Genomic DNA, 111930 nt, shown 5'->3' on the forward strand with positions numbered 1-111930 from the left:
CGCATTTCATAACTATAGCCGGATCTAATAATTTTATTCAAGGCCAACGTCTTTCACAAATTTAACGAAATATCTTGTTAGTTAATAAGAAATTTCAAAAAAAAAAATAGCCCACTGCAATATTACATAACAAAAAACACAACACCTCTTTCAAAAAAAAAAAATATTAAAATGTAAAAAAAAAAAAATTACCTTCTGGTTTCCAAATGAGTAGGTCTTTTTTCAGAAATACTTGCTTCAAATAACTTGAAATTAACATCTCCAAATGATCTTCCTGCCGCCAATTTCACTAATTTTTTAATTTCTATTAAATCTTCCCAAATTCCAAAATTTTTGTTACCTACACAAATCAAATAATAAACAATTAAATAACAATAATACTCCGTAATAAAAATAATAATAATAATAACAATAATAATAATAGTAATAATAATAATAATAATAATAATAATAATAATAATAATAATAATAATAATAATAATAATAAATAAATAAATAAATAAATAGATAAAAATCAACATAATCAAAACTTACGATAACTTTTGCGATCAGAAAGAATGAAGTGATCATTATAATAAAGATAATCACAACAAAACCCAAATGATAACCCCAAATTGTGCTGCTCAAAAATTGCTTTAAGTAATTTAAAGACAATTCTCTGAAATTTTTCTCCGGCAACGATGATTCCGTTTTCACCCGTAAGCCATAAATCATCTTTTTCAAACTCTGACCAATCTTCAAACTTCATTCCTATATAATCTCCCACTCCAATAATTCTATTTTCACATCTAAACCAAATGTAGGGAGAAAACTCAACGTTAAAACCATTTTTTATTTTCTGCTCCAAAGTTTTTTCATCCTTATAAACCCTCCCACTCAATTTTATAACCTTCTTATAGTATCCTTCATCAGAAACCACATTAACTAAACACTCCATAAACCGATTCTCATCTAACTTTTCTTCAAAACTCCCCAAAAATTTAAATTTATGGAAACCCCGTTTAAGACGAGGATTACGAGCTTTTTAGGTCTCCCAATACTGATATTTTAATTTTTTTAGAAGTCATTGTTGATTTAAAGTGTTGAGAAAAAAGAAAGGAAGGAATTACACTTTACGAAGATGGATGAATGATAAAATAATAATAAAAAAAAGGACTACTTTTTTACTTGTACAAAAATACTGATAAAAGGAGGAGGGAGAAATCAAGAGTGAAGAGACCCTTCTTTGCTTTTCAAGTAATGTGATGAGGGGATAATAATTTTTTTTTTTTCTTTTTTGAAGGAACATGAGGGGTAATTTCATATAAGCTAGGTGGTTGCATTTTTTTTAAGGGGAATCTAGGTAAGTTAATTACTTGATAAGCATTAAAATCCTCTAAACAAGAAAAATCACTCTTATAAGTAGTACAAGTAGTTTATTTCTTCCTTAAAAAAAAAAAAAAAAAAGAAAAAATGGAGTAATTTATTTTTACTATTATCAATTAGTAAAGGAGCAAAGGCGATTATATTTCTTTATAAGTGCGTAAAGACCAATTCTTTCGATTCAAACTTCTTAATTTATTTGGTTGTCTCTCTACATAATTACACACAAAGTGAATACTAAAACTGGAAATTTTAGAGTAGAAAAACTAACATTAATTACCCCTGGGGCGCCAGAACAGGTGGATCGAACTCATCCCAAGCCTGCGTGATTTTTCATGCATTCCTAACTTAATATGAAGTACTATTTCAACCAATATAATTATTTTCTTATCTAAGGCTCCGGGCGCTTGTTAGCAAGATCCATAAGATAAAGGTAATTTTAATTCATTTGTCATTATTGATTTATTATTGAGAATGATGCCACTCATATATAATGTTGTACTCTATAATCTATATAATTATATTCTAAAAGTATTTTATTGCTTTCAAAATGGTTATAAATAATGTGATATACTGATATTGCAAGGTGAATTTTTTGGTTCAATAGTAGATGATTTTATTGAGTATTGACTTTCACATACAACACTTTATGTCAAACATCAATAGAAGTTTGTGGAGTTTTTACCTTTCTTTTTATATATTGTAGTATGGTCAATTGGTTAGTATGAGTAGTGGAAAAATGGTTTTGGAAATTGTAAATTAACTATTGTACATTGGTAATCTTTTCAATATTTTTAAAATTAATTAAGGCTTATTAATTTATGGAAAATGCTATAAAAATAGTGGAAAGATTACTCTTGAAAATTGTTTAACTTTAGATAATCATGACAAAAACACACTAATTACGTTGATCTACGCGTGTTTTTGTCATGTATTCCTAATTGGAAATTTTGTGTAGAACTACCCTAAAGATAGGGTCATTTGTGAACAACTACCCATTTTTTTTATTTGTTTAGAACTATCCGCAAGTTTGGAAAAGTTTGGGTAGCACTACCCACTAACGTTTTCATCCAATTAAAAATGTTATTTTGGCCTAATTTTTCACTTTTTTCAATTACAATGGCCAATTAATGCTAAAATAAGCAAAAACCCCAATTCAATTAAACCCCCAAACCTTAGAAATCAAAATCCCCAAATAATATTAAACTCATGAACCCTAAAATGAATTCTAATTAAAACCTTAATTAGGTTAATTAAGGTAAATTAAAACCTTTATACAAATTGGGAGAGTTAATTGGGTGAGAAAAGTGAAAAAAGTGGGCTCCGATAACGTCTTAATTGGACGTAAAATGTTAATGGGTAGTGCTACCCAAACGTTTTCAAATTTGTGGGTAGTTCTAAACAAATAAAAAAAAAATGGGTAGTTGTTCACAAATGACCCTATCTTTAGGGTAGTTTATACAAAATTTCCTTCCTAATTTTATACACTTTTCAAGAGTGTTTTTGATACTTATATATAGCCCTAAGGATTATGTATAGCATTACCCTTAATTTATTATCATATTAAATTTCTTCACTCATGGTATTTTTCGACAGAACAAATAAAATTGTTCTTACTTATAAAAAACATAAGATGATCTCTTTTGGTTATCTCTCATCTAGGCTCAAATGATCCTTTAAACTAAAATTTACAAAGTTGTACTTTACAAAAAAAAAAAAAAAAAAAAAAAAAAAACCATAAGATGAAACATTTTTTTTATAAGAAAATGTGTGAGGTAAATAGAAGGAAAAAGAAATCGTACACGCATTGTAAAATTATTGTTTAATTTAGATTGGCTAACAAGAGGTGATTATCATTTTTAACTAAGCTTGTTTAGTTAAAAAAAAAAAAAAAAAAAAAGAAATTTGTAAAGATATTACGTATAAATAATACGCAAAAGACAAACCTAAAATAATTATACAAATACAAACTAATTTACTACAGTAACAATTTCATAATCTAAAAATCATTGATTTATTCTAATTGGCTAACAAAAGGTGATTATCACTTTAAGTACATGTGATTTGTCTGTTATTTTGAGGAATAGGTGGTTTGTTTGTTTAACTTCAATTCTACAAGTGATTATTTTTGTACGGAGTACTCTTTTTATTTACGTGATTTTTTTGGCCAAAATTCATCCCTCAATAACAAAACGGGGAAAATTTTTTTTTGAATCACGAAAGGGTGACAAACTCATGCAAGTATTATTTGCTTGGTGTATATTAATAAAACTAATTTTTTAATAGAATTCTCTCATGGAAAGCTCTCCTAACAACGGTACGACCCTTCTTCTTAAGAGAAAGATCTGATTAATCGTTCCACAAAAAAAACCAAAACACAAAATTACACATTTAATCTTTAATAAAGAATCTAATCCTACAGATGATGTTGACCCAAATCCTCAACAATTTCCTCCCCTGCCTTCTGGTAACCATGGCGTGGGACAGAATAATCCATCGTTCTTTAGGGAGATGGTTGCATTTGAAAACTTCTAGACCAAATCCACGGCTGCCTTGGACGCGGAGGAGGATGATGACATTTCTGATGATGAAGAGCCACCAGATGAAATAGGGGACGATCCAAAATGCCCTGTTAAATTATTTTACTATTAAAAGAAGAGAAGAGAAGGTTGCGCAAACCATGGAAGCACACTCTTATCATCAAGATGTTTGACCGTAAAATTGGCTATATGCCACTGGTGAAAAGGCTGAAGAAGAAATGGGAGCTGAATAGTGGCTTGGTTTTAACGGACATTGGGCATAACTACTTCATCGCAAGATTTTCCAATATTGGAGATTATAATCATGTTCTCACTCAAGGTCCTTGGATGTTAGTGATAATTATCTAACAATTTGTAAATGGGTGCCCAATTTCATCCCGGATGACGCTCCCATGAGATTTCTCACTGTCTGGGTACGAATTCCGCATCTCTCATTTGAATATTTCGACAAAGAATTCTTATACAAGGTAGGGGAAAAGATTGGAAAAGTAATTCGTGTGGATAACAATACGGCCTTGGCTCAACATGGTCAATTCACTTACATAAACAGGAATTAGACTTGCCTAAACCATTACTATCAAAGTTTTGGCTTGGGGGCAGGACTTGGAGGATTCAATATGAAGGCCTCCAGATGATCTGTTTTAATTGCGGAAAAATTAGGCATCAAGGAGAGGTTTGTCCTTTACATAAACAGGATTCTATAGATGAGGGGGCTGCTATTCTACAAGACCAATCCCTTCAACTAATCCCTGTTCCAATGCCAACTCATGAAAGAAGTGATTATGGGTAGTGGATGTTAGTTAAAAAACATCCACCTCGCAAGTGCACTGTCAGGCAAGAGAAGAACCAACCTGGTGGTGGAACTATGGCACAAAAACCTAGTTCAAATGTGGGTCAAAATCCAAACAAGGTTCAACAAGCAAAGTCAACAAGATCAAGGTTTGCGATTTTAGAGGGACAAAATATGGAAAAATTGGATTCTACCGCTGTTAACACTAGCAACCTAGAAACTAACCATCAAGTTTCAAGGGAGGGAATTGTGGAAACTATCAATTTGGGAGATTTATTTCAAAAAGAGAATTTCCTTGTCAAAAATAATCTTTTTAATTTAGACAAAGATATTCACAATCACAAACCAATTGGCCAATTCCTAGGAGGATCGAAACAATGGCAAGAAGTTAGGAAGATTAATCATAACAAATCTAAAACTATCCTAAAAGATAGCACCAATTCGTAGCAATCTTTGACCCTGAATATTCCAATATTGATCGAAACAACTAGCAAAGCAAATACTTATATAGTTCTTCAAGCTACCCTTGAAGCTACTCCTTTGACAATCATTGTTAACCTTGCCAAGCAAACCATTGCCTCCTATGTTCCAGCCACAATCTCTCATGATGTCAGCCTACCTGAAGCCAAACACCTTGACAATTCCTTCGGAGAAAATAATCTGCGCAACTTACCAAATAGAGGACCCATATTTGGGTGTGGCAGACCCCCTGATAAAGGAAAATAATCGCGTCGTCAAACAACTATCCCTAGATAAAATACAATTTATAACACTCATCTAACCTAATACGAGTATATGGCAGGAAGAGGGGTCGAACCACAGGGAACGATTAAACACTACCAAATGCTATCAACAACTAAGCTAGTCCGGGATAAAGGAAGGTAAACTAAAGGTCTAAACAAACTAAAACTAGAGATAAAACATTAAGGGAAATGGTCTAGGAGTAGCAATCACTCAAGCATAACAAAGGCATAGAAGTTGAATTAATTATGAACTAAACATGCTCGAGTATCGAAGTAAGGTCCAATCTAACCGCCTTCCGGGGTTAATCGGCTTCTCCTAACATAGCCTCTATGTTTCCACACTAGAACCATATATTGGGAGGTACTATTAAATAACAATTGATAATAATGAACCCTAGCTAAGTCAACTTCTGTTCCTTGTTAGCAAAGATTCACCTTTAATCAACCAACAATGTTCACTTGCAAGAAAATTAAAGAATATCAAGCATATAAATACTTTAATCACAAATAAATCAATTCTAAAGCCTAGAACATGCTCAAGATCCAACTACACCACAACCATCCCCTTAATGGGGAAATTACTCACTAATCATGATAATAACAAGATTAATTAACAAATAACCAAGAATCAACATGATTAACAAGCAATACCAACAACTAAAACAATAATAAAAAGAAAGCAATAAAAATAGAGGAGAGAGAGTTAGAGATTCTCATTAATTGAAGATGAAAGTCTACAAACAAGATGATCAATCTTCTTCTTCAAAATCCAAGTTCAACAATGGCGAAACCCTCACTTTCTCTCTCTAAACTACGCTAATCCTAAGCTAAACCTAGAGAGAGAAGCTCTCCTAAAACTAATTAGAGAATAGAATAATTGATGATTGTTCAGAGAAAATAACCCAAAAAGGGGTATTTATATACAAGCTAAAATAAAAGAAAATAAAACTAAACAAAATAAATAAAAATAACAAAACTAAAAATAAAAAGAAAAATAAAAAGGAAAACAAAACAAAAACCCCCAAATCCCATCAGACCCACGAATTCCCTCCTCTTCGTGGCTGCTCTAAATTTCATCCCCCTGATCTTCATCACCCTTCATGCATGTAACACCCCCAAATCTCCCTCTACGGAAATACTAGTATAATACGTATAATTATACCGTAGAGATAGACTTAGGCGTATTACCGCCGCGTGATTACGCAAGGCTACTCAACTTACTAAAAATAATAATACTTGCAGCGGAAACTTCAATACTCTTCTTTATTAATAATAACCATAAATAGTAACCAAAGTCATGAGTAATTAAAATAAATACAAGACCAAATTCCTAATTTAGTGAAAACCAATCCCGGGACTCCAATGCATCATTTATTGACTCCAACCTGAAAATAAGCAACACTGCTTACCATTACGGTAAACAAGGCGAACCAAAACAAATAAGAAGTACGAGTTAGCAAAATATGCTAAGTACGATAAGTGCAAAATAATTAAACTCAATTTATTTGCAAACATGCTTTAAAACCAATTCCAATAATTAATCCAATAATTCCAAAACTCATGATTCAAAACCAATTCCAATGATTCAACATTCAAAATAATTGATAAACCAATTCCTTTAAAAATCCAATTCCTTTTTGAACCAATTTCTTTAAATCCAATTCCTCACCCAAGTGTGCACACCCCCAAGCTAGTCTCCTTATATTACAAGGCTATTCTTGAGGAAAGACTAGGTCATACAAAGTCCATAGTCTTATCAATAAACCAAATCCACATAGTGGGATTACAAACATGCTTATAAAGCATTAATAATAATAATTCAATGGTTCAATAATAAATCCTTTTAATATCCAATATAATTCAAACTCCTTTCACATGCTTTCAAAATCAAAACCTTTTAAATAAATACTTGAGAATAAATCTCATATTAATAACTTTTCAAAATCAATAACTCTTCCTTGAAAACCTTTTAAAATCAAATCCTTTCTTTAAACACGATAAGTAATTCAAACCATTCAAAAACATGATTTGAAAATCAATCATTCAAAATACTTTTATCAATACCTCCAAACATAATTTATTTCAAAATCACAATTCAAATCAATTTAATTCAATCACCAATCAAATCATATAAACACATGTTATTCAAACCAATTACTTTCAAAGGTATCTCGCCACCTAACGTACCTTGATCCATGCTTAGCTATACACACCAAAAGAACCTCAAGAATCTTGATAGAACACACCCTACAAATAAATATAACCTTAATCAATATAAGGTTAACAAATAAGGGCCTGTTCATATTTACTGAACTGAACTGAACTGAACTGAACTGATTGGAGCTGAACTGAACTGAACTGAATTGATTGGAATTGAACTGAACTAAATTGAGCTGAAATGAATATTTTATGTGAGAGGGAAATTAAGAGCTGAACTGAACTGAACTGATTGGAACTGAACTGAACTAAACTGATTGGAGCTGAACTGAACTGAACTGAAATTAAGTAAATGTGAACAGGCCCTAATTAAAAACCCCCAACTATATGTACATGAACTTTTTAATTAATTTCTCATAAACATCATTAAAATATGATTTTATATAATTAAAACTACTCATAATAATTTTTATAAATCCCCCATAATAATAATAATAATAATAATAATAATAATAATAATAATAATTGAATAAGAGAAGAGAAGAAGAAAAGATAAGAAACCAAGGAAAAGAGAAGAATTGGATTTGCGTAGGAAATAATAGGCAGAACTTGCAGAGCCTATAACTCCTTCGATATAACTCCGAATTGGGTGATTCTTGAGCCTAACCTCAAGGATTTTTTGAGAGGAACAATCTTCTGTGAACCGTCAATACCCCAAAAACTGACCAGAAGTGCCCGAAAATTGGCTTCAAAGATAAACGGGATGATTTGTGTAAAATTGAGGAGAAGAAAAGAAGAGAATTTGTGTGAAGAATGTGAGAGGTATGAAGGGGTATTTATAGGCTAGTATAAGCATGAATTATGGTAGGAAAATTTAGGAAGAATTATGGTCATTAGGGTTTAAGAGATTACTTGGAGAAGTGAGTAAAGAATTAAGGAAAGTTTTGATATTTGAAGGGATTGTGTATAATTGAATATGGAAGGTATGTATGTCATGAAAAAATATTAAGGAAATTGGAATTGCTTGGGGAATAATTAAGAAGAATGAATGGCAACAAAATATAATAATTGGATATCAAAAAGATGGAGAATTAGAATTATGGAAAATAGGAGATTTTAGGGAGATAATTAAAAATACAAATTACCAAAATATTTTCCCAAAATCTTTATGGGATGGCCGAAATTATTGAGCTTTCCTAAGCTCATATTTTCGGCCTTCCTATTTAGTATTTAGGAATATATTTTGCTAGTTTTAAGGAATTAAAAATAATTGTGTAAATAATATATATTGTAATAAATAATAAAATACCAAATATTCACCAAATAATTTAACTTGTAAAATCAGATTTTATACATAAGAAAATCTGAAATTATTATCTAAATAAATGGGATTTTTGGACTTATTAAAATAATAATAAAATATAGCTTTTGCCTTAATTAAAATATCCGAAATATATAAATAATCCGGTTTTTAAAATAGGATAAATGGATAATAAATCTTATCCAAAATAATGATTAGTTTTCAAAATACTGTTGGCGCCAAAATTCAAATATTATTTTGGCTCCAAATAATAAATTTACTAAAATACCCTTTTTATAAAATAATTCCTAATTAATTAATTAGGAAAATACGTATGAAAATACGGGGTATTACAGTCTACCCCCCTTAAAATAAGTTTCGACCCGAAACTTGGTCAAAAAAGACGAAAATCATTTTGAAATTATTGGTTCATGCACATCCTAACTTGACTCAAGACTCCAACTCAGCTCAAATAAGACTCGAAATCATTCAAAAATGACTCGAAAAGTAAATGCACGAAACTCTATCGCCCTCTACCCCCCTTAAACGGAGTTACGCCCCCGTAACTCGACCAACACCTTAATAAATCAACTATATTCTCATTCATCAACAATCATCAAGCCAAGTAAGGAAACCATAAAGTTTCAAACATTCATAAAAAATTCAATCATCTTTTCTCATAACTTCAAATTTCTCAATCTAGTTGTTATAATCCATAACTCATCTTTTAGGCAATTCATTAATAACTCAATGCAATAATTGATTATTCCATCGTTAACAACTTCTCCATATCAATTAACTTTGTCGTCAATCCCTTAGAGTAAAATCCTTTAAGTAACCATCCAAACAATCACTTTTTTTTTTTTTAATTAACTTCAATAAATCCCTTTACAAGTTATTATTTCTTCAAAATAAACTTCGAATTAAAACAAATTCCATTGTCTCAAATACATCATTTCACTTGAATTGACTCAAAATCCTCTAACTTTTGTATTAAGTTTCTTCAAAGATTCAACCATCAACAATTTTGTTTTAAATAATTGTTTTAAATAATCACCACAATACTTATCCTCACACAATATGAATACTCTCCACCTTTAGATACAAACGATCATAAATCAATGCTAATATCTAATTTGTATCTCCCAAAAATAAACACTTTACTCCAACACTTATATAGAACTAATTCAACTCATCATTACCACGAATAATATTTCTTTTCTCAACGTAAATCATATTCCAAAAATTAGTAAAGACTTGATAGCACAAATCCTCCAAATATTCATGATAACAATCCAAAATAACTCCTCATTATCCCATGGTAATCACCAAATCCTTTAATCCCAAAATAACAACTCAATCATATTGACCATATGTAAAAGTCATATGATCTAAATACTTGCCACCTATCACATAGTTAATGGAACTTATTTCCCATTCTTGAAGACATAATTCCTGGTTATTCACACCATTCTTAAAAATTAAAAGGATTACACCATGAAAACACTTAATTCATTCCAAAACATAGAAAAAAAAAATTGAAACAAGAATCACTCCACTTAAAACATTTATTGAAAGCATATAAATTAATTCAACCACTTAATCTGAATTCTCATAATCAAAGTCTTTATTGAAAAGATCATAATCTTGATCATCATAGTTTACCTTACCATTAACTCAATAATCTTTAATAACCGGGCCAAGTGTAGTAAGATTTGTAGTTGGGTAAGCTGGGTTGTAATCACTATAATTTGGAGTATAGCCTGAGCTTTGATTCGGGTTATAAATTGGGCTATAGTGTGGGCTAGCACATCCACAAATTGGATTAGAAGAAACAACATTGGACCTTTGGAGAAGGTGGGTGATACTTTAGACTTGGTAATCTTTATATATGAATATGAACATTGGGCTTTATAATGTGAAGATTGGCTTTTGGGCTTGGACACCTACATGAGGTAGGAGTCTCATAACTTGGAGTAAGAGAAGGAGAAGGATAATTCTTATGCTTTTAAAAAGGTGGTATGGATTCATCAATGAGGAAACAAGCTCTTTGTGAAATCTTAGATAAACAAAAGAGTAGTTGGAAGTTCAAGTAATGAAGTTGGTCAAATTCTTTCAAGGTTTGGTTCTATCCAACTTTGGTGGTTCCACAACTCTCCTCTTAGGTTCATATATAGTCATGTTTAAGGTAGTACAGATCACTTTTGAATCGAGTCAAGGTTGCTAGCCACTTTCCCTCATGATGGTGCTTCTCATTCTCAAAGAAAGGTTTATACTTTCTAGCTCTAGGTAAACAGGTTAGAAATAATAGAACTAGCCATGGTGGTTGAGTAACACTTCAAGGTCAAACTTCTCAATAAGAGGTAGAACAAGGGTGGTTAATTAACATGTATTAATCCCTTCACCTTTCCAGTGATAAATATTAAAGAATCTACTTCTTTACTTCATCCAACATCTATTTAAACATACAAATAAATTAATTCAATAAACACATTAATGTTATTTCACATAAGTTATTCAAATCAAAACTCAATGAATTCCTTTATATCTTGTATATAAAGTAATACGTATAAATCAACAAGTATAACTTAAGATGACTCAACTATGACCATCAAAACACCATAATTTTGGACTCCATTTGTGCGCCTTCTGACAGTGCTGCGCGGCCGCGAGTAGCTCCAATCGAATTGGGGCTAAATTGCAAATTGCGAATTGGTGGAGGTGAGTTGCTCGGAGATGGTGCGAATTGGTGGATGCGGTGAATGGGTGTGGTAATGCGTGAGTGAGGATTGGTGTGATTGGAGGTGGTTTGGTGGTGATTGATGGCGGTTTTTGTGGTTGTTGTTGTTGTTGCGTGAGGGGGATGAAGTGGGTGAGAAGGGAGTTGTGTGGGCTGGTTTGCGTGAGCAGGGGAAGTGATGCATGGGAACAGGGGAGTGTTGGTGGTGATGTGGTGTAGGATTAGGAAATTGTGGGGTGTAGGTTAAGGCTGGCAGCAGGGTTGGTGCATATGGCTTGGGAATTTGCCTTGGACCTCGAACTCGAACCTACACACAAACAAACCCGAGAATGAAACCGAGACAAATAAAATAAAATAAATAAAATAGAAATAAATAAAGAAAAATAGAAAAAAAAGAAATAAAACTAAAACTAACAAAAATTAAACAAAAACTATACAAGCAAAGAAAATAAAATAAAATAACAAAATAAACATAAAGCTAATTAAAACTATGAAAGTAACAAAGAAAAGGAACGAAATAATATAAATCGAAAGCAAATAAAATACGAAATAAACTAGAAACCAATTAAATAAAGAAATTAAATTAAAACATACTAAAACTAAGAAATAAACTAGAAACTTTATTAAAAAGAAAAGAAGAGAATAAAAGGGAAAATAAGGGAAAATAAATACGGAAACAACTCTAAAACTACTCCCTAAGAGTGACATAAATGTTACTCATCACCCCCTCACTCAGAAGTTGGAGATGGAGATTCACTCATGGATGGCATTGAGGGAGATGTCACCGGAACTCATGATCACGCTCAAATTGCCACATGAAATTAAGGAAGCCTTGCGTTTTTTCTCTAATGCATATCAATCCAATTTTCCAATTTTCCTGGTCTTTCGAATAGCTCACAAATCTCAATGTTGATATCTACCCCATCACGTGTACGGTATGGAATGTCCAAGGTGCTGGTAGTCGTGATTTCATCTCTGTCCTTAAGGAGGTAATTCGAGTTAACAAACCTATTGTCTTAGCTCTAGTTAAAACTCACATGGGGGGAGATCATGCGCAACATTTAGCGCATATCTTGGGTTGTAATGGCCACACTAGAGTAGATGCGGAGGGTTTTAGTGATGGAATTTGGGTATACTGGAAACCTGAACTAGTCACCATTGCCCTTATTTCAAGAAGCAATCAATACATCACTATGTTGATCACCAAAAGAGGAGAAGTGTCGTGGTACTTTTCAGCCATCTATGCTAGCCCCGACCCTTCAAAACGGCAGGATTTATGGAGGGGTCTGTCTGATTTTGCTCGCAACAACAACAAATCATGGCTTTTAGCGGGGACTTTAATGAAACCCGTTTTGATTGGGAAAGAAGTTCTATTTGCGCCGATACTTCAAGGCGTAGTCACAATTTCAATCACTGGGTGCAGGATAATCAATTAATCGAGGTAGAATTTTCTGGACCTTCTCATACTTGGGCTCGAGGCAATTTTGTTGAAACTCGAAGAAGTGCACGGCTGGATAGAGCACTATTTACGAATGAATAGGGCATCCAATTTGGTAAAGCTCGGGTCAAGCATCTTCCTACCCTACATTCGGATCACTGCCCTCTTCTTATTTCTCCAAATGGTTTCGCCCTAATGGAATCAATGGAGAGGCCTTTTCGATTCCAAGCAGCTAGGCTCACCCATGAGAAATTTACCGAGTTTTTGGCTGATAAATGGGATTCTACTGCTCCTCTTGTTCCACTCCTTCATTCACTGTCTAATGACTTGCAGGATTGGAATAGGAACGTCTTCCATAATATTTTTAGAGAAAAAAGGCAATTGATGGCACAAATTAAAGGCATCCAGACTAAACTCTCTAGAGAAAGAAATTCAGGGATGCTGAAGTTGGAAGCAAAATTTTGCAGAGACCTCGACTTGGTCTTACAGCAGGAGGAGCTCCTTTGGTACCAAAAGGCTCGAGTTAATTGGCTACAACATGGTGATCGAAACACTTCCTTCTTTCACTTGAGTATACACTAGTGCGGCAATGGAGAAATAAGATTGTGGCCATTAAGGATGACTCGGATAATTGGGTGCATGAAAAAGAGGAGGTAAAGAATTTAGTAGTGTCATACTTTGCTAAATTATTTACTGATGATGGTGATGTTGGAGAATACAATATACCCTCGGGTGTTTGTACTGAATTTCCGAATGAAGATTGGATGAAATTGAATATGCCATATACTGCCAGTGTAGAGTATGTGGTTAAAAATATGGGTTCACTTTAAGCTCTAGGACTGGATGGATTTCAAGCCCTTTTCTACCAGAAGATTTGGGAGATGGTGGCTCCGAATGTGATTAATTTGGTTGTGGCAGCGTTGCAAGGTAAAGGTTTACCTCAAACCTTGAACAAGACCTTCCTTGTCCTTCTCCCGAAAACTGATTACCCCGAACTTCCCTCCCAATTTCGACCTATTGGGTTATGTAATGTCACATATAAAATCATAACGAAGGCCATTGTGAACCGCATCAAATTGGTACTACCTAATTTTGTTCCCATAAGGCAAATAACGAACAACATTGTCACTGTTCAAGAAGTTCTTCACACCATGAAAAAGGAAACAAGGTGGCAAGGGATATATGACGATTGAAATTGATTTTGAAAAAGCTTACGATCGTCTTAAGTGGAATTTCATACAAGATACTCTTGTGGAGATAAACTTTCCCTTGCTCATGATCGAGGTAATCATGGGGTGTGTCTCTTCTCCTTCCATGAGATTGATTTGGAATGGGGAAAAAACGGATTCTTTCTTGCCATCTAGAGGTATCCATCAAGGTGATCCCTTTTCTCCCTACCTTTTTGTACTTTGTATGGAGAGGCTTAATCAAGTTATCGAAGCGGCTATTGTTGAGGGTCACTAGCGGCCTATTTATGCTATTTACGCTAGTAGGGGAGGACCGATGCTATCTAATCTCTTTTTTGCAGATGACCTTATACTATTTGCAGAAGTTTCTTTAGAGCAAGCGAATGTGATTAATGACTACCTTCAAAGATTTTCCATGGCTTCCGGGCAAAAAGTATGTCTGCCTAAATCTCGTGTCTATTTTTCTCATATGACACATGATAAATAGCAAGAAATTAGTGCGGCCCTTGGAATGGATGTTATAGAGGATTTAGGCCTCTACTTGGGGATGCCGACCTTAACTAGCCAAGTGACAAGAGAGACCTATGCTCATCTATGTGAAAGGGTGGATCGAAGGCCGACTAGTTGGAAGTCCAAATACCTTTCTCTAGCTGGGCACATAACCCTTGCAAAGTCAACTCTTACTACGCTTGCCAACTACTCAATGCAAACGGCAAAGCTGCCATGCACAATCTGTGATGAGATCGACAAGAAAGCTCATCGGTTCGTGTAGCGAGGCAATGAAGAAAAGAGTAAGATCCATCTCCTTTCATGGAAGACACTCCAAATCCCTAAGAATAAAGGGGGAATAGGCATACGCTCAGCCCACAATCAAACTTAGCATTCTTAACCAAACTTGGTTGGAGAGTTCTTAAGGAACCTACGGCTCTTTGGTCTAGGGTACTTAGGGCTAAATATTGCAAGGGTTGGTGCAATATTGATATGCTCGTGCCTACTAATAATATGTCTAATGTTTGGAGGGGCATTACGGATAATGCAATTTGGTTTGAATAAGGTTCGAGTGTGGCCGTTGGCAATGGAGGCACTACACTCTTTTGGGATCATTGTTGGGCGACTACTGTGCCCTTAAGGGAAGTCTGCATTACTCCAATTCCCGAGTCAATTGATGGTGCAACAATAGGAGATTTGTGGGACAAAGACATTGGGTGGAAGTGGGATGTTTTTGCTTGTTTACTTCCACCTCATGAGATGAAGTGTATTGCTTCCTAAAGGCTGGTGGATAATCTAGATGCTTGTAATTTTCGCTACTGGAGAGGCTCTAAGTCAGGGGGTTTTTCAACAAAATTTGCCTTGCAACTAATGCAGGACCATGATGACATCCCTACCAATAAAAAATGGGAACTGGTTTGGAAGGCACCAGTACCACAAAGAATTCGCACATTCTTCTGGCTTTGTTTCCATGACAGAGTTCTTTGTAATGTTAATAAGCACAAGAGGCATTTGACTTATGACCCCTCATGCTATCTTTGCTAAAACTACACTGATGAGACATTGCTTCACTTATTGGGAGACTTCCCAATTGCTAGGAAAGTTTGGAAGAACGTGGGTACAACTGCTCTTTATTTATCCTTTTATACAAGGGATTTCAATACTTGGATGGACCGCACCCTTGAAGCAGAGAATTGATTTTCTTTGAGAAGTGGCCAACAGATTTTGCAACCAGCTTATGGTGGTTATGGAGATGGAGAAATAACGCGTTATTTGTTAGTAGTGAAGCAATCCCAGCAGACATTGGCACCTTCATTCGAAGTAAAATTGATGAAACTTGGGAGTCTTCTTTGGAGAGCATAGCTTAAGCCAACAATCAGCTACTCCTAGAGGAATGAAGAGGGAAACTTTAATCAGGTGGCTATCTCCCCCCTTGAATTAGATTGCCTTAAACACTGATGGAGCCGCAAAAGGGGCACCAGGGCTGGCTGGTGGTGGAGGTATGTTGCGTGACAGTGCTGGTAATTTTGTGAAGTGCTTTGCTTCTAACTTTGGCGTTTGCACAGCTTACAAGGCGAAGCTCCTAGTTGCTGAGATGGGAATTAAAATGGCACGAGACTTAGTCATATCCAAGCTAGTGTTGCAAATGGACAACCAAGCCTGTATCGAAGCTATGAAAGACCCAGAACACATTGGTGATGAATGTGTTCACATTCGGAAAAATATTCTATAGTTTATAGTTTCTAAATGAAAATGTGCAATTGTTTCAAAAAAAAATGCAAATGTTCTATAGTTCTACATTGTAGTATTATGACAAAAAATACTATATAAGACCTATCAAACATTGTAGTTTTACTACAAAAAAAAAGGGCATAAAGTACATAAATATTTTAGATGATATACTTCTCCAAACACTACTTATTAATGAGGGTATGTATGTAATTACACATTTGAATTGTATAATTGGCATTAAACTATTCATAAAAATAATTTTAAACCGGGCTACTTTTTATAAGGTAGGGATAAGGTAGGGATTATGTGCACTAAATAATTTAATTTCAAATCATAAAAAATTAACGAAAAATTCTAAATTGTTAAAAAATGTCTCACCATTCACCATGTTTTTGAGCGTCAATATTTTTTAAGAGTGTTAATTAGCAAGAAATGACTAATTATATGCCTTGCTCACCAAGTTTATTATGCATGTTCGTGTAGACTATTCAACATGCTAATTATCTTTCTATCTCTTGACTTCTTGAGTTGATCTTTTAATACCATTTTAAAAAAAATAAAATTAATGTTTAACAGACTTCTGCAATCCCTCCTCTTCTTTTCCTACTAGTGTGTGCTCGTGCTCATGCACAATTTATAACTAATAGGATTACTCCATTTGTTTTAAATTATATATGAAAATTAATAAAGAGGATACTTATTAGATTCATCTCAATGAATTTAATATCAAATTTCCGCTTATTGTTAAATAAAGATGTTACTGGTCAAAGCTCTACATTGGCATACAATCAACACGAATCTTTCGCCTATTTAATCAACATAAACACCAAATTTAAATTAAGATTAAGAAAACCATGAATTCTAATGTTTCAATATATAGTGATGAATTGATGATACCTGTCGGATTAAGAGAGCTTCATTGGTTTTCGGGATGGCAGTTTCGACATGACTGACAAAAATACAGGAGCAGGGACCTTCAACTTGAAAATCACCGGATTTAGTAAGGAGCCGCAATGGTGGCTGATGAAGCACCAACAATTGATAAAATGGAGATGGTTGGCAAGTATTTTTTTCAGTTACCCATTGTTGGGAGAATGATAGAGGAAGACAGTGACATAATAAACCGTTGGTGGTTTTTTTTATTTTTATTTGTTTATTTATTTATTGGTAAGGAAACTGTTGCAGGCTATTTTTTAGAGTGATTTTTTTTTTTAAAAAATTTAAATTAGCTAGGATGGGAGGGATTAGATGTATAGGCGGGAATGCATGAGAATAAAAAATGGGAGTTTTGGAGGCTCCTCATTCACTGACTCTCAATTATATTATAGAGATTACAACAAATGAATCAATAATATTATGCTGTGTAATCTAAAAATAATCCATAAGATGCCCACAAAAAAAAAAAAAAAAATTAAACTTAAAAGTCAAAATTAATTCAATGTTCTCAATTTATATACTTCGTATCAATGGTGGTACTTCCATATCCTACAACATATATATTAGTATTGAACTATTGCCAACCAACACATACTTAACTTAAATTAGTACTGTAAGAGCATCTCCGATGGTTTACAAATACATATGTCTATCAAAATCCAATTTCTCAATGAAAAAGAAAATTGCACCATACTTCTCTCTAAAACCAAAAACCCACTAATTGTAAACAAATATTTGCATATTGGTAATGGAGGGTACAGAAAGTTATGATAAATTAAGGAAAAACAGCAACAGTACATAATCAATCATAATTTAAATCACATCGCCACAATAAACTCTAATTTCACAATCCAATAAAGACTGCTACTCAGTACATGAACCGTTAAACTCTACCCACCATAACTTTCTCTCTTCTACATTATCAAATTAAAATTCAACCTTAAAAAATTTTCAGTAGAATTATCTTGACAAACCTTGTCATCAATTGATTGAGATTTCCTCGATTTTTGGGAACAAAATTAGTGATTTTAATACAACTTTATCAAGATTGAAGAAATATCAACTTTTCTGGGAAAGGGTAAATAAATTGCCTTGATTTCATTTATCAAATGGAAAAGACGTAATTAACTATAGAAATTTAAGAAAAGAAAAAAGTGATGTGCCATTGTAGTAGAGATTAAGAAATGGACAAGTATGAGTTTAGTGGATAGTTTATATGATAACCATGTAAACATAAAGTGTGTTATTGTAGTAGACTATGATGGGTAGTTTGTAGTGGGTAGTTAACAGGTAATTAGTATTTTGTTTGGAAAAAGTAACTGTTTTTTAAAATTTTAAATTATACTACGTAATATAGTAGGTGATTTTGGAGGGATTAGTGTATTTGGGAGGGAGTGAATGTGAGGCAAGTATTTGGGTTTTGGAGCATTCTCGTGAAAACGACTCTGTAATTATATATTAGACTAGTATACGCCCGTGCTAATGCACGGGTTATAACTATTAATGGGATTTAAAAAATTAAAAATATAACATAAAAAAATTTATCTATAGTAATATATAAAGTAAAAGGGGTTTGGCTGATAAATTTCACTTTCCCAAAATACCCCTTTCATCTTTTATAATCTTTAAGAAAAAACTACCAAATCACCATTTTTTTTTTTAAAAAAAAAAAAACTGCCACCCTTAATTTATTTTTTTATTTTTTTTGAGGGAAATCATATTTTGAAAATTTTAATGTACTCATATCCTACCTTTTAATCTCCATGACTTCATCAATTTATGACTAATATATTTATTTTTATTAGAATAAGCTATGGTAAATCACATTTTAGAAAAAAAATAAGGAGAATCGAGCCATGCATATAAATTACTTATGTTGCACACGCTATTTGTGTGTGTCGCACAGCTTGTATAAATAACTAAAAAGAAAATAAAAAATATGACGTTCATTTTTTTTTTGAGGTATTAATTTGTCACATTATTAAATTAATGATAGGAATGTATGATATTAAAAAAAAGAAAAAAGTAGTGGTTTTTATTATGGTGAAATTAAAAAATTGAAGTGCACATAATTTAGGGAAAAAAATATACAGTTATAATATGGATTCCTTGTAACATTGGTGTTTCTAAAAAGAAATTTATAAGATAATATAATTAATAGGTAGTTTTTTGTGGTAGTATGTGTTATTAGGAAAAATATGAAGTATTAAAATAATAGTGTAAAAAAAAAACCAAATAATTATTGATTAAACAAATTGAAATATAAATCAATTAATCATGAAAATGATGAAACATACACACATCAAATTTAGAGCAGAAAAAACAACTATAATTTTTTGTAAACTTGAATTGAAACATGCATGATATATGTTATAATAAAGTATAATAAAGTTAAAATATATGTTAATTATATCATTACCTCTACTTGGAAGATAAACTAAAAGCCAAAAACATACTATGTAAAGATCCCAGAATCCTTAAAAAATTAAGCTAACAAAATATTAACAGAATTTCATCAAAGCATTTTAAACCAATTTGGGACAACTAATTAATCAAAAATCTTAACAGCACAATTTCAACTAAATTACTTGGATTTACCATTCGGCAAAGGTTAATGACAAAATCCAAGAAATATGTAATGGAGAATTATAACTTACCTTGACAATAACCCTCTTTCTCTGATACATTGATGATTGATTATTATGTTTTACCCTGGAATATTGTTTATTGATGCAACTATGCCCTAGGTCTTTTATTCATTGATTTTCTCCTACTTTTATTTCTCCTTACTCATATTCTTCGCAGTATAGTTCCTTTAAACAACAACTCTTGGTTACTTAATAATTTAGATTATAATAATTAATTTGGAATAGAAAGACTTTTTTCCCTATGGATTCGACCCTACTTCCCTATCTATTATTAGTTAGTGGTTTTAGGAATTACATTTGATTAGGTGATACGACTTTAGCCTGACATTTACCCATGCCCAAATTGGTCTACATAAACCATAAATGAGTTCGGGAGCGAGGGTACTAAAATAACGTTCCTTTAAGCGAGGAATCGCTATTCTAGCCCTAGTGCGGCCTCTACTAGCTCTTCGTTTTTCACAATTTTATCACCAAACAATATATGCAGCGTGACACCTAAAGACTAAGTTAGTTGATTTTATTTACACGCATTAATCATGTAGGAATTACATTGCAATAGTTGTTATTCTTATTTAATCAATATTCGTGAAAGAACGAGAAATAAACAAGATTCGCGTTGTCTTAAGTGATAAAACAACAATTAATTATTCAAATTCTAATCTTGATAAACGAAAGAGTACTATGTGAATTAATTAATTAAATTTTTTTTATAGTGATCAACCAACACTAATTAATCAGTTATAGTTATATAAACAATACAAGAAAAGTGCTCAGAAAACTAACCGTTTTTCTTTTATGGTAAATCTCCGTCTTATGCGTTTATGGACCTTCTTTCTTCTTTTTACCTTCAAGAGCTTCAATGGATGGATTAGGGTTGAAGAGTAGTTGGGAAGAAAGAGGGAAAACTAGTACGATAGTAAGAGAGTTTGAGAGAGATTAGGGATTTCAGAATTTAGGGTTTAGAATATGCTATGGATCAAAAGATAAGGCCGTTGGAGTGCAAGGGTGTCGGTTTTAGGGTCCGGTTTAGTGTTTTGATCATAACTTTTTTGTTTTAGCTCAGAATTGGGCTTATAATATACCGTTGGAGAGCTCTTTGAAAGGGACATCCATCTGTATAGGATATTTACGAAAATTTGATGTTTGGTTCATCTCATTGAAAGGGATATCCATCTGTATATGCCATGTACGAAAATTTGATGTTTGGTTACTCTCGTGATAGGATTACAAGATTTTTAGACATATGTGCCAATTGTACAGAACCGTACTTGTATGACCTAGATATTTTGTAACCATCAGGGTTGCAATCTCTCCAACATAAAAAGCCGGAATGTTGAAGGTATTATAAAGTAAACTAACAAATAGCCTACATTCAATGGAAGTCTCTCCACCCCCCGTAACAATTATACAAGGAACACTACAATGAAATCTAGTCGATATTAAGCTTCTGAATATGGACATTTTTTCCACAATCAAAACACAAATTGGGGCAACATCGGCTGATTGAACTTTGATGATATTAGAAAGGTTAATTGCATGACTTTGGTCCAATTGGCTAACATCTTCTAAAACTTCTCCACTGGAATTAAAGATTTTTCTTACGAAAATTATGTGACCAATAAAACTCGAGTTGTCGGATTTGGCTGTAATCCCCAATGAAGCGCGAGAACAACCGAATAAATTGGTGTCTCATCAATTCTTGTGGTTAAGTAGGGCATGGAAATAGAAAGTTTGTCTGAGGGTGTAGGAAATATTTCAAGCATTACCCCAAACTTGAACCCCACTATGATCATACACTAAAGTATGGTGGCGTCCAAAGGGAAAGAAGCAAGAGCACAAGAGTCGCCAACAAGTTTTAGGAACTTGTAAACCGTTCACGAGGTGAAGGTTACACCCCTTAACGATCCATGAGATCGTCAACTCCAAAAGGTCTAGAACCAATCAGGGTTCGGGGATGAGGGTACGAATCCAATCTAAAAGAGATTAATCCCGCCCTATAAAATAGGCCTCTACTTTATTGATCTACTCATATTCATGTGCGCTTTCTGACTAACATGCAATCATTAGGTTAACCCTAAACCTGTTTAATCTATGTTGGTTGAATATTACTGCACAAATAAAACTATTATTGGCGATCACTTGAATTAAAATCATATTATCCTAAACAAAATATTAATTATCTTATTAAGCATGATTTCAAGTACAAATTTCCTTTAAACATGCATAAAAGGCGTGATCAAGCAATAAGAATGTATCAAGCAACATAATAATAATAATCATAATTATAATAAGGCATAATAAATCTTAATAACAATAGCAAGATCCTAGGCATGATACTAACAAGATTAATAACAAATCCTAGCATGTCACTAAGCAATAAAGATCAAAGCTTTAAACCAACATGATACTAACATGCTATTAGAAAGAATAAAAGGCACCCTAAACATGATACTAGAAAGCAATAAAAGCATCCTGACATGATACTAGGAATTAAACAAATCTAAATATGCTTTCAACATCGAAACAAAAAGAAGGTAAGCTAATTATTACTTACCTTGAAGCCTCGTACCTCTTTCTAATAACAAAATACACGCATTAGTAAACTTCAATGAAATAATAAAATTAAACAATTAAATTAAAGAATTGAAAGAAAGAGTTTAAAAGTTTAGACTGGATTTGGGACCAAACCCTCGGAAATTATCAACCTTTCACGTCTAGGGCAAAGGCAACTTCGAACTTGGCTAGGTGTTTCTAGATCCTGTATGCGGTATTGTGTTTATAAAAGGCTAGTTTTAAAGAGCTAGAGGGAGAAAGAATAAGCTATATTGCTTAAGAGAGAAAAGAGAAAAATCAGAGAATTCTTAATGAGAATTGGTTGATTGAAAACGGAGGTCCAGGGACCCTATTTATAGGAAAATAGTCTAGAAATTGATAGAAAATATTCAGAATTTGAAAAGGAATAACACTCCACTTTGTCGCCAAAAAAACTACCTTGTTTTTATCATATCTTTTGATCCAATAGTCTAACTAAGGCATATAATATGTCGTTGGAAAGCTCTTGAAGTCTACTTTCCAACCCAATTAGAATTAGACAAAAGTCTTTTTTAGATAAAAAGATATAGCCGAAATAGTGAAAGGGTGTTAGTTTTGGATAGAGTTTCGTATTCCTTTCTTATCTTTTTCGTTATAGCTCGAAATTAATATTATAAAATATCATTGGAAAGATAATTTCAAGATCTATCCAACCATAGAAAATTTGGGTAAATATTATGAGGCACGAAAATAATATCTGACTGTCTTTGAACATCTTTAAATTCGAATAGAATTAGGACTTAAAAAAAGAAAGTTTTATTCAAATTCAAACTTTATGATGTTATCTTTTAAAAAAGGATGATTAAGATCTTTTAGAAACTTATAGAAGCTTCTAATCAATCCTAATTACTTTAGGAATAGGATTAAACCTTTGGACCCTCCACATGATCATTGGGTCGTAGGTAAAATCTAGTTTGGCCCAGTTTAGTACTTTGGCCATAACTTCAACATTGTTCATCGGAATTGGGCTTATAATATATCGTTGGAAAGCTCTTTGTGAGCCCTATCCAACTACACCATTATTGGACCCTAATAATGGACCAAACTAAACTGGATTGGACGTTTTCATAAAATAGAGTAGGTTTTCGAAGACAGAAAAAAGAATTTTTAATAAAAACTACCGCATTACTAGACTTTCCACACTTTCACTTTATTTGATTATGATTCAACGCGAAAGATATTCATCATTGGTTTTGGTTTTGGGGAGACACAATTGGGTGTCTACAGAGGGTGAGACATTGCTGAACTCATAATAAATCTTTCTAATTGATCTAGGAAGTACAACATCTTCTATTAACATAGCTGGTCATGTCTTAACCAATATATGAAATATGTGACCGAGGCACTTATTAGAGTTCAAGAGCTTTCCAACGGCTGGTCACATGCCAAATTTGAGCAAGAAACGAAGACATTATGAACGTTTGAAGTTGAGCTATCCAGGAGCAGGGGAGTTCGACCGAACCAAAGCATGTTCGACCGAACCTTCCAGACAGTTTCAGACCTGATTTTAGCATCTTTGCAGGAGTGGTCGAACTTACCCTAAGTTCGGCCGAACCTTTTCCTATTTTTCTGTCAGTTTATGCGCACTATTTAAGTTGTTTTAAGACATTTTGCAATTAATTAATGTTAAACTTTGCTTGATTTTGTAATCAAAGAGACTTTATCTCTCTACCATAATCTTTGTGATTATTTAGCTTTCTTTGTGATTGATACCTTGTAATCTTTGTGGTTACACCTTAATCCTAGCTTTTGACAGGGTAAAGTCGTATCACCTAATCAAAAGTAATTACCTAAGTCCTCTAACTAAAGTAGATAGGGAAGTAGGGTCGAATCCACAGGAAAACTGGTCTTTCTATTCCTAATTAATTAATTATAATCTAAATTATTAAAGTAACCAATTGTTGTCGTTTAAAGGAATTATACTACGAAGAATATGAGTAGGGAGAAATAAAAGTAGGGGAAAATCAATGAATAAAGGACCTAGGGCATAGGTTCACCAATAAATAATACTCCAGGGTAAAACATATAAATCAATCATCAATGTATCAATTTATCATATCATAAAGGGCTTTCGCTACGTATTACAATCACAGAGTTCATTTACCGGTATTAAATCTCATCTCTCGAATCTCGACTTAACCATTTATGAATTAAACTGCCTATTGAAACTAGGCCTTAATATTAATTCTCATCTCTCGAATCTCGAATCAATATTGCGTAACTCATACAATTAAACCAGCACTAATCTAATTGTATAGTATTAAATCAATCAATAGGAAATTAATCTAGCATTGACAATCAACAATAATAAATTACCCCTTCATATTATTTATGGATCCCTATAAACCCTAGAAAGAAAACTACTCACGCATAATTAAATATAAACTAAACAAAGCAATTAACAAGACATGATAGAAGAAATAAAATAAATAACTGAGATTAAACCAAGAGTTGTAGAGAGAGAAACAAGAGAGAAAATAATACTAAGAGTTTAATTAAGGGAGAGAGAGAAAAGTTAGAGAGAGAAAGAGAAAAGAAAACTAAACTAAAACTAATTAATTAAAAGCTAAAACTAAAACTAAGCTAATAAAACTAACTCATCCCCAAGCTACGTAACAACCCCTCCTTTTAAAGAAAAAGAGTTTGATTCCAAGTCAAACTCTAATTCCACTAGGATGTTATTAAAGCTGCGTGATTTAGGAGTAAGGCTATTAGAAGTCGGAAATCGACACCAGTGAATTAGCCCAAGGAGTTCGCAGGCCCAATAGCAATTAGGAGCCTCATGTTGAAAATGTCCGCCTGATCAAGCCAGCAACCGCCTACAGCAACTCTTGCACTTGGGCTTTAGAGTTTCTAAGTCCAAGTTCCTTCACTTGTTGATCCGTAATTATTGTTGCAAATTTGGACCTTGTCCACTTAATCGAGCCCTTAATCACCGAACTAAGTTTCTTTAACTCGGCTTGGGCTTTAAATATACGGTCATAAAAATACGAACAAACTCTAATATCTTAGTAGTGGCTCAATAAGCTCGGGAATTGTCATAAATCTTCAAATTCCTACAAAATAATACAAACTCTACAAAAACACTAGAAAACGTATATTAGTAATAAAAATAGCTCTGTAGAACTCAAAAATGCAAAAATATGACCGTGGGATGGGGAATAAAATATATACAAAATAGACTCATCAGCTTTACTTGGTGTTAGCTTTGATTAAGACCCTTATTTCATATTTCTTGGTAATTTTGAGATAGGTTTACCTTATTTGTTGATTGGAAATTGTGGTTACTTCAAATTTTCCCCCCGTTTACTTGTTTTTCCTTGGTTATTTCATATCAGTACCTCTTTCTAATAAAAAAAAATATACATGTCAGTAACTTCAAGGAAAATAATTAAATAAAATAATCAAATTAAGGAGATGAAGTTAGAAAATTGGATTAGGGTCCAAACCCTCAGAAATTCTCAACCTTTCACGTCGAGGGCGAAGGCAACTTCGAACTTGGCTAGGTGTGTCTAGAGCTTGTGAATATGGTATGGTGTTTTTTAAAAAACTAGGCTTAGTAAAAGAACAGAGAGAAAATAAGCTTAGAGAGAGAAGAGAAAAATCCGATTTGAGCCCAATTTAGTATTTTGGTCATAAATTCTTCATATTCATCGGAATTGGACTTATAATATATCGTTGGAAAGGTCTTTTCAAGCCCCATCCAACAACACAATTATTGGACCCCCTATCATGGGCCAAACTAAATTGGACTGACTATTTTCATAAATAGAGTAGATTTTCGAAAACAGAAAGAAAGATATTTCAATAAAAATAACCGCATCACTAGGCTTCTCACACTTTAACGTCGTTCGACAATCATTGACATGAAAGATATTCATCACTGGGTTTGGTTTTTGGGGAGACACATTTAGGTGTCTACAGTTTTACACAAAAATGCGTAAAAATAGAGTGAATAATGAACAAAGGCATCAATTCCTCACATATTCAAACTTAAAAACCACTCTATAATCATACAAATAACATGCTATCAACGACCCGCTCACAATTAATATAACTAAATGACATAAATAACAAGAAAGAGAGAAAAGGCGATTTTACCCTTATCGCGTGCTTTGCTCACAACCGGAGCTCTTTCTTCAAAGCCAAGTCTTGCAAGTGCAGAGACCTTCTACGTATCCACCCGCAACTCGACCTAATCGGTCTCTTAATCAAAGTTTAGCCGAGTTGGACCAAAACACTACTCGAGTATTATATGAACTTAAAGGTTTTCTCTCAAGTGGAGATGCCTTTTTGAGTTCCTACTCAAGTGACTTTCTCCAATTCCCAAGGTGGGTATTTATAGAGAATGTCATGTGAGAATTCCACCTCTCCCATAAATGTGGGAGTGTTGGTAAAATCAATTTTCTCATTTTATTTTTAAATCAAAATAAAAAGAAATCCCAAACAAAGCCACGCCCAGCTGGCAGCCTTGGGCTTAGCTGGGCCTGCTCGTGGCTGTTTGGTGCAGGGAAGCATCCTGCCTCGTCCCAGCAAGCCACGCGCATACATAGGCTACTGGACGACGTAAAGATCCTTTAACGGATTGAACTAAGCATCATGGAGTTAGTTTTCTTAATTTTGTGAGTTAATCAAATCGTTTGATGTTCTCGTAAAATGAAGAAAATGTCTTGTGTATACAAGATGTTTAATGGGAGCTATACAATCTTCTTGGTCTAGTACATAGAGCAATTATTCATTGTTTGGAAGGGTCAAGTGATGTCAATGCATTTTGAATGAAAACCTGGAAGAGGAAGATGAGTGCAGATGAGATTCAAGATCTATAGAGATGGGTCTCAAAGGATTTTTAACCTTTATTGAGAAACTTATATTGATAAGATTCTTATTAGGTTCATCAATTGAAAGGAGTTTCAATCCCATATAACATGGCACATTGGTTAAAAAGATTTAATGCTTTGAGAAAGGTTAATGAAATTAAGGTTTTGAATGATGATCCTTATGCAATATGCAAAGGATGCATCATGCATGTCATGGACTATATTCGTCTATTTGATTCACGTGTTTTAAGAACAAGTGATGATAGATTTCAATAGAAATCCAATGTAACGTTGGAATACAAATTAGAAATTTCTAAGTACCTTCCTTGCGAAAAGGCGAAGGAAATATTTTAATGTATGGAGATGAAGATTATTATAAAACTTAGAAGTTGCAAAATTCATGTTTATGAGAATATCTCGTGAACTCTACTTACTAAACCTCTTCTATGACCAGGGTATGAGAGTCATACCAAGATTCTTGGATTGAAGTAAGTTATGTTATTTAAGATGTGTATGTTTTGAGAAAACATATCACATAAGTAATACATCAACTTGCAGAATTAGGTTTATCAATTGAAACAAAGTTTCAATCTTACTTAATTATGGTTTTTGAAATTAAATAAAATGTCCAAAATAATCATGGATTGATGAGCTCATCAGGTTGATGACTTGGTGAATGAAACCCCACATGTGAACTAAATTCATATATTATTTGAGTTCCTAGTTTGATATCATTAAAGTGGACATAAATGATTTCAATAAATGGACTAGCATGTAAGATTGATTAGATAGCGCAGTTTCATGAGCTATAGGAGCGTAGTGAAGCTCGGTCAATCACAAGGATATGCATGAATGATGCATGATCGAACTATAGACCTACTTTGAAGTTCAAGTATATATTAGTGGATTCCTTTGACATGAGTAGAACACTGCTTCCATTCAATAATTTATTTGACTGTGGTACATTCAAACGTCTTCCCATAATTGGAGATTATAAAGGATGTTCCCAGTTACTTCAGGAGTAGAGTGGGAGCTTAGGTTGCCACAAGATTGGATTGAGTCTACCTATTCATTTAGGAATGTGTCTTGGCCTCTTGAAGAGGGAGAATTCAGAAAATACATGGCCGTGCTTAGATAGATTACATAGTAATCATTTGTTTTGTAATTCTAACTCAAATTTCAAAGAAAAGATTTGTAGATTAATATGATCACGACATGAGATGCAATTATATTATCAAATCGACACACATTGACTTAAGGAATTTGAACATTGCGCACTTGTCTCAGACAAGTGGGAGATTGAAAGAATTATGTCTTCGATAAGTGCAATTACTAGATATATCAAATATCACTATTATGGAGATAATAAGTTTGTTCTTTTGGGTCGTCACTGTCTATTGCTAGATTATGATAAATGATCTTTGGACTTGTCAAATAGTTCAAAGCCCACTATAATGGATCTTATAAGGTCACACAACAAGGGTATTGGTTTAAACAAGTTAGGGGCCCATTATTGTGCCTCATGAGGACATGACATACCATGAATGGAGTTGGGATAGAGTAGTTAGATTAGAGTTAGGTATTTAGGCTTGACATGGGCTCTTATTTAGAGATATGATCTATAAATAAGATCCATGCATAGGGTTGCATTAAGTCACTATTAACTTACAGTAAATTGTGGAACAAGGCAACCAATCCCAAAAACCCTAGGTTCTCTCTCTCTAACTCTCACGCACGCCCTCCCCTCTCACCCCTTCGTGCGGCCGGCCACCCTAAGTGGCGCGTGGTGTTCGTGGTGGTGGTTCTTGGTTGGTTCGTTCCTCTTCTCTCCATAGAAGGTTGATTGAAAGGTTCAATCACGACTAACTAGCATTAGTGCAGGTTTAATCTGTGCATGTGGACTAAGTAGAGGAATCACGCATGAGGTTCTTTATCTCCCATTATTCTTGCTCGATCGCACGTGGAATCACGCTTCAAAGGTATAATTATTTGTTCTTTATATGTTATGAAATGATCTTGGTTATTAGATGTTTATGAATATGATTCATGAAATTCCGCTTAGAGTATCTAAAGTCCTAAAGATATGAATACTTCAAGTTTTGATTAAACATCATAAACAATAATATTAATGCCTTAATCTCAATGATGAGGCAAGCATTGCATGAAACAAGAATTTATCTCATGTAGTCATTGACTAATTAAGTGTTATATGACTAATTTCAATTTCTTCAAACCTTAACAATGTCACATTAAAACCTATATTACTTATTATTAGAACTCTTGTCATTTATATTTTTAATATTTTCATATTATACCTATATTACTTATTACTAATTTCGGACTAGAAAACCCTACATTACTTCATAATTTGAAAGTTAAAACTATACTTCCTTCATTCTTTATTATTTGGTTTGTATTCCTTTTTGGGAAGTTTCTTTTTACTTGTCTTGTTTCCTTATTTGGCAACTTTAACACTACACTTTTACTTATTTTCCCTCACCTTTTTCAACATCATAACCCATCATATTCTTATTACCTTCCATCTTCTCTCACCTCAGTCACTCACCAAAACCCATAGATTTTGAAACCAGCTTTCTTCCTCCAAGTTTCCATGGAAACACTGTACGGCACCATCATCCTTATTTTTGAAACACCGCCAAACATCAATCACCACTCTTGTCTATCATCTTCACTGGAAAAGGCCTTGACCCTCCTCCCCGCACACATCACCTCCACCTATGCGGTGTCACCGTCAACTATAGAAGTGCTCAAGTTTCTCCAAATTAAGGCCATAATGGTCGAATTAGGGAGGTTATTCCAGATATAAAACAACCATGCATAATCAAATTCGACCTTTAATTAACTCTCAATTCTTACAAATTTGGTCAAGTATTTTATGGTGGCTGCTGGTGTGGGTATTTTCCTTTTTTTCTTGTTTGTTTACTTTTCTGATGGTATGGAATGGACGATTGTAGTTGTTGAAGGTATGCACAATTTTGTGGTGGTTATTGGAGTGTGGGTCTTGTCTCTCTCCTCTCTACTTTGGCACTTGGCAGTGACTTGGATGGTGATGGCTATTTTTTGGAGGTTTGGATGGTGGTTGTTGTAGCAAACCTGGCGACGTAGGTGGTTGCGGTGGTGATTTGGGTAATGAGAACGGGATATTGGTTAGTTGGCAGAGCTAGTGGGAAAGGATATATTTGTCTTTTGACATTATTTATTACCATCTTTCCTTGATATGTGTGCCTAAAACTAATGGGTCATGTAAAAAAATAGAGGAAATAATAGTTTTGGACTAGAAACCCTACAGTTCTTCATAATTTGAAAATTAAATCATACTCCCGCTGTTTTTTTATTTGCATCACTTCTATTTATGATTGTTTTTTTTTATTTGCATCACTTCTATATATGGTAACTTTAAACTATATTTTATAATTTATCTTTCTTACTTTAAACCCCACTTAAATTAATTTATCATTTCTCTCCCATAGTCCCCACAACCCTCTCTCACATACTTTCACTTTCATGTCCCCACATTACTTTCACCATAATAATATATTCACCCAATCACAATATTATATTACTCTTCTAAAACTCCGTGTAATCCCAAGTAATGCAAATAAAAAAAAACGGAGGGAGTACATTATCATGAAACTCTAACTCTGCTAAGTTATCAATATTTCAAGTCAAAGCAACAAAATTTGTTGTAAAAACCCGAAATTTTATACAAACTTAGGTTCCAATTGCAAAATTATCAACAACTAAAAAAACCTAAAATCATGCAATAACCTATATTACTTCGAAATTTCGAAAATGCATCTTTAACAGGATACCTTAAATCAAGTAAGAATAGCAAATTAACTTCATATTTGCCAGTAAATAATCAAGTCACATGCAATTCTAACAATAATTACATAGATTAAGCAATCAAAGACTCACCTCGACATTTCATTTTCATCGGTCAATTGCGCACGAAATTCTCTCAATTAATCTTTCCTCAAACAAATTTTGATCAAGAATCTCCTTCCCCGACAATCTGCGCGCATAAATTAAATAATTGGTCTCCTTGATTGTTTGACCTTCTTGGGACTTCAGTTGTCCAACAAATTGTAGAGAAGATATGAGAATATGAACAGCCTCAAGAAAAAGAAGAGAAAGGAAAAGCGAGAAATGAAGAACCTACGGGATCTAAAAGTAAAACGAGGATGTCATAATATATACGTATATCACACTACCAATACATACTACTTAATTTCAAGGTCATGCGAAAATACCAATGTACCCTTGTGCTGGGAAATTTTACCTCAGCAATTTATTGGGCTGAGACCGGCTCTAAGTTTTTCTTGTTATTAATGGTGCGAGTTTGTCTTGATTTTTTTTTTTACTTTGTCCTACCCGGTTCATCGGAGCTTAGTTCCGACTACAACCGGATCCGAGCTGGGTTAGTTTCACATCTGGCTTATAGTGGGTAAGTCTCCCAACAAGAGTTTTGGGCATTCAATGAGACTCGAACTCGAGACCTCCCTTAAGCGACATCAAGCTGCTTACCACTTGAGCTAACTCTTGTTGGTTGTTTGCCTTGAATCGATTGCAATAAATTGTTGCGCATTTGTACTTTTTAATATACACCTTACGCCCTGCCTTATGGTGCTAATCGGGCGATGCAAGCCTGAACTATGGTCAGCTTGGTTCGTATTTGTTTAAATTTGTTCAAACTCGAACCAAGCTCAAAACTATATGAATCAAGCTTTTTTTTCGAGCTGAGATTTAACCAAGCGTTGACCGAGCCGAACCCGGATTGTTCATGAACAACCTTGATTTATTATTTTTCTTAGTTTACTTTTTTTATTCTGCAAAAAGTTTATTTATTTTTATCATAATGAAAATACTGACTTATTATTGTGTACTATCTATTATAAATATATTTATGTTTATATACATGATTTTTGTTTATACGGAAACACATAATCGAGCTTGGTCACGAACTTTTCGTCCAAAACTTGGCATAGCTCAGCTCGACTCGTTAAGGTATCGAGCAAAACTTAAACCCAATCCAAGCCACCACCAATCGAGCAATGAACAAACCGAGCTCAAATTGTTCACCAACAGGCTCGGCTCATTATCACCCCTATTCGTAGTTCCGTTCCTTTTTGTTTACTCTACTTTTCTGTTAAATTTGGCACTTTAAGTTTGTTAACTATTTTAATTACGGAGCATTTTTATGTTCAACCATTTCTAAAAATGGTTGCAACATACTATAAAAATGGTTACAACATACTACGTGCAACAATTTTTTCCCCATTTTAGGTTTCATATTTAGCTATCTTATTGTTCATCACATCCATTAGCAAGTCTTGAACAAGGCATGTGTACGTTACTTTTATTGTATGACGGTCAGTTTGAGGGTAATTTCACTATTTTTATGTTAACTTTAACTTCTTAAAGGGTAACTTTTAATTTGTCGTTGATTTGAATTTCATTTTAATTAATGTGTAATTTATTTTATGGATTCGTGATTACATACTACTCCCTTCGTTCCTTTATGTTTTTTGCATTTGGAATTTTGTGCGGTGATTAAGAAATTGTATAAAGTAGATGTATATTGGAATATTTCAATGACTGAAAGTACAATTTTATTGAAAAAAAACAATATTGTGCATGTGGGGTGAACAAAGTAGAGGAGAGAAGAGAAAAAAAGTAAAAATAAGTATTGAAAAACCATTAAAATAGTATAAAAAGTACAATAGCACATGGGAAAGTAAGGACTTTTTGAGTATTGAAATTTTTAAAAAAAAAAACGATAATTTTGTCCCAAAATTTATGACTTAAAAGAAAGCGATACTAAATGTAAAGAACAAAAGAAACACCTTAAATGGATACGTAAAAAACAAATGCGAACGTAGGGAGTAGAAACATTGATATGATTAATGTAAGGATTTTTTGACATTTGCTACCACTAAAAACGCCTCTCTTCAGATTCGGTACCAATTATTTTAAAATTTTTCTTTGCTACCGGCCAAAACTGAGTTTGTTAAAAATCACTACCACTTGTTTTCAACCGTTAGTAATTCTGTTACCACCACCCAACCATCGTCTAGCCACCACTCCTTCCCACCCACTGCCTAACCCACCGCCACTATTCAACATCAAACCTACCGCAACTGATTTGGGTAAAAATACCCTAGGCCAGTTGGCCCAATCAGAGTCCGCCACCGCCACGTGTCACTGGAAGGGGTGCCACCTTGGACCTCCCAGGGAACGACACGTGGCAGATGGATAAAAGGACCTGGGATTGGCGGCTTTCAGGCCCAAATCCCGAGGTCTACAAAAGCTGCGTGAATATTCCCTAGGGCACGAAACCCTAGGGAGTGCACGCTTTTCGAGAAGCCTATAAATAGGAGATGACCTCCTCATTTATGGCTACGTCTTTACGTACAACAAAACCTTTTACACTCCTTACGAGGAATATTCAGTGATTACTAATCATTGTCAGAACTGTCACTCTCAAGAGAACAGTACACCCGAGCTCGGAATCCGAGCAGATAACCTTTTCATTCCGCACCTTATTCTTCGGACTTAGACTAACTTAAGCTTCGGACGCGGACCACCGACCATTCGGTGCTCCGTTGTTTTGTAGGTACAGGCATCCAAGCGAGCATCCAGTCTTAGTGTTGTAACTCTCCCAAGGGACTCAAAAAACCCCGAAACATTTGGCGCCGTCTGTGGGGAGAGTACCTCTAAGATGGCCTCTTTGGAAACTGTACCAATTTCTATAACCAATCGGCCTCCGGAAACCAATCGGCCACCGGAGACCAGACAGCCACCAGAGACCAATCGGTCCCTGGAAGAAGTATTGGTCCAGTCGGACCATGACTCAGGTGACGACGGTGACGTTGAAACCTATACTGCCAGAGATGGGTCCCTCATCTCCAGGCGCATCCGTAGCAAGGAAAAGCGAGAGCGTCCTCATTCTCAGAATGTTCCAAGCAAACCAGCCGGACATCCAAAGAAATCGGCTGATTCTACCCAGGCGGAAGGGTCAGACCCGGTAACCAGAGACGAGCTCATGAAGCTTGTGAGCACTCTCCGTGGGGAGATAAAACAACTCACCAACAAGAAGTCGGCTACTCCTGCCAAGGAGCAGTCGGCCAAGAAGTCAGCCCAGACGGGCAAGCACAAATCGGTCAGGGACCGTCAGCCGACTCCTCATCCTAAGGAAACGGCTCGGCCTCAGTTTGACCTTTCAAGACTCCGTTTCCCAGAAACAGTTGCAAGAAAAGCCATTCGGCATGTTCAGCCGGATGGTAACAAGAAAACATTCTCTGATGCTCGACATTACATCGAGCAGAAGAGGAATGAGCTTTCAGAGTCGGCCTCAACGTCGACTTATCACGACAGCTTCCAGAATACCTCCTTGAGGGATTCACAATCTGTGCATGAGACTCCAATAAGCAGCCCCCGGGTTCAAGTTGGACCTCATGTAATTCAGCTGGCTCCGTACATGGCTCAGCCATTGTACCAAACGCCTGCTCAACCTTACATCCAGCCTGCCTTCCTTGGAGGACAGGCGGCATGCGGCTATCAGCCCATGGATTGGCAGCTTAGGCTGCAGCACCTTGGAGATCAACCCTCTGCCTTCTCTAAGGAAATAACCGACGCCGAACAGCCGGCTAAGGTTAAAAATGTGTTGGTTGGAACCTATGATGGGACCACCAACCCCGAAGACCACCTGCTAGCATACACCCACCTCATGTATTTACAAGGGTTGGATGATGCCGCATGGTGCCGCTGCTTTCCAGCCACCCTGAAGGGCATAGCCATGCAGTGGTTCGGCAATTTGCCGGCTGGTTGCATCAATAGCTTCAAGACGCTTGCTTTCTTGTTTGCTTCCAACTTCTCTATGAACATCCCTGCCAAGAAGACAAGCCTTGATCTTGGCAATGTGCAGCAGGGAGATAGAGAAGGCTTGCGTTCCTATGTCAGGCGGTTCAATCTGGTGCGAATCCAGATCCATGGGCTGTCTGATGAGGTCGCCTTCACAGACTTTTTCAAGGGTCTGAAGGACGGTTCTACTTTCAAGTATGAACTTGTACGAAAACAAATTTTCACCCTGCAGGGAGCGCTGCGAGAGGCGGAAGCCTATATACAGGCGACCGAGCTCTGCTCCTCCAACAGGCAGTCGGACTCTAAGAGGTCCGACCGACAGAAGGAGAGTCGGCCTGCTCAGCCGGCTCCTAAGCCAGAGGAGAGCAAAAAGAAAAAGCAAGTCTGGGCCGTTGATAACTCTGATCAGCCGGCCCAGAAAAAGAAGAAAGAGTGGAAACCGTACGTCCCAAGGTACGAGTTCCACAAGGACTGCTGCTCCATCTTGATGGAAATAAAGGATTGACTGACCCTTGAGAAGCCGACTCCAATGAGAGGTTCCGTTGAAAACCAGAACAAAAATAAACATTGCCATTTCCATGAAGACATCGGTCATGACACCAACGACTGTTTCAGCCTCAAACGAGAGCTTGACCGTCTGGCCGACAAAGGACAGCTGAAGTCCTATGTGAAGTCCAAAGTGACTTTAAAGGCGAATCAGGGGCAGCCCAAAAAGAAGGCTCCCCAGCCGACTGTTAGTACCGGCACCGAAGAAGAGCCAGTATATACCATAGCAGGCGGATTCGCCGGGGGTGGCCCGACCATTCGGGGCACCAAGGATTATCTGAAAAAGATGATCCATTCTGTTGAAGAGGGAGAGGCGGCAGGCACATCCGCCTTCCTCGAAGTCATCATCACCGAAAAGGACAGAGGCAAAGTCCGTCGACCGCATGATGACCCTGTGGTCATTGAATGCAAAGTGGCCAACCAACTGGTTGGTCGAATCTTGATCGACACAGGTAGCTCCTCTGATCTCATCAACCTCAAATGCTTGTCCAACCTCAAGTACAAGCCAGACAGCACGATGGAGGTCTCCCACACCCTTGTAGGGTTTGGGGGAGGACTTGTGCACCCAGTCGGACGGATAGATCTGCCCATCCGTCTGGGGCAAAAGGGAAACGGTCGGCATATGACCATCCGTTTCCTCGTGGTTGAAGAGCTTACTGCCTATAACCTCATCTTTGGTCGACCCACTCTGAACGAGTGCAAGGCCGTTATCATTCCTGCTCTCATGCTTGTTAAGTATGAGAGGGATGATGGCACAGTCGGTTCCCTTAACGGGGACCAAAAGACAGCTCGGGAGTGCTACCTCTCGGATGTCAAGCCCGCGGTTGCAGTAACCTTCCGGGGCAAACAAACAGTCGACCTTGATGACAACAGGGAAGACCAGGCGGCCCCACCAGCCGAGAAAAAGAGAAAAGTTTATCAACTGGTGGTGGTCAAAAAAGAGAAACAATAGCAATCACTGACCGGGGAACGGTCAGACGATCTCCGTCCCCAGCCGACTGGTATACGCATTGATATCCCTCTGGACGACACTCGGCCAGAGCGGACTGTTAAGGTGGGGACGGTTGCATTTGCTAAGCTAGGTGACAGCTTACACCAGCTTCTGAAAGAATTCAAAGACATCTTTGCCTTTGAAATGGAAGAGATGCCTAGCATCAGCCCGGATCTCGCTGTTCACAAACTCGCCGTGGATCCCAAAAAGAAGCCCATTCGGCAAAAGAAGAGAAATCACGGCAAAGAAAGAAGTTAGGCGGCAGCAGCTGAAGTGAAAAAGCTGCTGGACGCCAAGTTCATTCGGCCGTGTAACTTCCCTGACTAGGTAGCTAACGTTGTGTTACTAAAAAAGCCGAATGGAACTTGGCGGATGTGTGTTGACTACACCGACCTGAACAAGGCATGTTCGAAGGATAGTTATCCATTGCCAAAGATCGACAGTCTGGTCGATTCAACAGCCGGACATGCTCTGATGAGTTTTATGGACGCCTATTCAGGCTTCTACCAGATCCCCCTGTGGAAAAAAGATCAAGAAAAGACAGCATTCGTCACTGATCAGGGGTTGTTCTGTTATACTGTGATGCCGTTTGGTTTGAAGAATGCGCCTGCTACTTTCCAACGAATGATTAATACGGTCTTCATTAATCAGATTGGGAGGAATGTAGAAGCATACATTGATGACATGATAGTCAAATCCAAACAACAAGCGGATCATCTTGCTGATCTCCGAGAAACATTCGCCACACTCAGGCGGCACAAGGTCATGCTAAATCCAAAAAAGTGTGTCTTTGGTGTTGAGTCTGGGAAGTTTCTCGGATTCCTGATTGATCAAAGGGGAATAGAGGCCAACCTTGAGAAAATACAGGCGGTCATCGACATGCAGTCGCCCCGTACTGTAAAAGAGGTTCAAAAGCTTACAGGTTGTCTGGCGGCCTTGGGGAGATTCCTCAATCGGTCAGGCGATAAGTGTCTCTACTTCTTCCAGGCAATTAGGAAGAAGACTAATTTTGAATGGGGAGATGACGCAGAGGCGGCCTTTCAAAAGTTAAAAACTCATTTGCACTCTTTGCCGAGGCTTGTTAGCCCTTTGCCCAAAGAGACGCTCTTCATGTATCTGGCCGTCTCCGATCTTGCCCTCAGCGCTGTTCTCTTAGCTGAAAGAGACGGCACTCAGCTCCCGGTCTATTTCATCAGCCATGTTCTCAGGAACGCTAAGCTTCGGTACCCCATGGTTGAAAAATTTGGCCTCGCTCTTTACATGGCCATCAAGAAATTGAAACCCTACTTCTTGGCACATGCAGTAGTGGTCTATACTGACCAGCCGATCAAGCGGCCTCTGACAACCTTGGAGTCTTCTGGACAAATGCTCAAATGGGCGATTGAAATGCAAGGATTGGAAATCACTTACGAACCCAGGAAAGCAATAAAGGGGCAAGCATTCGCCGACTTTATTGTGGAAATGACAAGGCCGGTTGTTCGGGATGATACTAGTCAGGTTTGGAAAGTGTATGTGGACGGGAGCTCCACTGCGAACGGCTGTGGTGCAGGGATTATCTGTCAGTCTCCTGAAGGGGACAAATATGAATATGCACTACGGTTCAAGTTCCAGGTCTCTAATAATGAGGCCGAATATGAAGCCCTGCTTGCTGGCATTCGGTACTATAAGGCAGCAGGGGCAAAGAAAATTGAAGCCTGCTCGGACTCACAATTGGTCGTACTCCAAGTCAATGGGACCTACGAGGCCACTCATCCGGCCATGATAAAATATTTGCAGGCGGTCAAAGCTGAAGTTGGGACACTTGAAGAATTCACTCTAAGTCAAGTGCCCAGGTCTTCCAACAATCAGGCGGATGCCTTGTCCAAACTGGCATCATCCGCCTCATGTGAGACGCCTCGGTCAGTCTTCTGGCAGGTCATGGAAAAAAGAAGTATATCTGGGGAAGACCCTATTGGAGTTCTTGATCGAAGCTCAACCTGGATGGACAGCATCCGGGCCTATCTTACAGACGACACGCTCCCTGACTCACCACAGGAGGCGACTGTTTTGAAAAAGCGAGCGGCTAACTTCGAGTTGGGACAAGGAGAACTCTTTAGGGCTGGTTTTCTGAAACCCCTGTTGAAGTGTGTTACCCCCGAAAAGGGTAAGGAAGTCCTCGAAGAGTTGTATTCGGGATTCTGCGCCTCCCATATAAGCATCAGATCCCTCGCTGCCAAGGCCAGGCGGCTTTACTTCTGGCCAACCCTGGAGTCGGATGCAATGGAATTGGTGAAAAAAATGTGACAAGTGTCAAAAATTTGGCAAGCTCATTCATCGTCCAGCTACAGACCTGACGGCCATCCACAGCCCAATACCCTTTGCCAAATGGAGCATGGACATTTTGGGGCCATATACAGCTGCACCAGGCGGCAGGCGCTACATATTGGTGGCTGTGGATTACTTTACCAAGTGGGTAGAGGCGGAGGCGGTCAAAAACATTAAGACAAAAGATGTCATTTCCTTCATCTGGAGGAACATAATCACTCGTTTCGGGGTGCCCATGTCTATGGTTTTTGACAATGGTCCTCAATTTGAAACACCTCAACTCAAGACTTGGCTGGGAGACCAGGGGGTCTCTAGCATCTTTGCATCAGTCGGCTGGCCTCAAGCAAACGGCCAGGTCGAGGCCTTCAACAAGTTAATCTCAGACGGGATTAAAAAGAAAATTGAACGGGCTGGTGGCCTTTGGGCGGATGAATTACCACACGTCCTCTGGTCCATCAGAACGACTGCTAAAGGGGCAACTGGAGAAACCCCATTCCTAATGGTGTATGGTGCAGAAGCTGTCATGCCCATTGAACACTATGAGCCGACTCTTCGAATCATGTTGTATGATGAAGAGGCGAACTGGGAGGCCATGCGCCTAGCATTGGACTCACTACTAGAGCGCAGGGGCAATGCTGCCTTGCGCCATGAGATATATCGTCTGAGAATAACTCGGGCTTACAACAAAAGAGTACACAAGCGTCCTCTCAAAGTATGGGACTTTGTTCTACGGAAAATGGAAGCAGTCGGTAGGGCGAATGAGCAGGGAAAGCTAACCCCAAATTGGGAAGGCCCCTACCGAATCTATGAGGAAGTAAGAGACGACACCTACCGCCTGGAAGAACCAGACGGCAGGCAGCTGCCCAGAACTTGGAATGTAGACAACTTGAAAAAGTACTACTTCTAAGTACGAATGTAAATACTTCAAATTTTGTTATCTCAAGTTTTGTTAATGAGAATATGCCTCCATTTTCCAACTTGTCTTTTTTAAAGTTTTTTAGCACCGCCTGTACCAGATACAGACGGCCAATATGCTTGGAAAGCGTCTGTCCCAACAGCAGACGCCCCAAACCTTGTGAAGGAGCCGATTGTTCTAAAACAATCGTTCCTACGAAATTTCATTAAGTTTATACCAACATTTACTTAATTAATTAAGAGGCCAAAGGCCAGATAAAAACAAAAAGAGACCGAATGGTCACAGTCTGCTCCAACATGAGTATGACCGTCTGCTCCAACATGAGTCAGATAACCGGCGACGTCCATTCGGCCGAATTCGTCGAGGAGAAGCATCTCCCATTTGGGTGGTACATTGCTCTACAAATATAACAAGCGGCCCTACCGAATGCTAAGGCAGCATTCGCAGTCGTTTGTTCTAATCGAAAGTGAAATCTAAAAGGCCAAAATTTTCTATCTGTTCTAGCACAGTTCAGAAATGGTCACTGTTTCATAAGTAGAGGCTAACCGAGGCATAAAGCCGGATGCGCCTGTTTTAGCTCAGGGGCAAAACAGGCGGAATATTTTTACATACATGAGTTAAGTTAACTACTTAGCACTTATTTGAGGTTATCAGCCAGATGACGCCTGATCCTTACCTATGGGGCAAGACAGGCGGACAATTAATTTAAAGAAAATTGGCTAAGTTACAAACTTAGCATTTTTATCTCAAGGAGGCCAATGGCCGGATGCGCCAGTTTTTGCCTATGAGTCAGAACAGGCGGGGATTTTTCCTTAGCATTTCAGCTAAGTTGAAAATTTGAGTTTAGTTCGAGCCAATGGCCGAATGAACAATTATATTTGCCAATTCTGGATGGACGTCTGCCGAGTGGTTTGGGGCAATCACCATAGTGATTGATTGACTCAGAAACCATGAATACTCTTCTAAGTATCAATAATTTCTAAGTCAATCAATCCCATAAATCGAAACCACTCGACATCCGTCCAGGGGCAAGAACATTCGCATGGTATACAGGTTATAATACTTAGCCAAAAAAAACATGCAAAAATTTAAAAAAATTCAAAGGACAATAATATGCATAACTTCAGCCAAATGGCTGAAGGATTCAAATTAAAAAGACCAATCGCCCCTAGGCGACTGGTTTAAATTGTTATCTGGCAAAGCCAGAAGAATTGTCAAATCACCCGACCCCTCGGTCGGTAAAAATACAGAAATACTCGGCATACAGGCCGGAAAAGCAAGTACTTGGCCATTCGGCCGCAGAAACAGAAAAAATAAAAAGCTTAAGTTATCAGGGGAGAGCATCTTCATTGGCAGCCGGCCTGTTGTCCTTCGGCTGCTCTTCATCTTTTTTCTCTCGCTCCTCCTCCTGATCCTCCTCCTCCCCAGAGGACGACTCCCCAGAAGAGTCGGACCCAGAGCCTTCGTCAGCCTCGGCCTCGGCATCAGCCTTGGTAGCTTCTTCCATCTCCTCAAGGAGGCGATCGTCGAGAGCTTTGCTGAGCTCATCAAACTTGGATTTCCAAATTTGATAGTCCGAGCCTGGCTTCACAGCCGCCCAAGTGTCCCGCATGATGGCTTCATTGTCACTGATCATTTGTTTGACCAGATCAGCTCTATCCTGCTCAGCACGGGACTCAAACTTGGCCTCCAGCTGGTGCTCCTGGTTTGTGAGGCGCTGCTCCAGGCGGCTCACCCTCTTCTTGGCTCTCTCGGCCTCATTTTTGGCATCTTGAAGGGGCTCGAGCTCTGCCTTAAGAGATTTGATCTCCTTCTTAAGGTTGGAGACCTGTAGGCGGGCCGAGTCCAGGTCCTTCTTCACCCGCAGATTGGCCTCCGACTGTGAATACATCATATCAAGCGTCAGAAATTCATTCTGAGCAATATCAAATTGAGCCCTATCCAAGGCGGACTCGGCCTGAGCCTTAGCGGCCTTTACCTCTTTGGACTTGTCCTTGAGGGGTTTCCCGAGCCCTTGGACGCGCAGCATGGCCTGCAAAAAGAAGCCGGATGGTTAAAAACCAGGCGGATAAAGACTTGAACAAAAAAAAAAGACGAATGTAAAGTTGTTCAAGGTTAAGTCTATACCTCACAAAGGTTCCCTAGAATGACATCTAAGTCTAGGGTGCCGACTCCTCTGACGGATGCTTTATCATCCGGATCAATCGCCCTCAGCATGGACTTGGCCATTTGAACTACAGTCGGCCTCTGTACAGGAACTGCAAAAAAAAAAAAAAAGTTAGAAAAAGGTTCAAGTATGGATAAATTGGAGAAAAAGAAAGGGGGGACGAATGGTCTTTACCGTCGTCCTCTTCTTCCTCCTCTTCCCCCAGAACCCTCTTCTCACCGGCAGAAGAGGCGGGCCTTTTCCCCAAAAACCTCTCCTTACAGGAAGAAGAGGGGGGCTTTTACCCCAGAAACCTCTTCTCACCGGTAGAGGCGTCTGGGGCTCTCTTGGGCTTGTGAGCAATGTGCTTCTGGCCGCCCTTGCCGGATGCGCTCACATCACCCGCCCTAGTTTTTTGGAGCTTAGGGTCGGATGGTTTTGATGGGGACTTGGAGGAGGTACCCTGCATCAATAAAGACAAAACACAAAGTCAGAAAACATTCGGACGAACTCAGCATTAATCAGAAAAATGCTAAGTACAAAAGCCTCACCCTTGGGGTACCGACTGGTCGCTGCTTTTCCACCCTTGTAGTGGTGGCCTCCGCCCTGTTAAGGACGTTTGATCTGTATCTAGCAGCAAATACAGCCGGCTTCCTGGAGGCCGAGAGCTTCTCCATTGCTTTGTCTGCGAAAAAGAACAAGTGTTAGAATCATTTAACAAGTGAAGACAAGCAAAATAAAAGTGCATATAAAACAGACGACCGACTACCTCTCGGCATCTCAGTACTTAGCCCACAAGCGGCCAAGAACGTCTTTTCCTCAAACCATTTGTACAAAGGGAGATAGCATTGAGGGGTGACTTCCTTGTCCCCCTCATCATTCGTCCTCACGGACACGGTGAACAAGCTCGCGTCCATGATCTCCTCTTTTGCTCGTCTAGGAAGAGCTGGCAACGCACTCCTGCCTGCTAGGAGAGGTGGATCCTTGTTCCACCTGTTATACTTTTGGTTCAGGCGGCTGTCGGCGGTTTTGACTATGTAGAACTTAGTTCTCCAGTCTTTCCACTTGTTCTCTTTGCCAACAACCATCATGTACCCCTTGCAAGTAGTCAAGGTGTACCAGCCCTCGCCACCCCTAGCAGGCGCCCTGCTAAGATAATGCATGTGGGCGAATGCTTCAAAACTCGCCTCCACCTGCAGCATCTCACAGGCGGCAACGTACCCCAGAATGTTGATCCAGGAGTTGGGTACAAGTTGCCAGATACCAAGTTGGTATCCATCCAAAATCCTCTCCACGGCCGGATGGAGAGGGAAGCGCAAGCCAGCCTGGAAGGCCGCCTCATAGCAACCGAATGCTCGGTCTTCGTAGCTGGCCATACTCGGCCAAGTAATGGTGTCGTCCTTATTGGGGACGCACAGAGTAAAGCCATGGCCCAAAACAACCTTGCGCCTAAAACTTGCAAGGCCGGTTGCCATGGTGTTCCGCCTGCTTTGCGGAACATGATGATACTAGGGGGCTTTCTCCAAGCGCCTGGAAGCACTCGGCTCGGCCCAAGATTCCCCCCTCTCAACTACCAAGGACTCCCTGGCAGTATCTATTCTGGCCCTTGCCTCCCCAGAAGAAACGAAGGCATTATCTGAAGAAGATGACGAGGCCGACTCGTCATCAGAGCTCTCATCAGAGCTAGGGGACTGCCGACTGGTGCCAGCAGGGTCCTCCCCTAGACTCTCTTCCGGCGCCTATCCAGAAGGCCCGGGTGCATAGGTTTCATCCGCCTCCTCCAGTATCCTATCACTAGGAGTACCACTTGAAGTGGGCGAATGGTAGTAGGTGGGGGTAGGAGGAAGATAAGAAGGGCTATCAGGGTGTTCCGACACCTCACTTCGAGGCACCCTCATTGAGCCGTCTGAATAAAGAGTTGAACCATCCGACGGGAAGAAAGATCCATCAGAGTTAGGTTTTCTTGTTGTTCTATTGGTTCTGGCCATAGTGTCCTGCACAGACACGAAACCAGTCGGATTCGGAGAAGTTCGCAAAGCACAGTCGCTGGCCAAGCAGTTGGCACTGCAAGTTCTAGATTCAGCCGTCCCCGGTGACCAGCTGATCACTATCCAATGCTGTGTCGCATGCGATTGGGATACCATTTTTTCGAAAACAAAGAAAAAATGAAAAGTAAAAGAAGAAACAGGCGTTACCTTTAGAAGAAGGGTGAGAGACGCTTGGTTGGCTGAAGAACGGTCGGACAGTGGGCCGAGTGTCGGATTCTTGAAAGATGAGAAACACTTAGGGAATTTTGAGATTCTTAAGGTCAAAAAGTCCAAGATTCTCCAAAGATTCGCAAAGATGTAAAAAATTCAGGGGGTGAAAACCTTCTATTTATAGAAGGGTTAAAAACCATAAACTTTCCCTCCACAGTAATTTTTTGAAATCCGACCAATCGGATGTTTACACCTGTCACAAGCAACACGTAGCAAGCGCGTGTCACCTGTGAGGGGCAAATGATTTGGGTAAAAATACCCTAGGCCAATTGGCCCAATCAGAGTCCGCCACGTGTCACTGGAAGGGGCGCCACCTTGGACCTCCCGGGGTACGACACGTGGCAGATGGATAAAAGGACCTGGGATTGGCGGCTTTCAGGCCCAAATCCCGAGGTCTACAAAAGCTGCATGAATATTCCCTAGGGCACGAAACCCTAGGGAGTGCACGCTTTTCGAGAAGCCTATAAATAGGAGATGACCTCCTCATTTATGGCTACGTCTTTACGTACAACAAAACCTTTTACACTCCTTACGAGGAATATTCAGTGATTACTAATCATTGTCAGAACTGTCACTCTCAAGAGAACAGTACACCCGAGCTCGGAATCCGAGCAGATAACCTTTTCATTCTGCACCTTATTCTTCGGACTTAGACTAACTTAAGCTTCGGAGGCTAACCACCGACCATTCGGTGCTCCGTTGTTTTGCAGGTACAGGCATCCAAGCGAGCATCCAGTCTTAGTGTTGTAACTCTCCCAAGGGACTCAAAAAACCCCGAAACAGCAACCACCACCCAACCACCAGCCCTTCCCCACAAGCTACCCAAGCCATCTCCACCATCGCCTGGGAGCCCAATCCCCTGCCCGCGAATCCGGCCACCTAGCCCCGTGTCGGCGCCGGCGTCGCAACCCTCCCCTAAAAACGCCTTTCCAGCCCCGATCCCAACCTCGTTCCCAACCCCCCTCCCCTTGAAAACCCGATCCAAGCCCCGATCCCAACCTCGTTCCCAACCCCCCTCCCCTTGAAAACCCGATCCAAGCCCCTTCCCCTCAATGCCCGATCCCACGGTTTGGGTTTAGTGGTTTCAGTGGGTGGTAGTCGTGGTCTGGGTTCGTGGGTATAGGGTTGTCGGTGGTGGTGGTCTGGGTTTGGGGGTTAGGGTGGTGTCGTGATGGTGGTGAGGTCTGGGTTTGTGGGTTTTAGGTATAGGGTTGTCGGTAGTGGTGGTCTGGGTTTGGGTGGTGTCGGTGGTGGCTCGTGGGTGAGGAATAGAGAGGACGGTGAAGTCGCCGGCGCCGACCGACTCTTTTAGCGCCGGCCGCCGGCAGGGGGGAGGGGGAGGGGGAGGGGTGGGTGGTAGTTTAGGGGAGGGGGTGGCTGGGTTTTTTCTTTTTTTTTTTAATTTTTCTTTTTTTTTAATAAACTTAACGGAATCCTAGCGAATTCCGTTAAGAGGTAGTTACTTTTAACAAACTCTGATTTTAGTGGTAGCAAAGTAAAATATTTTTAAAAATTGGTACCGAATCTGAAGAGAGGTGTTTTTAGTGGTAGCAAATGTCAAAAAATCCTAATGTAAGAATACATTATAAAATTTTTGTAAGATAAAATTTAGGGATTCTACTTGGTGGCCTCGTGGAATTAAAATTCAACGTGGAAGACAAACTTTTTTTAGTTTTCTAAAGAGACACTATAGACTTGATTTATTCTAAGTGGTTTAATTATCATTAAATTGACTAATCATGACTTAAATGGTACATTCATCCCTTAAGTACTATTTTCTCACATACTCAAGCACCAAACCTTGTCCTCATAATTTCACCATCCATCCCTTAAGTACTCCAAGTAGTCCGTACTTTACACGAAGTTCTCAAACCAAGACGTGAAAAGTATAATTGTTTGAGGGTTTGGACCAAATCAACTTTACTTTCATTTAATTTAATTTCCATTATATTTATTATTTTTCTTGAATTTATTGACGTGTTGATTGTTTTATAGTTGGATTAGTTGCAAGCAAACGCGATCAAATCAAGAATCATGCTCCTATGTTCTTATTATTATTCTAACGATTTTTATTATGTTGTTAATATAGTAATTTTTATATTATTATGGTTAAATTACTTCCAATATTATTGCTGATTTTATTTTGTTTCTATCACCACATTGCATGTTTAAAAAGAATATGTAATTGCAAATCACACGTAATGCCGATTTAGGTTCCTTTCAATCTTGTTGTTAATCGAAGGAATCACTATTATTTAGAATTATGCGTGCATTAATATTCAACCAATTTGGCCTAAGTTAGTTTGGAGCAAATTGAATCATTATTTGCATGTCTTTGAGATCGCAGGAAATACTTTTCACTATACTAGGGCAGCTAACGCGCGCGATGCGCGCGTCATAGCTAGCCATATCTTGAAGGTTTTTTTGGTTTGGCTTTTAAATCACAAAATTAGTTAAATTAACAATAAGAGAAGTTTTTTCTAAAAAAAAAAAAAAACAATAAGAGAAAATATGTAATCAACTATATTTAGGTATAATTGGCATTACACATTTTGAAGGGTATAATTGGCATTACACTATTCATAAGATCATGTTTCTACTTTTTATAAGGTAGGGAAGAATCGAGTAAAGGCTAATACGGGCAAAGTTGACTTCCATGACTCACTTCGTATCATCATTTCGGATCCTCCATTTGTGGATCCTGGCCGTATAAAGTTAGTAATCTCATGGATTATGAATTGGGTATAATCTTCACCGATCAATCGTTATTGTCTTTCGTTGTCCCTTATGGTGGTTGTCTTAAACAATCCATGAACGGTTTGCAAGTTCCTTAAAAAAATTTATTGACGGCTCCCAACTTTTATTGTCTCTTATTGTATAACATCAAATATCACTTCCTATGATTGTCAAACATATTCCCAATATGCTTAAGTAGGTGTTTCAAATGTCGCCTAAAGTAACTTTGACCAAGTAACCAGAGAAAGTAACCCATGTAACAGTAACAGAGTAAACACTAACTAAGCAACCCCTATAACATTAACGAAATAACCCCTATTATGGCTCACCACACAGTGTGGCCAACATAAGAATTTGTGTAAAACGTTCGCGTTACATCAGTATGTTATCTCTGAAAACTTAGGGGTCGTTTAGTTCACACTACGGGGGAATCGGAATGAACTGAACAAAGGGAATCAGTGGCGGATCTAGGATTTTCAACAAAGGGGGGCACCAATATCTACCAACATAAAAGGATATAGACGAATTTTTTTTTTAAAATAAAAAACTTCTGTTCATAGAGGTAAATTCATAATGTAATAAAAAATTTCGAGCATAACAAAGTTCTACATAAAAAGTTACAATTGTTCTCGTCGAGTTTTCATATTTTGGAATTGGTTTACGATAGCATCTATATGCTTACATTAAAACACAAATCTTTTTCTAGACTAGTAACCAAACAATCATTCAACAACTGATCTCCCATGCTATTGCGCAATATGCTTTTAATTTGAGTCATTCCTGAAAAAGCTCTTTCAACACTTGCTGTCGCCACAGGGAGAAGCCACACTAACTTCAAAAGCAGGTATACTATCGGATGAGTTTCATTCTTTTGTGTCTCAACAAGTTTCATAGAAAGCTCATTAAGGTTCTTCAAATTCAAAAATCTCTCATCACTTTTTATATCCACAATAATATTTTTAAGTGAATCTTCCATAAAAGAAATTTCAACACTCGAAAATTCATTAGGATAAAATTTAGCAAGTCATATCAATTTGTTAATGTCAAAAGAAAAAAATTGGCTAATGGGATTGAAGCAAGACATGCATATAAGTAATTCCTTACTTACCTCATCAAATCCATAATCAAGTTCTTGCAATTGTAGATCAATGACACTTAGAAAAACTTCAACTCGAAAATGGTGAAGATTAGTCACTTGTGGCCTACCACCACGAAATTGTCGTCTCCCTGGGACAACATACTTTTCCTCCATGTTAGAAATTTCAATGTCATACTTAACCATAAATGTGGTTACTTTTTCCATGTGAGAATCCCAACCATCATCTCGTAACTCTTGTAAATGTCTCTTAGTTACATCAACCATTGTCATTGCATTGACAATATCTTGATCACTTTTTTGTAAAGCCATGTTCAACTCATTTGTAATAGAAAATATACTCTTCATCAAATGTGCCACAAAGATATAATCAAATGTCATCAATAAGTGAGTAAGTGACTCAGCTTTATTCCTATCACACGATCAGAAATAGCTCCAATGTCATCAAGTGACTCAAGAATCATGGAATACAAATTAAGCACATTCAAAATGGTTCTAAAGTGAGAACCCCAACGAGTATCGCCGGGTCTACTCAAGCTACGCTCTGTATTTAAACCAGTTCCCGATTCAAGTTTACCCAAAGTTAGTGCCTCCGCAACATGTTCAGCCTGTTTTTGTCGAAGTAATTCTTTTCTCTTAGGTGAACCACCCACAAAATTCAATAATGGTGCAAGAACATCAACAAATAGCCACCCACAATCAGCATTTTTCTTAGCTATGGCAACAAGAGTCAATAGGAGTTGATGGGAAAAACAATGAACAAAATATGCAGATTCAAATTCACTTTTAATTTAAGTTTTAAGGCCGTTAATTTCACCTTGCATATTGCTGGCACTAGGGGTGAACATGGTTTGGTTTGGTGCGGTTTGAGTTCAAACCAAACCAAATCGCAAAATACGGTTTGGTAAATTTTTCAAACCAAACCAAACCAAACCGTAATAATACGGTTTAGTGCGGTTTGGTTTGCGGTTTATGATGAGATGATTTTTTTTTCCCCAAAAATTGTCAAATAATATTTCATTAATTTATAATAAAGTTTAAATAAGTAGCCCTAACAGATTAAAATTGTAATACAAAGTTACAATAAAAATAACAATCAACTAATCAAGTGCTAACACATAATAAAAATAATACTTAACAATAAAAAATATTCATATGAAGTACTACATTATAGTCATTGATTATAGAGTATTGACCATATAGTTTTTATCTATTTTTCATGGTTTTTTATTTATTCTTTAATTTTTTTTATGTATAATAAATAAAATTTTTATATAAATATTAAAATACGGTTTACGGTTTGGTTTGGTTTATAATTTTTGCCAAAGCAAACCAAACCATAAACCATATTTACAAAAAATCGAGACCAAACCGTAATTTTATAAACCGTAAACCAAACCAAACAATACGGTTTGGTCTGGTTTGGTTACGGTCCAGACCAAACTGTGTACAACCCTAGCTGGCACCATCATAACCTTGACCACGAACTCTAGAAAAAGTGAGAGAATGCTCCATAAGTAAAGATTCAATTGCAGCTTTTAGTGTCAGAGATTTGGTATCAGCAACATGGATAATACCAAGAAAGCGCTCAGTCACCTCTCCTCTTTTATTTATGTATCGCAAACAAAGAGTCATTTGTTCTTTATCAACAGACTCATCAGCAAGAATAGCAAAAAAAATCACTTCCCAGTTCATCAATTATTGCTTTGGTTGTTCCTTTTGCACAAGCATTAATGATGTCTTTTTGAATAGTAGGAGATGTCATTTGAGAGTTACCCGGAGCATTTTCAAGAACTACTTGCCGAACATCAAAATTTTCAGTTGCAAGAAATTTTAGAAGTTCTAAAAAATTACCTCGATTCGACGAAGACTCACTTTCATCATCACCACGTTGGGGTAACCCTTGAAGTAATAACCACCTCAAACACTTAGTAGAAGCTTGTAGTCTCTTTCGATACTTTCCTCAGTTTGCTTAGATAAACTAGATGCAATATAATCCTTCTGATTTTTAAAAGCATTTAAATTCCCCATAGCTTGATTGTGGGCACTTATATGTCCTCCAATATGCTTATCATATGCATCTGTTTTATTCCAAGCTCTAAACCCACCTCTTACAAAAGAATCTCCACCCGGTGAATTTTCATTCTTGAATAAATAGCAAAGAAAACAAAACGCTGCATCCTTTTCAACACTATACTCAAGCCAAGATTTATACTTTTTGAACCAATTAGGGTTAAATCGACGCATTTTAGGCCCAAAAGGTCTTTGAGGAAATTCATAGTCTTTAGGCTGGCAAAGTTTTCTTTGAATATATGCTCTCCTAACAAAATCCCTGTCATCTGGATGAAACTCGTATATCTTTTTTCTTAGTCCCGAATGATGAGGAAGATTTACAACATCAACCACAATTAATCTTTCTTCATCGTTTGGAGCTTCAGTTCTAGGATTTGAACTAGCTCCAATTTCTGCTTCACCTCCTAAATTTTGAGGGCTAGTTTCAATTTCTTGAGATGGAGGATTATCAATTGGTTGAGAAATATCAAGTTGATTTGCTTGAGATTGGGGAGGATTAGGACTAGAGGTAGCACCAAATTCTTTATGAACTCTTTTTGAAAAAAAACTCGTAATATCTCTTGTTTTTGTTCTCTTCATACTCTAATTTTAAATGAGTATAATTAGATTTTTTACAATTACTTTAACAAGATACAATTATTTTGTATAGCTTTATAATTAATTGATAATCTCTCATTCCCTCAAACAAATTTACAATTTACTAATTTATTAATAGTAATAAAGTACCACCGTAACAAATTATCAATGTGCAATATTCAACATATTATATAATTTATATCAATTTCAATTATAAAATTTATTAAAAATATCAACATTCAACAACCAAATCAAGGACAAAAATTAGAACATTAAATAATAACAAAGGATAATAAGAAAGTAACTGACCTTAATTTGGTAGATGTGACACCCACAAACAAGAAACAATACAAAATTACACAAGAATTCGGCCAATTTTTACTTTCGTCGAAACCTAAAGGGCTAAAGGTTATAACTGATAAATTGTTGAATACGGAGTAAAAGTACTCGTATTCTTTAATGTTGGGGACAATTTGTTTATAAGTGTGGTTGGGGCATTGGGGTTTGGGGATTTGTACGAGTAATTGGATTTTGGAAAGTAGGAAAGTTGGAAATATTGTATTTTAGGGGAATAGGGGTTAGGTGTAGAATCCTAGAAGTAGTAGTATTCCTTTTTTTTTAATTGTACTTTTAAGGTTTTTTATTTTTTTATTTTTACTTTTTGTCAATTGTCAGAGCCTCAAACAAGTTTACAACTACTATAATCATCTAATGGGGAAGTTCTGACAGGAATGTGGGGGCACGCTAATCATAATTTTTTTTTTTAAAAGGCCAATCAATTTTTTTTAAAATAAAAGGGGGGCACGTGCCACCCAGGACACTGTATAGGTTCGCCTATGAAGGGAATGTAGGAGAATGGAATGAACCCCTTTCCAAATAGTATGTTGTTTGTTTTCAAAGAACAAAGGGAATCACCACCACCACCACACAACCACCCCCATTCTTCACTTTTCCAGCCACCACGAGCCACCCCACTGCCCAGCCACAACCTCGACGGGAATCTTCGGCCCTTGGCGCACCTCCCCCTCCCCTCGCCGCCCCTCCCCTCCCCGGAAAATCGTCCACCACCCACGAAAATCCCTAGAAACGCTATCCCTCCCCTGAAAAACGTCGGCCGACCTCCCCCCGCCCTAGGGTTTCGAGGGAGGGGGGAGGTCGACCGACGTTTTTCAGGGGAGGGATAGTGTTTCTAGGGTTTTTGCATGGGTGGTGGACGCTTTTCCGGGGAAGAGAGATACTTTCGAGGGGAAAGGTGGAGGAGGTGCGACGGACTCCGACAAGATGTGGGGGAGGTGCGACGAGCTCTGGCGAGGTGGTTGGGCAAGTTCCGGCAAGTAGAATGGTAGTGGCTATGGTGGCTAAGAAAAGGGAATGGAAAAGTCTAGGGGGGTGGGGAATCAATGTAGACTAAAAATGGGTAAAGGGAAGCAAAAAAGTGACAAACAAACAACAACAAAGGTAATGATATCAATTCATTCCGATTCCCTTTAATTATTAACCCCAACCAAACGGCTCCTTAATACATTTGCTAGTAGTACATTCATTTAGTAGGGTTTTTTTTATTTTTTATCATAACATAATTAAGGATGATGTTAATAAGACTGTTTGTACAAAAGATGTTAAAACACCATTGCAGATCCAAAATATGCACATATGATTAAGTATGATCAAACAAGTTTATTACAATGAATGACCATCGAAAAAATATCAATTGACAAACAAATAGAATGGAATTCCAATGACCCCAAAAAAACCTTGCTCTCGTTGCACAAGCAAAGCAGCCTCCCACACTCTCAAGTCTCAATCTCAAAACTTGCTGTTATAAACAAAAGAATAAGAAAAAGAAATGAGATAAAAACAGACAGCAAAAGATACAATTTATACAACAAACCACCTCATCAAACCATTTTAGTCATCTAGCTGCATTAGTACATAATATACACCGCATTCGAGAGGAGTCTGACTGACTTTCACCATTCTCTTCGTCATCAAATTCATCATACTCAGAATCAAGGGAACCATCCTGAGCTTCATTCTCATCGCTATATGTATTGACTGAATCCATATAACAAGTCATGTGATATGCATGACAGCAAAAGAAAATGACAACCGAGACATTTTGGATGGAAAAAGGATCAAAGCATATGCAACATCTGCCTCCCACCCTAGTCTTGGACTTCAAATCCATGTTTTTGAAACTTGGTGGTTTTGCAAAGGACTCTTCCATCCTCTTTTCATCTCTCTTAGTTCTAGCCTCATCCTCTGTGTTATTCATATAAACTGCATGCCTTGCTTCTTTGTAGTATTTAACCAAAAGATTGACGATATCAGCCTGTTGTTCCCACCAAAACAACCAATAATTTCAGTGCAAAGTGGAGATAATTCAAACAGCAAGGCTACTAAATTGAAGAATTACCTTTAAAATATCATTACAACCATGTCTGAGTGAGGTTTCAGTTCTATAGTCAGTTATGATTTTGACCAATCGATCCCTGAGCCTGTAAACATATTATGAAGGATTAATAACAACTATAGAGATTAGTATAAAGCCGAAGTACTTTTTAGATATCTATAATAATAATATTGGCTTTTTTGTTGTAGAGCATCTATATAAAATTAATTTTAAGATATGCTAGGACCTCAAGCTCACATATACAAATTTACCAAAACAATTGTATAACTTTTGTTTATACATGAATTTTACTCTAATCCTAAAAAAACTTCAATAGGTATGTATACGTGCAAAACCATGCAAAACACAAAATTCTTCCTAGCGAGAAAAGGAATTCTAAAGTTCAATCAGTCTAATTCATTTTATCATTAAGCATTAACGACCCATTTAATAAAGTAATAATAAAGATGGTAATTGAAATAAGTTTATATACTTCTTAGTTTCACTATAGTTTCACCATTTTGACCATGCACATTTGTTAATACTACACCTGAAAGGATACTCGTACCATTATCTTCTTTAATCTCTACCATCTAACACTATACAACAATAGTGTACATCCACTCCTTAAACAAGACTGCAATTGTAGTGCAGACATGATCTTCATGCCTTTTATCTTCCCTTCATTTTGATAGGTCACTTTTATTCAATTTAGGCCAACTAAGATCAACTTTTGGGGTTTTCAAAAAAAAAAAAAAGATCAACTTTTGGGCTCACAATAGATGTGGCTTGGCATATTCCAAACCAATCCATTCCGAATTTACATCTAGGTCCTTCATCTCATTTTAACTAAACCAAGCCATAGCTAGAATAAAGGGAGCAAATATCTGCCATACTCCACCAACTGCGATCAATCAACAGATTATTGAAGCAGCAAAGGGGGAAAAGGCGGAGACTCGGAGTTATGGTTACAACCAATACATAGAGAGTTTTAACTTTAAATCATCACAAAGATATTTTTCAGCTTGTAACTCCATGAACTCCTGCATCTGCAGCTTCAAGTGAACCTAAGAGAGTAAGAGCCCAGAGTATCATCCTTAATATCCTAGCCATCCTAAAGTATTACATGAACCCAAGAGTACATATTTAGAGCCAGTGAGCCCAGAAAATAATGCTCCTTACTCAGATTTTGAATGACATGGTTCATTCAGCCCCTTTGGCATTATATGATTCAAATGATAACAGGAACTAAGTGCATGTCTCACTCTTAGAACTGTTCTATTTTAATTTGTTAATAATGTGAAGTGCTGGCAAGAATAGCTAGATTTTGTTTAAGTGGTTTAGTTTGTCTTCAAATAAAGCTGGGAAAACGGTATGATGATTTTAGTTATTTCTAAAGGATAAATTGAGTATTAAAAGACTAGCAAATTTAGCTTTTTTTTTTCCCTTGAATGGGACGAAATGATCATTTGAATTAATCGGTTGAGCTTAGATTACTTGCGTTAATTACTTGATTACTGTACAATATTATTATTCAGAAATTATGGTAAAAAAGAGCTGGAAATAAAAGAAGAAATAATACAAGTACAAATGTAGTATCAAACAACCGACCAACATAGTGAAAAGAATTAACCTAGTTATAGCCAACTAGTAATTACTAAATTGAGTTGCACTTATAATAAAGTACTTCAGAGAGTGGATGTAATTAAACCACCCCTTTATCTTAGAAATGAAGACTTTTGATACCTAGAAAACTGATTCATGGATTAAGACAAATTGTTTGATACAATATATTGTCCAGAGAGAGGAAGCTAATTTGTGGTGAACTCAAAGGAGGGAGGCTCTTATGCAAAGAAGCTTTAGGGACTAAGTTTTACCCAGCCTAAAAGTTTTAGGAGTTTACTAACTTGAGAATGAGAGTGTGTGTGCGGTGTTGATGATATTATTGTAGGAATTTCAGCTGTTAATGTGGGTGTATGGTAGAACAACCCATCTTAATGGGATTCAGGGAAGAGAGCATGAAGGGAAGTTCTCTGGAGAAAAAAAAAAAAAAAAAAAAAAAGAACAGAAATGAAAATCACCAAGGGAATGATAAGATACCCAAAATGAATGGTGACTCAAGTTGAGAGAAACAATCGTTAACCCCAATTAGAGAGCAGATGGATACAAAAATGGGGGAAAAAAACTAAGAGGGTCTTTCACTGCAAGAGGTGTGACAAAAAACATCCAGGAAGAGATTGTAAGGTAAACTTGGGGACTCGTCGTTTCAGTCATAAATTAGGGTACCGTGGGTACAGGTGCCATAAAAACACTCCTGGGGGATCCCCTCAAGCAAGGTTCCTCAGAATGGAGAGCAAGGCTGAAGTAATTCCAAAACTGGGAACAAAACTAGCCAGCCTAAGGGTCGTGCATTCGAGATGAATAGTCATGGTGCTGCGTAAAATGTATGCTTCTGCTTATTTGTATTTAACCTACTATAATTTTATTTGATTCAAGAACGTCTCATTCTTACATTATCAGTTTTAAACCTTACTACTAAACCGTACTAGGTTGCATAGTAGTGAATTTCCTATATAGCTAGGGCAACATTTTCTTCCAACATGGTTGAATTTGAAAGGAAGGATCTAGATGTGATTCAAGGAAGGATAGTTGGTTGAATACCAAGCCTAAATTAAAAGTGAAACCCCAATGATCTTGGTTGGCCCCAAAAGATTAAAAATGACTTACCAAAAGCAGGGAAGAAAATTTAAGGAAAGCCACCTTTAAGTGAGCTCATAGTTAGTGCTTAGAACTTGACCCTTTACCAAAGCTATATATTGTATGGCTCCGACTGATATGAATGAAGTGAATACCTAACTAGATGACTACTTAGCAAAATATTATATAAAACCAAAGTCCTCAACAGGGCGAGCACCAATATTGCTGTTGAAGAAAAAGATAGGAGTCTTAAGGTTGAGCACTAAGTAATGTAACTATCAAGAACAAGTACACCCACCTCCAAGAATAGATGATTAGCTAAGGGGGTAGGAAAGGGGGCATATTGTGATAAATTTAGAATGTGGGAAATAGACATTTGATATTCTCAATACTGCTTTTTGGATGCGCTATGGTCATTATGAGTTCATCATAGTAACGCCACCTTTCAGTGTGACCAACACTAGATTCTTCAACCATACTTGGATGAGTCTGTAGTGGAAAAGAGCATGAGAGGCATTTGAGGAATGTATCGATGACTTTGACAGAAAATCAATTGTATCTCATACTCTCAAAGTGTGAGTTTTGATAGATAAGGTTGCCTTTTTAGGAATACTTCCTCCATTTTTTTTTTATAGTTAACACTTCCCTTAAATGGTAATGTCACAATAATTGCAATAAACTATAAAAGAAAGGTTTTCATGGTAAAATTGTACTATTACCTTTTTTAAAACTCATGGCCCACTTGATTATACTTCTCAGTTCTAACAACCCCTTAACCCCATTTTAAGTGTATTATATCATGTGAGGTACACTTTTCTTAAATACCGTGATAAAGTGTGTGTTGCAACTATAAAAAAACGGAGGAAGTATAATTTTAAAGGAGGCATGTTATGGAGATCCAACGAAGGTTTGAGCTGTAAGAAGGATTGTAAAGGACTTTTCAAAAACTTCCAGGCCTATGACTAATCTAATGAAGAAAGAATCTATATTTGTGACTCTAGAATGTGAGGACTGAGGAAGCCTTTCTAAGGAAATGGGATGACTTTGTTAGCTTTTCCATATGGGAGAGCACATGTGTACGTATAGTGATGCACCAAGTATGGATTGGGATGTCAATTGATGCAAAATAAAAGGGTAACTGTATATGCAACAAGACAGGTGAGGCTGTATGAGGCGGATTACCCAATGCAAGACTTGGAATTTACTGCTATAATGTGTCTTAAAGATTTGGCGATATTATAATAAGACCTGAAATTCAGTATCACGAAGGAAAGACGAATGTGGTTGCAGATGCCTAAAGTACAAAGTCTGTGATGATACTGCAAAATCAGTTAAGTGCAGATTTTCAAAGATGGCCTTGGAAGTTATGGAGCATGGAAGAGTGGAGAAAATGTTGAATGGTTTGCATATCCAAGACTTGGGTTATTTAGAAATCACAGAAAGGTGGCCTGAGGATGAGTAGCGAAAGAAAAATCAAAAAGGCAAGTTTTGAATTTTTAAGATATTTGATGATGGGATATGGGAATTGCATATGATGCTGAAGTGGAACAGGCTAAAAATGACAGAGCTTACTAAAGACATACAATGATTCACACGAAACGCGGTCTGAAAACCATCCGCATAAGGAAGATCAGAAAGGGCCTTTATATCGAATGTACATCTACATTTACAAGTACTACAATGACATAACAGTACTAACCTAGGTATTTCCAGTCCATCAGGCACAACATTTACAATATGAAGAGGATCAAGGTTGCCAACAGTATTTTCCAGCAACATTCCAACCTGCAAACAGGAAAAGGCAAGCATGTGAAAAACAGAGACGATGATTGTTTCCCACATAAATGGTTTAGGGGAAGGAATACAAAAATATTTATACCATTTCAGGCCTCTGGGTAGATTGCTTGATCAATTCTTCCCAAATGTCATCATCATTCTGCATGCTAGCAAACTCTAAAGCCTGCAAACAATAAGAACATAAGCACCCACATGAATACAACCCAGACACACACCCTGACAGTCGCACACATACATATATTAATCTGTCAATACATAAATAGCAAACTGCAATGTCTGATGAAAGATAATTACCTCTTTTATATCACCTAATTCATTGATGATAACAGCAAGGGCTTGTTTCGAATTTCCCATTCTTCCAAGAATGAATGCTTTCTCTTTCAGGAGACCTTTTCTCACACAAAGATCATAGGCCTGTATTCAACAAGAACTAAATACTTTAATACCAACTCTGATGTTCTAAAAATTTGATTTAACTGCTTAATTGAATCTGCATACCTTCTCCAGTGTATAATGTTGACTGCTACGAAGGAAAGTAAGTAGCATTTTTGTATCATAATCTGCATATAGCTCCACCTATTAGCAAAAAATTACAAAATAAATAAATATATAATGACAGACGCTCAACAAGTCCAAACTACAATACAGAGAAATATGCTCTAATGCTCTATCAGAAGAACATGAATGCATGAGTCAACTAGGAATTTGAAATTATATAGTGACTAAAAATGCAAACATCCTGAAATACAGAGAGCAAAATCTACTTAGCAAGAGAACTAAACCTGGCTAAAGGACTGTAGAGCAACAGTCTGACAATCATGATTCATAAGTGAACTCCTGGTGAAAAGGCTGAGCAAGGTTGGGGTCTAAAGTTTCCTGGTGTAGATTCCGCTACCATAAATTCATTCCCCAAATCCCAAGAAAAAGGGGAGGGAAAAAAAAAAGGTAAACCAAACTTAATAGCATAATCGCCAGGTTTAATATAAACACAACCTGAGTGTTTTGACACTATATCGTGCGGCGCACTCTTTCCTATCAGTAAGCAAAGGTGCTACCCGTATGAGGAAAGGGGGCTTATGTGGTGTCTGATTATAGAAGGCACATTCATACTTATCAGCAATAAGAGCAAAGACGAGCGTCGATTGGGGAGTTTGAGAGCGCACAGCTAGCACAAACAGGGCCAATAAAATAGCACAAGCACTAAAGCAAGGCAACACAGGATAGGAAGCTTTGCTTCTCATTCCCTTATAATTACTCTCTAAGAGCTTTATTTAGAAATTACAATATTTGCCTAATGAACACTGGATTGGCAGTAACATAATAATTCTATCTGAAGCCTAAAAACTTTAGAAAATGTCTAAGAATGCATTAAAACATGAAATGGAGAAATTGATTCCAACAGAAAGCTTCTAAGGCTTAAGCATCCTTAAGAAAAATTATGAACTAAGCTAGCTAAGGAATTCAGATTTTTAAATCATATCCATGATCTCTACAATACCTGCATATCATGAAAATCCCTTCCAGCATGAGGACTGGCCTCAAATAGAGCATGCAAGTACAAATACAAAAAGTATCTGGAATCACACTTATCTCCAGCCTTTAAAAGCTGCGACACTACATCAGGTGGGGTAATCAGATTCCTTTGCTGGATCAGCAAGGATGTTGCTCGTTTGGTATCAAGCATCATCAGTTGGACAACCTGTGACAAACAAAAGAAAGCTTTAAGTAACAATATGCAAATATCCAGGGATCTATGACTACCAAGTCATATGAAAATTGTGCATCAGTGAAAATGTCTACAGAACATGTATAGTGGAATCACAAAAATAGTAATGCCTTCCTATGCCAAAAGACAATCATAACGAAACAAATTACGCAGTGGGACTCAAAGTCAATATCAAAGCTCATGATTACATCACTGTACCTTTTCACGAACAGCAGCATGCAAGTTATGCCTCTCAATGAAGTCGAAAACTTCTGGTTTCAAAAGCTGCAAAAAGAGGCGCAATGAACATCCTTACAGCACAATGTTGCATGTTCAGCATATCTGCAAATAGGCTTGGAAAAAAATATATAGATCTACACACTTACATCAGCAAAGAATGAAAACGCTTTCTCATTTTGCCCAGTTCTCACATATAGCTCTGCCAATGCCTGGATATTTGGCATTGTTGATTAGTAACAATAAGAATGAAACACACCATATGTGAATAGCATAATATACGAAAACAGAGGGCAAGAACAAAGAGAATGACCTCTTTCAGATCGTCAGTCATCAAAGAAGCTCTAAGCTGAGGCTCTATCTCTGACAAAACAGTCAGGGCAGAGTAAATTGATCGTGGCCATGACTTCACAGCTGATAAGAAATCCTTGTGGTACACAGGATTCATTGCAAGAGCCACTAGGGCAAGCTGGATCACAACAAAGGTAAAATCTCTAGTACATGGAAATCATATCAACATTGCAGCAAATTTTGTGGCACAACAAACCTCATATAATGTATCACTGAGTTTAGGGTTCTCAGTTGGCATGTAACGGGCTAAAGATGGCAGCTGACGAAGCTGAGCAAAGCGAATAATCCATCTATGAAGAGAAACCAACCATCAATACCAAGGGAAAAAAAGTAACACAATGTAATATAGTGAAACCATAGTTACCTTTCCCATGCTGAAGCAGACCCTTGCAGCAATTTGGGACATAAAGCTGCAGCTTCACCATATCTTTTCTCAGCAAGTAAATGCTCAAGATACCTTGATCCCACCTGTTTACATTCACATGAAGAATATTATACAATGAACTCACAAGAGCTTAACAGTGAAACTAGATGTTAAAAAAAGTCAACCTTGAACACATGGGAATTTCAGATAATCAATGTATACATGCTAGATATAAGACAGAACTGTTTTTGTATTGAACAGACAGTCCAATGCTCGCAAGAAACAAACAGAAAGGGCTTCAGGACTCTAGTTTCAGAATCTTACAAAAGCTACTAAGATAAAAGCATACACCAGAAGCAGAAAGTCGAAATAAAAAGAAAGTTTTCACAATAAAATTTCATCACCAACTCTGAGATTACACCACTGCAATTCAGTGGTTTCACAAGAACAAGGACGCATGAAAATGTAATGACAAGGAGAACAGCTTGTGAAGGAACAAATGCCCCAAAAATATTCAAGGCTAGTGAAATGGCAAGTAACAAGAATTATTCCAATATATAGGGCACAACTTGAACAGCCCTATCGCCCCTATGGAAAGCTTCAGCTTTTGTCATGACATGGTAACACTTGAGACTTACAGAAAATACAGACAAATGCTGGCTTACTATTGAGGATAATGGCAAAAGGAATCATCTTTCCCTCGGCTTTAAGATGCAAACATTCCTAGTCTGAGATAGCCTATTGCAGCCAATTGGAGGATAGACGCTTCAATAATGCACCTACTTGCCTCAACACAGCCTCGCATTGTGGCATTCCTTCTTCCAAGGTAAATTTTATCCCCAATCATGATTTCTTTTATTTGACATGCACAGGTTCAGCAGCAAGCCACCAATGGTATAATTGTAGGACTTAAAAGGTAAAACATCTTATAGACAGAAAATATAACACATCCAAGTTAATAGCATTTGCTAGGGAAAGAAGAAAAGTGTAAAGAGAGATAATGGCAGTGTGGAGACTATAGACTCTGCGGAGAGCATGAGATACAGGTAGGAAAAAGGGAACATGAGAATTATCTAAAGAAAAATTAGAGGGAAAAAAAATACATAGACAATGCAGTTCAAATTTTAAAGACAAAACTGGTAACATGGTCTCCTAGGTATAATTTTTTATGATGGATGTGGGAATGTGTTAGAGGAAAGATGTGGAGGAGGTCGGGGGGACAAGACTCCTTTGCTTTAGGAGACTTTCCTTGAAAATAGGCCAATTAAACTGCAATGAGGCTAGATAGATGGATACCACTCCCATAATACTATATGATCTGTGAAGGGAAATACCAACCTCTTCGAAAAGTTCTTTTCGTCCATGTGTTGCCTCAACTTCGGCGAGAGCTTTGTCATACCACCCATGTTCAAGAAGCCAATTGATATGATCTTCAGCATCCCTTGTAAATAGTCATAAATCATATCAGCTAAATACTAATTTAATTCAGAATGGGATGATAGAGCAATGACTGGTAAAAAAGAAGGAAAAAAAAAAAAAAAAACATAAGGCAATATAGAGAGGTAGAAGATGTTTTGTAGGGTCCTCCTTACTGGGTTCCCCAGTTTCACTTTTCAACAGCACAAAGCAGAAACAGGATACACACTAATCTCGATAGGCTATTACTGAATCCTGTCAACCTACTACTGTCAGATAAAGTATCAAGCAATCAGGAGAGCACATAGCCCAAAGAGCAATCAGGAGAGCACATAGCCCAAAGATCATTAATGTCTTGAAATTCTATTCTATACCAAAATTTTGTCTGACATGATTCAACAAGTAGCTTAAATTCCATTGACATAAAAGTCTAAACTAGTTCAAATTATTTCTAGATCTTTCCTAATTTAAATACAATGCATATAGCAACTATTGAAATGCACCAAAAGCACTGCAACGGGAATCAAAGAGGTCAACTTCAAAGCAGTATTACTTGCAAGCAATAAGAGCCATCATTTTACATTCTTCTTCAAAGGAGATATTGAACAAAGCAGACAAAATTTTACAATGAAGGCCATCCACATCCATAGCATATATGACATTCGTAACCCCGGGATAATCTACTGCAAATTCCTTACTGAAGAGCCCTCCACATTTTCCTGGTTTGTAAATGTCAATGCCCCAGAGCAATTCAAAAGTTTAATATGCCATTCCGAGTACAAATTATGATCCAAAAAACTAGCAAAGTATGAACCCTGAGTACAAATTAGTTTGGATTAGCTTAGAGCAATTATTCAAATTTTAAAACCCACTTGCAGATCGTACATACGGACTTACATGTTATGCAGTGGGCCAAGCCAAACTCATGTATAAACATACCAAGCTTGAGCTTGAAAGTGGCTCATTTAATAAGAAAAAACAATTAAAAATTTGAAAACAATAATTCCAACTATTGTCAATTTGTCAGCCTTTTTTAAACAATCCCAACTTTCAATAAATTAGGAACAGCCCCAACTTTTGGGATGACTTTCCGAATCTGTCCAATAAAGAAATAAATAAGTAAAAAATCGCAGAAAAAATTAATCTTTCAACTGAACTGAATTTCACTTAAATTCCCTTTACAATCCCTTTGGGCTTTGGCCATTACAACCCTCCATTTTCGCCCCCTCCCTTCATCACTATGGCTCACCACCATCTCCAGCACAAACGCACCTCACTAGAATTCATTGATTATAGATCCACCACTGCCCCTTCTTTGACCTTCTCTCCCTTCACCAATTCACCCTCCTCACTGCTGCCTAATCAGCCCCTCTTCCTCATTAACACAATTGTCCCCTCAAGCCCCCACGGCCGCCATCATCAAACAAGCCCCTACTGTCTACTTTAGACAGCCACCATCCCTCTCTATCTATGTACTCTTCCCTGAGAGCATCCATGCCCCACTTTCTCTCTCTTCTTTTTCATGAATCCCTTGATCCATCTGTCTCTCCTCTTTTTTATCAAGGAATGACATAAAAAGAATAGGAAAAATTGCTCCCATTAATCTGAACTTTGCCTCGTCCGCCAAAAATAATCCCAACTTTCGTTTATCACTCCCAACGTTAGGGGGTATTAATTTCTATTGCACCCAAATGACTTGCAACCAGTTAGGGAAACATTGTTGACTTGTGATTAATTGCACACGTGACGCATCATGATAGGCTTAAAAAAAAAAAAAAAAAAAAAAAAAAAAAAATAACAAAACAAAACAAAACAAATTAAAAAAAAAAAACCCACGCAAAGCCACCTCCACCACCACCACCCTCAATCGCCAAAACCCTAACCCCGGCCCTCAATTTCACCTGAAAACGGTCGGACAACCCTCGACTTCCACTAAAAACCACCGGCCTTCCTTCACCACCCATCCCTGGAAACAACCTTAGCATAGTTGTTTTCGTGGCTAATTGACGGGGGAAGGGGGTGTCGTTTTCGTGGGAAGGGGGTGAAATTGAGGGTGAGGGAAGGGAAAGGGATGGATTTCGAGGGTGAGGGAGGGATGGGCGCTGTTTTCCGGCAACGGGGGAGGGGTTTTCGGGGGTGGGGGAAGGAAAGGGATGAATTTCGAGGGAAGGGGGAGTGCGGAGTGCTGGGCGGCGGATCTGAGGTTTTTGGGGTGGTGTTCGATGCAAGGGAGGGGTTTTTGGGGGTGGGGGAGGGGTTTTCGGGGGTGGGGGAAGAGGTGGGGTGGCTGGGTGGCAGTTTCCGATGGCGGGGGAGGGGTTTTCGGGGAGGGGGCCGAAATTCCGGTGGGGTGGGGGTGTGGTGTTTTGCGGGAAAGGGTAGGGGGCTGGGTTTGGTAGTTTTTTTTTTTTTTTAATTTTTGTTTTTATTTTTTTTCTTTTTTTTAATTTTATTTGGACCTATCACGTGTTGACACGTGTCTAGGTAACCTGCTACATCAGGTTGGCTGACGTGTTGGGTGCAATAGAAATTAATACCCCTAAAGTTGGGAGTGATAGATAATAAACGAAAGTTGGGATTAATTTCGGCGGATGAGGCAAAGTTCAGATTAATGGGAGCAATTTTTCCAAAAGAATATATCTTGCCCAAATTACTAAATAGGCCCAGATAAAGAGGGAATTGAGCTCAAATTACTGCTCAAACCCATTCATACGTAGCCAAGCCAAGGACATAGTGGATTAAAGTCATTAAACCAATTTCAAACTCCAGACTTTTAATCAAACCAAGCCAAACCTTACAAATTCTCTTCTCCACTCGGATAGCTTGTGACCAATCATTCCGTGCACTTCAAAGGCTCACATAGCCCACTTGTTCTCACGGATGTTCTTTTATGCATCCATGAGTAAATAAGACAACTTTTAAGCAAATTGGGGTAAAGCAGAAAAGATTTAGGAAATAGGAATTCTTTTTCCCAATTTTCAATGTCATTTTAGTCTATAGAAACAAAGAGCGCACAAGCAATTGAACAAATCAGAAAATACAAAGTCACCCCTTAGCTAGACAATACCGTTGGGTAAAATCAGTTTCTTCATATGCTACCAGAAACATTGTTGGAAGTCTGTTTCTGGTAGCATATAAGGAAACAGACTTTCCTCAAAAGGAAAAAAAGACAATCAGTTTCCCTCAAAGCTCCAAAAACAGTCTTCCAACAGTTCCAAGAGCTTTGCCAAACACTAACTAAGAAGTATTGTCTTCATATGCTACCATCTTAGCAGCCAGTTAGAAAACCCATTACACCCACTTATTTGCATCTTCTAGCTTACTTCATTTTTTACCATTTTCATTCAATTAAATACAAGTTGATCGCCATAAAAGGGAAGAAGCAAAAAGAATAGAGAAAGGAGAAAAAAAGCACTTACATGTGAAGCATGTAAAACAAGAGATGAAATAGAAGATGAAAGAGATGAAAGAGAAGATGTGAAGCATGTAAAACACGGGGAAGGAGGTGGTATAATAAACTAACCTTGGTTTTGCAATTACTATGTCTTTTGGGGATACAACATAGTATAGTGGCTCATCACCTGCAGCCCATTGACCATTAGTATAGTTGCTCCCTGTAATAATAACAAGTCTTAGTCCAATAAAAAAAAAATGGCATTCATACTCAAGTCAAATAAAAGGCATGAATAGTCCCCTCCCAGCTACTTAAGTCCCTAACAGGGAGCCTCCACTAATAACTCCCTTCTTCCCTTACCCAAAAAAAAGGACGAGAAAATAGAAAGAAAATAAATGTGGATGATAAAAGACTTAATAAACTAAACCTGATAGAGGAGTGTGTGAGAGACAGTAGTCTTTTGCTTTATAATGTTCAAAACCATGAACTGGTAAAGCGTCAGTTGCCAGCTCATCATTAGTCCATGTAACAATGCGTACTTCTGGCCTCTGTGCATTAGCCTGATTAGAGAGCCAAAAACATCAAGCATATCACTGGCCATGATCCAAGACTGATTAGCAGAAAAATAAAAGGACAGTAAAGCATTACAAATCCAATGCTAAACTTACAAAACTGTCAACTTCATAAGCATAAGCATACAGAAAAAGAGAATTATTCCATGGATGAGAAATATGTCCATGTTATTTTAAAAAATAAAAATAAAAATATATCTGTTCAGCAGTAACTAGACAATACAATTTTATTCATTAAAGTAACTGAATATCCATTTATTAGCTACTTTGTATTAGCATAACAACAAGAAGTTAATAGCTACTACAACAATTTCAAGCACCTTTTTAAGCGTACCATACACTTCATTGATGAGAATGAGTGTGTCTTTCCAGACAATATTAATGTACAGGTTAATTATAGCTTCTGTTCTTACTTTCATAAACCACTAGGATAATTGCTAAAAAATTACCAAGGCAGTGTTTATTCAGGAAGTTTAGCTTAATATACCATTTACATTTCTGTGTTGTGTGAAATTACATTTCTGTGTTGTGTGAAACCATGATGTAAATACACCTGTTAAATAGATCTGCTGCACAAAGCACTATCAATCTGATCACAATTATTCACAGTGAAAGTTACAAAAGTCCTCCCTCCATCAAGATTATCAGTACTTATGTGTGCTACCTCGTGACTTCACACCTAAAATACTCCACAACCGACCGAATCCCGATCAAGATCTAATACAGTAAAGAGATCTCTATACAACCTCTCCCTAGAAGCCCAAGTTCTTAAAACAAGTACCAGCAGTTTTAAATGACAGGCATTAAGCAACCAAAACAATATCAACATCAAACACTTAAAAGTACTCAAAGATCCAGATCCATCAAGAAGAAATACCTGACGTGATGGAGCTGTACTACTAAAGTCCTTCTCTCCATCTTCCTCTCCAGGGACATAGGCTAGAATAGCCAAAAATTCACCAAATGGAGCAATGCCGGATATATAATAGTTTGTCTGGAAAGATGCAACAATATCCACCTGTTTTGAGCTTGATACATAAACAGGCTTGTAAGACCCATTGGCTCCTACATTCTGATTTCCCCTTAGAGAAGCAATCTTCACTGATGTGCCCCAACCAATAATCAGAAGTGCATCATCCTGAATTCAGCTAAATTTAGTAAGAAAAAGCATGAAGTCAAAAGTTGGGACACAAATAAACAGGCCTAGATTGAAACTAGCAAGTATTTTTATCATGCTAAGTACTGAAAGTAATAATAGTTCGATGACAACCTGCCAAACTAGGTGCGGGAGCAACAGCTCAGGATGTGGACTTCCTCGTGGTCTCTCAATAAAAGTGACGCGCTGATCATTGGCAGTGTCATAAACCTTCACGCCTGCATCATTGGCCCAAGCAATGAAACTAGTCCTCCATGCCACTGCATGTATTGGACCTTCGCCAGAGTGCAATACCTAAAATCAGAGCAAGCATAAAACAAATCAAAAATGCATCAATTCATTAATTGTAACTATCATAAGCCAAAAAACAATTCCAAACCTGCTCCTGATAACCAAACCACTTCTTAGCGTAGAATATTAATTGACCAGCTAATCCTCCAGCCACAAATCTTTTTAATGATTTTCTTGCATAATCAGGATCGAGAGCTATTGCCTTCATTGGTCTATGATACTCAAATTTGCGTTTTTCGTCAGTAAAGAGACTGCTTATAACAATTGATCCATCGTCAGAACAACTCCCAATATATTCGCCATCTATATCAAAATTAAGGTCATTTACAGCAGCCTTGTGCGCATGAAATTCCTTTACCTGTAAAAGCCAATCAAGTCCTTTAAAATTGAAAATTCTTCAAAATATTTTATCTGGATTTTCTATCTCAAGAAGATAGATACTTTTTAAACAGAAAGCGAAGTAGCAAGTAACAAAGAGAAGCCTCTTGAGTCTTGAGTATGAAAATATCCCTCACCGTCAAGGGGCAAGAAAATTAAAAGGGAGATCGACAGTTATGATTACCTCTGGTAAGATTATGAACTTCATAAAGTCCATTTACGATGGAGCTGATTAATTCACCATCTTTGGTTCTCAAATACTATTGACTTAATCAAAATTACACAGTAAACTGTCGCCATCCTTATATTGTGAAGTTCAAACAATCCATTTACGGTAATAATGATCATGGCACTTTGGATACCCCGCTTCGGGCGATATCCTTACAAGATTACTATGGTGACGTGGGTCCAACTGTTAGTGTTAAATATGACAGGAATGTAGATTACCCTCATACAAAATATTCCTAGGAAAAAAGTTATTGACCTGAAACTCCAAAATTAGATATGTATACAAGTGATACAAGGCTTTCACGATATAAGAGAGTTTGCGTCTTACAAAAAAATTATAGGAGGGTTTGTTTTGTTTGAGGATGAGAGGAAGGGGGAGAGGAGTACCTAGGTCACCAAATTCTCATCATGTCGATCCAAGAAGATTACAGCATAACGCATCTATGGTAGATGCAATAAAAAGAAAAGTCAATGTCATGGACATATAGCAAGTTTCTATCTGAAGTTAGACATGAATCTCCTATATTAGAAAAAGAACACACCATTAAGCAAATTCAAGCAAATGCAGGAAATACTTCGTGAGAGAGTAAACTACAGACACTCATATTCTAATTGTATTACCCCCGCTTTAGACTTCTAGGAGGAGGATAATTTGAATAGCTACACCGACATGACCTTCTCGATACCTATTTCTCCATTGTTTTTTTCTCTTCTTGAAGCAGATGAACTGCAACACAATTCAGATGAAAAATAACACCCAAGACCACCCATCTGAAAATTAGCGTATTATTGATTAAAACACTGTACAATTCAATGAGCATCGTTCTCAAATACCAGGTAAAAATCAATCTTGCACCAATCGTCCTAAATTTCTAGGTCATTCTAGTAATTCACAAGTAACTATGCTATGACAATAATAGAACAAGTTAGTCAATTTTACTCAATGAGCAAACAACCTAATTTGAGAATAATTAGAAACACGCTAAATTCGATACGAAAATGCTAAATTGGACACGAAAAACAAAAATAAATGATAAATTCAACTCATCATCCAATTCCAAAACCGGTTAAAATCAAATCCCTTAGACCAGATAAAAGCACAAAATTGGGGAAAATTAAGAAAGATTGAGATGATAGGAAAATACCTGATTTCCGAGAAAATCAAGCAAATGAACGGCACCACAATGAGTACCAAGCGCGATCATACGTTCAGAAACAGCGATACAAGTAGCGGCATCGGTCGATAACAAAGAAGATAAACTGCCCCCCATTCTCTGGTACTTGAGCTTCGGTTCTTCTTCTTCAGAAGCTGCTTCTTCTTCTTCTTCTGATAATTCTTCTTCTTCATCTTCTTCTTCCTCCTCCTCTCTTTCATCGTCGCCATCGACGCCATTTTCCGAAGGAAAAGGGGCCATCTGGAGAGGAATTGGAGAAGGTATGATTGAAATCAGCGGATTGAACTACGAAATTGGAGAATTATGGAATGAAAAAGGATGAAATTGAGATCGATGAAGAAATAGTGAAGTAGGGTTAATGGAGAAGTGCAAAGGAAGAAGATGATGATTATGAAGAAGAAGCCATTGATGTTCTCTGTTATCAGGTTAGTTTCTCTCTCCTCTTAAGAGAAGGAAGCTGGCATGTACAGGATGAAATTGAACGTCGCCCTTTTTTTCAGATTGATTTTGTTGAGAAAGTGATTAAAAATCAAGTCGGATTCAAACTTTTATCCAAGCTGTATTATAAAAAAAAAAAAAAAAAAAAAACTTTGGCAAAAAAAGAGTTAGATTACAATTAGGTACTCAATTCTTGCTTTTTTCACTTTTTAGGTACTCAATTTTTTTTACTTTGTTTTTGGATACTCAAAGTGTTTTTCAGGTGAACTAACTCACCACTAACTCATCACTAACCATACCTAATTAAAAAATTAATATTTCTAAAAAAAATAAATAAATGCATTAAATTTGACTAAGAAACTAGCCGTTATTTTCTCTATTTATAAGGCCATGAACCTGGCAGAATCACCATTGTTGCTCAACAAAATTCATCCAAAACCATTTGTCCCTGATTCAATTTCAATAAAAAAAACACCAAAAATAGGAAGACATAATCTGTTTGCACAGTTTGAACACCCAACATGGAGCTACACCTTCTTCAACACAATCAATTTCATTTTCAGCTCCTCCCTGCTCCATTCTTCGCTAAACATGAAGATTTACCATATTTTGAAGTTAGGCACTTCAAATGCACAACAAAAACACACACAACACCACCAATTTACCATATTTTGAAGTTAGGCACTTCAAATGCACAACAAAAACACACACAACACCATCAATCACACATACACAAGTTCACCAAAACCTACCCTGTTTTAGTGCAAAAAACATAAAAACTAATCCAACCCTTGCGCAATGTAAACAACATGAAATTAACATTCAATAACAACACAAGCTTAATCCAACAACAAACAACAACAAAGCAACAAATTTAACACAACCATTCTACATCATTAATCAGTTCAAAAAAACCCCCAAAATTTCGAAAACCCTAAGTCGAAACAATCATCAACAAATGGGCAAAAAATCCAAAATTTATATCAAAATAACAACTAAAACGATGAGAAATTGAGCTTACCTCAAAAAAAATGGCGGCTAAAGGTGTAGTTTTCCCCGAATCGAGCCCAATGTGCGCGTTGTTCTTCGACAGTGACGCAACAGTGTTTTCCTGATTTGGAAAGAATAAAGGGGGAATAACAGGGGGAATAAAGGAAAAAGAAAGGGAAAGAAATGGGTGACCCGCGTTTTTTTTATTCGGGTGGGGCCCACATGCTCTTAACCAAAGGTACTAAATTATTTAACCCAAGGTACTGAATTCTTTGGCTGATTTAATTTTTTTTGGCCGGATTTCTTAACTCAGTACCCAAAAGCAAAGTAAAAATAATTCAGTACCTAAACGGTGAAAAAAGGAAGAATTGAGTACCCACTTTTATGCTTAACTCGCAAAAAAAATGTTTGTGAATTTTTTTTCTTTTTTTTTGTTAATTTACTTCATCCGTTTCTTAATATTTGCAACACTTTCTCTAAAATGAAAAAGTCACAATACTTGCAACACACTATGATTGGAAAGTTTTTTTGAGAAAAAAGTTGCACTATTTTCCTTACTTAAAGTACACGGCCCACTAAATTATACTTTTACCAACCTCTCACCCCATTTTAAAGTATATTATATTAAACCATGTGAATCCCACTTTTATTAAACAAAAACTTTTGCATGCCCCCGATTTACAATAATTTTATTGTACATCGAACATTTTGCGAAAAGTGACCCTTTTTTCTTACAAAAGTGACCCTTTTTTCCACAAAAGTGACCCAAACTTTTCACAAAAGTGACTCTTTTTTCATAAAAGTAACCCTTTTTATCCACAAAAGTAACCTTTTTCACAAAAATGACCCTTTTTCCACAAAAGTGACTTTTTTTTCCCACTAAAGTGACCCTTTTTTTTCACAAAAGTGACCCCTTTTTTCACAACAGAATTAAGCTACATATGCAAAACAGAGTATCAAAATCAACAAAAATAAACACAAAAATAACAATAGTCATGAAAATACAGTACAATCACTCAAACAAATTAAAAGTTGCCACCGGAACCACCACTAGTGACGCCGATAGCGCTGAAGCCATCGCCGATTCCACCATTTCTGACCATCTCACCAAGCAAAGCGGCGACGATGACGACGACTCTTTCTTCGAATAGAAGCTCACTTTACCTTCTTTCGACTTCAAATCTTCTCTCTCCACTCCTTGCTCAAAAAAATCATCCAAAAACTTCTACAATTGTGTAGAAGAGAAGGAATCTGAACTCAAGAATTGAGGGAAAATAAGATGAAAATGGAAGCATATGTAGAAAAGAGAGAAAGTAAAGTATGAACAAGAGAGAGAAAGTACCATATGAAGAAGAGAGAAATTAAAGTAGAATATGAGGAAGAGAGAGAAAAAATGTTTGTACTGTGAAAGAATTTCTTTGCCAATTGGAAGCTCGTGTACTGTGAAAGAATTTAGTGGAGTAACAAATTTATTTCCTATTTACTACCGCCGCGCCATACAATATATTTGTGTTCACCGGGTTTTTTAAAAAGTTTGTGTTTATAAAATACCGTGAAAAAAAGTGTGTTGCAACTATTAAAAAACAGAGGAAGTACAATTTAATGCGTCTAATTTACTTAATTAACATGGAATTCATAGACATGGAAAGTACAAAGCAACCAAAATATTCTTGGTTGGATCGAGATCTACTATCACCCCTAGTTGCATATGTTTATATTGTGAATATTATTATCACTTTTAACACCAAAATAAAAATAAATCAGTAGTTCTTGATACAACCACAAAATGGTTACAGAATTTGTTAAGGTGGTTACATCCAAATTAGAAAATTAGAAATATAACTAACCAAAATTAATTTATTTTTGTCAAGCATCAATGCTGAAGAAGTACCCTACAAAACTATCCTTTAAATTATACACATGCTTCTTTGAATTAGTACAATTTCGGGCTATTGTTGACTATACAAAGACTACTGGAAAATTGCATCAAGAGAGGAGGTTTTAACCATTTTTTATGCGGTAAGTAATTCTTGCCTAGTTTTATTTGTAAAAAAATAAATTTAACTGATTCATACATATATTATCAAATTATAATGTGCAAGGGATCATACCATCTGGAGTGGTGATTTCCCTACAAACATGGTGCATTCACAAAGGAGGCCATGTATGTGTAGTTGTATTCCAACCTGTGTAAACCATATTAGTAGTTGCTATTATGGCTGCTCTCTTTCTTGGTGATCAACTCTACTCTGGAAGGTGAGTTATTCTCTTAGGATTATTAAGTAATGCATGATCAATCGTCTTTCACATTGTTTCGACCACGCATTACAAAATAAACTTAGGGTCTGTTCTCATTGACTGAACTCAGCTGAACTGAAATGAACTCGGCTGAACTTAACTGAACTGAACTGAACTGAAATGAATATTTTATAAGAGAAGGAAATTAGGAGCTGAACTGAACTGAACTGAATTTCAACGTAAGAGAACATGCCCTTAGTTTTGCAATTAGTGGAGTAGCTTAAGTTTGATCAACTCTCCATCAAATTTGCATCTTTTAATTGTATATATTAGAAAATTCTATCTTCAATTACTACCTTTTTTTTGTTGTATAACAGCTTTTTACAAACATTCTTAAAAGTAGACATCACTATATATCTTCATTCATTTCTCAATAGATGCATCACTTTAACTTTTCACATTCTTTATAAACTTACTTTAATAATATATACATTTCATTATAGGATTAACCCTTGTCGCATAGCTCCTATATGTTTAGAAACATATAGGATGGAATGCTGTGATTATTGTGAAGTTGGTGTAAAGTAGTGGGCCCAATACTGCCAACATGTATGCTTACATGTATAACGGAGCTAATCTTAGAACGGGAAACGAAATATTGAGCGGGAAAAACAATAGGCAAGAAATAATTTCCTCAGTTTGTTTGTTTTTTTTTTCTGGTTTTGTTCGAATAATTCAGAAAAGGGGGTGGAGTCAATTGAGGAAGATGAAACCAGTATTGAATTCGCACGTTGATGAAGTTGAAGTTGATTTGGCGGCGAACAATTAATTTTATACTCTAATTGAGAAGATGCGAAATCGTTTAGTGGATATATTGGGTGTCGATTTAGCTGAAGCCATGCATGAGGAAGGTGGTCAGGGCTGCGCGAGGGAGCTACGGTTTGATACTGAAAATGTGAGTATTTGTAATTGTTGTTGACTATCTTTGTCATACGCTGTTAATTATCAATTGAATGAACGAATTTGTCGTTAGGGTTTGTCGTGTGTTCATATTGTTGGTGGATCTGTTGTTAAAGAGTAATGGGTGTATAATTGTGGTCATTGTGTGTTGAATGTAGCTGTATTAATGTAACGAATTGATGTTAATATGATGAATTTGTATAATTAATTATGGTAATTTGACAGTTATTGGTTTTGATAAAAATATTGGATATGGGAGCTGCTTCTGTGTATTTATAGGGGCTTGAAATATCAAACACAGTAGAATTGGTTCATGATCTGGTATGTTATAGTTACAATCTGATTCATATGCTTAATATCAAAGACTGTAGAATTGATTTTGTGATTTTGTTTGTTAATGGTGGTATGTGCAATAATATGTGATCAGTGTAGTCGCTTTGTCAATGTGTATTTATGTATAGTTTGGTTTATTGATATGTAGGGTGTATGTGTTGGACTTGACTTTGAAGATTATGAAGAAGAAGAAGGTGTTGTTGGTATAGGAGTTGAGCGGGAATTGAGCAGTAGTGATGAAGAAGGTGAAGGAGTATTTGAGTATGTAGATGAGGTTGAGAGCGAGGGAGATGCTCAGGGATTAGACCACGACGAGTTTGAAGAAGCAGAAGAGGTTGTAGGGGATGTAGGTGCAAGTGGATCAGGGTTTACAACTCCCAAAAGGACGGGGATGTTTCAGACTGTTTTTGGGGAGGAGGAGGAGGAAATACCACCCCCTGCGGTGGGCATGGTATTTGGAAGTTGGGAAGAGGTAGATACCTATTTTTGGAGATATGGTAGACAGAGGGGGTTTGGTATTGTTAGGGCAGCAGCTGGGTGGGGGAAGGTGAAGAAGGAATTGGGAGAAGGAAGGTGTTGTAAGCAGAAAAGGAATGCAAAGTGGACATGTGAGTGCTAAGGGAAACCTTCAAGGAAGCGTAAAGTAGATATGCTAAAGGAAGGTTTGGCACATGATGAGGAAACAGCTGTGAAGCGGAAATCCAAAAAATGTGGTTGTCCAGTTGAGATATATGCTAGTGTGAATGAGGATGGGAACTGGGTAATTAGAAAGCAGAATTTGGAGCATGATGGTCATATTGTTACACCTAGAAAAGCGAAGGATGTATCGATGTTTCGGAAGCATGAGTTGCTGGAGAAGAACAATCACTTGGTGAAGCAGGTTCAAAATGCGAACAAGTCTAGGGTTAAAACATCCCAGATGTATAGTTCTTTTGCACGTGAATGCAATGGAGTGGAGGAGATGGGTTTTACTCAGAAGGACTTGGAGAATGCAGTGGCGGAGAAGAAGAAACTTCAGCTTACGGAGGGCGATGCTAATGGGATGATTGAGTACTTTAACAAAATGAGTTCAGACAATCAAAATTTTTTTCATCTTTGTAGGTTTGGGAAGGATGGTGCGTTGCAGGATGTTGTATGGGTAAATGCGCGTAGCAGGGCAGCATATGAGGAGTTTTGTGATGTAGTGTGTTTTGATAGCACCTACTTGACTAATAAATTTCATCTTCCTTTTGCGGTATTCCTTGGGGTCAACCACCATAGGCAAAGTATATTGTTTGGGTGTGCCTTAATCTCTCGGGAGACTGCGGAGACGTATGCGTGGGTTTTCAGAACATGGTTGCACTGCATGGGGGGTAAAGCTCCTTTGGCTATCCTTACAGATCAGGATCCTGCTATTCGAAAAGCTTTACGCGCGACAATGCCTGATACGTGCCACAGGTGGTGCATATGGCACATTCTTCACAAGTTTGGGAAGTACCCAGGGAAGCTTGAGGATTATGATGCAATAAAGGATGAGTTGGAAAATATAATCTATGGGAGTTTGGAAGTTGATGAGTTTGTTGATCGTTGGGAGGAAGCAATTTTGTACTACGAGTTGGAAGATAATGAGTGGCTTGAAGGTATGTGGTGCAAATTGTATGCTACATGTTATTGTTTCAGCTTGTGTGATAATACGTTATCATAGTCTCACTCACACACATAGTCACAGTCAGATTCATGTTGAGATTGTATGTGATTGATACTCGGATACACCATTGTTTATGACAACAGGGCTGTATGAGGAGAGGCACATGTGGATCCCTGCGTACTTGAAGCATTTCTTTTGGGCAGGAATGAAAACAACGCAACGATCCGAGAGTTTCAACCATTTTTTTAAAGGATATGTTGACAGTCACACGACCTTGTTTGAGTTTGTTGTTCGGTACTGTGATGCTATGTCGATTAGAGCGGAAGCTGAAAGAATAGCCGACTCAAACACACTGCGTTATGTCAGGCCAGTAATCACTGATTTCCCAGCGGAGTTATTATTCCAAAAGTGTTATACGGACGCCAAATTCAAAGAAGTGCAACGGGAGTGCACTAAGATTTTGTATTTGCGCTGCTTGGATCAAATCGAAATAGGGACTACTATGGTTGAGTTTGTTATCGAGGATCGTATTTGGATCAAGCCTAAGTATGCAAGGAAAGAGGAAGTGACGAAAGCACGGAGATGCTATAGGGTGTGTTTTGACAGGATCACATATGAAGCTGTATGTGATTGTAAACACTTTGAGTGTCGTGGGATAATTTGTAGGCACATGATCCTAGTGTATGACCTCAGTGGGGTGACCATTGTTCCTGAGAAGTACGTTTTGCGTCGTTGGTAGAAGGACGTGCAACGGAAGCACACACGAGTTAAAGTGGCATACCACGATCCATTGAAGACAGATGAAGTGAGACAGTATCACAAACTTATGGGTACTTATGAACCCATTTGCTCCAAGGCTTCCACTTGTAAGGAAGGTGTTGAGGCTGTGGCAGAGCTTTTGCAATTGATGGATGTCAGAGTTGATGAGGTTTTAGCAATGGTAGCCAAAAAGTGTGAAGAAGCAGCAAAAGCAGCAAGGGAGAGTGCTAATGCTGCTGAAACTGAAACAGCAGCTGCTATTGACCGCACACCCTCATCAGTTGGACAAAATAGTAGAGGTGAGGGTACACACACACCTGGGGTACAAGGTTCAGGATTGCCAAACACTAGCACACCTGGTAGTGCTTATGTAGGAAGTTGTGAAGGTTCATCCCCCAGTGTGATTAAAGACCCACCCTTGCCGAAAAAGAAGTCACATCGAACCACGAATGTAAGGTATCCCTCTTGCACAGAGAAAAAGGGAAAAGAAAAGGCTGCCACCAGAGAAAAAAATGTAGCAAGGGCAAGAGCAAAAAAGGCGGCAGCTGTTGCGGCTGCCCAAACACCTGTGTCTTTGTCACGAAATGAATACATTAGATCGGCCGGAGGAATTTAAATGAGGGATGTTGATGGGTCATTAGGGTACTTCACTAGTAGGAGTGGTAACACTTGTGGGGTTTTTGCTAGTCTACTTGGAGTAAGTCCTCCTTACAACAGTATGGGTACCCCAAGTTCCCATCCCCTCTTGTAATTGTGTCTCAAATAATGACTGGATTACGTATTTTTTCAGGGTAATTGAACCCTAGATTTCTGTTATTTAGATATATGTATTTTTCCTGATATAAGGAATGAGGATTTGTAATTTACTCTTTCTTAATATGTTGTTTGAAGGGATTACTAGAAAAGGGGGGTATGTAGTGGTACTTTATGTATATCAATATTGTACCACTCATCCTCAAATGGCACAATTGTTTTTGGTACATAGTACCAAGTATAATAGTTTGAAGTAACGAGTTCTGCTACTCCATATGAATGGTATCAATTTAATACATCAGAGTTAAAACATTTTTGAGTAATGGGATTAATTCACAACAATCAAAATATAACTTAATTTGAGTAGAATACATCAGAGTTAAAATATAAACAACTTGTTCAACAGTACCATACTGAAACTAATAGAATGTTCAAACTTGTTAACAACAAACACTAGATGATATTATTTGCAACATGAATCAAAAGGCATATACACTAGATGATTAGAGGTTATCAGTCGAATTTTTCTATGGTGGAAGTTGAGTGACCGTAATCACCAGATCCTTGGGCAGATACCTCTGGCAACCAATGATCACGCACATGATACAGAGCATAGGGTAGGACGTCTTTGGGGCTGTCGGGGCTCCTCTGCCGTACTTGCCATTGTCTTGGTCTCGGCCTGTTTGGTGGCACGTCCTCTACCGGTGGCTGCACTCCTCTGCCAGTTGCACCACCAGCCTCTATGGGTCCCTGTCCAGCAACCGTTTCCCCTCGTCCAGCACCTCTTCCACGGCCTGCTGTACCACCACGCTGAGACACCATCTTTGTCGCTGTAGTCTTAGCAACCTGGGTGGGTCTTTTTGTTCCCCCCAACCTGAGAGGGCTTTTGTTGACGCTTCCGGTCTGTGCGACGGGGATCTCTGCCTTCGCCTTCTCAATGCTAGCAATGGTCATCTTAACATCGTTCAACTGAGCCTGCAATGCACTACATATGAACTGATGATCGTTTAATTGGTCTGTTAGCAACTTCTCCTTAAGTGGAGGAATTGTGACTCTACCATTGGTTCTTTGCCTTTGTTATTCTTCACCATTGTTGAGAAGAAAAGAAAGTGTTTTGACACTTAAAAAAAAAACAAAGACAGACGAAGAGAAGAAATTTGAAAGATCTTTGAAGAAGAGGAGGGAGACAAACAAAGAACACAGAGAAAACTAATGGGAAATAGATTGTTGAAATGGGAAATTGGAAGTTAAATAAATAGAGTGGGATGAGGAAGTTATTGGATGATGTCATAAACTCTTCAACTTCCTTTTTTCAGTTTTCCCTATGTCTGTCTTCGCGCCATTTGATGTGAGGCAATTAAATACGTACCATTAATGTACCCAATTTCAAGATGGCACATTATTTCGTAAGTTAAGTACCACTACAATTTTTTAAAAAAAATAGGCTACATACATTGTTGACGTGGTTCATCAAATGGACGGTTGATTTTCCAAAATAATCACATATTAAGTGTCCCTATTACTATGTGTTACATCTTGTTTTTGTACATCATTTTTAGATACCCTGTTACAGTAGGGGAAAAAAGAAAAATGTTTACAAAAAAAAAAGGACCATGACATATTAACCCCATCAAATAACTTCCCCCAAGGACAAGCGTGCGTCACTCATATATCGTTTATCCGTTTGTCGTATATCATAGACGTAAAGCGCGCAATGATTCATTACTAATCCGCAATGTCGATTCAATGTTCTTATAGGGATGTACTCCATGTCAACTTTGTCCTTAAAAACTCATCTACAAGTACTTAACTTAATTGCAATTGATCAAAGTCTAACTTGTGAAATTGATGAACGAGCTCTTTGGTATTTAATTTCCCAAATAAAGTACCACTAATTATCTAATGGAATATTACTTTATTAACTAACGTACCACTGCTTTGGATATACTCTAGGGTACCACTACGCAATTTATTACTATTGTAGGGTACCACTAGAGGAAATTACTAACAAATTAGGGTACCACTACGTTGTTATGGTACTGATTAAGATTAAGTGGTACATCTTTCTATGGGCCTAGGGTACTTATTATAGAGAACTTCCACCATATTTCTTCTCCATCTGTGGTGTCTAGGTAAAGATAACATGGTTGAGAAGTATTGAATATTGAATAAGTTAAAATAAGAACTGCAGTAATAATACGTTAAAAATGTTAATTTTTATTCAATTGAACATCAGAAGGGACCATTACATTACTTGAAAAAAAACAAATAAAAAAAAAAGGCTCCAAGAACAACAGCTGCAAGGACGACATCCAACAACACCAACCCATACACTAAACAGAGGGGGGAGGGGGGTTGAAGGTGCTCTCGTTGACCTGCAAAAACTTCTCCAGGGCCAAGTGTGCTGCCCTCACCTTCACTGGCCGCTTATCGGAGCCGTAAGCAATGCCGTGTGCATGTTGGAGAAGAGACACGTACGTGAAGTACCTGATCTTCTTGCCCAAGCAGAAAGGGCACCTGAACCCCGCCGCGGTCTGACGCAGCTTGGTGGTGCCGTGGACAAGAGCAATGTATGGTTTCTCCGAGCACTCCTCGTGCTCGGAGTCGCTTTACACAGATGAGTCACTTGAGCTCGACATTTTTTGATACTTTTTTTTTTTTGAAAGGAAGGGATGAAAGGATACTTGTTTTTCTTTTGTTTGGTTTCTCTTTGTTGATACTTTTTGAGATTGTGAATGTTCACTCCCTACTTGATGTGTATTTATAGTAGGGTAAGGGTGGGTCAAAGTCTCGTCTAAATTAATTGGATCAAATATTGTACCACTGAATGTTGTTCTGTTTCCCAGTGGAAGTTCTAAAGGTGCATCATAATTTTTTGGAATACACTGTTCACACACACCTAGGTTTGACCATGATTTCCAAAGTCATTGGTGTAATACCCCGTATTTTTATACGTATTTTATTTAAAGTATGTATTTTATAAAATATTTAAATAGCTATAATTATTTTAATTAAAGCATTTTAATTAATATTATTATAAAAGGAAAGTTTATTTAATTATCTTTATTTGAAAGTTGGGGTTTTATTTTAAGAAAGTTTAATTTTTAACAAGTTTTATTTGGGAAGGGATTAGGAAAATTAAAAGAGGAAAGTTTAGGGTAAAAGGGTTGGTAGAGAAAGGGTATAAATATCCCACTTATGAGGCAAATCAACTTTGCCCAGAGTGGAGAAAACCCAAGGTAAGCTTCTCCCCTTTTCTCCTTACTTTTCTTTCTTTTTTTTCTTCCTCTTCCCCTTCCCCTATTCACGGCCGGCCACCACCACCACCGCACACGTGGCCGGACCACCACCGCACACCACCGCGCGCCACCAGCACACGGCCAGCAGCCGCGGCGTGGCTGGGCTGCTGCCGTGGGTAGTTCTCAAAAATATATATATATATAATCTTTCTTCCTCTATTTTAATCCATGCTTAGATCTAATAATTATAAATTATGAGTTTTGGGATTAATTTTGATATTTGAATGTTGTAATTATATTAATAAATTTTCAGATTTAGTTTTTAATTAAAAAGCCCCAATTTTTGAAACCCTAAGTTCATGATTTATAAAATTATAAAAGTATATGATGTATTAATGTTTAGATCTTCAATTTAGGTGCTTTAAGACTAAATTACAGCAAGTTTTAATTAGAAATAAAGTGCAGGAATTTTATGTAGAACCCTAAATATTATGTTTTTAAAGGAAATTTAAATTACCCATTAAGGGGGACTTAATTATGGTGTTTTAAATGTAGTTTTAGCTTATTCTAATTAATTTATGAGGGGTTTTAAAATAGTATATATTGCTGGAAATTTGTTTAGAGTGGACTTTAATACTCTATTATAATTTTAATGTGTAGGAGACTTTGAAGTGAGCAATTTTTACTAGTCGTGGCGATTTTAAGATCATATTCAAGGTACGTTCGCGTACTTAGCATATTTTGATGATGTAGAATCATGCTAGGCTTAATTTCAATCAATTACAAATAGTATCATGCTAAGGTTCATGTATTGAATTGTGAATTATTGGTGTTGGTGATTGAATTGTGAAGCATGAATTATTTGTGACGATCTATGGATTGGAAAATTATATTTTGGCATGATTATATGGACTACATATTTATTTATGGCATGATAGAGAGCATGTTTAATCAAACTAATTGTTTAATTATGTTTGGATTATTGAAAAGGAATTTTATTATGGTTCATATAATTTTTATTGATGCTTTAAGCATGAGGAAGGAGCTACATAAGTGTCTATGTACACAAGGAATAAATTGTATGTCGGTGCCTTTGTGCACTTAAGGTGTTTTTAACACCGAGGGATAGGATTTTTGGCGCTTTATGCGTTTAAGGTGTCTTTGACACTGAGGTAGAATTAAAAAGGGTTCAACATTAAATATTATGTGGTCACTAAATATTCAAGAATTAAATTGGTATGTTGATTGATTGAATTATTATTGATGATTGAATTGTTATGCTTTGAGGGTCATCACCAAGTCTAATAATATGTAAATAACGTAAAGTGAAAGAGATTACGCACCAAAACTCTTGGAACGTATATACCTTGAGTATGAACAACGGGGGGGTTATGGGGTTTTATATTTAACCATAACTTCTAATGGAGTACAGGACGCTGTACATTCCTTTTTATTTATTATTATGCGCAGGAATTCCGCCACCTTTGAGTAGTTTTGTCGCTGGCACGGTTAGCTCCCGTGTCAGTTAACCTCAATTTAATTGGGGGAGGTTTAGTAGGAAACCCGTTCGATGCGTAATCATCGCTAAATGAACTATTTAGTGTCTAGTTAAAGTGTCTTGTTGAATGTTGTGTGTGCTTGTAAACAGGTGCAATGAGGTAAGTATGAGTGGTGCTAGGAGTTGCATGTTAGTGTGTTTAATTACGCTTTTGTACACAGCTTTGCTGATTGTGTGTGTTGTTTGTGTCTGGCTATGTCTTTATTTTGGCCCTACGATGATCCATTTTAATGGAGAGTAGTGGGGGCAAGTAGAGATACTCATTTCAAGTATTGAGGCATGTTCATGATGGGGCATGAGTGAAGAGAGAATCATGCTAGTTTCCATTAGGATGTGTAGTAATTATGCTTTGGATGTTTTATTTTATTACTTGTTGGACTAACACAATTATTTGATTGTTCGGTTTTGAATAAGGGCCCTAAGTGGTTCCAAGTTGTAGTGGATTTTATTTAACTTTGGTTTTGTTGATTTACAACTTTATTTTCGTTAGTTTGGTTTTTAAATGGTGTTATTTATTTAGTTTTGGCTTTCAAGTCTTCCGCTGTGTATCTTTGATTGTTGCCTTAGCCGTTTTCACGGTGGCGGTAATGTCTTAGATATTCCTAAAACGTATTTTTAAAAGGGGAAAGTGTATTTTAAAGGAAAGGAAAGGAATTTCTAAGGTGTTACAATTGGTAATCCGCTATTCCGAATAAATGTACAACTACGTACACAAATGTACCACTGGAAGCTCAATAGTATATGTTACTTGCCTGTTTTGTACTACTAAGAATAAAAGTGGTGAACAATACATTGCATAGCTTAATGGGATTCCCATGCATTGAACGGTACAATATCTTTTTCAGTACCTTGACCTTTTGTATGACTCATGTTATTTAATTTTTTTTTTTTTTTGGAAAACGTATCACTGATTTCTGAAATGACATGTTCACGCGCATTGAACGGTCTACTCGAACCTACAAAAAAGTCTAGTCTACGCTGTTCGCTGTTCACACTTTGGTTAGAGTGGAGTGCTGGGGAGTGGTCAAATCGTATACAGTGGTATAATATCTTGTAAACTTGAACAATAAATCTGTAGATGGTACATTAATTAAGAAGACATTGTACCACTGCATGAAAGGTGGTAAATTAATCTTATGATGTGTATTTTCGGGGACCCCAAAAAAATCATTCATGGGTCCAATCAAGGTCAAGTGTGGGAAATAGCATGCATGGGTCTTAGTCAACCACAGGAACATAGGAAATAGGCCTATTTAAATCCCAAATTGGACATTACTCGGACATTGATCTTCCATAGATAGAAACGCTTACTCGTTGTGCTTATTTCATCTTACAACACTGTAGTAATCGTAATTGAAGAAGATGGAGTACGAACATTGTGTTTGCACGACTATTACTTTCAAAAACTATATGAGGACGCATCTGGTAAGATATACTGTCATTCGTTCACGGTCTATTATTTCCTTTAGCAATGAAACGAAATATAACATTATTTTGGTAATTCTTATCGTTGTTATTGTACAGCATCTCCCTGCGGAATGGAGGCCGTTACTAAAGCGAACTGTCGAGACCGTACGGGTAATGCGTGGGAGTCACGGTCGATACTGGAATGTAACCGTACTTGGTCACAATCTCCCATATTGTCAAACTGTCACTCTACATGAGGGGTGGGAGACGTTTGTAACGGATAACGAAATAGTTGCTGGTGAGCTGTTGAAGGTGTACTATGCTGGATATGGAGTGTTTTATGTTCGAGTTTACCCACCGGAAAACCAGGAAAGACTTCCACATGATGCTGCACCGTGATGGTGAAAGAGCTACCTACATTTTTATTCGTAGTGTAATAGGTTGCATGTTATTGTCAAACTCCACAGCGGTAGTGATCCTACCATATCAATATATGCACCGTTGGGAGTGAATAAGTACCACTAAACTTAAGATGGTACATACGGATAACACTTTATGTACTGCTGCAGGCCATATGGTGCATAATCTAATATTCAATGCAATGACCTATAAAGAGACATGTATTCAAGGACCATTAGACATTCTTCACTAGTTGTGGTGTCCCAAAAGTAAAATAGGGTACCTTAAAAGAATTTCGGTTTTCGGATTCAGTAATGGACTGCTATAATTGCTATAACATAGAATTGTGCTCTCCCACACGGACCTAGTGAGTGGATTGTTAGTGTTTATAAGTCAATCTACATCTGCTTATATTTGTCGCAATGCGTTTGCTACAGTGTTGTGGTATTGAAATCATGTCCTTACTTGTATGTGGTTCATTGTAATTATATTAAGCAAACTTAAGACTTATTACTAGTCCATGATTACGATTTTGTTAAATTGATTGGAACATGTTAACTACAAAGTATAGACAATAACATGTGATTAGGTGTCCAAAATTCAGTGGTACCTTCTTATTTGTATACATGTACCACTGTTTTTGAGTTATATTTGATACGTACCGCTGGTTGTTATTACTATGTAGTGGTTCATTTGTGCGTAACATGGTTTATTACTATGTAGTTGTTCAAGTACGGGGCCCCTTCGGAATTTGTGGCGCGTAAACTGCACTAAATTTCCCGCCATACAAACACATGGACTCCACGTTGCTCACCCTTATATATAACCCTAACAAGATGTGTTTAGTATTCTAAACAACACTAACACCTTACCAATCTTACGGGAATGTCAACTATGTTTTCAGCCTCGTCTAGTAGTAGATTAATTCGACGTGCGTATACTTCTCCGGATGTCTCTTGGATATCAGCCAAGATTTGCAACTGCTTGGGGGATGATTCTGCCCTCGTCGAATTTCGAATCTCCATGTCCAAAATGAATCCGAAGAAGGCGTATTATAAATGTCGACATTGCGGGTACTGGGAATGGGCACTGGAATCAGACCTCGTCAAGGACGGCCCACCAAACAACATCGGCGCCGTTGTGCAAAGGGTGGACATGTTAGAGAAACAAAACGTGAACATTGTTAAGATTGGGCTTACAATCTTCGTTGTTGTTGTGTTCCTTTTTATGAAATTTTAGGTAACTCTTGCTAAATACATGAAATGACTCCTTCAACGAGTAGCCCTGTATTCAATTTCCAATTAGTACAGTTTATGAAATATGTATTCTATTTTTTTATTGTGGGTCAGATTCAGGCTTATAGCCAATATGACCTTTTGGTGTACTTAGGTTTTTTGGGTTTTTCGTAATGGTACAAATCTAATGGGGAAAAAGTCCCACTGAAATGATAATATTACTTAATATAACAAAGGGTGGTTCAACAATGTACCACCACATAATGGATGGTACATGCAACTATGTACCTAAACAAATACTAACGTTACTACTTGACGAACAGTAAATAATAGTTACAAACATAATAGGCATATCAATAACTGAAACAGAATTATAAATCAGTAGGAGCAATATGGAGCAGATTAGAGCATACACGAAGACATTTAGTCATCGTCCAGACCGAAATCATGGTATCCTGCCCACGGATCCACGTATGGGTCATTGTAATCGGGCTCATGCCCATCCCAAAAATCACCGGAATCTGGATTGCACTTATCCTCAAACCTTTGCTTAGCCTCGTTCAAGCGATTGACATACCATGATGGGTAGTCGTCGTACTCAAACGGCTCCCTAGTGATGAGATCCAAGTGTTGCATCTCGTCATACCCATTTTCCGCCAACATCTTGCTCTTAAAATACATGCATTGCTCCTCACTAGAATGGATCATATCAAAAGGATCTTCTCGAGAGAGATTCATCCACTCGACCGTCACATGAACCACGTCTTTGTCGTAGTCAGACGTGAAATCATGGCTAAGTAGCAAAAGTGCATATTCCTCACCATCCTTACATTGGTGTTCTAGCACGTATTCCACATTTGCGATCCAATCATAGTTGCACATAAAAAGCTCCCAAAAACGCAACCAATGCCTACAATACCACCCAGATCGCATACAATCTATAATTGTTTCACGGAATTCTCGAAGGTTAACACTAATAGCAATCTTGTGAGCATCAACAAGGTAGTGCATAAAACAATATGTCTCTTTCCTAAAGTGCCCGGGACCACCCATTTTAAACGGCATAAGGAACGGGTAGTCGGGGTGGGAATCAATCCCGCTTATGGGATTTTCAATCCCCCCACGAGCTATTGTGGCTGATTGGTGCGAGAACATCAACTCTCTACCTCTTTTAGGGAGGTAAAAGTCTCAAATGACTCCATTCACATCATGGTAACCATTTTTCTTCATAAACTCTAAGTGCTTCATAATTCCCCTAGGAGTCTTTTTTTTTAACCACCTTGTTTTCATCCACCACTCTCTTTCCGGCCATCACCCTCTTGCTTCTTTGGCCTGCCATTTTTTTTATTTTTTTTTTTTAATTTTGGGTGTGGCTAATTTAATTGGAACACAATGCAATATGAAATTATTTAACGATTTGTCTCGTCTACAAGTAGTACATCACGTACTAAATGATCTCCCCAACTACTTTGTGTTTGTGTCTGTTTGATACATTCCTCGGTGGTATATCTGGAATACCATTGATGTATACATATGTGTAAATGGAACATGTATCCAACCACTTGATCCAAACCTTTAACACTCTAAAGCGTAATGAATTGTTTCCTGTTTAACGTAGGAGTAAGTCATATTTAGTTTCTTGGGATATTAAAGAAGGAAATAAATCAAACGTATGAGTAGTATGTTACATACCCTTCAGTGGCACTTTAAAAGAACTGTTGTACTTAAGTTTTTCGTAGTGGTACATATAAATACCTTTCAGATCTACTTGTGTTTGTTATGACGAGACATCTCTGTGAGCTAGTGATAGTAGCTGAAAGAACCACTGCAACGTAGGGGTAGGTCCCAAAATCTAGGTGATGGTAAAACACTGTAACATGGTAAATGGAAAATTTTCAAAAGTGAAATTTTTCCCTCCCAATGAACTAGTTGTATTCTATTTTGCTATTATTTCAGTTCACCCTCAATCACCTCCAATTGCTATATTAAATCATCCATGCTCTGAATCTTCTTCCAACCTTGTGTTGTTGTTGAGATATTTGAGCTTTCTTCAACACAATGGAAAACCTTCATCCTCTACCCGTGTCATATGTTCGTGTGGTACCCCACCCACCGTTGCCTATAATGTACTTCCAGAATCAGAGCGAGAATACAATGAATTAAACTTAAATGTTGTGCATTTTTTCAAGTCCACTAACCAATTAGTAACTGGTTCTTTCCACCCCATCCAAAACTTGAGGGCTCTTCTTCTACAAGGAATGTCCTCCCCAACTCAATTTATGCTGCTTGCAGATGGCAGTCCTGTTCTTGGTCATTTACCCCTTATAGAGGATTTAGTGGGGTGCTACAATGAAGGAGCAGTTGTTATGATATTTTGGCTGCTACAAGCATTTTATTCCTCTTCTTCGACGTGTACGATACCCTCCGAATTGGTTGAAGCTATTGATTTGGAGCCCGTTCTTGACATATTCGAGGCTCCAATTTATGCATTCCCTATGATGTGGCGTCATATATTTGTTGGGTCATACACGGATACGCTCCATGTGTTGAAGATTGTTGATGGACATACCCACATGAGGCTCAATATAGCGGCTTGCATGATTAAGCCCAAGATTCACCACATTCTGCCTATCAGAAAGAGATACCACTGTGTCAGTTACACAGGGGAGTAGCAGGCCTCAAGCCGCGGCAACCAGACTACCATAAGGATTGGGGCCTTCGCTTTATGTTGGAATGCAAGAGGATGCACAAGGCCTTCTTTTGTTCGTAACTTCACAACCCTGCATCAGCATTATAACCCCATTTTACTAATCATTTTGGAAGCTCGTGTAGGCAATAACTTTGACAAGGACGGGCTGTTGGGTGATCTCCCAGGTGACTATGAAGTCGAGACAGCTGGTCCAGACAGCAACCCGGGAGGAGTATTGGTTTTTTGGAGGCCAACGGCACTTACTGCTAATTTCTTCTACACATCAACACGGCCAGAGGGACTACTTTTGGATGCCGTTTTTCGGGTATGTCCTGTTCTTTTAATCACACATGAAATTAGACCACTTCTTACTTTTACTTAAAACGTTTTGTTTATGGTATATTAATAAAAGTTTTTATTGATTTGAAGCCCCCACCTCCTACATGGAATTACATCCCACCCCCTCAGCAACCGCAGCTCAACAACGACCCATGCAGCTCAGACGAGGAGCCTGACATAAACAGCCACTGGTTCGCATCGGGCTTGGCTTTTGATGGGTCACACCACGAACAGTTCGGGAAGGACCTTTGATGTTGGTGTCGTCGCGGTATTGGTTCTGTGATATTGGGAAGGATCTTTATTTCTTCAGATATATGTTAACTTAATCCTTGTGTTGTTCATATATTTTAATCTCATGTATTTCTTTTGTTAAGACTAAGATCAAATGTTGGGAACAATCATGCTATTGCAGTACGAGGGTATTGCTTTGTTTAATGAAGTTTATACCACATGATTCTTAGTGGTGCGAAATTATTTGTTTGGCACTTACATTGTGCCACTCATGCCTACATATTACGTTTGGCATTTGTAATGTACCACTAGTAGCTTGTTTCTGGAATGGCCAAAAAAAACACCAGTGATTGTTTAAATGTACCATTAGTTTATATTCAAAAAAATTAGTTGTTAAATTGTACCACTGCGTTTTAATATGCACCTAAGCAGCGGCGTCATTGTAGGCATCCTACCTGTTTCAAAATGTACACTTACTATAGACATTGCAAAAAGGCCAACTATATACATGGACACCAGTGTTTCAAACCACAAAGACTAGCAAAAATAAAAGAACTACTGTTTTCTCACAACCTATAGCTACCACCCAACTAATGTTTTTGTCAAAGCTATTGATGTTGTCGAGTCTTCCTCCCGGCAGGCACTATTTCCTCGAGCTTGTCCTTCAAATCATTTGCATCGCACTGTGCATCATCTAGAAATAAGTTGGCCCTAGCTATGTGTATCTTGCCCTACATTTTCATCGAGGCAGAGTAGTTAGGTCAGCATGTAAAAATGGTTGAATGCCAAACTAAGAGAAACAAACTCCTTCAGAGATAAGGCAACACTTACCACACCAAACTTTGTTGTGAATCTTCTTGCACAAAACTTGATTGCAGCTATTATGAACACCCCACAGTATAACCTAAAGACAAATAAGAGGGACACAATAAGTCAAAGTTGATAAATGGTAAGGCTCATACAGGATAGACATTTGTACAAATAAACTCACGCGTCGCTAGGGCCTTTTGGCTCAACGATACACTTTTCCCAGCCATGTATCCCCCCATCCTTCCAGGACTGATCACTCATAGTAAAGAGCACATCAATCCCTTTGAGCTGGACACCAAGTTAATGATTAACATAGGTAAACATCAAACAACATTAAAAAAGAAAGCCTCAAAGGTACTGACTAATTCAATTCACATACCACAGTCCTAAGTACTTGTACATGCTTTTGGAAAGGATCAGGGTATACTGAGTCAATCTCCACAGCTTTCTGGCCTTCAGATCCAGTGCAATGCAAAACCAATGTGCATCATCTGGCGACTCCCGAGGAACAATTAGCACAGGGACAAAGATTTGCATTAAGTTCATAAAGATTACCATTAGCTGCACAGGAAATAAAGACAGTCCATTAAATCATCAGTACTCCAAGGCCACGCTTACTGTTTTCACAAGACGCATTCTGTAACTAAGAAACAACTGCCCATACTTCTCAGCCACATGCGCTTCATTGTCCTCTTTCTACAACAGCTGGTTCTGTGGAATCAAAGTACCTTGTCATACTCATAAAGCAACATTGCATACTCAGACAACATTAAACAGGGTGAAAATACAATACTCACAGCAATGCTCGGATCGAACATAATGCGCTTGCTGCGGTCCAAAAACTCCGAACTCCGTGGTAGCCCAGAGCTTTGTGTAAAGCTTGCTAGCCATCCTTACGTACTGATCTCCAACCCTTGCTCTTGGGTGCACAACTGTAAAAGCATCCCTCTAAGTTGCTGTCATGTCACCACAGGATATTAACACGAGACCAGGACTGCACCAATGAGCATTAAAACCCACAATTAGCATTAAAAACACAGTCATGGAAAAAACCAAATCATAAAAAAAATAAGAAGTCTACCACAAAGGATCATTAAGCTCCTTCCACGAACGGACATACTGTAGCATACGACTCTCAAACATAGTATGCCTTCTTGTGTCAGACTCTTTCTGGGAGCACGCGGCCTCAGTCGGTTTTACCGCACGCTTGTCGGCGGTACCGGCCCCTTCTTCACCTTCCTCCTGTTCCCCATCAGAGGAATCATCACTTACTCCCTTATCAACGTACACAGTCGTGCCCCTGGTACCTACTAAACCAAGCACAAATCCACTACTGGCTTCATCATCCTCTTCCTCCAACTCATCCCCACTGACACCTAACTCCTGAGGACCTCTCCGATCTGCTTCATCCACAACACCTAAATCCTGAGCAGCATTCACATCTGCTTCCTCCCTCTCAGCCCCAGAACCAACCAAACCCTCCTTCTCCAGGTCACCTAGTACATCCATACCCCCCGTGTAATCAGTCACTGTCATTGATGGGTTCTCACCTAAAGCATCAGCATCTAAACCAGCCTGCAACATATCGCCTTCGTTCAACGACCCCGCCTGGATGGGGTTTCAGGAGTCAAGGTGTCACACTGATTCAGACACTCACTTGGTGTAGGATCAGCCACAACCAACTTCTCACACTCTGACTCAGTTGGAGTAGGCACACCTAAACTCTGGCTCCCACTTGCAGATGCATCAACTACAGCTGAATCCTGCAGAGATTTCCCAGCCAACTCTCTATTTTTTTTTCGCTGTAGCGACGCCCTGTGCGAACAAATCAGTCACCCCTAGATAAATAGAGTTCGTTCTTTTATCCAAAGCAATCAACAACTGCGGGGTAATCCGATCCAGTACGGACTCCACCACCTACAACAACAACAAATGAAATAAATACCACAACCCTCGACAAAATTTATACAAGTTTAAATACTACCTAACTACTCTATTTCACAAGGGTACTACCTTCTCAGTCATTACTTCCACGTCTACAACGGGTTGGGAATTCAAACGGGGATTCACCCGATCCATCACCTTCTCAACAACCTACACAAGATGTAAACAGAATTACAACAACAATTGACAAAGACACACAAATGCCTACTCACCATCATACTTGTAAAATATAGTCAAGTTCAAACCTTTTCCATTATTCCCTCGATATCCACTACAGGTGCAGGACTAATCTGAGGAGTCACGCGCTCCATCACCTTCTCCACCACCTACCAACAACAACGTCCACATATATCAAATAACCCTTAACAGAGATATACATCAAAATAAATCCATACCTTTAACACAAAAAAATCACTACCTTATCCATAATTTCTTCATCATCCATTACAGACTCAGACCTTGAAATAGGCACTTCTGTTACAACCTTATCTACAACAGCATTCTTTGATCCACCCGTTCGATCAAAATCACGGGGACCTCACGGATGCTCCTCACCATAGGCGATATTCAACGACTAAAGAACAACACAACATAATCAGAAGAGGCAACACCCAAATATATTCACACATTTATCCCCAACACAAAACGCAAATTAATCTTACCAGAGTACGCCCATAGTCACCCGATTCAAATTTATCATCTGCAACAACTTTGCTTATTACATCCTGAGACCATGCCTTCAACCTCGGTGTCAAGCCCCGAGACGTAGGCACACGATGAAGATGATCAAGATAAAATATCTGCATATATAAAATAATAGGCATCGTGTAAAGGTTCAAACTCCTCAACCAAAATTTACAACAGCACAAAATACAAATATACACTTACCAAAGCAAACAGAATACAGCCACCAGATCCTGCAGCATACCCTTGATTGTCTAATTTCTTTTGGAACCTCCTTGATGCAGAACACATCCAGTTGTGCACCAATGTGCACCAGTCATAGTTGGCAGCATCATTGTACGTCAAAAGAGCTCCATTCAAAGCTACTGCCATATTAGCTGAGTTTGTTGTTGCACACAATATGTACCCCAAAGCAACAACCAAAAACCCAATCTTGAAGTCAGTCTTCTCCGCCTCCGTGGTAAGAGGCAACACCTTCCCTTTTGGATCTGCTCGAACCAATGAGCCAGCAGCATTTGCCAGATTAATGCTATCACCCTTTGCAAACAACGACTTAATTCTGCTGAACTCAGCTTGCTTCTCTTCTGGTATTGATGATGGCACTGCCTTCGACCCCCTGGGTATACCGAGGACATACTCCACCTGGACAGCAATCAACGGTAGCACAAAATCATCACCAAAAACCATGGACCTATCGGCTAACACCCTAAACATAATCCAGTAAGCAAATTTCCGGGGAAGATAGGACAGTGGTGAAAAAAGCAGCCCTCCAAACCCCATTTCTTCTACCAACTTTCTCCTGCCATCATCGAACTTCTGAACCAAGGTACCAAATGCCCTCACACCATTCAAGTTTGGTGCCTGCACAACACCAAAATATCAAACATCAAAATTTATCCCAAAACACATGCATCTAACCATGGCAAGCTTCTAATTGAAATATCGAAATGTAATAGCTAATCATCAGATACAACAGCACCAACACTGACAACTTTACCTTCTGAGTTGTTCTGGACTGGGTCTTTACAACAATCCCTCTCTCCCTAACCCTATCACCTTGTGTCTTCTTAACCCCAACCTGCAGAGTACAAACCATGTTAATCATCTAGTCACAAATTAATACAGTACTTAATCATAACTAAATACCATTCCAAACTATTACCTTTGCCCTTTTTGCTTTGCTCTTCACTTGTTTACCTCCCTTCCTCTTCCCAGATGTCATCTTATCCTGCATCAACTTTATTGCTAGTTCCTTCCACCCTTCTTTTACCTCATCATACTCCTCATCCTCGTCCTCCTCCTCATCATCAGGATCTGACTCATCCTCCTCATTTTCACTTGCATCATACTCTGAACAGTCTTCATCAGAAACATTAGTGGTTTCCTGACTAGTGTCCTCCAACTCCTCTTTTTCAAACACCACTGGATCAGTAGGTTTTAATTTCTTCTTCCCTTTGCTTTTAGCACCATCATTCACCACATCCCTCTTCACACTACCACTAACAGAACTCTTCTTCTTCATTACTCTGTAGGATAAATGAACATAGATATAAACTAACCCTTCACAAACCACCAAATAACAAACCACAACTGAACAACTAATTATTTCACTGCTCAATCCTATTACTCACGATTTAATCACATATTACAAATTAACCCCCAAGTAAACAATAAAAATCATACATAAAACACAAATAAAACAATGTACTGCTCAATACTATCTATGGATGTCTATTATGCAAATTTAAGTCATACTACAATTACCCCTAACCTAGTAACCACACGTTACACAGCAACTCCCCAAATTCAGTTATACCAAAATACACAAATAACCTTCTTACTCTAGCAACAACTCAGCAAATTCAATTCAACCAAACCAGAATAAACCAGCAATTTCCTATAACTACACACAAAAGGACCACATTTCATTGGTTATTGGTTTCTTTTGCCATAATTTAACCAAACAACAATCTAACTTCCTAAGAATTGTTTATGCAATTGCCCGCACAAACAAACCCTAATTACCCAATTTCAAACAATTCCGCAAAATATACCTTCAACATAGCAAACAACAAATCAAAATCATAAAACCAAACCCATAATTCCATACGCGATAACCCTAATTCAATTTGAAGGTTACCAATTCGCTACTTCACTAAATTTAGCTAAGTTAACAATTAAAGCATGCAAATAAACGAAATAAACCAACAACAAATCAGCAACATCAAATCATGAATCCGTAGTCCATTTCATCATCACAACACAAAATAAAATTGATTAAACAACTAAGCCTTACCTTTAAACTCAATTGTACTCAACAACAACGAACGAGCGAAGCAGCCGCACCACCACTACCGTCAGCAAACGAGCAGTTAACAGATGGAGACGAAGAGAAGCTTAAACACCGAGGAAAGAAGACGAAGACGAAGAGTACAGAAGAAGACTCAAATGCAGTACAGAGAGAGAAGGAGAGAAGGAAAGTAGAGAGAGAAGCAATTTAATTTTCTCGAAGAAATGAAATGAATTGAATTCTCATTTCACTCAACAACACCCCATTACATTTCAAATTCAAAACGGGATACATGTCATCAAGTAAAAAAAAAAAACAAAAACACTCATATGCTGACTAATGCACCATAAATTACCACCCTGCCCTCCTATATGCAAATTTTGCAAATAGGAGCTATGCGCTGAGGAGGACTCTATGGATTAGTTAAAAGTATAAAAGTATGTAATTTTTTTTTATGACGGGAAGTATGTAATTTGATAATATACATTGAAATTAACCTAATAACAATAATTAAAATGATATTTATCATTGTATATTAGTAAATAAAAGTGATCAAAATTTAAATATAAATAGTATAAAAAGTCAAAAGGATACATCTGTTATGAAACAGAGGTCGTATGAAAATGAGGAATGTTTACTTAAAAAAAAATATCATTATAATTATTTAGTCACAATCAATCAATGAATAAACTAGAAATGTGTATATGTAAAAAAAACATGTTGTTGTGATAAATGAATTTGATGACTTTTTTTATTTATGACAAAAGCTTCTATAAATAAAGCACACTTCATGTTCTTTTATATTTCGTACAAAGTATTTAAATTACTCGTATATTTTGGTACACAATGAGCACTATATACTCTGATCCGCCATCTAAATATCAATATTGACCCATCATATCTATATTTGCAACTTGAGTCATACCCCATGCTTATTTTTCCTTCTTCATATCCGTCAAAATGCCTCCCATTCCATTCACTTTTGAGTCCCCTCCCATTCCATTCCTTTTCCTTATTTAAAACAAGTCGTACTTCATTACTTGTTCTATTCCCTCCATATCCGTCAAAATGCCTTACATGGCTATATAGCTCAATATGTTTTTCAAGTTCATGAATCTGCTTAACATCTAAGCGTAGCTCAATAATTATACGAGCAAATACATTTTCTATTTTTCTTTTAAATTTATACACTATCTAAGTTCAACTTGCATACATAGATTACATAAACGGGCAAATTGCTTATTCACTATTGATTTAAACCAACAAAGATAGACTGAAACTTGGTTATAATGTCAAATAAACACTGTCTAAAAAGAAGCTTGCCTTTAAAGTAGTCAAGACACGAAACTTGGCTATAAGCCTCTAACCAAGCCTATTAAGATATTGCCTGCCATCAATAAGGTAGAACCGTGCAACTGGTCCTAACCTTACAGGAGTACAGGACCCCTAGCACAACTTTAGGGACAAACACTAGTAGAAAAATGCAAATGAACACCAGTTCAAAAGTGGCTTTGTTCACCGATTTTGAACCGGTGTTTCATCTGAAGGATGCAAATAGTGAAAAATATTCACACCGGTTCAAAACCGGTGGGAATAATGAACAAGAGCACCGGTTAACTGATGCAAATATAAGGTTATTAGCCTTGTATCTGCACCGGTTAACCGTTGCCCTTAGTGGCCCAAATAAATATTCTTTTTTTTTTTCCTGCATTTTTTTCACTTGAATTGTAGCACACTTATATAATCATTATATACATAAAACAAATATATTCATAATTCATCAATAACTTGTAATATTACTAATGCGAGTACTTTTGGCAATATTCGAGTAGATCAAAAGCTCACAAAAATCCCTCACTGTTCTTCTCTTTCATATCAATTACACATTAAAAAACAAAAACAAAAAAAGAATTACAGAATCAATATTTTCTTCTAGGATACTTCTATTATCATGATAGGAGGCAGTAACAGCACTATAGAAGCAGCAACAGCATCAAAGATAGGAGGCAGTAGCAGCAACGCAAAAGCAGCTGTAGCATCAAAGATGAGGCAGCAGCAGCAGAGGGAGGAGTAGCAGTACAGGGAGCAGTAGAGGGAGTAGCACTACAGGGAACAGTAGAGGCAGCAGCGAGCTGAGCCACTCTCTTGTGAAGGGCATGAGCAACTTGATAAATCCATACATCTCCTCACACGGGTGCACCTTGATAAACAATTTACAACAGCGAGTTAGTGTACGCCTTGATCAATTACAACATAAGGAATGCACTCATAGTAGGTTGTTAGCAGCAACATAAACATGAAACAGACAAGAAGTAGAAACACTTGGATAAGTAGTAAAAACACAATGATGTATCAAGCAATCTAAATTAAGCAAATGGATGGGACAATTTATATCATATAAACTAATACTAAGAAACAAGTAAACAATTAAAACCCCAAACAAAATATTATGAAATGATAAATTAAAAGTTTATTGAACACTGAAGTTAACTTAATTTGTGATTTGAAAGCTGAAATTGATTAGTGAGGTTATAACATAAGGCAACCCATACAAAGCATCAAAAAATATGTTAACGAACAGACATACAACAAATAGATGCTAGGTGCTTCGAGGTGTGAGATACGCAGCAGCAGCAGCCTCGGCAGAGTAGTAGCAGCTGCAGCCTTGCCAGGGCAGCTGCAACAGCAGCCTTGGCAAGACAGCAGCATGTCACGTGCCGACTACTTTTCCCTAGTCACGCACCGTGCGCCACCCGCTTACAGTCCGTCGTAAGACGAGTCAGGCTTTCTCCCTTGGCACTAACTCCTTGTGCCCACGTAGCACAACCCTTTGTGCTGCTCAAATAAGTTTGCTAGCACGACCCCTTGGTGCTAACAAGTCCCCTTAGTTGAACTAAGCACTCACCCTTAGTGCCTTAGTCCGAACTTACGACTAAGTGTCGTAGACAATTGAGCACACAAGCTATCACCCTTGCTAGTATGCCCGATCACTCACTTGGCACCCTTGTGCCTTTGTTTTCCTCACACTCTCTAAGTGTTGGAAGGAAGAGATTGAGTTGCAAGAGAACACAAGTGCTTATGGAAGGCTTTTTGTATTGCTCTCAACTTGAATGTACAAATGATGCCTTGGAGCCTATTTATAGTGCTCCTCCCTACTTACATTCTTTATCTAGAACGTTCCTAACCTCCTCAAATGGAGGGTTCTAGACTACAAGTATCTAGAGTGTTCCCACCTCCTTAGGAACTACATACATGGAGGTTTCTACAAGCTTCCTACCTAGAATGCTAAGGACTAACCTAGAACATTCTAGAACTTTACAAAAGTTATGTAAATATGTAGAAGAACCTAGAAGACTCCTACAATGTACCAGACCTTCCTTGATTATTCTAGAGTCATCCTCTCTAGAATAGTCTCCAAAAGAACCTTGTAGATAGCTCCGGAACTTTCTAGAAGTTTCCCACGTTTTCCGGGTTACCTGCTGCCAAAACTTGTATTTCGGGACCTCGTATCGGAAAACCGACTTCACCATCGTCTTCCTTGGCCCAAAATACGGTGGACCCCCAAATTTGGGCCCATTTGGACTTCGTTTGGGTCTCCAAATGACCCATTATTGTGTTACTGTCACTTGGGTGTTCACTAGGATTTTAAGCAGGGTACTATATAAAGCTCTATAGGGGGAGGTGCTCAGCTGGGCACCAAGGGCAAGCCCCCTAGCCATGATTATGCCCTGTTGCCTAGTGACCCATGTGACGCCCATTGTTGACAAGGGAGGTGACCCGTGACAAGCAGCTGCAACCTTTCGAGGCCAGCAGCAGCAGAAGCCTCGGCAGGAAGCAGTAGCTGCAAACTTCCCAGGACAGCTGCAGCAGCAACCTTGGCAGGGCAGCAGTAGGTGCAACCTTGCCAGACCAGCTGCAACAGCAGCCTAGGCAGGGAGAGCAGAAGTAGCAGAAGCAGCAAAGGCAGCACAGTTGCAGCAAATGGAAGCAGCACGGCAGCATATTCAAGTCATTCAATAAAGCCAAAACACAGCTCAGAAAATCAAATCCAAAACTGCAATTGCAGCTTCATTTGACCATTCTTTCTGCCCATATTCTTCGTAAACTAAGTCTAATTAATTTCAATATCAATAGTCTAGCCCATACTTCACAAAACAGATATTTTAATTTAACTTATAAATTTACTACAAAGCTCAAATGTAGAATGCTTAAATGTTACTACCATTATATCAGCAAGCAAGATATATAATCATCTTATTTAGCAGACCTTCCAACTTATAAGAAATTGAAAAATAAATCCAATGAAAGTCAGAAATAACGAAATGTATCCATAGGTTTGACGAACCTTCTAATAATGGAACCCCACATAATCCCTTGCAGAAATCTACACCATTATGCAAGTATAAACAACGAACAGAATGAACTAAACACTGGCAACTCACAACCTTAGTCTGATACTCTGATGTCTCAGAATTAGAAACTATGGATAAAGAAAGTAGATTTTAGCATGGAAACAGGAAAAAGAAAACAAACACAATGCTCATGATATGTTCAACAAATTTCTCAACCTAAGCCCCTGACACAAAGTAGATCAAAACCAACAACTAAACAGCAAAACTAATATAGCAACTAAAGCAGAGGAAACAAAGAGCAACTCTAAAAATTCACCCTTAATAGACATGACCTCACTTAATATACCAAGAACAAAGAGCAATCAATTATCATACCAATCAATCCACCAACTCTATACCAGTCCATCCACCAACTCATACCAATCAATCCACAAAGTTTTACTAAGGTATGGCACACTTAGTAGAAGCTTCACACCAGTCCACGCTCATATATACTACCCATCAACTAGACAACAACCAAGCTATTACTCTTTCAATTCAGCCACAACAACAAATTTTACCACATTCAAAGCAGAAACAAATCAATAACACTTGAGCAGGCAAAGCAGATCAATCGAAACCAACAACAAATTAAACAAGAAGATTAATTGAACTAAACAAACTAAACCAACAACAAACACAACCTCACAACCATTCAAACAATCAACACAAAGAATTCACAAAATGAATTACAATCTAACCCTATAGATAATACAGAGGCAGGAGGAAAGGGAGAGTGCCTCACAATTGAACTACGAGCAGCACTCAGCAGCAGCAATTACAAAGCAAAGGCAGCAGCAGCAACATGCAGCGAGAATGAGCCCGGGCTACGGTGGGGCAGCAAGGAGGCAGTCGAGTGGCAAACTCTAGTTGACCCTAAAAAATCCTCAATTAAACCCTAAAAAGAAACAAATCCTCTAATAAAAATAACATTTAAAAAAAAAAAAACCAAATTACAAACCCTAAAAAGCAACTTCATACCTGCGGCTACTTTTGAGGGAGAAGCCGGATGCCATGGACCCAATTCCTATAAATCCTAAGATCTGAAGCATCAAATCCAACCACGGAGTTTTCAGGAGGACTCGAGAAGAGATAGAGAGATGGAGTGGGCTGGGGGATCGCGACCCGCCTTGGCGCTGTAAAGAATTAGGAAAGAAAAGAAATAGAGAGATGGAGTGGGCTGGCGGTGGAAGGGGGGGTGGCAGTGGAAAACCCTGATAAATAGAGAAGAGAAAGAGAGAGAAAGGAAAAGGGGGAGTGAGAACAAGAGAGAGAAAGGAGATAGAAAGAGGGTTGATGCTTGGGTTTTTTTTTTTAAAAAATAAAAAATTATTAAGGGAGTAAGGGCATCGGTTAACCGCCTCGGTGCCCGGTGCCCCTATTTACTATGCATGGTTTTTTTTTTTTTCTAATTATTAAGGGCATCGGTTAACCGGTGCCCTTTTAATTTTATTGGGTTTAGCTTTCGTTTTTTGCACCGGTTTTTAAAAACAAGTGCTCATTTGTTGGTGCACATTTGTGTTTTTCAACTAGTGAAACTCCTTGGTACAGGTTGAGGCGAAAAAGAAAAATTAAGCCTCTGGTGTTAAGTTGGTGAAGTTGTTCAACTCGAGAGCAACTCTCACCATTAAACCAAATACTACTTAATATTTTGATTAACCAACCTGTTTGACATTTCTTTGAGATGTCACTAAAAGAGTGATAGCATTGATTGTATGCACAATGCGCTAAAGACAGGGATCAGAAGCCCACTGTTAGAGACAACAGTTCAAGGAAAGTAATCAACAACTATAACAATTTTATACAGTTACAACACCGAAGTCGGCATTCTAATAACTTAGCTCAAATGTTCTTGTTAACTTCCCAGGTGAGACCAATTCGAAAGATATTGAGATGGAAACATAATAATCATAATCTCAGCAATCTAATTCTATCTTAAAACAGAGGCTGAGAAAAATAAAGAAAACAAAACAAAAAGCAACCACTTCAAACAAAAAGAGAATTCATCCACCCACATACAAGGATCAAGAACAGATCCTGCAGAAATTTCCTGCAATTTCACTAATAAATTCCCTCCATTTCACAAATAAAGTGGCTTATATATTTAAGTAATAGAAGGGTGGAAATCAATTTTAACAGATCCCGCTGGAATTCCCTGAAATTCAAACAGATCCGGCAGAAATTCCCTGCAGTTTCACTAACAAATTTGCTGCTGTCACTAAAAGATTACTCCCTCCATCCCAAAATAAGTGCCACGAATAGGAGACGACTCTTGTTGTCATAAACACCAGCAGAGAAGTACAAGTACTTCATAACAAAAAGCATACAGAAAATCTTTTCACCAGAATCAATACAATCTACATCCGAGGAGAGAAACGAGACTATATCTTCTAGTGACCAAGAGTACTAACCTACAAAACTGATTAAACTCAGATGCACATGAAAAGATCTTCAGCAAACATAATAAATCATAATTAAAAGTAAAATTCAGCAGAGTAAAGCACTCAAAATTTTACAATAAAACCATAGCTAATCATGTGGACAGCACAGTGCCAAATCAAAATCCTAAAACAGCAAAAATAAAAGAAACGAATTGGCATTGATCAGCAAAATCATACCACATAAGTCTACCGCACAGTAACTATATCATCAATCTTCAAAATCATCCTTACACACTCTGTTGCCAAGGAGATTGCACTTGTACTGACAAGCAATGGCTGCACCACATTCTCCTCTAAGATATTAGTGATCTGCCCTTTCCTTACATTGATTCCGGCATTGATCTCTCCTTGAGCATGCTTGTTTCTCAATTCAGTAACAATTGAAATTGGGTTCAAACCTGCATTTTCAGCCAAAGTATACGGGATAACCTCAAGAGACTCGGCGAAATGCTTAACACAATACCCTTCCATTCCTTGCAGAGACTTGGCCCATGCCCCCAGCTGTCTCGCGAGCTCAATCTCTGGAGCCCCACCACCAGCAATCAAAAATCTCTTACTCACCAAACATCTCACAACACACAAAGCATCATGCAAACTCCTCTCAGCCTCATCCAGAACCAACTGGTTCGATCCTCGAACAAGAACAGTAGTAGTCCTTCCCATATTCTTAATCCCAGTAATCTTGACAATCTTCGACTCCCCAACAGTCACCTCCTCAACCATATCAGCATGGCCCAGCTTCTCAGCTCTAAAATGCTCGACATTTGCGATAGGCAAGCAGTTCAATGTCTTGGTAATGAACTCGATATCATCCCTCTCGATATCCTTAATCACCAATATCTTTGCTTTAGCCAAGTAATGAAGAGCCAAATCAGTGACAGCATCCCTCAAAATACTCTTTTGAATCAAAAGCACATTACACCCAGCAGCTTTAATCTTCTTAATCATCCCCAAAAGGTAGTTCCTCTCCTCCTTCAAAATCCGATCCATTTGGGTATAATCGGAAACGACAATACTCTGCTCGATATCAGTCTTAGGAGGAGAGATCTGAAACTGAATGACACCAATCTTGGCGTTCTCCATCCTAGTAAGCCCGCCACTAGAATGCGAAACCTTCTTATCGAAGACCAACCCTCTAACCAACTCAGTATCATCGACAGTCCCGCCGTGTTTCTTAACAATCTTAATATCTCTCAAATCAACCATATCAGGCTTCTCAGGATCAACAACAGATAAAACAGCATCAACAGCAAGAGGAGCTAACAAGGAAGAATACTGACTAACAACCTTACTATTCAAGGAAGTAGAGGCAGACTTGACAAGCGAATCCCGATCGGAAAGCTCCAACGGGACAGCCATGGACGTAAGAACATGAACGGCATGAGTAGAAGTTTTGTGGAGGGCGTCAGAAATGACAGTAGGATGAATCCCATGAGAAAGAAGGAGAGAACACTGCTTAAGAAGCGCACCAGCAAGAACAACAACAGTAGTAGTGCCATCACCAGCAACAGTATCCTGAGATTTGGAAAGTTGTACGAGGAATTTAGCGGCAGGTTGAAGAACATCCATTTTGTTGAGAATGGTAGCACCATCGTTGGTGATGATAACTTCTCCGGAAGCAGTTTGGATCATCTTGTCCATACCTTTGGGACCCAACGAGGTGCGGACGGCGTCGGCGACTGCTTGCCCTGCCGCCATGTTTTGCTGCCGGATGTCTTCGGTGCGCTTGTTGTCGACGAAGGTCTCCACCTTTGAGGAGGACCGTGGGGCTTGGACTGCAGGTGCTGCCATTGTTGCGGAGGAGAGAGAAAAAGGTGAAATTTCAATTTGGTATGTAAAACCCTAGAAATCAAATGGGGGAGGAAATATGGGAGAGACTAACAACTCAGAAGGCGGTGGTAATTCTAGACTTGTTGAGATTGTGAATTTCAATTTCAAAAACCAATAAATTCGAATTAGTAGTAGGTTTTTTTTTTTTTTTTTTTTTAACAAAGAGAATGATACGGAGTATAAAAAAAAATTAAAAACAAAACTATAAAAGCTGAAAACGTCTCGCTCTCGTGGCCAACCAATGAGCCGGGGTAATTCAAGAACGAGGGACCTTCCTAATTTTGCACACAGAAAGACTCAAAAAGCAGATTGGATATCACGGAATAACCAAGTCGCAAGACTGGAAAACCATGAACCAGATAGCATGTTATCAAGGTAACACAGTCGATGTACACAGTCGAGGCCCTAAACGGTTCCCTGACTCGATCTGTGACAGCAAAGAAAGGCAACGAACATGACAGGAAAATAATGATTCTTTGAGCAAAACAAGGCCGAGCAATAAAAGGATGCAAGTTCTTTCTTGGCACCTTTTGAAATCCTCATTGTTGGCAGATTCCCAATGAGATAAAGAGAAGATTTCAAGGAAATTCTCTAACATTAAGCTTTCAAGCAGGCGATAATTGCTTTCCATATTTAATGTTATGCCTAGCAAATCCCTCATGGCCGCATTGGTTGCCCTTGGGTCAGCAGGTGTAATCACACGGCCTTCTTTATAAAGACCTAGTAAACCCTCCACTTCTTCTAGAATAGGAGTCATTTCCGTCTCTCCAAAACGAAAGACATGGCGTTCTTCATGCCAAAATTCAACAGCAGCATGAATCATATCATACCGAGGTTGAATAACTAGGAAAGGGGCCCGGTGATGCTTCTGGTGAAGACACTTGTGTAAGGGGAAAGGCGAGGTGGAGAAATATTTTCTACCACCCCTTTTAGCTGGAGCTTTCTAGCTCCACTGATTTCATTTAATTCTTGAAATATGGCATTCATTTTTTCTTAGAAATTTAAGGAGAGAAGAAATAAGACTCAAGAAGCTTGAAAGAAAAAGAAGGAAGTTTGATTTGGTGTAGAAAAGAATGAGTACCACCTCCTTTTATAGGGTTGGTGTTAGTAATGGAGCCAGGAAAAAAAGGCCGAAGGAGTTTACTTTTCCGAAAACTCAGTACAAACCACCTGCTATTTTTGCATCCGAAATCCATAAACTGTTTTTCAAGAATTGTTATTTTTCTTCAAGCTCGTGCAAATTGGAGTTTTGATCTTCTACAAGGTTAAGCCAGTTTTTCAATTGCACCCAAGCCAACATTTGTATTGCAACTGAGTGAGAATTTCACTCTATTTTTCAGCCAGTTTTTCAACTGCGCCCAAGCCAACATTTGTGTTGCAACTGAGTGAGAATTTCACTCTATTTTTTTAGCCAGTTTTTCAACTGCACCCAAGCCAACATTTGTGTTGCAACTGAGTGAGGATTTCACTCTATTTTTCAGCCAGTTTTTCAACTGCACCCAAGCCAACATTTGTGTTGCAATTGATTGAGAATTTCACTTTATTTTTCAGCCAGTTTTTCAACTGCACTCAAGCTAATGTTTAAATGAAAATCAATTAGGATTTTCCTCTTCTTTTTTTTTTAGAAACGTACGTACATCAAAATTTTGTGTCTTTTCTCAAACATTGATTATCGTTTATTTAAACTCAATCAATGTGGGGCAATCTGTAGACACCAAATTTTGATCCTACCTTTTTAATTATCACTATTAATTATTTTTTATTACTATAATTATTGTTTTTTTTGCAAATAATAATTATTATTTTGCTAATTATTTTTATAAACTTAATGTCGTTTGTTTTATTACATAAAACGAAGCAAACGAGTAATAATAATGATTTTTATTCATAATTTACAAAATACATGTTACAATTTGTACTTCTAAATTACTAAATTACAAAATATTGAAGTACAGCTCACACCACATGCATTATTACTCTGCTCCACCAAAGTAATTTTTGGGTTTTTACTTGTGGATTAACAAGTAAATTAATATGGCCATTAGGAGGACCACTAGCCCCACAATGTACATGATATACACCCTTATCATCCTCATGTCTTCCTCAAATGTAAAGACAGGCTGGTCTTCTTGGTTTTCTTGAAACATGGTGGTTGAGTTTAATGGTGGTTTTTGTTTGATTTTTTTGGGTAAGGAGGAAGATGGAAGAAGATAAGAATTAAGTGGTGAGTGGAGATTTTGAATAAGAGTAATTTCTTTTTATAGTAAAAAAGTAAGTATTTTAGACCGTATTTTTGTACGTATATGTATAATAATCGTATAGTATAAAGTACAATATTTTTGTCTCGCTAGGGGAATATGTCATTTTCCTTATAAACAAGTATCGTTTAACCCTTTAGAGTATAGTAAGTATATTAATATGTTCATTTAGATTGTTAGAGTACTTTTTTAGTAAATCTAGTAATTTTTTTGTGATTTGTGCACTACCCTATTATATGACCAATTTACCTAAGCTATAAAGTCCATTACTCTAAAGACTCATGTCCAACCAATATAGGGAAATGACAAACATTCCCACACCTAAATGGGTACTATATGTTGTAGTGCTAAAGGGACCTCCTTTTATGTACGCCTGTTCTAATATCTTTGTTCCGCAGTTAATACTTGATCCAATAAATACAAGTTCGGACCTAACCTGTCCATATTTATCTAGGTGTTGTATGGACGAGAGTAAACGAGGGATACGTATGTATAATTGTGTATAATTGTGCATGTTTGTTACGTTGAGCTTCAGATGAATAGTTTTTTTTTTCAGCGATAATATCGGATCATTTTTTTTTGTTTTTGCCTTTATGAAATTTCATCCACCATCTGACATTAATAAAGATTCTTTCCGTTTTTTTTTCTTTTACTTTTTGTTTTTGCTTTGTTCTTTATTATTTATTTTGTTTTATTTTTTTTTATTTTTTTTTTCTTTTTCTTTCTTTTTCTTTTTCCTTCTCTGATTTGTTTACTCAATCTAGTTTGTGTATTCCTTCTTCAGTTTTGATAAGCAATTGTCAATAGTGAATTAACGTTACCTTTTTTTTATCCCCCGCGGTTAATGTGGTATCCAATAATTTTCAATTTGGATCAATTGTATCAATATTTATCCGACGCTAATTGGGACAGCAGGATTTTATACGCATCATGTATTGTATTTTACTATTCGAAACACTATTTGGCACTATGCAAACACTATTTGGCACTATTCCAAATAGTAATTTCTGTTATGAAAATTTACTTTGCCGACATATATTTGGCTTCCGTTTTATTTGTTTTTCTGTTGTTTTGATCTAATTTTGTATCTTTTGTCTTTGTTTTTTACGACTATGATAAATATAAATTTGTGTTTTAGTAGAGTAAAGTAAGATAAGAGTTCACTTTTTTTAAAGGTCATTCGGTTAAGGGAATATATTTTACTCTTGACCACCTTAAATTTATGTTGTGTGACTTAATATTGTATGGTGTATTTTCACGTTTACCATGTCAATCTTCTTATGGTTTTATATGATCCACTTTTTTTAGTAAGGGTTATTATTTGAAATGCTCGTATGTATAAGGTTTTGTCGTATGTTCAGATGTTCTTAGGTAAATTTATATGTACTATCTAATAAGAGTAGGGGTTATTTCTCTCTTTTTTTTTTGTTTTTTTTTCTTTTTTTTTTTTTTTGAAAAAGGGGGTTATTTCTCTTTTCACTTTTTTTTTTTTACTAACTCTGAGATATTTTGTCCAACCCTTTTAGTATTGTAACCTAATGTCTTTGTGTATCTTTTAGAGCTGACATCTCAGAGCTAACTTTTTTTTTTTATATATAAGTGTTGTTTTAACACCTTGGTGAGTATAATAGTGACTAGTTAAATTTAGGCACTCTTTTATTGTATACCATGTGAGTTTTTTTTTTTTTTTTTGAGTTATGACACGACTTGGTCATACATATTATTATTATTATTATTATTATTATTATTATTATTTTATATATATATACCATGGCATTTTAGAACCTTTTTATTATGTGAACATAAGAGTTGATTTTATTACGGTTTTCTTTATATTATCAGTTTAAGCGTTGCAAAACAGATTAGCAGGTTTGTTACATGTAAAACAAGAGAATTTAATATCAAGATTCTCATTATTACCAAAATCTTGATATTTACCAAAGTAATCCTTGAATTTTAACTTATTTACTTTTTTTTATTTACAAATCAACCCCTTTATTTTCCTATAAATACCCCCCTAATTCTCAAGTTTTAAACACACCAAAAATTCTTACAACTTTTCTCTCTAAAAATTCTCTCTAAAAATTCTCCTCTAATCTTTGTTTTAGTTAAAATCTCTCTAATTTAGCTTTATTATTAAGTTATTAGCTTATTAAAAAGCATCTTATAATTAAGGGTCCGTTTGGCATCGCTGTGGTTTTCTGTTTTTTGGTTTTTTGTTTTTTAAAAGTATGTTACATATGTTACATAATGGATCAAAAAATATTTAGACTTATTAAAATCATGATAATTTTGAAAACTGACAACAAAAAAGTGAAAACACCTTTTTCTTGTTTCCTGTTTTTGGTTTTTAGTTTTCAAAAAAACAGGAAATTGAAAACCAAAAATGATGCCAAACAAGCCCTAAGTTGCTATTTTTATTTAAGTATTGTTATTATCTTTAATTCCTATAAAAAAAACACAAAAATATTTCAAGTTCAAGTATTGTTGTTATTATTATCTTTGTTAAAAAATATTAGTTTAATTGCTTAAGTATTCCTATTCTATCTTAAAACCAAAAAAAAAGTTTATTTCTTAAGTTTAGCTTTATTTTTCAAGTTTATTTTCTCTAATCAAAAATCAAAAAGAAAGAGTTCATTAGCTTCATTTTGCTTTAGTTTCTTTAATATATCAAAACTCCAAAAAATTACTTAGACTCTTTAATTTCATTTTAACTAAGGAGTGATCATCTTTTCATCCTTGTTAAACCAAAGAGGTTATCCAAAAATTGCTACATCTAGCTCAAGGTATTATTTTCAATCTTTTCTTAATTTTCTTAATTATTATTATTATTATTATTATTATTATGCTAACTAATATGTTTGTTTCCATGTGATGTTACCAATAGGGGTAATGATTATATTAGGTGCTAAATTAGCCCTAAATCTTTCATTACTCCACATTAGAAAGCCAAGCCTATTGGTGAGGTGATAGGTTATAAAGAGGGGGGTAATTGCATCTTGCATTGCATCTCTTTCTAATGCATTTTTAAATATGGAAGGTTAATACATTCATGTGTCTGCCTAAAGCATATTTTTTAAGAATGATTTATTTCTTAAATTGAGTTTAAAGACCTAATGAATTAAGAGTTTATGTAGAGGATGTTCAAGAGTAGTGAGTTACTTACCACGTCCCAAAGATGGCCTATGAAAGAACCTTTACAACCAGAATCAGTTCCAGTTCTTTAGCTAAAGTGATAGAACTTTTCAAGAGCTTTCCAACCATATCTCACAATAATTTTTTCGATTTTTCTATGATTTTTAATGATTTTTTTAGTTTAAACTATCAAAAAAATGAAATATGCACGTTTTTCTCTTAATTGCTTTTTTAAATTTTTATTAATGGTGGCATGAAACCTATATTACACTATATTATATATATACTTCTTAACTTATGAAGTTTTAATGAAAATGTCTTTAATATTATTTTTAAAATGATTTTAGAAATAAGAGTTTTAACAAGCCTTAATTCTAAATGTTATTTTAAGAAACTTTAATCTTATTTTAAATATGACTTCAAAAATAAGAATCTTTAATTCTAAATGTTGTTGTTTTAAAATCTTTAATCTTAGTTTTTAAGATACCTTTTGAAATAAATGATGTCTTAAGGACTTTAATTTTCTTTTAAGACTTTAGAAATAAGAGTTTTAACAAGCATTATTTTCTTTTATAATTTTGTGAACCTTCTTATTTCAAACCCTTTTGTGAACAAGAATGAATCATAACTTTGATTGTTTGTTTTAATAAGTAATAATAGTTAATATGAGGTTATGGCCTCATTTTCAAACATGAGGTTAAGATTAATTATTTAGTCATATAAGGTTGTAACAATTATCCATCTCCATGAAAATAAGCTTACATCCCATTATAATTACCCGATGGATTAATTGACAATCAGATATGATTAAATAGTTTATTGTTCCCTTTTATTTGGAAGTAAGGCCTTGACAGGTGTCGTGTTTTACTTGGCCAATTTCATTAAGCCTAAACACATAACCCTTAAAACCTTACAAAAATTAACCTTGAGTGAATTTTAACCTAAAGTGAGATTATATAATGAACCCTTACAGTTTCACTCCAAAAAATACCTTGACCCACTAAAAAGTCGTCAATTGGGACGCATTTGTTGAATTGTCTTGTTCAAAAGACATTTTTGGTGATCACTAATCGGGGTGATTTTCCTCAACCAAGGTGGTTCATTTTACTTTTTTGAGTGAATCCATCAAACATCACTAAAATCCCACTTACAAAAATGACATTTATGTCAACTACCCAAATTAAAAACCCAATGGAATTGGTTATTTAAAACATGGCATCTGTCCGAACTACGAAGGTTTTGATCCGTGAGTGAATTCAAAATCTCACTATGATCGGTACGTAGTGCAACTTTGGTGCTCAAACCTACCTTGTATTAATTATTTTTTTTTTCTTTTGTGGTTGATATGTCTTAAAACTCGATTTTTTTTAACAACGCAATAGTAAGAGCCCGTTCCTTAGAACGGAAGAGAAGACGAGTTCCAGACGTTCAATTCTCTTAACCTAAACCCGAACCCTGTGCCTTTTTTTTTTTATGGAGTTAGCAGTTGATTTTATTTATTTATTTAATTTTATTTCTTAAAATTGACTGTTTTAAAATCCGTCCTTATTCGGATAAAAATAAGGTGGCGACTCTAATTTTTGTTTATAAGTCTTATCAGACACCTAAGTGGAGCCTTTATAGACTACTCTTTGTCCACTAAAAACCAGGTACCACAGATATAGATTTATATGTTAAAGTCAATTCGATGCACATAAAGTTTTTTTTTTCTTATTTCGTACTATAAAATATGAATTAAATCCATTGATTGTAATGAATAAAAAAAAATCATTTTGAGCAAATAATATCAATATTAGTAATAAGAATCAATAATTGCTATTATCATATATAAAACAGATATATATAATTATATTATTTTTAAAAAGTTCTCAATCAAAAAATATAAAAGGAAAAATAAAAATAGAATATATTTAATTTTAGAAAATAGTTTTTGGAGGGAAAAAACAACACCGGGAAGTGACATGTGTCATTCCCGGTGTCTGTTTTAGTATTATGTTTGATAGTGTGGTCTTGCAAAGCGGAAATAGTAAAATGATAAAAACACAATGATTTATCGAGGTTCAGCTCAACCTATAGCCTACGTCCTCCCTAGCCTAATTAATCTTATTAATCACCTTAGAAAAACAAAAAAAAACAACAATTATTGTTTACCTAAATCTAGTTAGACAATAACCACACCTAACACTCGGTGTCACTCGCACTAGAACTCACAAATGCTACCCAAGCACTAGCTCCCTTAATAATGCTTTCTCATAGAGCAAAGTAAAACACAACGTAACTCTCAATAGGGTGTGTGCACAAAAAGTTATTAAAATGACAAACTATTTCCTAGAAGGGTTTTGAGCTTTTCAAATGGAGACGCAGCGCGAACGTTGTAGTGCAGCGCCACTTTAGGTTGCAGCGTGTTGCGCTGCACATGCACACTACACAAAAAGGTTAGGGAATATTTCTTTTTGATGCTTATTTGGTATTCTGATAAAATTTATTTGTTTGCTTGGCTGACTTAAACGTTTTGGAGATAACTTCTTTATGAGCTTAGATTATTTTTGTATGAGTTACAAGATTATGGCTCGGAAAACAAAAGGAAAGGCTTAAATAAAAATTTGGGCTTTTAATGTAAAGGCACCTTCGATTATTCCAAGAATAGTCCTACCTTTAACACCAATCTTCTTTTAACAGGCCATGACCGGCCAGTTTTGTTAGGTTGACAACCAGTTAGAGGAGGTGACTTAACATGTGTCGCTTATTAATTGGTTTTATTTATTAAAATTATTAAAAGAAAAAAAGTGTCAGCTTTCCCTTTCATTTCCCTTTCCTCTGCCTGCTGGAGCTACCCTCCCTACATGGCAACCACTTCCAACCCGCTGCCGACCACCTTCCCTTCCCCGAGCCCCACCCCCTTCCCTTTCCCTTTCATCTTTTTCACCAAAACAATCTCACCCCTTTTTCCTTCCCTCTTCTCCATTGAAATGTACTCCGAGTTCTCCATTAAAGCAATATCTAAGCTTTCTCTCCCCCATTTAAGCAAATTGTAAGCTAGCATGTATTTTTTTTATAACTAAGGGGTTTATCGTCAATTCAATTGGTGATTTGCGTTAATTTAATCATAGTTAATTGTTGTTGTTCGTTGACAATGGTGATGACGATTTGGCTTGCTCGGGCTAGCCGGCTAGCATTGGTTGAGAGGAGGTTTGTGGGGCGAGGTTTTTGGATGACGATGATGACAACGATGGATGTTGTTACTTGGAAATGCGGGGTGCAAATGCTGCTCTTTACTTCATTAATTTTCCACTACTTAAACATTCTACTTCACCATGAATGATTCTCAAACCTATAGAATAGGTAAGAGGTCAAAAGGTATGTTAAAAGAAGATTGACGTCAAAGATGGGATTATTTCTGGAATAATTAAACGTAGAATTATTTCCGGAACGAAGACCAAACAAAGGTGGGATTATTCTTTTCCATTTTAACTATATTTAAAGCCTTGACTTAGCTTAGAGCAAAGTTAGGTAAGCTCATTATCAATGAGTATGAAGACTTTTTTTTTTTTTTTTTTTTTTTTTTTTTATAAAAAGTAGGAAATTTTGACTTTTACCACCAAAAAAAATCAAAAAATTGTTTTTTACCACCAAAACTTCTAAAACTTTTATTTTACCACCAAAAAAATTTCTAAAAATTGTTTTTTACCACCAAACGTCAAGAAAACCGTTTAATCTAACGGCTTAAAAAAATTTCCTTCGAATTTCGTGCGCAAAATATGTTTTTCATAGGTTTAGGGGGGCACTTTGGTCCTATGGGTTCA

General features: G+C 37.3%; 3 protein-coding genes and 1 pseudogene across 6 annotated transcripts; all 4 read right to left on the reverse strand.

The window, feature by feature from the left end:
* Window positions 1-47921: 47921 nt before the first annotated feature.
* LOC145619798 (uncharacterized) lies at window positions 47922-48659 on the reverse strand. The gene is made up of 2 exons (XM_081674490.1): window positions 48360-48659; window positions 47922-48161 (listed from the first exon to the last, which is right to left on the reverse strand). Exons 1-2 carry the CDS (start codon window positions 48657-48659, stop codon window positions 47922-47924), a joined length of 540 nt encoding a protein of 179 aa, XP_081530616.1.
* Window positions 48660-48727: 68 nt separating this feature from the next.
* Window positions 48728-50042, reverse strand: LOC145619799 (uncharacterized). The gene is made up of 2 exons (XM_081674492.1): window positions 49823-50042; window positions 48728-49062 (listed from the first exon to the last, which is right to left on the reverse strand). The coding sequence occupies exons 1-2, from the start codon at window positions 50040-50042 to the stop codon at window positions 48728-48730; spliced, it is 555 nt and encodes a 184-aa protein (XP_081530618.1).
* A 2595-nt stretch (window positions 50043-52637) lies between these two features.
* Window positions 52638-69678, reverse strand: LOC145619224 (vacuolar protein sorting-associated protein 41 homolog). 2 transcript variants are annotated; one of them, XM_081673872.1, is made up of 19 exons: window positions 69120-69678; window positions 67457-67726; window positions 67192-67371; window positions 66799-67059; window positions 65777-65909; window positions 65479-65536; window positions 61878-61980; window positions 60540-60643; window positions 60372-60465; window positions 60138-60293; window positions 59974-60036; window positions 59807-59872; window positions 59381-59581; window positions 58381-58458; window positions 58177-58296; window positions 57965-58045; window positions 57785-57870; window positions 53413-53494; window positions 52638-53328 (listed from the first exon to the last, which is right to left on the reverse strand). In XM_081673872.1, exons 1-19 carry the CDS (start codon window positions 69387-69389, stop codon window positions 52909-52911), a joined length of 2826 nt encoding a protein of 941 aa, XP_081529998.1. In that variant the 5' UTR covers window positions 69390-69678; the 3' UTR covers window positions 52638-52908. The 2 variants fall into 2 exon arrangements, with proteins under 2 accessions (XP_081529998.1, XP_081529997.1); XM_081673871.1 differs by having other exon boundaries at window positions 65479-65569; window positions 69120-69677.
* A 26161-nt stretch (window positions 69679-95839) lies between these two features.
* On the reverse strand, window positions 95840-102818 carry LOC145621565 (T-complex protein 1 subunit delta pseudogene; annotated as a pseudogene). Of its 2 annotated transcripts, XR_014108442.1 has the most exons (3): window positions 101082-102818; window positions 99209-99339; window positions 95840-96272 (listed from the first exon to the last, which is right to left on the reverse strand). The product of XR_014108442.1 is annotated as a T-complex protein 1 subunit delta pseudogene, transcript variant X2 (transcript). The 2 variants fall into 2 exon arrangements; XR_014108441.1 differs by lacking the exon at window positions 99209-99339.
* Window positions 102819-111930: the final 9112 nt, after the last annotated feature.

The sequence above is a fragment of the Chenopodium album genome, chromosome 27 (assembly GCF_948465745.1).
Source record: "Chenopodium album chromosome 27, dcCheAlbu1.1, whole genome shotgun sequence".
Classification (NCBI taxonomy): domain Eukaryota; kingdom Viridiplantae; phylum Streptophyta; class Magnoliopsida; order Caryophyllales; family Amaranthaceae; genus Chenopodium; species Chenopodium album.

Bases quoted from the DNA above. Each gene is read 5' to 3' on its own strand.
- LOC145619798 (XM_081674490.1), bottom strand. From the start codon at position 48,659: ATGGCTTTACAAAAAAGTGATCAAGATATTGTCAATGCAATGACAATG. The intron at 48,162-48,359 runs GTAAGTAAGGAA...TTGAATTTGAAG, and splicing joins TTGATTATGGATTTGATGAG to AACCTTAATGAGCTTTCTAT.
- LOC145619799 (XM_081674492.1), bottom strand. From the start codon at position 50,042: ATGAACTGGGAAGTGATTTTTTTTGCTATTCTTGCTGATGAGTCTGTT. The intron at 49,063-49,822 runs GTTATGATGGTG...TTGTTGCCATAG, and splicing joins TTCTAGAGTTCGTGGTCAAG to CTAAGAAAAATGCTGATTGT.
- LOC145619224 (XM_081673871.1), bottom strand. From the start codon at position 69,389: ATGGCCCCTTTTCCTTCGGAAAATGGCGTCGATGGCGACGATGAAAGA. The intron at 65,570-65,776 runs GTTTAGTTTATT...TTATTATTACAG, and splicing joins CTCACACACTCCTCTATCAG to GGAGCAACTATACTAATGGT. The intron at 58,297-58,380 runs GTATGCAGATTC...TGTTGAATACAG, and splicing joins AACATTATACACTGGAGAAG to GCCTATGATCTTTGTGTGAG.